The sequence below is a fragment of the Python bivittatus genome, unplaced genomic scaffold, assembly GCF_059951505.1.
Source record: "Python bivittatus isolate LINGU-HERP-01145 unplaced genomic scaffold, Pbiv_v1 ctg000840_np1212, whole genome shotgun sequence".
NCBI lineage: Eukaryota > Metazoa > Chordata > Lepidosauria > Squamata > Pythonidae > Python > Python bivittatus.
The window spans coordinates 4,748,361-4,892,539 of record NW_028277113.1 but is presented as its reverse complement, the minus strand read 5'-3'; positions in this window follow the sequence as shown (position 1 = coordinate 4,892,539).

The following is a 144,179-nucleotide window of genomic DNA, read 5'->3' as shown; positions in this document are numbered from 1 at the left end:
AATTCCATTCTCACCATGGCTTCCTGTTTATTACAGAGATTTCTGATCAGAGGAATATGCCTTTAGTGTACTGTAGCTTGAAGACAGTTTCCTCAAAGTCCCTATACTTTTGTAGTACTTTTATTTATATTTATTAAGTGAGGTTTTTCTTCTTCAAGTATGATGCCTGCATTATAATCTGGAATTAAAATAAAGTATTTAATAATTCTGTCTACTTATTGAGATTCTTGACTAAGATTTCTTGTCCATTCCAGCTTGATATTGGTACTGGATACTGAAGTAAGTCATTGCACATCTTTCTTGTTGCTCAAGGTTTTCACTCTTATTCTATTAGAATAGCTTGTTCTAAAAGATGCTCGGTTCTTTTCTTTTCTTTTTTTTTTTTGAAATGGTAGGAATCTCTCTCTCTCTCTCTCTCTCTCTCTCTCTCTCTCTCTCTCTCAATGTTTTCCCCATCTGCTTCACTTTTTATAGTGTCTCTTACGTGTTTCTATAGCTTCTCAGGTTCACTGTTGCATAATTTAAATGTGCTAAATCTGCTCCATACATTGAACTTATGTTCTGATGGTATGTTCTCCAGGTCATATCTTGCTGGCACATACACTCTGTTTAATTTTCTAAGGTTAACATTTATATTTGGCACCAATAATTCATGACCTCTTCCACAATCAGCCACAAGAAGTGTCCTGGATTACTGGATTGTACTTCTTTATATTGTGTTATCCATTCGTTTTTGTCCATCCAATTACGTGCATGTGTAGAGTTTGTTGTCATGTTGCTTGAGACAGATGTTGACAATAAAAATATTTTCCTAAAACAAAATCATCCAATTTAGTATTTAGTTTCATATTCATATTCACTTTCACAATTTCATTTTTCTTTGGTTCATGCTTCTTACATTCCACATTCCAACTCTGTGTGTATCTGAAAGTGAGCAACTCCTGTTTCAATACTGGTACAATCAATTACCAGACTTCTCTGTGGCTTTGATCTAGCCATGCTTGATCTGGTGTTAGTAGGAACAGTTCAACTGTGGAACCAATTACCCAGAGAAATAGTGGGTTCTTCTTCAATGGATGTGTTCAAGTGGAGATGAAACAGCCATTAGTTGGGATACTTCAGACTAAATTCCTACACTGAACAGAGGGTTTGACTTGTTCCTATAATGGAAATGGCTCCTTCCATTATAATTTTATGATAGTTACATATTGTTTCATTATCAGAGATAGCAGTATATTTCTGAATACCAGGGAACACACTAGGTGGTACTGTTGTACAGATGTCCTGTTTCTGTGCTTCCCAAAGGGGTTCTGTTGGATCAGAATGCTGACCTACATAGGCTTTTAATCTAACTTGATACCTCTCTCTGAATGCTTTGTAAAAGAGTCTGGAAAATGTGTGTATATATATATATATATATATATATATATATATATATATATATATATATAATATAATGGAAATGATAAAGGTGAAACTTGAAGTCCATTATATTTGTTTGATGAGCTGTATATTGATCCATGGGCCACAACAACCTTAAACATATTCTTCCAGGTGAGGTGTTATGGCTGGTTAGACATCTCTGTGAGCACCTCTGCAAGCAGAGACAGCACAGCAGTGAATTCCCAGCCAGGAGATGGTTCTGGTGGACAGAAATTTCTCCAGAGGAAGGAGAAATCAGGGGGTCAACCATTTGTACTCTGGAAGAGCTGCTGCTCATAAGACAACTGCAGGAATTTAGTTTCTTGTGTTCAATCATGGGTTGAGTGGCTTGGGAGCTGAGGATTTATAATGTACCCTAAATTGCTGTGTGGCCTTTATGGACATTGGACTGGCAAAAGCCTCACCTACTTAATCACTTTACAATTTAACTGCTTTACAACCTAAGATAGATATTCCGACTTGAAGATAAAAAACTCAGTAAGTGCCTTCTTTTTGAAATTAAGAAGAGAGAGAAAAAAAGCTACCTTAAAAGAATTTAATTGAAAAGCAAAAAGCTTAATAAGATTGTTATATAAGAAAGTTTCAAACAAAGAGGACAGCTATTTTAAGACATAGGAGAAATCATTTTTCTGATGAAAGTGGCTTTGGAAATAGTGAAATTAATTAGACTAAGAGACCAGACCTTTGCAGGAATGCTGTTTGTTTATTTTTAAGGACAGTAATAATTGGTGGATTTTATAAAATAAAAAGATAAGAGTAATACGAGCCAGACTGTATGACTGTGACTATGGAGTGCCAGTTGGGACCAAAGTATTAAAGATAAAGAGAAGCAAAACAGGAGCTTGCTTTTTACTTTTACCATAGTAATTGACATACTTTCACTTTCTCACCATGGCAACCACAAGGAAACCTGCCAAAGTGGGGCAAGAATGCAGGGGTTCATTAGAACAAATTACAGATAAGAGTATTTCATTAGATTTATTGCAGAAAATGTTTGAAGAGTTTGTCAGAAAGATGACTGCAACAGTTAAAAAGGAAATGGAAGAAGGATTTGCAGTGATGAAAAAAGATCTGAAAGAAGTTAAGAAAATTGAAGAATCTGTAGGAGAATTGGCTACAGACCTAAATTACTGACCAAGTGGAAGTTTGGGAAAGTAAGACAGAAGTTATCAATAGAGAGATGACGGATTTGGACAATTTGACATTACTGGAACTGAGAGAAAAAGAATTCTGGTTAAGATTTAGAGCAATTCCAGAAGAATGTGAAGAAGATATCAGAGAAAAGTTTGTTAAATCGCTGATTTTCTGGATTGGGAGGAAGATGATACTGACAGAGAGATTGATAAGGCCTATAGAATCAATATGTGTTTGATTGGAACAATTAAGAAGTATTCCAAGGGATGTCCTTTGTGCACTTTTTCAGGAAGAAGACAAGATACCAAGTTCTACAGCAGCATTTTAATATTAAACTGAAGATTGATAATACAGATGTAATTGTACTTAAGAAAATCCCAATTAGAATACCACACAAGATAAAATAATACTTTTTTTCCTGACAGCTAAAAAAATTTAGTTTCAAATACATACTTACATACAGAGGATTTTAAAGATTAATATTCAGTTGAAACTGGAACTTTTCCTTTTAGGATTAATGGAGAAACAGAAAAAAGACCATGGAAGATTATTTCAATATATGATTACTGTGGCAAGATTACTATATGCGCAGAGTTGGAAAGATTTGATACTACCCATTACAGAGGAATGGTTGGGGAAATTGATAGATTTTGCTGAAATGGATAAATTGACTTCTTTGATTAAAGAAAATACACTATCTACTTTTACTGGGGACTGGAAGGCTCTTAAGGACTTTTTTGTGCAAGAATGAAAAAAAATGAACTTGTGATTTATGGTTTTGATGATTAGTCAGGATAGATTATAGAAAGAAAAATAATATGATATAACTTTAGAGAGAGAGGTTAAAATATATTTGTACTTATAACTGCTGTGAAGAATATCAGAAGCCACTTCTTTATATCATTTTTTTCTTTCTTTTCTATTTTTTCTGAACTTTTTTTTATTTCCTTGCACTCTTTGCTTTTTCTTTGATTGATTTCTGTTTTTCTTCTTCTTTCTTACTTTATATCACTTTGTGTTCATTTTCTTCTTGCTTAAAAGCTTTAATAAAATTATATTCTAAAAAATAACAACCTTAAACATATGATCATGTTAAGCATGTTCTAAAGAAAACATGCAATCAGGTTTTATCCCTTTCCATAAGCAGCAAGTATGGATCTACAGAACTAGGAAATGTTGAATCTGTGTGCAAGATTCAGTCCCAACATACAGTTCCAAGTGTATTGAAATGTTATGCTGCAAGGGCAGATATGCCTTTGAAAGCACAGTCAAAACTATTACCGGAATCTTAAGTTGTCACAAGCCTTTGCATTATCAACACTTTAAAAATCAGTTCCTCATTTGCATGTATAATCTTTTGACAGCCCAAGCGAAGCTCAAATTAGAATTACAGTCTCCAAACAGCTATTCTTTAACTATGCAGTGATAGCAATAACTCCTAACAATTTTGAAAATACAATTATATTTTATATGGATAAGCACTTTTTTTGACACAAACACAATAGCTGTTGGGTTTAACTGGGACAAGTCTGCTGAGACTCTGTTGATTTAAAAAAAAAAAAAAAAATTCCAAAGGAGGGTAGATTTAACACAAATATAGGGGAAATGACAGTGAGGATCGATGGTGCCCTCTGAAAACAAGCAACACTCAAAAGAGTTTTAGGTATCTTCTCGCATGCATTTCCCCCATCATGTCAATCTGTTTCATCAGTCCCAGTATATGCTATTTCAGTTGTTTGTTTATACATTTGGCTTACAGACCATTTTAATCAAAACCAATTCAGGACATAAACATACCAATCCTTTTTTTGTGTGTTATTTATAATGTCATGTATTTTAATTTTTCGTTCCTTTTGGTTTCTGTATTGAATTAATAAAAGAAAAAAAAATGTCAACAACTTATAGTATTTACAGGTTACTCACATTTGAAAGATTTTTTTTTAATGTACACATATCAGACACAATCCAATATAGTTATCATTTTTAAATGTAAAAGAGATGTCCATATTCCCATTACCTAGGTAAAGCTATGTAGTCAGCTGAATAGATAGTGTAATTTCTCCTGTGATGGATGTATAACTAGATTGTTTATGGTTGTGGATCAAGCAGATTTTTGTAGTTGACCACAAAGAACTTAATCGATTGATTGAAAGAGAAAAAACATTTTTAAGAGATGTATTTACTCTAAAATAACAAACACTATTTGTGCAAGATGGCATACAATACTGTTTTAAATATCAAACAACATTTGATACCATATTTTGTAAAGTATTATTATACCACACAAGGTAATATGGCAGTATACATGCTACACAAAAATGCTACACTGGGAATAAGCAAAACACATTTTAAAAACAGCTTTTAAAGAATATATATTTCTTTAAAAGAGACAATGTTATGTATGAGAGTGGGATGAAAACTATTTTCACTCCCACGAAAGCTGTGTTTGTTTCACATTTTAAATTATAATGAGGTTAAAGAGTCTAAATTGTGGAAAGACATACCTTAATTTTTCTAGATCCAGTTCCACGTTCTTAATATTTTAGCCAAAAATCAATTGGATGTTTACTATCCATTTCCATCAGAAACAGCAACTTTATATCACTAAATAATTGCAGCATTTGGGGGGGGGGGTAAAAAAGGGTTATTGCAAGAGAAACCCAGCATGTTATGTGATAAGTTAATGTTCTCACATCCCCAGGACGTCTCACTGAAACGCTGGAAATAGAGGACTGAATTATGCATGCATGTGTGTTTGTCTGTGGGTGTGTGTGGGGGTGGGGGTGGGGGTGTGTGGTATGTGGGTATGTGTGGTACATTAAAAATGTAAGCTGCTATTTTATGCCCATTTACCTAATCATTACTGTAAATGACTATAGCAAATCTATTTTTTCAATGAATAAATATGCATAGGATTGTTCTGACACTTGCCTAAAAGGACATATAATACTACACACCAGCCTTATTCATTGGATGCATTTCAAGTGTGGTGTTATGGTTAAGGCATTGGACCAGCATCAAAGAAACCCAGGTTCTAGTCTACCCTCAACCATGGAAGCTCACTGGGTGGCTGGACTAGGTCACCGTCATTCAGACCAACCTCCCTCGCAGGTTTCTTCTTTTGGGGAAAAAGGGGAGAACATGCTTTACATATACCACCTTGAGTTCAATCAATCAATATCTGACGGGGAATTATGACAGCTGTAGGGCTTTTGCAACAGGCTGGAATTATGAAATGAGATGCCGGGTGTATGGCATGACCATCAGTCGATCCATTAATATATCATGCAGATATTGACTAATTTAATAAATATGATTGGGATCAGTTAATGGCAATGCCTAGTCGATCTTGGCTAACCTCAAAAAAGTTAAATGGGGTCAGACCTGGCTATTACTGGATGAGAAACCCCAGGAAATCTTAAGACTGTAAGCTAGACTAAAAAAAAAAAAAAGCATTCCAGAAAAGGTAAACCACTTCTGTGCTATTTCCAGCCAAACAATCTAGCTATGTTCATGTAATCACACCAGCTGTACTCAAGGCAGACTTTTCATTAACAAAAAGAGTCAAAGTAGAGCAGGATGGCCCTGTAACAGCATATACGTTTACATGCAAAACAAAATAAAGGTGGCAAGATGGCTGGATCAAGACTATAATAACTCCAGTTATATCAGGCTGCTATGTGTGGACAAAGTGCCAGCAGGAGAGAACAACTGTACTTAGATTAGTTTAAGGGGCTGTGATGGAGGAAAGAAAGATCACCATCTGCAGTTCCTAAGGAATTGGTTAAGTCTTCAGTGGTTAGCCCTTACTCAATCATTATTGATAAGTTTGGAAGGAGGAGGAACAAAACACTACTCCAACAAAGTTCTGTCCTCTGTCTCTGAATATTTATGGTTTTGATTAAAATAGTGACTGTACCTAAAACCCAGTGGGAGTATTATTAGAAGCTTGCCTAATAGCCTAAAGCTCAGTTATTGATTGAAATACTAAAATCTACAGATGTTTTCCAATCTGTTATTTTACTCAAGGGAATAGTTAAGCCTAGAGAGAAACATTTTTGGATTCTAATCTCAGTGGGTCATTCTTTCAAGGATTCCTTCTTCTCCCTCAGCCATTTCACCTTCAGTTTTTTCCTTGCAACGCAATTAATATTTACTTGAAAAAGATGGAATTCAACATTGCAATGAACTGGCATTTCGTCAATGTTATTTCTTTCCAGCAATTTTTATCAGAGGCTAGGAGGAACATGTTTTGAATATATTAATATTTAACCAAATGTGATATGAATCTTTTAACAATTGAGTCATCCTTCATTGTGCTACTGGGAGCATCAATAGCATAGTGCTAATGATACAGAATAGCAAACCAGGGAATCTTGGGTTTTCATCTCACCTCTACCCATGACCTTTTCTAGACAAGCCACTTTCTTTTCGTTCAATCCCCACTTCATCTCCAGCTACAATATAGTCATAATAACCATGCAGATTCTTAAAAGAGAAAATAATGAAAAGAACTTGGGAGAATTTTGAGTGTGGACTTCAGATATTCTATAGCCAAGTAGATCAGGCTTTAGGGTCAACTTTGCTTGTCACTGGAATCTTGAGACACCACAGTCGAAATAGACTGATATATTATAAGAAACCAATGTTACCCAGCACATGTTCAGCTCGGAAGTGTGCTATGATTATTATCACAATCTAAACATACAAATTATATCTCACAAAGATCAACTTCTGGTTTGCTTGTCCCCCCCGCCCCCCGCAAAGCATTTTTATTTTGCAACCTAAGCAAAGGAGAAATAACTGATTGTTGCTCCTCTTAAACAGTTGAAGTCATAAATCCTTTCTCATTGGTGAGCTTCCTTAGCTGTGATAGCATTGTTACATTTACAGCTATCAAAATATGTACACAAACATTTTTATTAGGAAAAATGCATACAGTAGGTGAATATGCTCACTGAGATATTAAATTTGCTTGGAAAATGTGTGTACTAGGAATAGTGTATACAAAGAACATAGGTTAGAAGAAAGCACACATAAAAACTGATCTATTAAGAGAAATAGTAATATGATTTAGAGAGTTTAAAAATAATGCAGCACGTGTATAAATAGAATGGAATGAAGTTAAGGATGGAAAACTTACAAATTAAATGAAATGAAACTCAACAAAATAATCACATGGGAAATCAAGTGAATGAAAGGCACAACAAACAGAGCAAGTAAAATACCAATAACTAAAAACAACAATTTAAAATAAATTCCAATATATTCCAGCCAGGCATATATTTTTCATGTTAGTGTTGGGAATGGAAATTTTTAAAAAGTACACATTTGAACATAACATTTCCCTAATTTGTATCTTCCAAAAATAATACATAAGACTAAACATGTTGTACAAAGAAAATCTTCACTTTTCCTAAATTTGTGATGCCATGCTCCATAAAATGCATGCCTATACATGTATATAGTATATTGATGTATATAAAGATATACATTACATTGATGTGTATATGTGTGTGTGTGCATATAAATGTATGTATTGTATTAACATGTAAACTGAACAGTGTGTACTGTAAAACTAGTATACAAAAAATTATGAAATGTCAAATGAATTTAAAAATAGTCATTTTGGAGAAAGATATATATAAAATTTAAGATACTCTACACATTTTTAGAAGATGTTTAAAAGAAAATCATAACCTGATGTGGAAATAGGACAAAGGAACCTAAGAATAGGGGAGGGGGAATAAGAAATTGAAGTAGGCTGGTATTTATAAATTTATCTATTGATAGTTGATATTCATGGCACAGAAGGGAGATGAAAATTTCAGAGGAAATTCAAGGTAGTATACAAGTCTTAAGGTAGCAAATGGAACTGGAAAAATGGCTGGAATTGAAATGTATTCTTATATATTAAGAAGGTTTTTACAAAAACAAGAGATCTGTCTCAATTACCCATTCCTCTACATCAATATCCCATACCCAATCATACACCGATTTGAAGATTTCTCCTATCCTGGAGAATACTTTTCCTCACAATGTTTAGATCAAAAGTCTTACATTGAAGATAAAACACAACCAGTAATTCAACCTTTCATTGTTATTTTATGTTGCACCAAGAATATTACAACTAGTTCTGCACCTAGAGTACTTCATCCAAATAAAGAACTGAAATTTTGGAAGGACATCAATAAGCCAGAGTATGGTTACAGGACATTAGCCAAGATCATAAAGATCAAAATCATCATCATCATCATCATCATCATCATCATCATCATCATCATCATCTATGAGAAACTGCTAGAGGCATTGGGGATGTTTCACTGAGAGGTCATGATAGCTGTGTTCAAGTATCAAGTGCTGTTATATAGAACATGGGTCAGAGTTGTTCAGAGTTATTCCAGAAGATGGAGGTTAAACTACATGGAAGTTGCTTTTGTTAGGACATCAGAAAAATGTGTTAAGTATAAGAATTGTTCTATACAGAACAGACTGCCTTGGGATATTAGGGACTCTCCTTTGCTGGACATATTTAAATAGGGGCTGGTTGGCCATTAGCCAGGGATGCCTTGGACTAAATAATCACCCAGGTATCTTCCGATTCATACAGGGTATGATTCTATTATTCTGTTTGTGTATACCTTTCTGTTATATATTAAAGGCACGTTATCTTTTTTCCCTTTGTCAGTCTTCTTTCATTTTAATTTCTCAGGAAGGAGGAAGCAGAAAACAGAAGGTGTCAAAGCCATGAATTTTGAATTAGACTCTGTTTTCAAAAACAAAGCTCCAGTAGATGGCCATGTAAGAAGTATTTGCGTATTCAAAACCCTTTGCTGTATCAATTACTAGAAGGCATTTTAAAATGTTGCTATCCTCAGCAAACAGATAATGCCTGGCAAGTAACTCATATATCAGGTACCAGCTTTCTTTAATCAATACTGTCTAGCCAAGTTTTTAACAAAATTATGAAAATGAAAACAGTTTCTCCAATCAGGTGAAAAATGTATCCTATCACAGTTGCCACAATTCTTTACAAAGGTAACCACGGTCCACACCTTTTGAGTAAAAGCATTCGAGATAAGGAGATAAGATCGGGTATATGTGTTTCTGCATGTGTATCTATGTTAGTGTTGAAGATGATCTGGTGAAATACATTTTGACTTCTAAGTGCTAAATTCTTTTCTTTTCTTGGAGCAGAAATGTTGCAGCATCTGCCAAAGGATTCAGAGAAGGGTAAAGTATGAAAGAAGAAGAGAAAGACATCACCAAATCTAGTGGAATATGGAATCAGTTATCCAATCAGTTTACATTTTACATATTTTAATCCTGTCTTGTCTTGTAAATTGTAGTTAACATATAAATGATCACATCATTTGTGGCCAAACAATACTAATATCATTTAGTATTGTGGCCTCAGTTTGATTAATGGTAAGTATCAACATTGTTGGAAATTTGTTAACATTCTTCATAGATTCATAGAGTTGTAGAATAGTAGAACTAGAAGCACCCATTTAGATCTGAAGAATGTGGTGAAACTTTTGAACAGCTTCCAAGTTTTGGTGGCAAAAAGGAGGGGACTTTGGGGCTATAGCAATGCATTGGAGGTACTACATAGATCAACAGTGCTTCTACCATGATTCATGATGAACATACATGAGAAAACTACTTCTCAAGTGAAGTTCTTAAGCTTTTCTTCTTCTTTTGTCCTTTAGCAAAACTCTAAAGGTTAATCATGGTTTATTTGTTTGTTTGTTATCTCAGGCAGGGAGATGGCTAGCCCCATAGTGGCCAGCTGTCCCCAGCCCAATTTTCCATCTTCTTGGATTTTTCCTTTTTTAGTATTGTTAATTTTATATATATTATGTATTTTATATATATATTTATAGTTTTAATGACTTTGTAAGCTGCCCAGAGTCCCCTATTGTGGGGGAGCTGGGCGGCGGAGAAATCCAATAAATAAATAAATAAGGAAGGAAGGAAGGAAGGAAGGAAGGAAGGAAGGAAGGAAGGAAGGAAGGAAGGAAGGAAGGAAGGAAGGAAGACAGAAATGCTCACTGACAGTGGCCAGACAATAAATAAAACAGGCACCAGTATATCACTCCATAACTGTCACTACTCAGAAGTCTCTTAGCAATTCACCTTATATAAAAGGTCATTCTCAGAAACCTATCTATAAAGGTCTCTAATAATGGCATGTCACATTATTCAACAACTTTCAGAATACAAATTACCACCAAATAATTACCACCAATCATTTGTGGCCAACTGCTAGACATATTACAAAACAATTCCAAATATATTTGCAATTGATATGAAGTATTTAATCTATAAAAGGAAAGAATGCATTAGGAATGGATGTTGTTGTTGTTGTTGTTCAGTTGTTAAGTCGTGTCCGACTCTTCGTGACCCCATGAACCATATCGCGCCAGGCCTTCCTGTCCTTCACTGCCTCCCTGAGTTGGCTCAGTTTCATGCTCATTGCTTCAGTGATGCTATCTAACCATCTCATCCTCTGCCGTCCTCTTCTCCTTTTGCCTTCAATCTTTCCCAGCATCAGGGTCTTTTCCAAAGAGTCCTCTCTTCACATTAGGTGACCAAAGTATCTGAGCTTGAGCTTCATTATCAAGGAATGGATATGAGAAGAGCCAATTATGGGTGAAGTGAGGAGCCATTGCTCGGGTGGATGGTCAGTTTTGGTTATGTGTAGTATGCTAAGACTTTCACCCCCAAAAAGGGTGTGGTATAACCAAAAAAAAAAAAAAAGAATAATAAGGCCAAACCAAAAGATAAGAAGGAGCCAGAAGAAGAATACTTTCTATCTACAACTTTTCTCTTTTACCTCACCTTACCAACCTAACAGACCAATTGGCAATATAATAATGCAAATGACTTTAAAAAAAAAAAATCTGGAGTCTCACTAGTCTCATTTTTTTAAAGTATCCTGCCAGCATGGAATCTATTTTGAACTGCTATTTTCCCCCTTATCTAATCCATGCTCTACTTTCAGGTACAAATATATATAATCATATTGTGAGTGATTTGATCCTCTTTCATGGCAGCTGATATCAGTGGCCTCCGTTTGATTAATGGTAAGTATCAACATTGTTGGAAATTTGTTAACATTCTTCATAGATTCATAGAGTTGTAGAATGGTAGAACTGGAAGCACCCATTTAACTCTGAAGAATGTGGTGAAACTTTTCACTTTTGAACAGCTTCCAAGTTTTGGTGGCAAAAAGGAGGGGACTTTGGGGCTATAGTAATGCATTGGAGGTACTACATAGATCAACAGTGCTTCTACCATGATTCATGATGAACATACATGAGAAAACTACTTCTCAAATGAAGTTCTTAAGCTTGTCTTCTTCTTTTGTCCTTGTTCCTTTAGCAAAACTCCAAAGGTTAATCATGGTTTATTTGTTTGTTTGTTTTTTGGAATCCCAGCATGGCACAATTAAACAACTCGCCTTTGTTCTAAGCAAGCAAAACAATGTAAAGATGGATTTTATTCATTGAAAAGCATTAGAATTGCCATGGGCCAATTACTTTTTGAACATCCATATAAAATACAAAATGAATTGTTCAGAGTTCTAGATTTCTAAATAAAATTACTCATGCTACATTTTAATGGTATACTTGCATTTTTACAAATTTGAAAAGGAACCCTGAAGGAATGTGATGGAGGAGAAACAGAACAAAATATAAGGTGCCACCTGAAATACACTCATTTCAGGGGTCTTACAATAAGGACCATATTTTAAAAGATCTTCATTCAGTGCTTGACAATTGAAAATGTGCATCGCAGACAAATTACAGGACCTTGGAAAGATTTCAGCAAATATTAGGACACAGCAGACACAAAACTCCTGAGATATTCCTCTATCTGATATAAAGGTTAGTCTCCAGCATAGTTTTAAGGGAAAATATATTTCAGTCTTTCACTGAGCCACTGTTTTCAACTATAAAATTGATCTTTGGATATGAATGAATGGATATCTTTATTACAAGACATAGATCTACCAAGAGTATCAAAGGAAATAAAATAAACTAAGGGAGGAACAATACAATATCCTAACACACTACTTAAAATAACTAGTAATCGATCCCAAAGTAACTGGTTGCTAGCCAATCAAAGGTTCTGCAAGTTACAGATGCAAAAGCTACTAATGTCAGCTTGTGTAAAGACCCTGCAAAATTTATTAACTGCAAACAGTTCCAGAGATAGGGCCAGTTTGAAACAGATCTTACAGCATTCCAGCTGCTATTTTCCTGTATTCAGTTGATAATTCTGTAGCAAAGATCCTTTGCTTAAGAGCTTCGACACTTTGTTCCTGTCCCAGTGTCAGCAGCAGCATTGATGCAAATCGCAGTTTCTACAGTCTGTTCCAATTTGCTGTTTCCAGGAGGAACGGAATTTGTCTAGCAATATAAGAGTTGCCAAACATTTGGACTGCAACTTACTATTCAGCCATTATTAAAAAAAAGAAAAGAAAAGAAAAAATAACCATGCCTTGTTTCAACTCTTAGCAGCCCTGCCTCCAGCCATAGGGCTGCATTAGAAATCATCTGTTTGAAGCAGCTGTTATAAGAAATTGTTTTGCATTCTTTCTGGTTTGGTATAATAGATACCTGGATAAACTGAGCCCCATAAAGAACCTGATCCAAAGATTTGGCCTCAATCAGTTGCAGTATAACAGCTGGAATATATTGTGTTCCCCTCTGCACGTTATCTGCAGATAACAGATAAGCCGTTACAAACTGCTTCATTAATATGGAGGGCGTACAAGATTGATAGGTGTATTGTCTATAATGTCATGTCATGCATTACATTTACTGAGAGCCACAAATCAAGGGTGGGTCTTGATTTTCACCCGCAGATCAAGGATGCAACTGGTACTTAACAAAAAAACTTAAGCAAAAGAAATCAGCAAGGAAGTTTTTAGTTAGATTAGTAGGTACAATTTAAAGATATTATTTGTCTCTGCTGTCTAAATCAGTAAAGCTCTTTTGTGTGCATATTAAGCCTGATGAATGTGACAACCTGGTGATTGAAGAAGCAATGATCCTTTCAGTTGCTGTGAATGGTTGCTTGGAAGCAAATCTGAACTCTCAGTAAGGATAAAAGCCGTAAAATACAACGGGATTTAAATCTGACTACACACACACCAGTCCAGATTATTCATATTTGAATTGATTCCTCTGGAAAGGATGGTGTTTGTTTAAGCATCATTAACAAAATTATCACTTTTTTATCTGAACTTTGGGGGCTTCTTTTCATAGTTGATATACAAATGAGCCTGGATATATATCTTTTGAGTTGTCCTAAGCTTTTTTTTTTTTTTCCTTTATGAAATTAAACATTTGTTTGTGGTTTCCAATTATATCTTTTCTCCCTTTCAACAAGTTTTTTTTTTTTAATAATCTTAAACCTAAAACAAAATAACTTGAGGACACCATACACATTTCCACTATCTGGACTGAAAAAACAAATTGCTTTTTTTGCCATTACAGTTATTTATACTTCCCTTGAAAAATTCTAACAGTTATTTTAAACCGCAACATATATTTTCTATAGTCTATACTAGGAAACAAATTCCAATACTGTGAGTCATTGTGGCATTTGTTTCCACCTAAAGACTAAGCTTTGACAGATTGTAAGACTGAATACGAAGCATTAGAAGACAACCTGTTATTCCATCAGTTCATAATGGTGGCTTATAATCCAATGCTCAAAGGTCAATTGTATTGTCTTTGGTGAAATATAGAGTTGTTTTTTTTTTCCAAGCTACATTTAACTGGCAGCAACCTGAAATCCATTTCCTCTGATAAACGTCAATACCTTTTTATGCTTCAACATATCTCTTAAAATAAAAAAAAAAAAAAGACAAAATTGCTTTTAAAGGAAAAGCTGCTTAAAACACTCCCACAAATCATCCACTTATATTACAATGCTTCTGGGATGAAGAAAAAAAAAAAGTAATATAAATTGCAATCTGAGAAATAATGCCCTGTGTTCATTATCTGAGCTAACCCAGTCAAATATGTCATTCAAAGGCAAGCCAGTAAGCTAATGGCTGGGTTGAAGGAAAAGAAACCATTAGGAATCTTTATATTACACTACTAGTTCAAAAACCTTTGACTTCCATTCTTGTAGCTATGGTTTTCAATATATTAGAGTACCTTTCTGAAGTCAGAAAAAGATATCAATACATATCCAAAACAAAAAGAAAATGTATATAGAATGAATGGATTTTAGTGACATCTTTCTTCCGATACTACGGATGGAATCAGTGGTAAGGCCTATGTATCTTCTGAAAAGACTGAGATCTAAGAACTGAAGACTGAAGGTCGTTTTTCATCCACAGACATTTTCTGATTCATTTTATAGTAATTTTATTAAAGATTATAATTACAACGGTAAAAGCTGATACAATCTGAAAAAAAAATAAAAAGAAAGTGTAGAAGGTACAGAAAAGAAAGGAAAAAAGAGAAAGAGAAACATGACAGAGGGTGATTCAATCTACTCTAAGTCAAAACTCTGGAATCACTTTCAAAGACCACGCTAGGTGCACCAAGCAATTTATAGCAATGTGGCAAGTTCTGATCTTATTTCAGAAATGCATCCTTCTCAAGGTACCAGTCAGTTGTGCTGCAGCCTGTGAAATGCATGAAGCCTCCAGGCTCCAATTGGTGAAGGCAGTGGGAGATTTAATTATTTTTTTCTTTCATTCCCAAAAGTGTCCCACTTATTTAACTCCCATGTTAGCTGGGGGAAAATTGGGCATTGTGATATCACATGTGGAGAACAGCAGCTTGGAGAAGTCTACTGTACACACTGAAGGATATACATACCCTGGAATGCCTATGAATAAAGCTACTGATAGACCTTCTTTTGATCCTGAAGACAAAATAATAATAATAATAATCCATATCTCTTCACTACATTTACTGTAATGCAACTTAAATCACAAACTCCGTTTGAATTCACCATTTGAGAAAATCCATGAAATATGGGAATACATCGCTACCTTCATCTGCCATATATTGTTGAGAGGTTCCTAGTTTAATTGCAACAAAGTTCTACCTGCAGATTAAAGTTGGCAGTATTTCAGAATTCAAAAAATTGAACAGCTTTAAGTTCTGATTTACCATTTGAAGGACTAATGAAGATGTAGTTGATGGATTTTAGTGTAAATAATAAACATGTCAAATTCAATACTTTCTTGCCTGTTTTTTTCCCCCCCAGTGAAATTTTGTAACCTCCAGTGTGGGAGAGAGAAAAAAATGCAGTCTATGATATTCTCCTTTGATGTTACCTCAAATGAAAAGAAAGATTAAAGCTGAACCAGAATTTATTATGGATGACACTTCCATGACTTTGGGCCATCCATCCTTTATGAAGACTAGATGTCAAATAATAAGCACAGATTCTGTCATGTAATTCCACCCAAAGAGGGAATGCTAAATGAGGTGATGAAGTGCATTGCAGTCTCCATCCTTCTATAGGGCTTATTTGAGAGAAACATGTGAGTTATGATCTATAATAGTGGATAGATCAGATTTAGTAAACACAAACCACCTGTTAACCTAGCAATACCTAACCATTTATCCATATTATCCAACAAATATGCAGGAAGTGACTACTTGGGTATTATTGCTTTGGAATTATATGGCCTATTTTTTTTTCCCCCCTAAAAGTTGTGCCGGCTCTCAAAACATACTTCTGGTGAAACTCCAGGATGAAACCGACTCGGTGTATTTTCTATCATTAAAATTCAACTTTGCTAAAACAAGAACAGCCACATTTTTTCTTTACTTCTATTTTGTGCCTTTGAAGTGATAGAGGCATAAAGATAAGTATTTGCTAAACAGCTGAATTTTAATACCTCTAGTCTTCTTTTGCCTTTGTGCCCCAGCATGCAGTTGCATAACTTAAACTCCTTTATGCACAGTGTATTTCTAACTGAGTTAGGCTGCCAGATTATCATTTAGAGAACAAATTAAACTGTAGAAAAGTTTATTGCCCTCTTCTGAAAGACCTTCCTCCCTCTGCTTTTTTTTTTTTTAAAGCTATTCATTCTGAAGGTACTATGGCTGCCTGCATGAATTTTGACCCTGAATACACATTTCTTTCCCACAAGGCACAATTCACATGTTACTACTGAAGAAGGAGAAGCGTAACAGGAAGAACAGTGAGCCGGAAACCCCATATAGTGGGGAAGATAAATGATTCCTTTGTTTCCATTTTAAATGAGCATTGCCAGGATTCAAAATGCTAAACTGTTCTGACCTATGAATAAAGCGAGGCAGATTGCTGTTATATTTTCCCCTCAAGAGAAAGAGAAATAAAAATCTTAAAATTACTTGTGCATGATTCTACTTTGCCTTATGATAAAACAAATGAGGCCAGTGTAAATGGGCACTGAGAAGAGGGTGAACAAGAGCAGGGATGCAGCAGAGGCCCTGGAAGTCTAACAGAAATATTTAGGAGCATCTTACATTCTTCCTGAAAAATGTGCAGAGGAATAGAGTGGAAAAGGAGTCAGGATCAAATTGGTTACTTATAGGTCACTTGGTCATTTGTAACAGAGAAATATTCTTAAGAGAGGCTTTCAGCACGTACCTGGAAGAAAGAAGTGTCATAAAGTTCAGAGGGAATTATCGTCAACAAGAATGCACTAGAGTGCCACTTCAGATTCCAGACTTAAACATACAGTTCTTGGGAATACATACCGGATTGAATACTATGAGAAAGGCATTGAATTCAACTGGGAAAAGGGGGGGGGGGAGAAACTGCATAATAGGACAGACCTTATACAATATAGACCGGATTATATGTGAGTTCAGCTGGCAATTTTATAAATCAAGTCAGAGAAAATCTCTTCACAATCATAGACCCCCACAAATGCGGTAGGGAGCTCATTCGCACATTCTGCTAAGTGCCTCAAGAAGATGCCTCACTAACTGTTCTTAAGGAGCATATCCTCATAACAGTGTTTCTGTAACATCCACTGTGAGGCAACATATGTTTGGCTGTCTTGATGTCAAAATCTTTTCCATCTCCTCAAAACCCACATCTTGTCATACAAACAAACCATGCTGATTCCTTTACAATATAGTCAATGATATTGTTAATTTGCTTGGCATCCACAGAGTATCTTAAGCAGCTAAAGGCACATCCCACCCTTTCAGTCTCTGTGCCCAGTTTGTATCAAAGAGCCACCACACACTACTTCAACTGTGATTCCCATCAGATCTGGAGAGACACCAAGAGCAGTATAACCTGGTAGAGTTGTCTCCCTGCAACCCATGCCTGCCAGGAAGCCCAGAAGCAGCTGGCATGCACTCTTCTTTCAGAAAATCACTAAAGACATGTTTAAAAAATAGCTCTAAAATGAGTTGACAGTGGTAAGAAGGCAGGGGAGAGGTAAAGCACCCTTCAATGTCAGATGTTTTCAGAACAATTGTGTTTAGGACTTTGCTGAAAGATTTACATTTACATGTAGCCTGAAAACAACAGGCAGAGACTGTGGAGGCCATGTGTTAAGGGTTTATTCTGCTTCATTGGGCTATGCTAAGAGTAAAGGAGGAGAGGTTACAGTGCCTGATCCACGGGGTGGGTTGGGAAGTCAGTAAAGCTGCTTATGCCACTGTCCAAGGGGTGATCTGCAGTTCGTGATCTGCAGGGTGGTTTAAGGTTGCCTACCAGGAGCCCCCACCCACTTTATGGATACACTGCAGTTGATCTGTGGGTTGGGAGTGCCCAATACCTCTATGGCTACAGAACAGGGCTCAGCAAAGGAATAGGCAATTTATGCCTTTTCTGGCAATGTAGAGACAGGAGAAATGCACATTAATGTGGCAGTGAGGAGGAACCCAACAGTTTAACATAACAGTGAATAATATTTATTCTTCATTACAACACTGTCTATATTTTAACATAGTTTACAGTCAAAAGATGACAGGCACACCCACAAAGATCTAAAGCTGGGAAGAGTACATACTTTTCTGATCAGCTTATGCGATGGAATGTTTTCAAGGATCTGAAAAGCCAATCAAACTACGTGTACAAAATTACATTTTGTAATTATCTAATTTAATTCAACTAGCCTGTTTAGATATAACCTGAATTAAAAAAAAATTCATGACAACCAGAATTGTGCCCAAATGTGGTTTGGTTTGTTTTTGTTTGTTTTTTTATGCCTTCAAGCCAGCCTTGACTTGTGGAGGCTGCCTGGACAAGTCACTGCAGTTTTCTTGGCAACATTTTCAGAAATGGTTTGCCATTGCCTTCTTTCTAGGGCTGAGAGAGAGGGACTGGCCCAAAGATACCTAACTGGCTGTATGCCTAAAACAGGATTAGAACTCACAGTCTTCCAGTTCTAATCCAATGCATTTAACCACTACACCAAACTGGCTCTCCAAATGTGTTGCACTAGTACTAAAAAAAACCCTTGACACTATGATTATCAGTCCTGGCACCCCACTTGTGCATTTTCACAGCCAATGATTGCTGTTGATTCAAGGGGAATCTGGATTATATCCTGGGATAACAAACTTTTCCTTGGGGTTAAAACATCTGCTCAATTGGATCTTTCAATGTACAGCAGTGCCACTCCTGATGTTATTTCTGCAGGGTAGATGTGATTTACGTGCTTGTAAACTTCCCTCATGTATAATTTCATGTACGTAGAATGTCTGCATGAGAGAAAGCTAGAAGTCTCTTCTTCACATATTAGCTTTTTGCAGACAAGAAGATGTTGATGTGAGCAGTACTGAAATATATAATGCTGATTTGGAAGCAATATAACCATATGAATATGAAAACTGTTTCATGCAAAGGTTTTTTTTTTTTTCTCCTTAAAAGTGAACAGCCTACAGAGATTACATACACCAGGATTTAGAGGGTAGCTACACAAGATTATAATTCATCTGCAATGTGATACTGATTTCTAGATTTTGATGACAGTTAATTGCATCTCTGACAATGGATGCTGGTGATTCCTGTGTAGGATATTCTTCAAACCTAAAATTATGATTTTACAATTTCTAGGGAAATGATCTAGAATATGAGATTCTAGATCACCACGACATTTTAACCAAGTGAAAAGAGATGAATGCTGAGGGACCCACCCAGGCAAAACTTCTTTGCAGTTCTGTGGGTTCTCAAGAGAGTTTTGAGAAGGGTGGCAATGTCTCTCAGGGGTAAGGGGAGATGATACATTTCTCAGTTCCTTTCTTTTCTTTAGGGCATACAAGTTGCTATGATGTTCAACCACATCCATGTTGCACGCAAAAGTATTTTAGGGAAAGCATAAAAAGCACTTGTGCGTCACTTTCTAACTCTTCTGCAGTTATGGAGGTTTGAACCTCTTGCTCGATGAAAGAAGAGGAGACTAGAAACATGGCAAGCCTGACAGGGGGAATTTTGTGAGTCATTATTCATTTCCTTCCTGTGAACCCAGCTACCTATCAAAGCTGCCAAGAAAAAGAAAAACCTTCCAGGGACAGAGGGAGAAATTCTATTTCAAAATGAGCAATCAAATTATCAGAGTCTCTCCACTGGAAATCTGCAGTGGATGACTAACGGCTGCCTTCTGCTCATTACTTTTATCAAAAGATGAATGGAAGTGCTTTCTGTTCTGTGATAACTGAAGTTTCCATTTTGCCTTTTCTATTTTTAAGAAGTAGTTACAGATCAAGAGAAAATGTTCTACATTAATAGAGCTGCATCAAGATATATCCTCCCTCAGTTGCCTTTTGGAGGCAGATGAAAATGCCACATATTAACACTTCTGCTTCTCCCATAAGATTTCTAAGTGACTCTGCCTCTCATGCAAATTTCTTCATTATTTGGAATTGCATTAAATTCCATTGGAGCTGGGCAGAGCATGAAAAACTCTACCCTCCCTTAAAAGATTTGCAACAGAAATAAAATGTTGTAGGATGGCGGGATGCATCAATTAGTTAATACCTGAGTAAAAGCATTTTACACATATTTTATTTGGGGTACTAGTTACTGATTCAGATTTAGTGACTGCAGTTGGATCCATTTGGAAAAAGAAACTTTATCATTTTGATTATTAGACCAAATATGATGGGAACATAGAGTTTTATCAAATAGGAAGGAAGAAGGAAGGAGAAAATTATGGGAATTCAATGTTTTCTACCCAGCTACTCAATACAAAGCTTCAGCTAACTCTAGTGTGGTTCTCCTTAGATGATGGAAGCTATTTCTTATAATTTTGCTGAACATTAATCAATGACTGTTTGGGCACTTTTTAAATGTTCTTTTGTAAGTGAGAAAAGTAAACATATCAACTACTGGTCATTTAAAATTCAGCACTGCACCATTGCTGAGATTAAATCATTTGGTCAAAGCACAATAGCAAAAATGTCAATTCTATCATATCTTAGGGACATTTACAGGAATTACTTTAACATTTTTGAAACCATTTTTTCCTGCTACTTTTGATTCATCCATAATGAAAGGTTTGTTCTGTGGTAAGATAATGTATGAGTGTTTCAATCTATTTCCAATTCATGTTGGTTTGACATATGTTCAACCAGAAGTACATACAGTTGAATGCTTGCATTAATCTGCAATTGAACACATACATACACATTCACATTTGGATAGATGGCAGTATCTACTATATGTGACCTTGGTTGATCTTGAAAACCTAAACATGGCTAAACCTGGTTAGTACTTGGTTGGAAACCCTCTAAGAAATCCCAGGGCTGTAGCCTAGACTGGGAAGCACCAAAATATCCTGGATGAAGGTAATGGCAAACTGATATATTGTCACGAAGAAAACCACATGAACATGTCCATCAAGTAATTGAAGTCACAGCTTGACTTAAAGGAGATTTTACCTTTCCTTCAACACATGCACACACATTCAAAACAAGCATTCACAATCAGTGTGATACAATTTTCATAATGCGTGTGCTTTTCACCCATTTTTCAAGTGGAGAATTGCAGTGCAAAATTTAGAGAATGCATTCTCATCTGAATATTAATTGGGAAGGATGAATTACAGACCAAACGGAATTCTTTACATCTCTACCTGAGAGGCATGTGTTTGCCAAGGAAAGCCACAGTATCCTGAGATATACACTAGCACAGTATGATATCAAGGACAGATGGATAAAAGATAGGAAGCATCAAATGATACAGCTCAGGAACACTCTACTATGCTATTTGCTGCCTATGCTTTACTTTTTAATTTCAGAAATGATATAATGGCAGATATAATAAAGGAAGATAAAGAATTTTATGGTTTAAAATATACTTAAGATGCATCTTCACTGGTACATAACAAAGAAGTGTTAGCATATATACAGTATGTGTGTGTGTGTGTGTGTGTGTGGAATGGTACTATCAATTTAGAATAAACCTGAAAAGGAAGGAACTACCTACCCTCAAATCAAACAGTACTATGTGGCTTAGAAGACAGGCCACTTCCTTTTCAAGGAAATGATGATGAATTCGGCTCATGCAAAATGTGAAATTGTTCTAGGGTCTCACTAATTGGCAATCAAAACAAAATACAATGTAACACCTTTTCTAGTCTTTTCCGTTTTATTATTCTGAACCTCACTTTTCGGTTCATTTTTTTAAAAGCCATCCCCCCCCCATCCAAAAACTGTTATTATCACCACTCCATGCTAATCTTATCTCCAGCTGACTAAGATTATCACTTCTTTCTTCAAGCTTTGGCTTTTCACCCTTGGATCCTCTAATTGGCTTTCCAGCCTCCTAATCCTGTATTATTCTTCTCTATAAAATCTCATCCCCAAAATGAATACTTCGGATGTACATTTTCCTGACTTTCAATAAAATCACTGTAGTTCCATTTTGCCACAGTGGTGTTCTTTTTCAACATGATGTTAATGCTTCCTTGAATTTATAGGTGATAAACAATTATTAAATGCCTCCCCTTTCCACACAAGAATATAGAAGCTAAGTCACCACAGCTTTATATTGGATGGTTCAGATTGACCAGTATAGTTGGAGTATTATTAATTTAGTGTTTTATAAGGGAAACTTTCAAACTGGTATCATCTCAGAATTGTAAGACACACATACACACACAAACATAGCAAACATGCTGTTCCTTTTATGATAAGCAAAGATTAATATCTCAGCTGAAAGAATGCAAAGAAGACGTAAGGAAAGAAGATGGGAACCTGCTTGTAATAAAGAAAAAAATAAATTGTTACAGAATATCACAAGAATGTATGGAACTACACTAATGAGAAGTAAGAAAATTTTTCATGTTCTTTACCATTTACTCCTCTTGTATTTGAAGCCACAATCTTCCATATGCTGTAGTAATTGCCAGATGGGACCATGAATATTGACTTCTGCCACCCAACTACTTTTGCTCAACTGAGGCTTTTGCATAATGCTTTTTGGTATGATATCAAAGTAGCAGATTTGGTTACCAGCCTTAGGGCACTTGTGCCACATGCAGCATTTTCCCATCAAATGATAAGGACAGTGCCAGCAAATTTCAACTAGCATTTTGCCTAGTATATCCAAAGGTCAACCAAAACCCAGCTTTATTCCTAGCATGTGTATTATTTTATTTCATCTTATAACATAGCTAAGTTCCTTTCCTTTCCTTTCCTTTCCTTTCCTTTCCTTTCCTTTCCTTTCCTTTCCTTTCCTTTCCTTTCCTTTCCTTTCCTTTCCTTTCCTTTCCTTTCCTTTCCTTTCCTTTCCTTTCCTTTCCTTTCCTTTCCTTTCCTTCCCTTCCCTTCCCTTCCTTCCTTCCCTTCCCTTCCCTTCCCTTCCCTTTCCTTTCCTTTCCTTTCCTTTCCTTTCCTTTCCTTTCCTTTCCTTTCCTTTCCTTTCCTTTCCTTTCCTTCCCTTTCCTTTCCTTTCCTTTCCTTTCCTTCCCTTCCCTTCCCTTTTCCTTTCCTTTCCTTTCCTTTCCTTTCCTTTCCTTTCCTTTCCTTTCCTTTCCTTTCCTTTCCTTTCCTTTCCTTTCCTTTCCTTTCCTTTCCTTTCCTTTCCTTTCCTTTCCTTTCCTTTCCTTTCCTTTCAGATGGGCACTGCTTACACCTTGTTCCAAAGGCATAGTTCCCAGAAATAATCCTGTATCTCTGTGAACAGGCTGTTTTTCAGATACCTTGTGAGGTCAAGAAAGATAAAGGACAATAATTCCACCACATGCTATCTAAGTAGTTCTTCACTATTTTTTTTCAGATGGAGAACACTGAGGTTTAAATTGTAGCTCAGCCTTGCCATGAACATAAATCATTATCACCAACATTTCACATGAGTTTACAGGAAGCAGCCATATCCTAATGGTAAAACATATATATTTTGTATGGAAAGTTTCACATCTTTCACAATATTCTTGAAATGTAACACCTCTACTATGTATACTAGCAATCTTTTAAATACTTGAAATTTTGCCTAAAACACAAATCAAAAGAAAATGTGACAGTTCCTCCTAAGGTGAGACACCTGCAGAAGGTTATGTGAAGTCAGAAAAGTGTGGACGCAACTTTAGTGTTGTATTTGGTTTGGTTTCTTGACAACTGAAATTACACACACACACACACACACACACACACACACACACATACACACACACATTGTTATTATCCAACTTGTGATTCTGTGATCCAACTTGTATGATTCTGATGTTATACTGTACTTCAGAAATATTCCTAATATTTCTTCACAAAATCAATTGATGTCCTGTTCACTTTTACCAATAAATTAATTCTTCATTCCTTCAAGGATGCTAAACAATTACATATTGATTTCTGAGTGTCTTGTGTTTTCAGGACTTAAACATCTGAAAGATACCCTTGGTATTAAGTAGAATAAGTTAAAGACATTTCTTAAATGTCAAACTGCCTACCTCAATCTATGCTATTTAAATGGCTTCTGCTCACTTTGTAAAATCAATGAACACTTGCTTTCCTAGTTATTTCATGCCATTCCATTGAAGAAGCAGAGGTTATGTGTAAATGACTGCTTTTTTTTCCTTTTCCTTTTTACTAAAGTTCCTTTATATTGCACAAAACCAACAATATTATTTGCAAATGATTTTAATATAGTAAAGAAGAGTGGGTTAATGCAATGCTTCTCCCCTGTCTGAGATAGTTCAATGTATCCTTCATAGGACCTCTATTCAGGCATTCCACCTGAATGCATAAGGTTTGGAACAATGTAGAGGATAGGGCCATGCTGGCTTTGCCTCTTACTTCATATGGTTTCCCTTCTCATATCTCGCTTTTGGTGTGCCTAAATTCATGAGCTTTAAAGGAAATTCTACTTACATTTATTTGAATGGTGATTCTGTTCCCTGTATAATTTGAGTCCCTAATAAAACAGGTCTCAGATCACTTGAGGAATTGTACTCAATTTCAAGTGAAATATGTTCAGCTCTTCTACTCTCTTCATCACTCAATGTGAGACAGCAAATGGCAGGGTAAGGGGAATGCATCTACATATAGCCAGAGCAACAGCATGTGAAGCTTATTTTCTGCATAGTTTCAAAACCTCACATATTTAGGTGAATAATTTTCTTTGAAAAAAGAATACATAAAAATATACATTTATGTATTTACACAAGCCTAGCTTAAACTGGTAAAATACAACAATAGATACAAGTGCACAGATAAGTTTCAAGACAAGCTCTTTCATTAACCAAAAATCTCATTTTCAGAGCATTAGAAATCCAAGCTAATCAGCCATGTAGTATCCTCACCTTGGACAAAACTTAATTTTTTGTCATGGTCACTATCACTACTCATCTTTGTGGCTAAGCACAAGTAAGCTTATTTACATGCTTATATCTCCTTGCAAACAAAAGATTAGACCCACTATTTCAGTATAATTTATAAATGTACAAACAATTTCCAGAGCAATTTTAAGTATAATCTTTGATACTTAAGAGTAAGTGACTAATCTTAGTAACAAAGTTAAATCAACTACCTAGTGTTTTTCTTATTGTAATAAGATTCCTTTAACAATATAGTGGTAGACTGTATAATAAGAGAACATACAAACATTTATCTGTATCTTGGTTGCCAGATGAAATATGCAGTAAGACTGATTAAAGGGCCTCTTTTCAATGTTTCAATAATCTTTGATACTCTGATATCTCATCACTATCACATCTTTGATAGTACAGGCAATAAAGGTCTTTAACAGGAGTTAGAATTAGCATCCTAAGTGCCCTTAGGTTAGCTATTGTATAGCTTGATTTTCATTTAAAATCATTTTGGAAAAATAAAAAGTATGCATGAGAGAGAGAGAAGAGATGGAATTCCACATACTACCATCACAAAAGCATGTAATTTTAATCAAATAGGAAAAGCATGGAGAAAAAGAAACACAAGTCATTGAAAATCAACCTTGATGAAATAAAGTAGAGGTTGATCGGGTTGCCATAGAAACATCCCCCAAATGTGACAAGAATCTGGAGGTTCCTTCATGGGAGAAGCCAAAATAAATTAGATGTGATCAATGAAATTTGGAGGGAACGGGATGAAATTACCTAAGGGACCGCCTCTCCCCTGTGACTTCAACCCGTCCCACCCGGTCACACAGAGAGAGCATGCTTCGGACCCCCCCAGTAAAAGAACTTCAATTAGCGGGGTCCAGAAGGTAGGCCTTCTCTGCAGTAGCCCCCACTCTTTGGAACATTCTGCCCCTGGAGGTGCAATTGGCCCCCTCACTCCTGGCCTTCTGAAGGACCTTGAAGACCTGGTTCTGCCACTTGGCCTGGGGTGGGGAGGGAACATCTCAAGCAGGGAGATGGCTAGCCCCATAGTGGCCGGCTGTCCCCGCCCTGATTTTCCATCTTCTTGGATTTTTCCGTTTCTAGTATTGTTTTAATTGTATATATAGCATGTATTTTATATATATTTATAGTTTTAATGTCTTTGTAACCCGCCCAGAGTCCCCTATTGTGGGGGAGATGGGCGGGGGAGAAATTAAATAAATAAATAAATAAATAAATAAATAAATAAATATCTAAGCAGTCTTTTTCTTCATTTTAAGTCCTTGCTGTTCCTCTTATTTGGAAGCAGCTGTTCGGTTTACATTCAACCAAGTAAGTCAGTGCTCCATTCAATGGCTTACAAATGCATGCCAAAAGATATTCATAGACTGATGTATGTTTGTACCATGCCTTGAATAAGGAAGCACCCACACCTACAAGGTTTAGAGAAAGTTACCATGGAAGGGAGGGAAGAAGGGAGGGATGGAAAAAAAAATAGTGTTGTAAATATAATAGAATATCTCATGCTGACCAAAATTCACCCTGGTATCAGAAGATTTTCAGCAGGAAATTGGGATCTACTAATACTAAACATCCTGTTCCATGAATTCATGCAACAACCACAATAATTTCTAACCAAGCAGGGGAGGTCCAAGAGGGCCATCTCCTGGAGTAGAAGGGCAGCTGCCTCCATCACCATCACGCTTTTCCCCACCATGTCTGCTCCTCTTCCTTCTCACCAGTGCCTCACTCTGAGCCAGTCCTCAGAACAATAGTCAGACCTGAAGTGAGCTCCAAAAGGCCAGAAGATTTGCTTTCCTATTGTTATAGCAAGAAAACAGTCCCCTGCAATTACCTAGAGTAGAAGCCAGGTACAGAGCATCAGAGGAGTGTCTCCAGAAGGTCTGGCTGGCTGGCTGGTTCCAGATAGTTAATCCAGAGGGGCAACCAGCATGTTTTTCAGAAGCCTTTCCATCCTGGTGCCTCACTTGGAAGGCATCAAGATTCATAGGATTCTTCAGAGTTAGGATGGCAAGGCAAGAGTCACTCCACAGTGAGATGGGTGGTGACAAATTTGAAATATAAATTAAAAAACAAACAAAACAGATTAGGAGGATGGACCCAGAATGAAACAAAGACACAGATAAATGGTAGGGATCCATGGCTGCAGAGTTCAGGTCCAGATCTCCTGTATTTTGTTGGTGACTATTGGTCTTTGCTAACAGTGGTGTCAATAAGAAACATGCTTTCATACCATAACAAGGAAAGAGAAAACCTCTGTCCCAAACTGGTGAAAAGCAATGTAGGAACCATACAATAATAATAATAAAAAAAAGATAAGCAAAGGAATATAGTTTGTTTTCCTTAAAAAAAAAAAAAAACGAAATGAATATAAAACTAAAGCAGCACCAATGTATTTACCTTTCTTCCTGAATACTTGCCCAAATTGTTCCTGACATGACAAGAATTGAATTTCTGTCCAGCTTGATTTATTAGGATATAATTAGATGGATAAGACACATTTTTCAACTCCCCCAAACAAAATTCAAATATCTAATGCAAAGAACCATCACCTGAATAACTCAGAGCTCTGTCTGCATAATAACACCCTTTGATGCTTTTTAAATACCCAGAAAATGTAATGAGGACATTATAGAATTAATAAGAAAACGATTGCACGATTAGTTATAATAGTTACTGGAATGCCTTCAGCAAAACAGTTCCCTTTTGCAAAATGGAACCCAGTAATTTCAAAACCAAAACAGTATGACAGCAAACACTCTGTTTGGCAGAAGCCGGAAGGAAACTGAAACAAGGTGTGGGTTTTGAAATAAATTCATTCAAATTATGTTAGATAAGGTTCTCTTATTTATCTTTTTATTCATTCATTCAGTTTAGAGGTTACCCATCTCGTAACGGCTCTGGGCAACTTACAATTTAAAAAATGGTAAGAACAATGCAAAACACAGAAAAGAAATCATGAGCAGCATGAAGGCAAACATATAAACAAAGAAAACCTCATCCAACAAGGGGTCAACCATCAACCTGCCCCACAGCCTAGGAGAATAGCCAAGCCTTTAGTAGCTTCCTGAACATCATCAGGATGGGAGTTGTCCAGATCTCTGGGAAGATATTATTTCAGAGGACAGGTGCCATACAGAGAAGGCATGATCTCACTGGATGGACAGGATCATCTGGAGCCAGGGTCTATGTCATGAAAAGCTTTGTTGGTGATAGCACCTTGAACTGCACCTGGAAGCCAACTGGTAAACAGTGCCACTCATGGTCATAACAAGACATGTGTTGTTTTCTAAGTCTTCTTCAAGGGCAGCCCCACGTAGAGTGTGTTATAGTAATCCATTCATGAGGTTGGAAAATATACCGGATGTTTATAAGAAATAAGGAGTGATATGGTAACCATAACAAATGGATAAGTCTGAGGTGGGTGGCTTTAGCAGGAGACTTGTCCCAACATTTACCTGATTTTTAACTTCAGTTCTGAAAATGATGCAGCAAGCAAAATGTTCTTGAAACATATAATTAGTTCTAGCAAGGAAGGAGTTGCAAATGAGGAGGACAAAGAAATATTACTGAAAGAAGAATAGACATTCAGAGAAAAACAAAATATCACAATGATTTTGGAATTACTGGGTGATAGGTTAAAAAAGTTTCAATAGTCCATAAGTAGTTCTAGAAACAATAAATCAGTAAAGAAGTACCTGTGTATTAATATTTATTTTAATACTGGAGATGATTTCCCAATACAGGAAGGAGGAAAATCCTATTTAAATGGATGGATATTCAAAAAACCAAGCTTTTTTGGAAAGTTTGCATATTCACAATATTTTCCCCAATGAATATCTAATTTGCAGCACTTTGGAACATAGGTGGAAGACATTCACTGGAGGATGTCGGTAGAGATGTGAAGTTCTGTAAAATTTTGGCACTCCTGCCCTCCCCTAAAAAGAAAATCTTTGCTGGGCCCAATTTTCTGCACTCTGGACCTTGACATCTTTAGGGTTGATTAAGATTCTCTTTTAACATTACACAGAGGATAATTCACACATATAAACTTCCTGAGTTGTAAAATATGCCAATTGTAGTTACATGAACTGATTGTTAAGCAGTGAGACTTTTGATTTAAATCAACACTGCTCATTTCATTTATTCATCTATCATTTGTTTTTAGTACTATATAATTGTGCAAAGCATAGGAACAGTATTTGAACTCCACATTCAGGACACGGTTCAAGGTTCTAGAACTCCTTTCTGTGTTTTATAAAAGTGTAAAGCCTCTGAAAAGTATATCATAGTTTGAAGACAGATGAAAGTGAATATTTTCAAGACACACCTAGCTCCTTTGTTACATGTTAGGAGGCTGAACTGTTCTGTGCATGTAAATATCACTAAGAGTAGGAATCTGAGCACAACAGCATCTGTGGGACGTGCATGTCAATTCAAATCAAATTCATGACAATAAAACAACAGCTAAAAATAATACAATTCAATACAAGATACAAATGAAAACACACATAATATATCTCCCCAAAAATGCAGTTTCTGGTAAAGGAAAAAGTCCCCCATCAGTACAAGTTACAACACTACCATCTTATTGTGTAATTAGTAAGCAAGATAGCAACAATTTGCAACCTGAAATATCAGCTCATGTATCATCCAGCCACATAGAAGATGTGTCTGAATAATGTACAATAAACACACACTTCTGTAATATTGGCAATATATGATGGCATGTCTGACTGATTCCACCTCTCCAGAACCACATGGACAAAGTTATTCTGAAAAAGTCATGCCTGAATGGCAACCCTTAATGAGGGCAGCACCTCAGTTTAACTGAGTAAGTTCATAGAACTTATTTGCCAAGTGAGGGGGACTCTCTATATTGCCCACCATTAAATACCTTTGTACAAGTTAACTATCAGTCTGGACCACAATGTTGTATAGGCATGGTTTAGCAAATTTTTCTTGCCTCAGATAATAGCTAAGATTGAGGAATATAGGCTTGTACTAGCCATCTTCTGCTCCATCTCCAAAATCCAACTTGAGGATTTGTCATGGAAAATCAGAGAGATAAAGCTAGAAATGTATTGGATATTTTGGAATACTTGGAACAACATAATAAAAAACAAGCAGCATTGATTTTTCTTGATGCAGAAAAGACCTTTGAGAATTTGAATTGGCCTTTCTTGTTTAAAATTTTGGAAAATATGGACTTTGTGAGAATTTTATCCCTATGGGTAAAATCAATCTACACTTCACAAAAGGCACAGATAATTGTGAATGGGGAATTAATGAAACCTTGTGAGATACAGAAAGGAACTAGACCAGGATGCCCCTTGCCACCATTGCTATTTGTTTTAGCTTGGGAAGTGCTGAATAGAGATATAAGGTGAGATGAGAGAATTGATGGAGTGAAGATTAAAAGAGAAACTTATAAATTATAGGTGTTTGTTGACAACCTGGTGATAATTTTGGAAGATCCTCCGGAGGAATAGAAATATTAATAGAAAAAGTAAAGGATATTAGCTGGCTTTAAATTTAACAAACAAAAATGAAGATGTTAACAAAGAATATGAACACTGAAAAACAAAAGGAATTGATGGAAAAAATGGTTTTAATATTGAAGAAAAAAATGAAATACTTGGGTATCACTATGACTAATATGAATTGTATGTTATACCAGAATAATTATATTAAGACATGGAATGAAATCATGAAGGACATGTTAAGATGGGAGAAATTACAATTGTTATTTCTGGGGAGAATTTCTGTGATAAAAATGAAACAACACCAAGAATGATGTTTTGTTTCAAACAATACCTATTTTAACAACTGATGCACCTTTGAAACAATGGCAGGAAGATATATTTAAGTTTGTATGGCAAGGAAAAAAAAACCTAGGGTTACATATAAAATACTTCAAGATGTAAAGGAACAAAGACAATTGTACTTTGAAGCCTGCTGTTTAATTGGGATGAAAGAGTGGGTTCTGCTGATAAATAACTGGATCTTGGAATTAGAAGGCCACGATCTGAGGTTCAGATGGCATGTTTTCTGTGGTACAATAAAGTTAAGGTTAATATAGATTTTTAAGAATCACTATATGAGAAGTGCCATGTTGAGAATATAGAACAGATATAAACCCAAACTATGCCTAAAAATGCCTTTATGGGTCTCACACAAGAAGCGTTTTACAGGCAAGAAACAGTAGGTTAAAAAAAATGGTTAACTTATCGAGAGTTGTTAGAATAGGGACATGAAGAATATAAGATGAAATCGAGAGTAACAGGCTGCAGAGGGATTTAGTTCTCAATGGTTTTCATATGCACAGTTAAGAGAAAGATTTAAGGTAGATAATAGGACATTTGGAATGGAGTTGCAGAAGACAGAAGGTGAAGTTGAACTATGTACAAATGATGAATCTATAACTGCTAAAATGTATAAACTTTTATTGAAATTTGAAATGGAAGAAGAAGAAATGAAAGACTATATAAAATTGGCTAAGAAGTTTAGACACAACATATTGATGGAGCAGTGGGAAAATATGTGGTTAAAAGAATTGAAATTTACATTATTTTATAACTTAAAAGAGAATTTTTATAAAATGATGTACCATTGGTATATGACTACAGAAAAATTGTCTAGAATGTATAAAGGTTCTTCAAATTTATATTGGAAATGTGGACAACTGGAAGGGTCATTTTATCATGCCTTGATGGACTTGTAAAAAAGCCAGAAATTTATGTGTTCAAATACATATAATGATTCAAAGAATTTTAAAGATTAACATTCAGCTGAAACCAGAACTTTTCTTACTGGGATTAATGGACAGTCAGTTAGAAACGAGCCATGTAAGATTATTTTTATATATGATTACTGCTGTGAGACTATTATATGTGCAAAAATAGAAACACTCTAAAATACCACATTGGAGGATTGGTCGGTGAAGATGACAGAACTAGCAAAGATGGCAAAAATAACTTCTTTGATTAGAGAAAGATCAATAACTACATTTATTAGTGACTGGAAACCCAATATGGACTTTTTGCTGAAAAAAGAGAAAAATAAACTTGTGATTTATGGGTTTGAAGATTAGAAAGGGTAGTTTATGGAAAGAAAGAAAATATGATGTAACCTTAGAGAGAGAGGGTAAAATATAAATGTATCTATAACCACTGTCAAGAAGATTGGAAGCCACTTTTTTAGAATCTTCCTTTCCTTTCCTTTCCTTTCCTTTCCTTTCCTTTCCTTTCCTTTCCTTTCCTTTCCTTTCCTTTCCTTTCCTTTCCTTTCCTTTCCTTTCCTTTCCTTTCCTTTCCTTTCCTTTCCTTTCCTTTCCTTTCCGTTTCTTTTTCTATATTTTTTTACTTTTTTTACTTTTTTTTATTCTTTAATTCAAAATTTGTACTGTTTTTAATTCTGTTGAAAAACTTCGTCAATAAAAATTACAAAAGAAAAGAAAAAGAGAATCAGAGAGATAAAGCCAGACTGCTGATATTTTAATCTGAGTCTCGATCATACCAGCCCCAGTTCCTCTCCTAATGCAGCATTGAGTGTTAGGTAGAGGGATTGGCCTTGAGGGACAGAAGGAAGAATACCTATTAAGACAATGTCTACTTGGTCTGCTCTATTTGTTGTCTATTAATTTGCCAGCTAAATTCCTTATAATAACTTTGGAAGACCAAAAGTTTGTTTTTTTAAATAATTAATCTTGAAATTAATTATTTAAAAAAACAAACTTTTGGTCTTCCAAAGTTATTATAAGGAATTTAACTGGCAAATTAATAGACAACAAATAGAGCAGACCAAGTAGACATTGTCTTAATAGGTATTCTTCCTTCTGTCTTTGAAGAGCTTTACATAAACCAATTTCAGTGAAAGAAAGAATTACCGTTATTATCTGCATATTGCAGAGCTGGAACAAGTATACATGCTTTTATATATTTTAATCCTTGTCCTCCTGAACTTCCACTTATTTATTGATTGATTGATTTGATTTGATTTGATTTCTCCCCTGCTCATCTCCCCCCCAGTGGCAGACTCTGGGTGACTTACAAAAAACATTAAAACTATAAATATATATAAAATACATAATACATCTAAAATTTAAGAACAATACTAAAAAAGGAAAATCCAAGAAGATGGAAAATCGGGCTGGGGACAGCCGGCCACTATGGGGCTAGCCAGCCCCCTGCTTGAAGTATTTCTTCCCCGCCCCAGGCCAAGTGACAGAGCCAGGTCTTCAAGGCCCTTCGGAAGGCCAGGAGTGAGGGGGCCAATCACACCTCCAGGGGCAGAACATTCCAAAGAGCAGGGGCTCTTTGGAACATTCTTAGCTACAATTTTGCTTTCTTAATTCATATGTGGCTGAGAGAAAGTTTTTTTTTTTTTAAAGCAAACAAAAATCTAGGAAATCTTTCTGCACAAAAATTAAGATTTCTAGTTTTAATTACTTTCCTTTGGATCCTTCTGCCACCATTGTCTCCAACTTTCTCAGTAGTGTGATTAGTTTAATACTCTGAGCTGCATGAATTTCTCAGTAGTGTGATTAGTTTAATACTCTGAGCTGCATGAATTTCCTTTTGCTGTACTTCTTTCTATCAAGATCTCATCAAACCTCCCAATTTCAAGTGTTTAGATGCATAACATTTTATTTTGTTTCATGCTCTACATTAAAATGGAACCATCTCTCTTTACTGTTTGGGGATCAGGTTTAAAAGATTTAAAATGTGCAATTTTTAGAATTTATAATAAATTATCACTTGAACAAATGGACTATGTGGGCAGAGGTAGATTATGAGCTACATTATGCTAGCACATATATTTGTTGACAAAGGTGCTCAACTATGAAACCGCTAATTATTGCTATACTTTGTGGAATTTAATTTTCCTAATTAAAAATACTTTTACAGCAAGTTCAGACTCCTAGTTCAAAGTTCCAGTTAATGTTCTAGATGCCTCCCAGCTTGTATTCCAGCAGTGCTTGTTCAGAGATGCCTTGTTTGCTGTTAGCTCTATCTACAACCTGAATGCAGTTGCTCCATAAAATCACTTTGATGTATGATTATTTCATTAAAACTGTGTCATAGCAATCAAAGAAATGAAATGGTCTGTCATGAAAGCAATTCTGGGCACAAGGCTAGGAGACCAATGTTCTTCTAGGAAATTCACTTAGAAATATGGAACTGTCTTATGCTAAGTGAAATCAAGGGTTCATTCAGTCCAAGTTAAGTTTTTTTCCCAGCATTACTTGCATAGATCCTTTAAAGTAAAGATTATACATGAAACTCCTGCGTACAAAATACATGCTCATTCATTAATCATCACCTAGCTCTTCTGGTATGGTAGCTGCAAACCAGTATAAAACCAGTTTTAAGTTATATAGGAAAATTATTATTGTTGTTATATTTCTAAACTGCCCAATCAGTGAAGTCACCTTCCCCAGTTTGACTGAATTCTCAGCTTGAAATGCCATGTGATCCCAAGAGCGATTGAGGGCAACATCTTGGGGATCACTGATGTGGGGCATGTAATAGTCATACAGTCTTGCACATGCTTCCATGTATTTTGTACTATTTTTGAGATAATACTAAGAATAGCTATTTTGCGTTTTGTCATTTCTACATAGTTTCCACTGGGGTGTGTTTAATACAATTTCAGTGCCCATTTTTGTTCTCAGATTGGAGTTATCAACTACATTTGTTTCTCTTTTCATTGTTATTTTTGGCGTTACCCATTCCACCCCACTCCCCTATAAATCATTTATGATTCTGTATAAGGCATTTCTTTATAATCCATATTGTTATCATCAGTTATTCACCCATGTAAAGGGGAAAGTATTGAACAACTTCTTTATTATGCACAGTTACCCTGTCCTAACAGGCCCCATTCCCACACTTTAAATAAGTGTGATTTTTACAGACACAAAAAAATCCTGAAGTAGCAGATCGTGACAAATGCATGGCGTGAGTTTTTCTTTAGGTAAGATCCACATACAGCATAAGAAAGACTTATTATGCACAAAGAGACTGCAAACTGTCAAAGGACGAAGAACCTCAAGTGCCAGACTCATATTTCCAGATGCTTGGGGAATCAGGCAGAGATTTCAGAAAATAACCAAGGCTGTGAAAAAAAAAAAATCTCCATCCATTGTTTTCAGGCGCCTCTTGATTCTCCTTCGTAAATTACTATTTTATCTAGGAAATGATGCCATACATTTTCCCCCTGTTTACAGCTGGGAGAAGAAAGGCTCCTTGGAGAAGTCCATAATCAAAAGGGAGAGGTAGCTAACAGCTACAGTGTACCTGCGGGATGTGGCTGACTGGCAGTTTGTTCCAGGTTCCAGTCTGAGACTCTTGTAATGTCTTCCATGCATCTATAGTTTAGACAGTTACTCTGATAGCTTTACTTCTCCTTATAATGAAGCTCACAATTTGATCAGAAGCCCCCCTTCTTCAGCTTGTCCTGAAATCCCCGTGCTGCATCATTTTAGTTTTATACAATAGGAAAAGTCCTCACAATGTAGCAGGTATTGCAAGAGACCTGGGATTTCTGCAGGAAATCTTTGTTCACGTACTCCCCACTCCTTGGAAATGTGACCTTTTGCTCAAACTTAATACCAGTATCTTTAGGAATAAAAGTTCCTTTGTGAGGAGATGAAGCAAGCACAGGGACATCACTCTAAAGATGGATTGGATTACACATTTCATCAGTTCTGATAATTTTGAATGCAAGAAGAAGGGAATAGCATATTTTAAAGATAATCATGATTGGTACACCTTTTATGAATTTGTCTCTGGGTGCCCTTCTGAATAACCCACAATGAGTAGGGACAATATAAAAGCCCTCACTTTTTAGCCAGCCAGGAAAAAGAGAGAAGTAAAACATTTTTGGAGCTTTTTCTTTCCATCTCTAGCTGAAGTCACTCAGGCTCTGAGCTGCCCACCTCCTTGTAAACTTTTGTTGGATCCAGAGAGAAACCTCTGAGCCATTTGAGGACAGGTCTCCACAAAATGGACAGAGACCTGTTGAAGTCCTCCACTGAGTAGGAATTGTGGTTATATTTCTATGAAACCTGCTTGGCCTTCCAGAAATTGAACTTAGTCCTTCCAGTACACTGGTACACTTAAGCATCAGAAATACAGACTTCTCAGGTCCTGGGGGCCACCACTACAGATTTGGGTTTCACAGCCTAGAAGAGCCAGCTGGCTTTGCTTCAGTCCAGAAGAAGTGGTTTATCAATGTCTCTCTAAACTGGTCTGAACTCCAACTCCAGAAGGACCATGCAGAGGTAAACCATCAAAGAATAATGGTGAGCAGCTATTTATTGCTATTGCTTCCACCACTCTTAATTGTTTTAAATGCTATTTCCTTAAGGAATCCTACTTTACCTTTAATTTTCCATTGGTTGTTACTTCCCTCACTGGAAGTTTCATGAAACCTTTTTGTGTTTTTATTGCTATTCCCTCAATATGTTTGCTGCTGTAGGTTAATTCCCTCATTTAATATTGGTTCCCCTATGATCACTACTTTTTCCTTCATTGGCACTTCCCCTTCAGAAGGCTTCATTCTCTCATTCCTCAACAAAAACTAAGCCACTAAACAAAAACCTTAATTTAATTTCTAATTAATTTAAGTAACAATTTAATAGATTAAAATCAAATAAAATCTGAAGAGCCATGTCTGATCGTGATTTTTGAGATTATAGACATTCTGCGATGCATAGTTTCTAAATATCCTTTAAGGACCTCACACAGCTGACAGTGCTCTCCAACCTCACTCTCCTTGGTCTTAGCTTAATCCCTGCTTCATACTGGATATATTCACCATATAGTATGGCCTATCAGAAGAGGTTCAGTGATATCCAAAACTCTGAAAAATCTATTAGTCATATCCATGATTTTTTAAAAATGCAATGAGAATATATAATATATAATCCAAGAAATTGTAATATGTGGGGGAGGGGGAGAAGGATGCCTTCAAGTCAGTCTTGACCCTAGTTACTACATGCAGCTTTCTTGTCAGCATCTTTGGAAGTGGTTTACCATTGCCTTCTTTCTGGGGGTGAGAGAGAGTCACTGGCCCACAATAACCCAGCTGGCTTTTGAACCTAAGACAATGCTGGAACTCACACTCTCCCAGCTTCTAGTCCAGTACCTTTAATCACTGAGCCAAACTGATTCTCAATATACTAATAGTATAATATATTATACGCTAGGGAAGCTATGAAACTTTGTTCAGTCTTATACGCTATGGTGGCTTCACAAATCAGGATCCTTGCACTCATAGTTTACCTTGATACTTTAATTTAACATTAAGGAGGAATGCATCTAGGTAGGCATTCAGCAGATATAGATTCTCCAATCATTGACGCATCTCTACAAAGAGGTAACTTATATCCTTGTACCCTGATGTTATGCATGTGTACAAGGTAGTATACTTTAATGCAAGGCTGCATATTTTAATGACTGTACAAATGGTAATTCAAGAGTCTTTAGGCAAGGGGGAAGGGGGAAAGGGAAGAGAAAGCAGGGGGAAGCATTGCATAGGGCTGGTACACTACAAAAGCGGACTACACCTCAAAATGATTTCCAATTTTAATTTAAAGGCTGAAAGGTAACACATTCAAAGATTGTTCTTCCATCCTATCTTCCATGCATAGTACTATTTTGTAAATGTCTAATTTTGCAGTCTTTCCCCCTCTCCCAAATTTTCCTGAAATAATTTTTTTAAAAAATGCTTTAGTTTTGTCATTCATGTTTGTGAGTGTTTCACTAGGATATATTTTCAGAATTCAGATTGAAGGCTGCCATTCTGTATTCATTAAGGAGGGAAAAGTTTGGCCCTTATTTCTGTGTAGACTCTTATACATCATAGTTCTATTCTGCCCTCACTTAGAGACTTTGGAAAATATTACATTATTACAGATAAAGATTTAGCACAGACCCCCACCCCACCCCATACTCACAATGTAATTGCTCATATGTCTCTACTATTCTACCAAGAAAACATCATTAATTCCTTTGTTAATAAAATTTTGGAAAAAACAAACCACTTCTCTCCCCAAAGTACAAGTCATACCCAACTACTGCAGGATATACAAACTAAATCTTCAGATCTGGAAACTGCAATCTGTCTGCCCAGCTATAGATGGATGACATCAAGGGCATCAGCCATTCTATCACTTAAGGGTACTGATTTCAGAATTGAAATGAAGCAGGATTTGAATTGTTCTCATGGTTTTAGTTACAGGACACTGCAGTGAAGATCAGTACTTGATGAGAACTCTTAACCTAATCAGAGTATGACATTCCTTGGCCAATATGTGAATAGAACAGCAACCAAAGGGAGCTCAGTTATTGGCCAACCCCCCAAAATAAAGGAAAGTAAATTGAAAGCATCTTGTTTATCTATCATAAACAACATTTCAACCTATCATAACATTCTTATGGTATGAGAATCCTATTCTCATGGTATGATAATTCTATTTTTGACCTCTAAGCCTCCCTCTTGAATCTGGGAGGCTGGCTGAATCAGAGATCCCATCCAGTGGCCACATAAACTGTCTTGTGCAAACCACTGGAGTGAAGGACAGCTGCTTCTGGAGTTGCATATTGAGCAGCCAACAGAAGTTGCAGATGCTTTTTGGTTTGCTTATTTTTGCATACAGAGAACAGAAGTTCTCTGTATGCCCCCTCCCCCGCCAAAAAAGGATTTGCAACTCCAGTAGTAGGAATACAGGACTAAATATGATGGGGGGAAGGGGGCATAGAGATGACATTGACTGATCACCAGAAGACTTAATCCACTCTGTGAGCAGGCTGAAACCTACATCTGGTAATGCCCCAAGAGTACTAAGAGCTACAAGGCATGGTTATGTTTATTATGTAAATCTAGCAGTAGCAGAAAAAAGAAATAATTTTTACAGAGCAACTGGCTACAAAAAAGCCCATAGCACTGATGACCTGCTGGGCCTTATAGTATTTGGAGCATTCTGTACAGCTGTTCTTTAGAACTCTGAGACATGTGGATTGAAAAATTAAATCCATGTTTTAAAAACTCTAATTCATTTCCACAGCTTTTACCTCTTCTGAAACTAATGAAAGCTCACCTTTCAAACCAGGGAGAATGGAGAGGAGAAATGAGAAGGATGGTTTTGATACAGGACTAGAACAGCTGGAATCTGAAAATTTATGAATGCTAAAATCCTAGATTTCAGAACTGTTTTATAAGGCAATCCACCAAAGCAAGAATCATTATCAGAATGCAATGAATTGTTTAAACACAAAAGGGGGAGGGAGAGAAAAGACTCTGATACAAACATAAGTAAAAACAAGTCCTGATAGATTCAATGAAATTTAATTTAAAATTTAGAGACTTGCTCTATATATCCTAACTGCTTAGCTTCCTTCCTTCCTTCCTCTTTTCTATTCTGAAGGATGAAAATCCTAAGTCCTCTTTTCAGTTAAATCATAGGAGCTACTCCTCTTCTTCCAGGACCTCCAGATTTGTATTTATAAAAAAGCATCTATGTATAACTGCCAGATTTCAACTTTCTTCTTCTTCTTCTTCTTCTTCTTCTTCTTCTTCTTCTTCTTCTTCTTCTTCTTCTTCTTCTTCTTCTTCTTCTTCTTCTTCTTCTTCTTCTTCTTCTTCTTCTTCTTCTTCTTCTCCTCCTCCTCCTCCTCCTCCTCCTCCTCCTCCTCCTCCTCCTCCTCCTCCTCCGTCATCGTCATCGTCATCGTCATCGTCATCGTCATCGTCACCATCCAACTGTTTTCATTTAGTGTTCATTGATTTCAGGTAGGTCTAAAACTAGGGTTGGCAGATCTGGATTGCAAAAATTGGATGAAAACTATGGCATCAAGAAGCTAGCACTTTCTGAATCTCTCTGCTGCCATATAGTCATTGTCAGTTGTTTTGCAGACCAGATCTGATAATCCTGCTAAAACCATACAAGTCAATCATTATGTTTTTTGAAGTGATATCCGTTGAGATTTACTTCTGAGAAAGTATGCTTAGGCTACAATCAACTGTTACATTGCATGCATTGCAGCTTTAAATTCAAATAATCTTGTGTTTTCTACTCTAAAATATTTAGAACTCTAAAATATTTAAAACTAAAAAAAATTGCCAACAATTGAAAACTGAATGCCATGAAAACAGGGTTCAAATTTCTAGCATGCTTAGGCCAAAACTACATCAGCACTAAAACAAAGTAGATTATCATAAATTTACTGACTTACTTAAGCATATTTTCCTCCTATCTTACAAAAGAGATGGTTTTCAGGAGAATCAGAAGCATAGCTTAGAATGTATCTAAGCCCAGATTGTTCAGCAGCTGTGCTTACTCTTTCAAGCAGTTTCAAACACACACAAACTCAGATTCAGATCAATATCTGTAAAATGGGACTGGATTGACTGATTGTATGACATCAAGTCAGTGCTGATTCCTTTGTGAACCACAAAGATCTTCTTCAGAATGATATGTCCCCAACTTGGTCCTTCAGGTCCCCCCATGATGAAATTGCATCACTATTGCAATCAAATTATTCCAACTTGTTGCTGGTCATCTTCTTCTCTTTCCTTAAACCTTTCCTATCATTTCTCAAAGGAGCGAGGACTCCACATAATGTGTCCAAAATCCAGTAATTTGAGTCTGGTTATTTGTGTTTTATGATCCGTTTGTTTGTTCTCTGGGCTACTCATGCTGTTCTCAAGAGTTTTATCCAACACCAAAGCTCAGACATGTCAATACTCTTTCTATCCTGTGCAACATTTGCATCCATAGAGGGTCACAGGGAAAACCATTGCCTGAATAGTTCTGATCTTTGTCAGTATAGCCACATTACAGCATCTGTTTATGTTCATACTGTCAAGGTTGCCTACTTTGCCTTTTCTCAGCCCCACTAGGTAGACCAAACCAAGAAATCAGCTCCACAGGAAAGCTAAAACCACTTTTATCAAGATTGGCTATAATAACAGAATCTTGCAAGTCTGATTGTGTTGTAACCCTTCCTCCTCCTTATAGTTCATTAAATTAGGGAAGTGTCTGTCTGAGCTGCTTCTGAACATTATCTGGATGTTCTGGACTTGAAAAATGTTTTAACCCTTGCTGCTTTGGCAATGATGCTTGCATATTTCCATCAAGGTAATCTTTACTCTCTACACTTTCTGACTTAATTCTTTATTAAGAATTAGCCATTTCTTTTAGGCTGCTTAGTGATGCTCTGGTGTCTTTTTAATATGATACTGATGATGTATGCCACCCTGAGTTGTGTGTTGAATGGGTAGCTATATAAATTGAACCGATACATATTCCATAATACATACAACCGATATTATTCCATAATAATACAAATGGAATGCCTGATCTGTTGACTCAGCCAAGGCAGAAGAGCAAGGTTGCCAACATTTATGTCATTTATACCCTGATATAATTTAGATTTTTAATACTTCTGCTAGACATGGGGCTGCCATGATACCCTTCTTTTATTTTCCATATTTTTAGGACACTTTGAGGCTTGAGCACAGAGAGCTTCATATCTTGAATACATATTATCAGGATTCTCAGTTCAAGCCATGAAGTCCACCCCAAAAGACCTAGAAGAAGATAGCAAGGCAGTCACTACAAAAATGAAGTAGCTGCAAAAACAGAATACTGCCTAAAGTAATGTCTGTTAACATCCTTCAAAACAAGCAAGTATTAACTCTGAAATATAAACAAATGTTTGAAACAGAAGACACACTTTTCCCACGCACTCTGTCTTTCTAGTCATATTTGCTTTTTCTGCAAAACATCCCATGGATCGAAGAACCAAAGTCACACTTGTCTGCCTTCTCACTGGCTCACATCTCCTTGAGGGACAGAATCTTTAATTGGTACGAATAAACCAATAGCTTATGATCTTTACTCAACACAAACATATTCGTTTTGCCAAATTAGGATTTTATGCTATCATCCTTTGGCTGTTTAACTGTAGTTACGTAAGTGCTGTTTCTATGAGGCAACTTATAAACACAAAGAAGTCAGTCCATAGGGAATACCAGGCAGGTAAATGTACTAAGGTTACTTCTAAACCATTTTGGATCAGTCTGAATCTGACTGATTCCATATTGTTGAGTGTTTTGTCAGTTGTTTGTTTGTTTGCTTGTTTGTTTTTTCCCATTGGCATCACTTTACCTCCAATCTCTTGGGCTCAAGCTAACCATTCTTCCTCCTTAAGGTTCAATGTCCTAAACGCTGTGTTTTCATGTGTGCATTATTTAAAATTTATGTCTTCCATATTACTTTATGTCAGTAATTAGGGCACTGTAGCAATATGCAATGATGATTACAGCATTGAGGAACAGAATCCAGTTTGAAATTGCTGGCTTGTTATTATTTCACATTCATAGTTTACAGGAGCTTTTAAATGAAACAAAGGAATGGTGGTAAGTTAGCTAAGAAGCTTTTGTAGGATTTTATTGCCTTTGATTACATCATTTTGCCATCAATCTTTCCTTGCGCAGATTTCCATTTAAGTGACATCTCAGGATTTTTTTCTTTGCAAACCTATCCATGTGCTGGAAAAGAAGGAGGAAGCTAAGCAATTTCTCCTATGATTGTAGATCAGATTCAGATTACTTTCTGAGGGATTCCAGGGTGAATATGCTGCTGGCAAATTCCTTGCCCTGGCTTAAGGACACACCACTTACCATTTTCTGAGGATATCAAGTCCAATGGAGCCTCCATCTTGGCTTCAGCAATGCTGAGGTGCAGGAGAAGGTAGGCTTTAGGAGAACAGTTTTTCTGTTTGCATACTTTTCTCCCATCTCAAAGACCAGAGGAAAGCTTGTTGGTATTGCTGTGTGGGTGAGCCTTTCTTTCTTTCTTTCTTTCTTTCTTTCTTTCTTTCTTTCTTTCTTTCTTTCTTTCTTTCTTTCTTTCTTTCTTTCTTTCTTTCTTCCTTCCTTCCTTCCTTCCTTCCTTCCTTCCTTCCTTCCTTCCTTCCTTCCTTCCTTCCTTCCTTTATATATATGTCCACTTTCAATCATGACTGATTCTATCCAGACTGCCTGGACGAGTCCCTGCAGTTTTGCTGGCAAGGTTTTTTCAGAAGTGGTTTGCCATTGCCTCCTTCCTAGGGTGGAGCCAGCTAGCAGTCGCAGGAAATCGGGTCTCTTCCATTGCGTTGCGTTCAGCAACCGGCAACCAATTCCCGTTTTCCCATGCAAGGTGCCGCCAGCGTTTTTTCCTCCCACCAGGTTGAGAGTACCTATTTATCTACTCACTTAAACTTTCATGCTGCTAGGTGGGCAGGAGCTGAGGGCGCAAGACGGGAGCTCACCCTGCCACGTGGAGCTTGGGCTCCAACTGCTGAAGTGTTGGCCATTTCTGGCCAGCAACTTCCAATGTCATTAAGCCGCTGCGCCACTGCATCCCTACTCCGAGCCTTTAATAAACTCCACCAAAATCAATGGAACTTTCTTAAATATAACTGATTTTTAAGACTGTAGCCTTAGTGCATGTGTGACTAAAGCTTTTTTTTTTTTCTTTCCCATCTGATCTAGTTAGTCTTTCATGTCACAGCACAGAGTTCAGGCCCAGATGACAGTTTTGATCAGAGAATGTTGAAATTGTTTTAATCTGGACTTTCTTGTCATTAAATATAAATTGTGGACACCCATGCTCATAAATGTGTAAACATGGTTACTTTTCATTTCAGCTATCTTTCTGAAATCATGCTTTGCTGATCTTGCTATGGTTTATGGGTTAAACATTCTATAACCAGATAGCAAATCACTTGGAATGTTTTTATATATATTGGTCCTTATAACTGTTTAATTTGCCACCTGGTGTTTGGGATTTCCTGACAGTTGGTCCAATCTCTGGTGGCATTTTGGAGGACCACGATTTGCCAAGGGATTACATCACCGTGTAGATCTCGCCCAACAAAGCTTGTGGAACAGATGGAGCTATAGTTCAAGTAAAAAAGGACAGCTGGTAGGAGTGAGCCACAAACTGCCAACAAGGGCTACAAAACCAGCAATTCTCCCAATTTAGCTTTTGATTATCTAAGTTTCTCTAAAAATAAGATTAAACTGACAGTGCTGACTTATATAATTGGAACTAACATCTGCTTGTTTCACCTCTCATGTTTTACTTCTTAGATCTAAAACCCAGTGCAATTTTTCCTAAAGGTAGATGATTGAGTCTAGATGGCAGGCCCGTCTTACAGCCAGTTTGTGTGTATTGTGGCCCACAGGAATAAATGTATACATGTATCTGAATATCACAGGGAACATCTCAAACAAGTTCCTGCAGCTAAATATTATGGCTGAGCATGCTCTCACAATAACTTGGAAGGGTTTAGGACCTTACAGCAGATCAGCACCCATCTCCTGCTGTTTACAACAGAGTAAACCTGAAAAAAAGAAGTCATCGCTTTAAGGAATCCCCCTTACTGAAATAGATGCAATTCTTAAAACAGGGCTTTTCGTCTATAAGATGTGGAGCACTTCTTCCAAGTAATTTCTGCAGCATTCATAGCTCTGCTAAATATAAGTTAATTACCTTACCATCTTCAGCCATTTTCTCACCCCCCACCTCTGTGAAATATTAATTGGAAGCAAGGGCATTATGGGGAAAGCTTTGTTTCTCTAGTTTAATGATTCAGACCACCATTTACTATTTGGTCATTTCTTATGATGTGGATAAGCCTAGCAAGCTTGAGAAATTCCTACTCTGTTCATACATGCTCAGTCAGGAATCTATGGAAACAAGGGATTTGCATGATTCTTCTTACTGTTTGGCCAATGGGCAGGGAGGTATATATCATTTGGTTACCAGTTGGTGTATCTATGCCTGTGTATTCATACCGTTTAGGATAGGGTGAGAAAGCATGATAAAGTATTTCATTACCACAGTGAATAGACTCCCTGGATGTAAAAATGTTGGGGGCCTTTACTTCTGGCTTGTAACTACACACCCTGAATAGGTTATCATAGTGGCAAGGTCTTGCTTTTCTGTGGCTTTGTCCCAGATTGCCATGGTAATGCTCATAAGACACAGCAGCATAGAGAATTTCAATCTGGCTCTATATTGCTTCACTGCATTGCCTTAGGAAATTAGAAGTCGCTAAGCTGTTAGCTCTTATTTGCTGAATTAATAAAATTTATCACTGGCAATGGGGTTTACTTTCAGTAGATGTACCTAGGATTATAGCTTCTTTTTTTTTCCTGTGTAAAATTGTGCTTCTGGGTACATTTTACCATGATATCTCCCACTGAGCTTTGCAACCAAAATCACATTTCTGTATAATATTTTAGAGGAGGCCAAACAAGGTAGTTTAAAAAAAAAAAAATCAGATATTTGATGTCTAATTGGGCTCTAAACCAGGGAGAGGAAAAGAAACAAAAAGTGAGGGAAGGAAAGGTAAAGAATTGGTAGGAAGAAGTGATGAAATAAAAAAGTAGAGCTATAGATTGAAGCAAAAAGCTTGAAATGTGGAAAAGAGATGACAGACATAGGTTGGTAGAGCTTACTTTCAGAGTTGATGAACACTTCCAATGGTGATAGAACACTGGATCTTGAACATTGAAAGTTAATGTTAAATAATTGTGATTTTCAGCACATTCAAATACATTTCCTTCACCACCTCAAAAACATATTCATATCCATATGTAAAGCAGAGTGATCATATGACTTCTGATTAAAGGGCTGTCTAGTACAAATCCACTTTAAGTCTAGACAGCATCTTCACAATCTTCCCCATTATGATAAACTGCATTGTATTTCTGTTTCAGTGATAGTGAACTTCCCCAATTATTTTCTCTCATTATAAATTTTTATGTGCAGATTTTCTGAAAATAAGCATCCTGTTTTGTCCTCTTTATGGGTAACAGGTAAGTAGTCGCCGTCATCATCATCATCATCATCATCATCATCATCATCATCATCATCATCATCACAACAAGCTATGAATAGAAACAATTTCTTGGTAGACTTCAGCCTTCTGGGTTGTACACTATTACATAGAAAAAAATCAGGAGTAATTGTTACACTATTCCACATTAAGTCAGAAGAGCAGTGTTTTTTCAAACTTGTCAACTTTAAGATGTGTGGACTTCAACTCCCAGAATTCCCCAGCCAGCATGCTGGCTGGGGAATTCTGGGAGTTGAAGTCCATACATCTTAAAGTTAACAGGCTTGAAAAAACCATGGGTTAGAGCCTGAAGACTCTAGCTTCTAGAATTGCTACTCAATTAGATGTTGCCAACTACAGTCAAAACTACTTTATTCCCCTTCAGCTTCTGCCACACAGGATTCATACCTTTGCCTTCCAGGAGAAAGACTGGCTGATTTCTAATCTTTTAGATAAGGATGGGGAAATCTATGGATCTTCAGAAGTTGCTAAACTACAATTCCAAGCATCCTTTAACCTTGGCCATGCTGGTTGTCCTCAGTTATAGAGAGCAACAGAGTTCTGTGCTACTTCTTTAAATGAATGTAATAATACAAAGGCATAGACTCACCCAAATGATGTTTTAACATGAACATACCTGTCTTTTTAATAGGTTTTAAGTTGTACAACTAGGAACAAATATTGGAATAGTCATATTCACACAGTCCAATGTTTATCTTGAGCCAAATAACTTATTTGTAGGACTTCGACAACTTTTGAAATAAATATTTATGGATGAAATTTGTTTGAAATTTGGTATGCCTTCCTGGAGGTGGCAATGTTGTGTGAAATCAGTGTGTAGTGCCACCCTGCCACTAGGATCAATAAACTGAGATTTAATACAAAGTGATTATGATTAGTTATTACTTTGTTGCAGAGGAGGAGTTCTAGACAAACGTTCCCCTGAAACATGACCTACACAGAAAAGAGAACAACAGAATAAAATAGTGTTGACAAGTTCTCTTCCAGACACTTAGAAAGAGTATGGCAGGATTCTGATGACAGGAGCAGTAAATAAAGGATATAGGTTTTAATGTTTAATGGCTTAATCACTTGATTCTGGCACAGAAATCTACATTTAGAAAACTCTGCATGTGTGAGTGGATATGTCTGTGTGGGAAAGAGAGGTCTGTACCTAAGTGTTATAGCTTTTAAAAAAGTAAATATATACTGCTGTGTATGTTTATCTCATTAATATAAATGAAGAATACAATTAATGTGAATTTTAATGTATGTATGCATGTGTGTGTGTGTGTGTGTGTGTATACACACACATATACATATATATGAATGTGTGTGTGTGTGTGTGTGTGTTTATTCAATGCACTAATTATTTTTATTTGGTTTCCTAGCCTGATAGGTCTTCATAAATTCTGTATTTTAAAACACCTTATCTTCCACAGAGAAAAGCCAAAAGCATGCAATTCACTGCCATGTACTATTATCTTCTTCTATCAATACTAAGCAAAAGAAATTTGGGGTTTATAAAAGGCGATCATCTATATTTCTGTTTTATCATAAACGTTGACCCAATTTATGTAACGAGTGGATGCACATGTTTGCACATGGCAACGTGACAGGCAAGAGATTTGAGCTTTCTCCCTCTGTGCATGCCAAATGGCAGTAGCAGAATGAGTAGCCAAATGGGTAAGGTAAGTGTGGATGGGACATCAGATCATAGGTTCTTCATGCAGTGAGAGGAAAGCAAATGAGTGTTCAAGCTGCTGAGACTACCTATGGGGAAATAGGTGAGCCAGTCCATAATAAAATATTAAACTGTTTTATCTATAATACATCCTTCATCTTCTCTCCTGTTCCGTGAGAATACACACTGGCTGTATTTACACAGCATCCTAAATCACAACCTATCAGGAACCAGTTTGCCCATCCCACAGATCTCTTTTCCTGGTGTTTGTTTCCTTTTTATGAAATTAAATGCAGCTTGTAGTATTGTTGAGACCTGGCTGACTATGGTGAACCTGTAGTTCCTGTAGAACCTATAGTTGCCTGGTAGCACATATGGTGTTATATGATTAGCCATACACATTAAAATAAGACTCAGGTGATATACAATGTGGAGCAAACAGAACTAATTAATTGGTTAAATTGTTATATAAAAAAGGTGAATTGGCAATGGATAGGTTCGAGATGGGTTGAGAAAGATCACATCTTGCTTTATCCAACATGCAGCTGATCTTGCAGCATCATGCAGTTTGCAATCATTCTTATTGGAGCACCAAACAACTGTAGGAATAAGAAGCTGATTGTCTATTGATAAAAGTACATGTGGTAGAGCCGTAAGTTTGAATATGTGGCCAAGTGACCACAGGAGCACAGGAGGCTGGGTGGCTGTGAATCTGGACAGTCTGCAATTTCTAATATTGCAAACAGCTGCTGTGATCTGGCTTTCAGTTTCACAATACAACACTGAAAAATCCCATTTCTGATCAAATTACTTATAAACATGCATGGATTCACACATATGCATTCTCATGCAGAGTCCCATGCACCAGTGCATTAACATCTTACAGTGATTATTATATTTACACATTTATCTATGCTTGCCTTTTACAAAGGCAGCATGCATGGGAAAACATAGGAAGCAGCCTGATGCTGGGTGAGATCATTTCTTCATCTAGCCTATTATATTGACTGCCAGTGACTCCCTGGGGTTTCGTCCAGATATTTCCCAGCTGCATCTAAACATTTTGGGAACTGAACTTGGAATATTTTGCATGTCATAAAAGTCTTCTGTCACTGGTCTAAGGGCCTCCAAATGAGGGCCATGTTAGATTCATGGAGAACAGATTCACTTATGGTTTCTAATCTAACAGGATAACTTGCATGTCTATCTTTCCTCCTGAATCAGAAATTAGATACTGTGGTATAAAGGTATTCAGCAGTCAAAAGCACATGCCAGATCTGTCATGTATTGGCCAGGCATGAACAAGCAGACTGAGCAATTCATAGTAAGTTGTCCACATGCCAGCCTTCAGCATAGCAATGCGAGAGAACCTATGCTTCCTCTTAAAATTCCTTGGATGAAAGTAGCTGCAGGTATATTTGAAATTCATTTCTACATGTGGCTGAATATGTGTGTGTGTGTGTGTGTGTGTGTGTGTGTACATATATATATATACACACACACATACATATATACACATACACACACATACACACACACAGACAGAACTACAGCAGAATCCTCTGCTATTATTACTGACAAATTAATGTCTTTATTTGTGTGACTTGGGATTCCAAATTAGCTTGTAAGTCAGACAATGCAAGAATTTGCAAGTCAAGCAATTCAGGAACCTCAAGAAGGCAAGAGGTTTTGGAGGAATGAAAGACATCTTAGGTGAAATGGCGCTATGGTGGAGACTTGGATTACAGTGGTGGTAGCATCTCCTGAAATGAGTATAGAAAGCCTAGAGGACTTGAACCAAGACGCACTACCTCCCCCCCCACCTCCCCCCAAAAATAATTTCGGTCACAGGTAGCTCATGTACTTGTCAGAGGGGGAGGATGTTGCATAAGAGTATTATGACTTTAAGGAGGTCATTATTATCAGAAGCCTGTTAAGTAGAACCCCTTAATAAATTTAATTAATACTGTATTTATTGACTGTACTATATTTACAATGCTAGTACTATATATATTGACTGTATCACTTTCTGTGGGATGTTGCTGTGTGTGTTCATCAGTCTTCCTATGAATAAAAGGGCTTGTTTGCCATCACACTTGTGGATCTCAGACCTCAGGTAGAGTTATGGGGTAATGTCAAGCCAGCAAATGCCACAGGTATAATATGTTAGGACTATTTTTAAGGCACCTTTGGTGTCTAGAAAGGAGGAAAGAGAATGTTATTTAAGATTTTGTTCAGGTAGCATTGTTTTGGTTTCCGTAGCCCACAGAATTAAATTACATTAATTAAATTGTTATATGAATCATCCTCCTTCCTTCCTTCCTTCCTTCCTTCCTTCCTTCCTTCCTTCCTTCCTTCCTTCCTTCCTTCCTTCCTTCCTTCCTGACAAAAATATTTATAAAACAAATACATTTATAAGACACACTATTATAGAGTACACAACCGATAAAACTTTATTTCATACATAGATTTTTTTTAAAAAAAATGACCATAGTATTTTATAAATTAACTATATTGGCCTGGCTGATTAATGCTCTACAGATTTTTTCTTAATTTCAGAATAGTCAATGGAACACCCAAACAGCATTTTTTACTCTGTTTTAATGCATACTTGCATGACCTCATGACAGAAAATAATGGATTACAATCACTTCAACACAGTAGCTTATATTAAATAGGAGAATATTGGAGGAGTCCTACATTTTCTAGTCTCTCATGTGGAAATGTTATGCAAATTATTTGTAAATATGAAAGTCTCAGGAGCAAGACTGGCTCCTGTTGCAAAGGTACCCTTAATAATTTATGACTTTAAAAGTTTAATTGGGTTATAAGTTGTTTCGACAAGGCTTGGAACTCAGAAATGGAAAGAGCACCATCTTGTGGGGATGAGTAGGCACCACCACTTTAGTAGGAAAAATAAATCATGTAAGCTGTTTTCTTACAGCACTTATCTCAGGTTCCAAATACAATTTAAGTGCATGAATTAAATTCGAGCTTCTGTTATCATTTCAGTTCCTACCTACATGTGCTTGTTCTGTGCTGGGGATTTTCCTCAAATGCCTTCTGTATTACGCAATCTGTGTGGGACTTCTTGAAATATTGGCCTTTTCCAGGCCATTTTAATAAAGGCAGAATTCACAAGCACATATCTTGTAGCCCAGCAACTGTGACAATGTTGACCTAAGAACAAAGCCCACTGCCAACACCTTCCATGCGCCATTGAATCTCTAAGATGCCAACCCAGTGTAGAAGCAGGTAAACTGCATCAGCTCACAGGTGGGAATGGAAACCGAGGGGCTTTTAGTCATTCTAAGAAAAATAACATATCAGAAGATTGGTGGGTTTTCAAATCACTACTGGCAACAAAATGATAACAACCTAGGTGTGCTTTTGACATGATTCCCTCCCTCCATTTTGAAAAATACAGGAAAGAGGAATTAGCTAGGGGATGGAACAAGGCATAAACCATGTATGTGCATTCTGGGAAATATCCTAGGGACATGACAGAGAATAGGAGCTATTTACACAAGAGAAAGAATATTTTTGCTACTAATTATAGCAGCCATGTCTTCTGCATGAATAGCTTACTAAACCAGACTTTTTCTTTTCTTTCATTCCCTGTTCAGTTACTTCTCCCCTCCTTCCCTCCTTCCCTCCTTCCCTCCTTCCCTCCTTCCCTCCTTCCCTCCTTCCCTCCCTTTTCTTTTTATCCTATCTCCATTGTGTTATTTGTCCTTTTTTAATGCTATTTCTGTTGTGAATGTGCTTATATGTGTGGTATAGTGTGAGAGCACAGGGACATCCACAAGAAGCTGAGATTTTATCAAAATGGGAAAACATGCATTGTGATGTCACAGTGCAAATTCCACTCCATATATACTGTTATGTATCATTTTAATGCAAGTAGGAAAGGGGTAAAATTTGTATCATGGCATCACAATGCATATTTCACTATTTTCCCCTTCTCTCACTTCCCCACAGACACCCATGTGAGAAACAGACACACACACAGACACACACACAGACACACAATTAATTAAAGGAATTAATTAAACATGGTGCTTTACTTTGCAGCAATGAATTTAAATAGTGGTTATTAATTCAATTAATATTCTCTCTTTTGTCTTGACTATGCCTTTTTGGGGGGGTGGGGGAGTTTGGCTTCTTGCAGATTCATGCACACACATAGGTACATATATACACATTTACATACACACAGAGACACCTGGAGGGTCATCTCACATATGTGACTCTGGATGGCTCATAAAGTTAAAACACACACACACACACACATACACAATACAAAAAATAAACACAAGCATACAACAAAAACCATTAAAACACAATAAAAACTATTAAAACCTTTAAAAAAATATAATCTGCAAGAGAATAATCCAATTTACTAACAATATAGTGATCTTGCAGGTTCCACCCCAGCGCTACCAGACCCCCAGCCAAGTCTTCAGGTTCTAGCTAAAGGCCGGAAGAGCAGAGGCAATCTAGGTACTGGTGGAATGATGTTCCAAAAAGCACCATTACAATTTAAAGTAGAAGCATAAACAAATAAGGAGAACAACAGAAACTAAAAATGGGAAATAAAAACCAAAACAGAAGACATGAAATCGGAATAGGAATCACACACCTATTTTCATGTAAAACAAGGGTTATTTTGTATATTTCACATTTAGAATAAATAATCTGTTCCAATCAGAGCCCACCTGTGTCCTGCCTGAACATGTATCACCGCAGAACCTATGACATGGGGACTTATCCTATATAAAATGACAAAAGAAGTTGACAAATATGTGTTACAAATGTTACAAATTAGATGGTATATTGGCAGATTCTGAATGTTATAGTACGTCATGAATCAAATACAATCAAATACCAAGTAATGAAAAAAACATATTAATATTAAGTAATTTGGATGCCAATATTCAGAGAGTAACAAAAAGACAGTAGTCACAACTTTTGCCAATATGTATTTTTCCAGTTTAGTTTCATCCCCTTTCTTCTAAGCTATGCTGCTGAACTCTGACTACATCATTAAACACAAAAATACTGTGAAAGGGCTTCCAAAGGTCAGTCTAGAGAATAATAATAAAAATAATAATAATAATGTATATCCAGAAAGCTCCATAAACATAAAGTTAAAATGCTCTCTGTGTACATAATGGTTGACCACAGATGATAGCATTTAAATGAAAAACTAATCTGTGCTTCACTTTAAGAAATTGCTTCCTTTGATAAATATGCAATGGTGTAGCATTTTGGACTGTGGCAGAATTTCAATTGACTTTGTTTTATTTGCTAATTCAAGACTTGTGATACAGTTTATTTCCTGGGAAAATTAATGGATGAAAAGACATTTGAAAGTTACCTTATATTTATGTTGCAGCCGGTTACAAGCAATCTGGAAAAGGCAGTCTTGGAGATGGTCATCAGGTATCCCAAGCTGAGCTTGCCATTACAAAATTGGGTTTTATCCAGATTCTACAGAAACTACAAAACACATTTTTTCTAGTGGCTATCTGCAGATAAAACATTGTGTGACCATGAGATATTTTGGGAACATGTTCTTCTCTGAACCAGACATTTCAGTGCTCAGAATTTACAATATAACTCAAGCAGTCAAGGCCTGCTCCTTTCGGTGAAGAACATTAAAAAGTTGCTTTATAGTGGTAATTTTTTCTCCCCTGTTATGGGACAAATTTTTGCCCTTGTGGGAAAAATCCATAGCTCCCCCCCCCCCCGTAATTACTGTGCAGCTGTGAGACCTATGTTTATTACCCCTTCATTAGTTAAGTGTCCTGGAAGACTGTTGGGTTGTTATTTGATTTCTCTACTTCATAATAGCACTGAAGGTAGGTTTCAGTCCAATATTAAACATTTGATAGGAGCTATGATGTAGTAGCAATGCACATATGAAAGGGATTGGGCACTGATTGTGGGAAATTGACCTTTTTATATATCCCTTCCCCATGGATACTCAACTGCCACATTGCTATGTCTCGCCATAATATCAGAAAGGAATGTCAACTTTTCCCTTCCTAACACAGAAACTGCATTTTATAAAAGTTATCAGAAATAGACATCTCCAAAATGCATCTGTCCACAGTGTAATGATTAATAATCAGTGAATTGATTTTCAAAGACATTTCAGACTATAGGAATAATAGATTCAGAAAACTGACTAAAGTGTATGGGTGTTTCTTTTTTCCCCCTGACTTTACCAAAGCATCAACTTTTTTTTCTATTTGACCTCCCAAATGAATCTTGCTCCTGCAAAGTTTTATTTGCTGTATTGAAAAAAGTATTAAAGTAGATTGTTCTTTATACACCATACATCTGGTTACACAGCATCAGTTCTATTTGCAGAGATATTAAGACGGTTTATTGGATTTTTGAGATAGTGGATTTAGAGAGCTTTTGCTGTTGTTCTGTTCAAATATTACTTCTGGAAACTATCTTAGACCTGAATAGTTGTTAACATTTTAGTTCCACTAAGAATGTCAATCCAGAGTCCTTACATGGATATGTTTTTATTGGACAGCACCAACATCACTACTGAAAGCTCCACTTCTGGAAGAATTGCCCCACTGGGCAATTTGCAACAAGGTTAAAGCTACAACAAGGGAGTAGCTGTTTGAGAATTATGCATGTACATCTCCTCCATGAACAGCATATGGCATCAACATTTTCTATTTAATTTGAGAATGAATTCTCTTTCAACAGACTGAACAAGAACTAGCCCCTTCCAAAAAAAAGGAAGGTTTTTCTGTTTGTTTTTTTCCCTTGCATGACTTTATTATGTGGCTCACATTTGGTGACAAGGGCCAGCTAATCTTGTCTGATCTTGAAAAAAAGATAAGCCTGGTCAGACTTGCTTAGTACTTGCAGATCAGGCCCAAAGAAATCCCAAGGCTCCAAGCTAGACCTGGGGAAAAAAATCCCAAAGGTCAGTGGCAAACCATTGTGAGGTGTCCTTGTAGTCATCAGGAGTCAAACCCAAAACTTGAGGGCATCTTATTTTTACTACTGCATTCTGATACTCCTCTGCTGCCAACTAATGGTTGCCAAGATTTGTGAAATCTAGATGTGATGGCCAAAAAATCCATTTGGAATCCCAAGAGCTATTTCAGTACCATGGGTTCCTTGACATACTGTACTCCCAATTACTGAAGCTAATAACGACAGTCAATGAAAAAGTGGAGAAAAGGTTATGGTGAAAAGAGGAGGGGCTCAAATGAAGAATGCCCTGAGGTCTTTCAAGAGTTTTTAAAAAGCCCTTTTCCTGCATAGATAACTGCATGATCTACCTTTGGTATGGAGCAGCACTCCTTCTGCATAAAGGAGACCCTGGCAAGTTAGTAGCTTTACCCCAGTGGGTTTTTTTTTCTCAAACTTGGCAACTTTAAGATGTGTGGATTTCAGCTCCCAGAATTCCCCAGCCAGCATGTCAGTATTCTGGGAGTTGAAGTCCACACGACTTAAAGTTGCCAAGTTTGAAGAATACTGCTTTACCCTTTAAGCCCCTTTTTGCTTAAATCGACTATCTCACTGCAAGGACAGAATGAGAATGAACTGGTGCTTGGACCAATATCCATTTCTCCCCACTGTCATATATCTTGTAGGCTCAGCAGCCTACTTTCTTTGACAGACCAACCTTGAGGTCTTAAAAAGAGAGAGAGAAAAAAAAAATACAGTAGAGATATAAAATTGAGGGATTTGCTTTTATTTACCACATGTGTGAAATTGCAAAGTGCAATTTCAGAATAACTAGAGAAAAGAGCTGTAACTCAATGGACGTTGATGTATTTGTATGACAGACAAAGGTTATCATTCTGGAAAATACCTGAATTTAGTTCTTTAATCAACACTGTCACTTCATTAATTTATAAGATTTATGAAATACCTCAATTCAAAGGCTCTAGGTGATGCACAAATAAGCTCATGATACAGTACAATAATTCTACAACATTATGTCTCTCTTTTTCTCCTCCCAGAAGACCAGGGTAGGTACTGATCATTCTTCCCAAAAATTTGGGGAAAAAAATTTTTTTTTCCGAAAAAAACTTCCTTTCTAGGGGCTTTCAAATAAAGCAAAGGGCCTCCTATCTTTCTATCATTATATGTTGCCCACCCCTGCTTTAGAGAATAGAAGACTTGTATGATTTAAAATAAACTTCTCAACTCTTGATAGCTTGTCCTTTGATGGTGAAAAGTGGTTTTTTCCCCCATCCAGACTTCACTCTTTACTGCAAATGATATCGTTTACCTCAAATTTAATTATTTACTTTAATACACCATAATCTTGTGTTTAAAGAAGGATGCATTTTCTGAAGCTCATCTCAGACAGATGTGGCAATTCTAAACAAACCTGAAAACATTGTGTAGTAATATTTTTTTCCTATCCTTGTAAATAAAATCTAATGCAAGAAAGCTAAACTGTTTTTATGTTTGTTGCTCACTATGTAGAGGGTCTAAAACTTTTTCTCAGTCATATATTTCCAGTATGAAACTATATATAGATGACTAGCAGATACAAATCTGTTTGTAGAAATCTTGGGCCTAGAAACCAGATACTTCTTGAGGCTGCTCTTTACGCTTAAGACCTTAAATACTGAGTACTGTTTAAAGCTTGCGTCTTTAAAACAAAATGAAGAAATTTATCAGATTAACCAATTTAAACCTAAGCAATGTAGAACAGGAAGAGATTGTCTCATTTCAGACTAATCATGCACATACACACACAAGTTAGGTTGTGGAGCTTTTACTTCTGATTAAAGCAAATACTAGCAATGGCAGGAAGTGTGTATGTGAAAACACACCTACTGTATGTCTTAGCAAAGTCCCAACCATGCAAGAGCTTGCTTGCAAACATATTCAAAAGAGTGAGAGGACAAAGTAGTAGGTGGGAGCATTGGTCATGGTCCAAAGGTCTAGGCATTATGGGTAGGATATCTGCCAGTCCAAGCTCAGAGTAACAATTTCAGGAAGCAAGAAACTCTGCTTGAGCACATGGAGTTCAGGGCTTGAACACATGGTGTTCAGGTAGAACGGTTATTCTCAAAGGACCCTTGTTGGTTAATGGTGGCTCCATAAGCAAGGTGGGGCCCAGTCAAGGCTAGGAAGATGCTTGCCAGGCAGGCAGCCACACAGAGCACCTTTTGTCTTGGTGCAGAGTGTGACATGCCCAAGGCCAATTGGTTGCCTGGAATTCTGACCTTCAGCATTTGACCATGGATACTAAACCTGATTCAAAGGTGTTTTAGCCCATCTGTTAGCAGCTAGCTGATCTTGACTAATGTTGAAAAAATAAGCAGAGTCAGACCAATTTAATAGTTGGATAGGCAACCTTAGGAAAGAACCAGGGATTTAGTCTGAACTGGCAAGATTAAAAAAAAAAAATCCCATAAAAAGGGAATGTTAACAAACTTATTGTTGTCAAAAATGACATGGTCATATTCAAGAATTTACCAGGAGTTGCATATGACATGGAGATTGCACTTGACTGTTCACAAGGACTTGTTAAAAAGTACAACTTTTCTCAGTAAATAAAATTGAAATTGATGCGGCATGTTTTGTTTTTTTTAAATCAGTGTTTATTAAAATACTTCGAAGGCTTCAATGAACTTTATGTTGTATTTAGGCAATGGTATATCTTATTGCTTTTGTTCAGGTGTAAGATGCATCATAATTTCAATTAACAAAATAATGAATTTCAAATGTAAAAAGATCAGTGAAGCAGGGAACCAGTTATCCAACTATTTTTACATCCCAGAAGAATGTAATTTCCCCAGAAAGGTTCTATGAGTATAAAAGTGACATTTTCAGACATGTGACTGGTAAAACCTAAGTAAATCTAACTCATTTATCATTGTACTAATGATATTCCATGTTTATCTTTTTCTCATTATCTTTTAAAGAGTACTTGTCCTATGATTGTTAGTGCCAACCCCGCAGGCAATTTGCATCTTCATATTCCTCCATTTATATGTCACCTATATAAGGATCCACTTTTCTTAAACCAGTCTGGTACCGATATAATTAACATTGCTTTTATCAAAGCAAGCAAGAAACATGATAAGATAAAGCTAGACTTGCAATCCAAGTAAGTCATTTAAAATTGTCGGCTCGTGTAAATAGACTATTCTCTGTTATTTTCTTTTAAATACAGAAACCATTATACATCATAGGAATTACTTTGAGATGGAACAGAAATAATTCAGGATATTAAAAGTTCTGAAATGACTGAGATAAGAATTGAAAGCCACTTTATATACTTATGTAGTCTCTATACACATCTAAACACATAAATTTGAGTTCAATTAAGCTTATTCCTGGAGATAAAGATATAAGGCTATGTTCTTGGAATATAGGAACCTGCTTTACTCTGAGTAAAATTGCTGACCCATATAATTCAGTCTAACTCTGTGCTAATTGGAGTTCTCTATCTAGGATTTCAGACAAAACTCTTATCGTGGTTATTGGAGATAGTAGGAGATCAAGGCCTTCTGGGCATACAAAGCAAAAGTTGTGTTTCCCTTATTTATTAGGGTCTAAAGTGAATATAATTCAGTACAATGCCTCTAGTTTGATGGGATTCTGAAGGGTTCCTCTGGAGACAATGGCCATATAATGCAAGATAGCTGCCAATGAAAGCTGAAGTCATTTTAAAGCAGCCTGTGGTCTGATCCTAGGGTGCCCAACCAATGAATTTGACACTGCAAACAACTGCAAGTAAGAGAAATATCCAGCTCTGTCAAAAGCTTGGTTAGAGCAAAGGAACATAATCTGTGAGGCCGTCAGAGTTCACATGCCTTCCCTATCAGACATGCTTCAATTTATTTCAAATAATATTCATGACAATATAAAAATATCCATACTTCTGGGCCTGTCTGAATTAGGTGCATCTAATTCTCCCTGACAGATTTAGAATCTGGGCTAGACCCCTTTGCCAAATAATATATAATGGTTGACTTCCACAGTGGTGTCATTCAGGACAATGCTTTGAGGAAGTGACACATAATGAGCAGAAGCCCCCTTCCCTGTCAGGTTCAGCCCAAGAAACTCCACGGGATGGTTCTGGAATTGTTCAGTTACTTTATTAGCTTACACCTGCTAGACAGAATCTCACCAGACTGACTCTAACTCCCAAAGTCTGCAACTAAACACTACGAATTCCTTAGAGTGGTGCCAGTCTCATCCTCTTTGCATTCACACACTCAGGCTGTGGTCTGAGGAGATGTTTCTCCCCATGACCTTGAACCTCCTCATCCAAGTCCTCCATCACATTCCCCCCCCCCCCAATACAGCAAAGTAGTTTTACCACATTGTGATTTTTATGTTTGTTTATTTCAAGGATTTATATGACCACCCAACTTGAACAATGTGACTCTGGGTAGCTGACAAAAATAAAACCATAACAAACAGTGACAATAATAATTGCTAACACAGAACTGGGCTCATATTCCTACCCTCTTCCAATGGCAACTTATTCTGACTCCAGCATTTGGGGGAATAACCATGTTTTTAAAGCCTTCCTAAAGGGCAGCAGAGTCAGGGCCCACTGAACATTAGAGGGAGAGGATTCCAAAGGGCTGGCACCACTGTTACGAAGAAATGTCATCTGGGTCCTATCAGATGGCACTGTTTCACAGAAGGGATCTAAAAGGCACCAACCCTATTAGAGCAAGTGGAATGACAGTTGTCTTAGACAGTGATGATATACATGCATCCATATGTACAGTACATACATGATTTTCCCTTTGAAAATAAATGTAAAAAAAGAGTCAGAAGTAATAACCAAAAGAAAAGCAGTAGATAGGAAAAATATAAGTTAATCTAAATCTAGTATATACCATTTATTAAATGTCTCTGTAACCTCCTGTCCTGGCAAACTATTCTTGTTTCTTCCACATCCATAACTGATTCATACATTGCCTTTTGTTTTTCAATCTCTCTGTTTGTGGATCTCATCCATCCAACCACAATTTTCTTAGTCTTCCCTTTCCTATTCATGCATTCTCTCTTCCTTCATATATTTGTTTCATGATTGGATCGTCATTCATTCTCTCTGTGCACATTGTGAAACAATATACAGGTAGTCCTCGCTTAATGTCCATTTGTTCAGCAACCGTTCAAAGTTACAACTGTGCTGAAAAAAAAATTGACCTGTGACCGGTCTTTGAACCTACAATAATTGCCGAGCCCCCATGGTCACCTGATAAAAATTTGAGTCAGCTTGCATTTATGACTGCTCCCCCTGCCACCCACGCCACCTCTCCAGCTGATCTTTGTCATCTTCACCTTCCTCCCTCTGCTGGATTTGCCATCCCAGCCATGTGCAAGGAGGTACCACAGCTCTGGGGCTTCTTGCTGTGCTGAGACTCTGGAGCTTTTTGCCACACTTGCCACTGCCGCACAGTGGGGCTGCTTGAGCCCTCACATACCCTCCTCCACCTGGCAGCAGCTACCCTCAGCCCCACCGTGCCTCACTGGCCACCCACTCACCCTCCCCCACTCAGCAGCAGGTATACTCTCACACACTTTTCCCCAACCCTTTCCTGCTCATGCTGCACCTCACTGGACACCCATGTACCTTGTCCACTCTCCCCGAGACCTGCTCCGCTTGCACTGCACCTCACTGGCCACCCTTATGTACCCTCCTCCACCTGGCAACAGCCACTCCAGCCCAGCCATGCCTTGCTAGCCACCCACACATCCTTGCATACTCTTCCCTTCCAGGCAGCAGCCACTTACCTGCCTGCTGGCCTGCAAGCAAACCACCTGAGACTTGCAACTTCCTCCCAGCTTCCCAATGACTTTGGTTATTGGAAGCCAGCAGGAAATTGTGAGGAGGTTCTGGCTTAACAACCCACAATCCTCACTTAATGACAGCAACAGGGACTGCAGGGATTGCCATTGCTAAGCAATATGGTCATGGGACATTGCGCTTTGCAACCGCATCACTTAGTGATGGAAATTCCGTTCCCAATTACTGTAGTTAACAAAGGACTACCTGTACTCTTATCTTCCAGTGGTATGCTTCTAAATGATTAAAAACTGGCTTTGATGGCTCCACTGCTGTTGCTGCACCACAACATTAGCTGCTGAACAGCTGATAGGCATGCTAGGTGCTATGTCTCAAATCTGCTCCCAATTGGCTTGCAAAATTCCAGAAAATTTAACAATCAACTCTTGCCAGCCAGTATGAACCAGTGCTAGAACACCACTGCTATCTTCTAAAAAAGGTGGCGTTGGATAACTGACAAAGATATTTCCAAGTTCAGGTGGAATCAGTTGTTCCTTTAGATACCCCAGACCTAAATTTAGGACTCTAAAGTTAATCAGGCTATACTTTGTATAAGCCTGAAACCAAGAAAGCTATTAGTAATGTGTGTGTGTGTGCAAAGTTCATCACTGGATTTCTCTGCTTATACTTTTGTTACATTTACCAATGAAAGGACTTTGGAAAAGAGCAAAGAAAATGGCCAGGCATTGTGGCCAAGTATATTGCCTTACACAGTTGCGCATGTCTAAACATACGAAATGTAGAATAAGAGATAGTTAACTTTTGGATTTTCATTTTGATTTCATTCTGATCTCTTAAGCAAACTATAACAGCAGTAATAACATCATAAATGTGAAAAGAGGAAAAAAGGGAAAATATGCCAAATTCTTCTTTTATACAAATATTAACAAGCTATGGTCATCTGAATTAACACCAGTATAAACATAATATATAATTATCAGTTCCCCCCCTTTCCCCCCCCAAATTTATTTGATAGATTAAAAAAAAAAAGGAAAAGGAAAAGAAAAAAAGGACACCAAGATCCTCTTCCTTGCCTCACTGTTGACAATGACTCATTCATACATAAATAAATTCCATGTATCAGCAATGGAAATTCTGTAAATTCTGTAAATTGTAAAATATTTCTACAATTATTAATTGTAATAATACAGTGCGTATTTCAAATATTATAGAATAATTCTTTTGGCATTTCACATTTATGAAAGGGCGTAATTCCTTATGCCTTAATAAATTATAAATACTCTGGAATATAGCAAAAATACAATAGCAATTGCATATGTCCCTTTAAGAAGTAGTGATGTTTCTAAAATCATATTAATTTTATATATATTAAATGTGAAAATATTAGGGTAAGCCCAAATTATGTGAGTGAATGTTCCAACTTGAATTGCATTTCAAACCTGCTAATCTCTTTGATTTTGTTATAAAGGAGAAAATAAAATTTAACAGATAAGCCAAACTATCTAAGTATTTGGTCCATATTCCCATAAGTGTTTAATAGTAAACTAAGATGTGTGAGAGAATATACTTGGCTACCAGAGGTCACTTTCCCTGTTTCTTACTCATGCAATGCTTCTGGTTTTTGTTTTGTTTTCTTCTTGACTTTTGTCTTATTTATTATATCTGTATGTGTGCACAGATTCTGTTTTGCCTTCAGGCCAAATCCAGTGACTATATATTTATTCTCGCACTTAAGTACTGCCACAAAGACTCCAAACAGATTCACAACTATAATCAGCAGTGATAAAAGAAACCACAATTAAGTTTATTTGATAGAGGCTAAGCATGACACATGAGGACATTCCTCCAGACTAATAATATTAATAGGTATCTGGCAACAGTTCTAAGGCTAGAAAGACTTATGGCAGTCATAGATGCAATTACCTTGTTACTGGTCTGGGAGCTACTGCAACTGAAAATACTCATGTTTATGCAAAACAAGCATTCAGTCACATAGAAAATTCTGATAGTAAGATGAGCATCCTTCTACTTAGCCTTCTCTCTCTCTCTCTCTATGTATGTTTGGTCTTTTAAGCTAGTATCTGCATGAAGAAGTGGTATGAAGCCACTTTTCAAATGAAGAGTGTGAGTTCCAAGTCCCAGCAAGATGCAATGGTTCAGAAAGAGAAAAAGAACTGAGATTAAGAAGGAGAGTGGAAGCTTTGCTTAGATGAGAACTCACATGCTCTGGTAAGCCTGCAATCCAGTTTATAACTGATGGTTAATGACGCTGAAAGTTGCCGGCCAGAAATGGTCGACGCTTCAGCGGTTCGAGTCCAGCCTTCGCGTTAACAGGGTGAGCTCCTGTTTCCTCCCCAGTTCCTGTCAACCCAACAGGTCGAAAACTCACGTGAGTAGACAAATGGGTACTCTCACTCCGGTGGGAGGAAAAATGCTGGCGGCGCCTTGCAAAAAGGAGTCGGGAGGAGTTGCCGGTAAGCGCGAAAAACCGCGCGTGCCCGAAAAGGGCGCGAAGCAACGGAAACCCCGCCTCCTGCGCTCGCCAGCTGGGCTCTGCTCTAGGAAGGAGGCTCTGGCAAACCACTTCCGAAAAACAATTGCCTTGAAAACTGCAAGGACTCATCCAAGCAGTCACTGCAGGGTCAGCAATGACTGAGCGCAGACAAAAAAAAAAAGTATATCTGGCAACAGTAGTGAGGACAGACTTTCATCCTGAGATCAAAATCCATTCCTATTCCCTTTTCCCTGAAGATTTAAATGGAGCCAGCATGTTTTATCCATGCATGTTTGGTTTTACTCAATTTGATAGATTTTTTTGTGCCTATGTTTTGAAGAATTTGTTCCTAAACTTCTTAAGGGATACAATTCTGCCTTCCTACAAATATCTCTTCAAAATCCTGATTCTCCCTGAAACGTATGATTTTTTGTCATAATTCCCGACTAAAACAAAACCTACATATCTGGAACCAGCTTGAGTGCTGCCTTCTTGATTTTTCCCCCATTCTGCTTTTCTATTTTGGCTTTTCTCTGGGTATGGTCCTCAAACCTAGAACTAGCCTATTTGGATGACGAGGATGAGGATGATGAGGATGATTAGCTTTGCAACTTTCCCTGAGTCATTGTTAAAGCCCATTGAATCTTAGCACCTCTTCAAAGCTCTGGAGAGCCCTAATACACATTTGTGCCTAAAGGTACAATGAAACCATTAAGTCCAAAGTCCAAAATTACCTGTCTACTCCAATGTGTTGGGGAATCAATTTTCAGTATGTCTAGAGTCTAGGATGTGTTACATTTGGATTTGTCATGGCAAGGTGAAGTTCTTCAAGATGCAGATTAAAAGTTGGCCATGCCTGCAATTGTCCTCTTCCTTATATCTAGCAGTGTCTTCTGGGCATTTGTGTCAAAACAGGTGAAAAGGTAGAGGCCGGGTCATGATCCAAGCTCCAGCTCTTTGTACTTGTGTGCACTGTTGATGCGTGCATAGAGGGGCAGGGCTTGGATTGCAATGCCACATCCGCCTTCTTGTCTGCAAACACATATCTCACTCCTCAGACTCTACAAAAACAAGTGACAGATTCCTGGTATTTGCTAGAAGTGTACATAATGTCTCTAACAGAACAGATGTCAAAGGATCTGGTGATAATAGCCTGAGATTTTAACTTTAGGACTAGCAAAAATCATTATGCACTCTGTGAACAATATTACTCTTTCCCTGAGTTGGACATGGTGTTAGCTCCTCCTTCAATATGTAACCACAGAGATAGAGGAGTTAACTTCTCCAGATGGTGCCTAACCCAGGCATTATGGTGCCAACATAGATCTGAATGGAGATTATTCTTTCTGCTCTCCCCCTCCATGGAGTGAGTGTTATTGATTATTTTATAGTTTCCCATGGAGTGATAAATGTGTTCTCCAATTTTAAAGCAGGAGTGTCATTGATTAATGACCACTTCCCTTTAAATTTATGTCCGGCTACGAAAAGGTGGAATACATCTACAGAAAATTCTATTGCTCGGAACTGTACTCAAATGCCAAAATATGTCTGTGTAAATTGGACAGCACAGATTGAAAGCCCAATGCACTCAATATATAAATCTGATAACACTCATAGCCTATTTAAGTTGCTAATAAATGAAAATCCCCTGAAAAGATTCATAGCTTATAGCATAAATTAATGCCTCTTTAAGTATAGCAATTATCTTGTAAAAGAAAATGGAGAATTAGTAAAAGAAGATCTAAAATATGGCTTGATAAGGAGGATGTAAAAGCCAAATGCTCCTATGATTTCCTGTCACTCGTGAAATCAGAAGAAGAAGAAGAAGAAGAAGAAGAAGAAGAAGAAGAAGAAGAAGAAGAAGAAGAAGAAGAAGAAGAAGAAGAAGAAGAAGAAGAAGAAGAAGAAGAAGAAGAAGAAGAAGAAGAAGAGGAGGAGGAGGAGGAGGAGGAGGAGGAGGAGGAGGAGGAGGAGGAGGAGGAGGAGGAGGAGGAGGAGGAAAGCCCTTTGGGGGGGGGAAAACTGATTCGGGCTTGGTGTTATCACCCTATGGGATATTGTAACCCTATGGGATATTGTAACTGGCCACATGAGTGATGTGGGATCACAAGCAGAGATGTCTATCCTTGCTTCTATGTGGGAAGTTTATTATCAATCTATATATCTATTTGACACTGCATCCTTACAGCCACCAAAGAGGTCCAGGGCAACTTACCCAACTGGCTACCGATCACTTTGATTGAAACCCCCAAGTTGAAAGCACAACAGAAAAATGGGAAAGCCCCCAGAGGAGATACTATTTGCCCTGAGTTGATCAAATATAGTTTGGTGGGGACAAGTTTCAATAGTTTTGTTTATGGCCATAAGCTGCTCATTAAAATTGTCTTCAAAAACATCATTGTTCCCATATTCCCAGAGACAGATCTGATCCAATGATTATCCAATCAGTTTAATTAGTATTATCAGCAAGTGATATGCTTGATGCTTACACTGGAAATAAACAGATTGGCTGGAACAGGAAAGCATTCTTGCGAAGAAGCAGACTAGGTTTAAGGTGGAGGAGATCAATGATACACCGGCGTTTGATACTGCAACATTTAATTTAAAAATATTTATTAGCCCATAGAGGGGCATTGTATGTAGCATTTATTGATCTCAGAGAATGACTATAAAATAAATTGGGGCTTTACCTATTAACAGGTGTCCAGTGGCACTCTTAAAATTGCTGCACAGCAATGCATATATCCAAATAAGGCTTGATAATCAAGGACAACTCTCTGATATGGTGCCCAACTACATTATAAGGGTGTCAGATAAGGTTGTATCTTAGCCCCTCTGCTGTTTAATCTTGACATTAATGGCATGGTGGAAAAATGCACAAAACCAGAACATCATCCTCCCCAGCTTGGCCAGTAGACCCAATGCATTATTTCTATATGCAGATGATGCAGCCATCATCTCAACCACATGTATTGGATTAAGGAGAACATTAAGACTGGTAGCCTTCTACTATACAGATGATAATTTAATTCATATATATATATACATACACACACACACATACATACATACATACATGTGCACGCACGCACACGTGCATGTGTGTGTATAAATAAATAAAAACATGGTCTTCTCAGAGACAATTTAAACACAAATACCGATAGCAAGTTAATGGCAACAGCACTGAACAAATGCAGGCACTTAAGTAACTTGGAATAATTTTCTATGCTATTGGTTCATGGAATGGCCAAATTCAATTCTTAAAAGAGAAAGTCAAAAGGAATATAGCTGCTATCCTAAGGTCTTTTTTGCACTAAGAAGGTAATAATATTCCCAGGAGAACAAAAGACCTTTGAGGCCAAAATAATAGTACAGATATCTCATGGTCCCCAGTATGTGCATACAAGATAAGGACATAGAATCACTAGAAATGACCCAATCAGGTTTTTTAAGGGACTTAAAACTTTTAAAACTGTTAAGATCCCATGATGCATCTCAAACTCTACCTTCAGACTGAGGCTTGAATGGCTCAGTTAAAACCCGTGTGCAAATAGTTCTTGTTAGTTATTGGCTCAAACTAACTTTTAACCTAAGCTGTCTATCTTGACACTTCCAGAGAAATTCCATTCTTATTCATGGAAACCACTTAGTGACACCTTAACTGAGTTCTCCTCTAATACAATAATCCAAATGGGGTTTGTACACACCAGAGCATTTTTCAAGCAACAGGCCAGAGAACCTGCAAAGAGATCCCAGTCAGCTTCCATCCTACACTAACCCAACAAGACTAGAAAAAAGTATTAAGCCTGCTCAGTATCTGTTCACATTGTCTCCAGAAACGCCAGAATTGCTTTCACACTGGCCAGTTGCAAGGCTCCCCCCTCAGCCCTTTGGGATGGAGGGTTTTGTAGTGTACCCCAAAAAGCAGCATCTTTGTCTTTGTGGTGAAGGGGAAGCATCAGAATCTTTGCAGCGCTGCCTCTTTTAGAGAGATCTCTTGCCTTTATACATCTCCCCACTCATAATGCAATACTCAGGTAGGACTGTGATGGACTGGAATGGAGGAAGGGGGGGTGAAAACGGTGCTCTCGTCTCCAGAGCAACATTCTGGAGATTAGCGGAGAAAGCTGGCGCATCCCTAAACATTCCAGAAGATAGTAGAGAGTTGTGCCTGGGAACTACTGGTCAGTCTGAAAAGATTCTGTAAATAAGTGCTAGCTAATCTCTGCTTATCTCCAGAGTGTTGCTCTGGAGACGAGAGCACCGTTTTCACCCCCCTTCCTCCATTCCAGTCCATCACAAGGACTCAGGTAGGCAATTAAGTTAACAGTTGATCGGGCTAAAACCTACTGCTAGGCTTTGCATACAAGCTGTGATTGAATGTAACAACTGCTGCAACTGGGGTGAACCCTAGCTTTGTCATATGGCAGTTTAATTCAATATGTGTTCCTTTCATTTTAGCATTCACTGCATTTTACTCTATTACTTTAATTCCTCTTTCCTTTTGCAGCTTCAGTTTTTTGTGTGTTTTTTTGGTTTTGTGTACTGGTAGGCCTTGCTTAGCAATTGCCTTGTTTAGCGGCCATTTGCAGTTATGATGGTGATGAAAAAGTAACTTTACAACCAATCCTCTCATTTATGACCTTTGCAGGTCTGTTAAAGCAAAGGAAAGTTGAAATAAGATCATAAGCACAGCTGGAGTTTCACTTAGCAACTGCTTCACTTAACGACCAAGTTGCCAGTCCCAATTGCAGTAGCTAATTGAGGACTACCTGCACTTAAACATTTCCTAGAAATAGGGAAGCTACTACTAGGTCTTTTTGGAAGGTAAACTTGTCTAGTAAATATCGTAGCAATATATAGATTTTAGTATCATAATTGTATCTATCAATAGCTGTTCAGCACTTTCAATCCTAGTTTCATTTTCATTTCTATAGTAATTCGTCTTTTTTTCTAATTTTTCTTACTCTCAGTCCCTTACAATTTTGAGATTATAGATATAATCCTAAAGGTATTTCAGGAGTAAACACATTCCGTAATTCTATCCTAGTCACCTTTGTTATTACATTATTAATATCCTGTCTTACGTTTAAAATTTTATTCTTTGAGTTCTAATTGTAATTTTATTTGGGCTATGCTGCTCTTTGACCCAAACAGATAAAAGGTCATGTCAATGTCATCATAGGAGCAATATCATGAAATGTAGGTTAATGTTTCAGGAACTCCTTCACCACAGGCCATAATCTTTGTTCAAATGGGGTACCCCATAATTTCCACTCAAAAGCAGCTCTTGGAAGAGCATTAACTCTTGCCTGGGTTAGGGTTTTTCTGAATTTGGGAACATTATTTAGCTTAAATATCTATAAATAAATATTTGAAAAAAGTGAGTGACTATCCAAGGACCCATCTTTGAAAATGGTAGCCAAGGCTGATTGGGCTTCCAAAACCTTGGTGCATTGTTTAAGGGCTACCTTAAACCACATCTTGTCACCAGAACTGCATCAGGTGAGCAACCATTTCAGTTTTTTATGCATATCCTACCCTAAAATGAAACAAAGCCATCAATTAAAAATTGGGGTGTCAAGCCCATAGGAGGAAAAAATAACTTTATCAATGGGGGGAATGCATGTCCAAATATGAGTTTCCATTTTGGTCATGCCAACCACATGGCATGAAACCACTTTAGGAATACATTTGTGGAACTTGAAATATGTTCCTTCAGAATTTAGATTGTACCCGTTCTAGAGGGGTCAAGGAGATATTTGGTCCCAATTGAGCTCTGAATAAAAGTTGTGCCCAGACTGTAGCTGAAGGTACAGTAGATATGAATAATTCACTTTAGTGTAACAAAAGAGAACTAGTTTGGTATAGTAGTTAAGGCACCAGGCTAGAAACCAGGAGACTGTGAGTTCTAGTCCTGCCTTAGACATGAAACCAGCTGGATGATTTTGAGCCAGTCACTCTCTGTCAGCTGTAGGAAGAAGGCAAGGACAGACCACTTCCAAAACCTTGCCAAGAAAGCTGCAGGGACTAATCCAGGCAGCACCAGGAGTCAACACTAACAGAAAGGGACAAAACAAAATAAAACAAAATATAATATAATATAATAAAAAGACTGCAACTTGCTGACTTCTGTGCATTTGCTTGGAATGCTACTCCTAAATCCTTGAAGGTTTCAATTTGTCTGATCAGGTGCCTTTTCAATACTAAATACTACGCCTGCAAATTTTCTTTTATATACATAATGGCAACAGAACAGGGATGGAAAGTAAGGCACCAGGTGATCCCTCCACTATTCTGCACCCTGAAGGAAACAAACTGGTGTATGGGGATGATGCATTCAAAAGAAGTTCTGTTTAATGTGGCTCTCAGTGTATACCCAACACAGAATTAAGATAATAAGCAGTTCCCAGACAATTTTACTTCTATGCTACATGTTAACTAGCATAAATCATTGTATCTGTCAAGTATGATGTGTCTCATTGAAAAGTCTTGCAGGGAGAAATAAAGAAACATTGGGGGGAAAGTGTGACACACATACAGTCTTGAAGGAATTCTATTTATCAGAATAACAACTTTGATGAGAAATGGCTTTAAATAATGTTGGCTTTAAAAACATTAAGTAAAAAGTCTTTGCTGCTGCCATTTCTGTTTCTCAGACAAAGCAGTTCTATCACATAAGCACAATATTTAAATAGAGTTAATGAGGCTTTGGTACACATTATATGTACCTTTGGTATCTTTGAGATAAAAGAGCTTTGTTTCAAAACAGCACCAGATCCAAATTCCATGAGAAACAGAAGTGTACCAAACTGAGTATCTCAGCCACAGACAAGGTTAGTCAAATAAATTATGTCAAAGTAGTTTTATTCCTTTTCCATCCTTTACTGCCCTTTATATACTTGTCTCTGGCTGCAAATTACTCTCCCCTTTCCCCCCTTAATTATATTTATGAAACCATTCCAAAAGCTATCACTAGTAAGGAAGAAAATTGCAGCAAAAAGTATGAGACAAAATGCATTAATTTAACATCTCATGAATAAATGTTAATATTCACTAAGGAGTGATATCACTTTTAAATTAACACCACCAAAGACACAGTTACGCTTGGCCTTAGGAATTTAAATGCCTGTTGTTTGAGATTTCACAGGTATGTTGATTAATTTATTATGAGTTTACTACAAGCACTCAGCATAATTGGGATTTCCCTAGTGCCTCTACCATGAATACTAATGGTTTCGCGGATACCTCACTGAGAATTCTGTAACCCACAGAGATATATCTCTTAGTTACAGGTTTATTTGGCTATGCAGCTTGGACAGAGAGAAAGGGATTAGGTTAATTAGATATCATCCTGCCACTATAATGCTAAAGTGTTGCTTTTTCTTTCTTCACTTCTCTCTCCACATATGTAGGATTTGCTTTTGAATTGATCTATGCTAATCTTCCTGCACAGAATTCCTATACTCTAGCTAGTTATGTCAGTTCTTCAGACACCTAGACCATGACCTTCACCAGCCTCCAAGCCAGATTATCACTACCATGGCCAATATTCTATTCCTGTACCTCTAGGACTATTAAAATAAATTTTAAACTGGCTAAGAAAATAAATAATAATACTTAAAAAGCCCAGAAAGAACTCTTAAGAAAACACAAAACTCAGTTATGACAGAAAGGCATATACAGAACTATATTCCATAAATGGTTTCAAGTTAAATTGAATCTTACACTGGACTTGTTTTTCATGTATGAAGTTATTTGGACATTGATGTGTGCTCTCATAGTTTAAGCTGCCATTCCTCTAATGAAGGAATTAATTGTGACTTCCAGTAAAAAGCTTAAATTATCCTGGTGGCAATTATCTTATATAAAGCCAATCTGGGGTATTTTGTAGTATGTAAGTTTTAGTAATACGTAACAGAAAAGTAAGTGGTAGAAAAGGAAAGTCAAAATTATTTCATCCTGAAGTTAGATCATCTTCCAGAACAGTTGAGATTTATGACCTCACCACTAGATAATGTTAAACGTTCCAACTTGATTTTTACTGAGTATGTAGTATCCATTTTAGCAATTGTTACTGGGGTAGTGTATCAGCAGAAGAACATCTTACACCAATTTTCTTTTACTATATTATTCACAGTGAATTTGAAGCTTGTCTTTCATTGGTACTCTTGTTGTAGCATAAAGAGAAAACCCCCCAACTATTATACAATCTAAATTTCCCTTTTTTCTTAAGTATCAGAATAATATTACTTTTATACAAATTATTCCATTTTTAAACAATAAGATAAATTTATGACATATCAAATTATATAGTATTATCTTATCTTATTGTCAGTCCAAGGCAAGCTGAAAGCCTAAAGTACACAGACTTAATTGAGTCAACCTTTAGAGCCAGCATGCATGCATTTGTTCAGGAATGCAAAATCTCCAGTATAAGAAAGATATCTTTTTTTTTTTTTAATATATGATGTGGAGTTCAATATATTTTTGCTGAACTAGTCAGGTTTTAAGTCATATAAATAACAACAGCAGCAGCAACAACAATATAGAACTTCAGACCATTGATTTTCAGCGTAGGATATTCCAATTCCTTATTCTAGATTTTCTGTATATTATCCATTTTGTGCTTTTTAAAAAATGATAATGCTAAATTACTGATTAGCTCTTGTAAAAGGCTTATCTAATATGTTGAAAACTTCTGTAGTACCAAACCATAAATCTCAACTGTTCTGAAAGATGATCTAACTTCAGGATGAAACAATTCTGACTTTCCTTTTCTACCATTTACTTTTCTGTTATGTATTACTAAAACTTACATACTACACAATACCCTGGATTGGCTTTGCCCTTGTAAAAGGCTTATCTAATATGTTGAAAACTTCTGTAGTACCAAAGGTTGCTAAGTAATGTTAAAAATATTTTAGCTGTATATATTGCCATTCAGCTATTTTTGATAAATCATATTCCATTTGTAATTTTTCAGAAGTTTTTCAGAAGTTTTGAATTAGAAAAACCCTGTTAATTGATTATCAGTAATTAACCCTTTTTCAAGCCATGCTTCCCCCTATATATATATATATATATATATATATATATACATACATACATACATATATACATACATATACATATATACATATTCCCACAATTTTTATATAAGGATTTTTCCAAAATATCAATTTCTCCTGAGAACTAAAATTGAATTTTAATTTATTTCCCAAAAAAGCACATGTTGCCACCCCATTTTTATAAATTGCATAAAAATAGTAACTGTTAAAAGACTTGCACATTACAACTTATATTCAAATTCTGTTCCATGTTATCCCTGAATATCACCAGTTTGTCTTGTTAGGCATGCCAAAATTTTTAATACCAAATTCATTTCCTTCCTTCCTTCCTTCCTTCCTTCCTTCCTTCCTTCCTTCCTTCCTTCCTTCCTTCCTTCCTTCCTTCCTTCCTTCTTTCCGGCTTTCCATCTTTCTATCATGTTGCATTCTGATTACAGATAATCCAACTCCCAAATATTTTGGCAGAGGAATTAAAATAATTTTTTATTCAATAAATCAATTATACATGAAATCCAATTTTCTTTACCACTTGGAATAATAACTTGGTTCATACCATATTAAATACTTTATCTGCATCTCCTCATGCCAAAATTATCTTTCATTTTTTATCATCATAAAATGGAAAATAAATCAACTAATAGTCTTAATGTAATCAGAAGTTTTCCTTTCATAAAACCAGATTGTGCAGAATGAATTATTACAGCTAATAACTTCTATAACTTTCTTGCCTTTGCAGCTATTAAAATCTCAGCAACAATATTTAACAAAAATTGGGTGACAGCTCACACGATTCATAGGTCCTTACCAGCTTTCAAAATACCTGTTGCTTAAGCTTCAGAGTATGAGGCTAGCTGAACCTCTTTTTTAAAAGATTCGTCATATATTTCCAATCAACTTCAAGCCAATCTCTCTCTCTCTCTCTCTCACACACACACACACACACACCCTTCCACCATAGTTATCTCATCTGACCCAGGCATCTTTCCAGATTTCATTTATAATGCAGTTACAAAAAGATTCCCGGTGTCTCAAAAGTACTGGTTTTAGAAATTTTCCTGTGTCTCTCTGTTTCTTCCTTTCTGCCTACTCTGTTGCTCAGTGCAGTTGTGATGAACTGAAAAAGATCCTTCTCTCATTGATAAAATCCATCTCAGTATTTGAGAAAAAAAAAAAACTTTACAACTTTATAAAATGATTGTTTAAAAAGTGATATAAATAATAATTTAAGATTTGCCATGTATCTTTGTGTATCTCTGTGTGAAACAGAGATCAATATGAAACGAGAAAGTAACCATGTCTATAGAAATCGTTTCCTGAATCATTACAATTACAATTTGTTTTGGAAGGCAAACCTGGCAGATAATTGATCACAATTTTAAATGATCTTCTCTGGTTTGATTTGTTTGGACAAATCATGTTATGGTATCAAGCGTATCATGTTTCTGTGCTACAAATTAGAAATTGACAGCTATCATTCCAAAAGTTGGAACTGACTTCCAGAACCATTCTATTTAACCTCCTGGGTACCTTACTATCTTTATTGATTGGACATGATGAGATGGTCTTTTGTTGTTATTAAATCAGTGTTTTCCCTGTTCTCCAGACACGATCCTTGCCCTATGAACAATCCACAAGACCTCAGGGATGGTGGTGGCAATGACGTGGTCAGAAACAAGGATCTGCCTAGCTCCAATTGGCCTCCTAACTCTCTTTGGTTGCTGGGTGCCTTTGGTTGTCTATGGACATTTTGATCTGGGCTGTGAGAGAAAATGGCTCTTTTAAAAACAGGAATATTGATCTCCTGGCAGTCTTCTGGGAGATTGATATGACTGTGTCGAAACAAACAAACAAACAAACAAACAAAAAATCTGGCTAACAAGTCAGTGGATTAGGAAGGTCAGTGGATGAAATGGCAAGCAGATATGACAATCTGCTTGTGAACAGCATCCTGATTCAAAGGTTAAGAGGTCTCCTGTAAGACTAATATATTTCATTTCATTTCATTTCATTAAGATTACCACCAGATGTCTGTGTCCATTTTGCCTTGGGCTGCAAGAGGAACCAGACACTTAGTTTATCAGCCTTGGTTCTTTGAAATGTTTGCTTGTAATAGGACCATCAATCTTTCAGGAGAATGGCAGTCCTATGGACTGCCCCACCCCACCCACAAAACTGAGTGGTTTGTGAGGCATGAGGAGAGTGGGATGAAGAGGTGGGAGCAGTAAATCTGCATGCCAGCTTAATCCTGTCTGGCATAGCAGGTTTGTTTGTTTGACCCATTTTAGGCACAAAGTCAGCTTGGTGACCTTGGGCTAATCATTCTCTCTCAGCTCTGGGAAGAAGGCAAGGGCAAACTACTTCTGAAATCTTGCCAAGAAAATTGTAGGGACTTGTCCAGGCAGTTGCCAGGAATCAAGACAGACTTGAAGGCACCCCCAACCCCAATATATGCTTATACATATATTCTGGATAATTGGCTGATGGGGCATAGGGTCATAGAAGGATTATGGGATAAAGTAGAAGGGAGCTCCTGGAACTGCCCTTCCCACAATTCTGTCCTGCAACAAAATTATAGAGAGTGATTTGTGGCTATTTTCCCCATGACTATGGAATGTAAGGTGGTGATGAAAAGTGGGCCAGAGAATCTATCAATCCCTACCTGAACCTATCCCGTATTAAATGCATAAGGCCAGCAACACTCCCTGGCCTCATTCCTCCATCACAATAAAACTTGGCCATGGACACAGTACAAATAATATTGGTGTACCTCTCTGGCAATTCAAGGATGTATCAGCCCTTCAAGGTAGACCAGACTAGGAAACCTAAGTCATGCAGGCTAAATACTACTTTTATTATAAGGTTAGAGTAACAGAATCTTGCAACTCTGAAGATGCTTCCCCCCCTCCCTTCCTTATCTTTGTGAGAACTAAGGAGGTATGAGATGTTTTCTCAAATTTCATTTCTGTCCCTGACTCAGTTTTTTTTTTTTTTTTTTTTAATCTGACTTTTAATCTTGATGGTGGCTCTTCCTCCTGTTCCTCAGGGTTATTCCTTCTGCTCTTTCCAGGATGGGCGGAAGGCACATTAACATTGCAGGGAGGAAATGTCCACAGTCTCATCAGGAAAGCTGACTTACTTTGATATAATGCTTGGGTTAACAATATAAGTAATATAATGATTATATAATTATATAATATATAATTAGTTAATAATAATACTTAGTTAATTTAGGTAATTAATTAGTTAATCTAATGCTTGGCTTAAGGCAGATTTATTTATTTACTTCTCAGTGTTAATTTGTTCTTATAGTATAGTCTATTGCATTTTTTTTTAATTGCAAGGCTTTGTTCAAATGATATAACTTTGTATCATCTTTAATGTTGTTCTGTTCATTTCATACACTTTTCTGAAACTGGAAATATTAAGATGGTACATAGTAATATACCCAAAAAAGAGTGGCATGATACCTGATACAGTATTAATTTTTTATTACTTGGAGGGAAATTCTGACTGAAAATATATCCTCTCAACCAGTGCTAGAAACGGGAATACACATTGTGTGATTGTACAACACATTGCATATCCAGTACATGCACATGATTCTTTTTAAAGAAAGAAGATACACAATACGATGGTAAAAAATTTAACATATGACTGTGAAATATATTTAAAATATGAAATCCCTTCAGACTTATACCTGACAATCAGCTTGGCTTTGTAAGAGATTTCATAGAAGCTTATGCAGAGAAAGGAGGCAGCTGTATTTGTTTGTTGTGAGCAGATTTTTCCTGCCGTGCCTAGCCTTTCCTATGCCCTTTCCTTGTTTCAGAAAAATAAAATTAAGGGCACCAAAGCACTGTGTGAGGGAGGGTGAAAGTTACACAGTAAATTGGCACTTTTCACAGTAAACAGAACTGGCACAGAGAGGAAATATAATTAAGGCTAAGTTTTCTGTCTCAGGTGAAGATGCCCCTTCTGCCTCCACCTTCAGAAAGGAAAGGAAAGGAAAGGAAAGGAAAGGAAAGGAAAGGAAAGGAAAGGAAAGGAAAGGAAAGGAAAGGAAAGGAAAGGAAAGGAAAGGAAAGGAAAGGAAAGGAAAGGGAAGGGAAGGGAAGGGAAGGGAAGGGAAGGGAAGGGAAGGGAAGGGAAGGGAAGGGAAGGGAAGGGAAGGGAAGGGAAGGGAAGGGAAAAAAAAAACCAGAAGAAAATAGAAAAGGAGCAGAATCTGGGCTTGTCATGGGTACCACCAGAGGAGGGGAGAGAAGGAGAGAGATCAAAGGGCAAAATCCCCTTTGCTGCTTTCTGTTCATCTGCTTTCTCACTAGAAAATATTGTTTCAATTTCCTAACGACTCCCAATTCAAAACCCATGGCTTTGACTCTCTTATATAATCCTCTGGTTTTCACAGCAACCAGAAAGAAACTTATCTGTATATTTTATCTTGTAGTTACACATCTGTTCCTTGTAATAAATGTTCCCCTTTCTCTTCCTCTTCTTCTCTGAAGTAACCTGGAAACTTTTAGCAGGGCACATTAAATTATACTTAAATTTGTAAAAAGTTAAAAGATCTACATGGCACATCATAGTATTGAACAAGTTAAAACACAGTAGACTAACTGTTAATTGGTTGATCTTTGAGGTAGGCCCAAATCTGTCATCAGAGGTAATCTAGCCAATACCATATTCATTTATTTAAACTGTAAATTCCCCAGAGCAGAGAGCTTTCTTTTCTTTTCTTTTTTCTTAGCCTATAGATTTTGGTATATATTGAAGATTCTAAGTTGAAAAAAAGAATGTTCAAATGTCACTTGGAGGGTTGGTCTACCTCTGGGAAGGAAGGATTTGTGGGTGAGTGGGTGTAAATTAAAAAAAAAAACTGTTAAGCCTTTTGCTATGGATATTTTATTTCAAACTTCTTGTAAAAACTTCAGTAAGTGTGATAGTGAGATGGGATACTCGTATAGCGACTTTTTTTTTAAGATTGTTTTAATCCCACCTTTATTATTTTTATAAATAACTCAAGGTGTTGAACATACCCAATACCCCTTCCTCCTCCTATTTTCCACACAACAAGTCTGTGAGGTGAGTTGAGCTGAGAGGGAGTGACTGGCCCAAAGTCACACAGCTGGCTTTCATGCTTAAGGCAGGACTAGAACTCACAGTCTCCTGCTTTCTAGCCTGGTACTTTAACTACTAGACCAAACTGGCTCTCTTTATTTTCTTGGAAAAAATAAAGGACAAACTTGAAATGGGGGCAAATCTGAAAGAGGTTCATAAGGATAAAATAATAATAATAATAATAATAATAATAATAATAATAATAATAATAATAATAATTGTTTATGTTTATAATGTTGCTTTACAAAGGAAAATTCAAGAGCAAAACCAAGAAAACAAATAATTAAATTAAACTAGATAACCCGTGACCTACTGGGTCATCGTTTTGGAGAAATTCCTTACCTAAACAGATAAACAGAATGATCAAGGGCAAAAAGCTGGTTTCCCCATTGACTTTGCTTGTGGAAAGAAGACAGGGAGCATCAAAAATATTCCTTCCTTCCTTCCTTCCTTCCTTCCTTCCTTCCTTCCTTCCTTCCTTCCTTCCTTCCTTCCTTCCTTCCCACATATAATATAGGCTTGTGACGTTTTCCCTCACCTCACGACCCTCAAGAGAGCCCCTGTGAAGCTTTCTCCTCCTCCTCAACTGCCTGCCACTTTGCTGGGGGGGGGGAGGTAGAACAAGGGGAGCTGCAAACTGTGAAGAATACTGCACCCTTGCTTCCCATTCTGGCATGTCCCCAAGGGCCCCCTCCCTTGAGGGAGAAAGCGGTCTCACCTGTCAAACACTGGCAACCCCCCCGCCCCAGCCAGCCCTACCTCACCAGCAGGAATCCAAATCGCTGCCTCGTCCTCAACACTCACAATTGTTAAGAGATTTCAAATTTTGGCTTTGGTTCCAAAGCAGCCAATCACAGCTCACCAATCAGGCCTTGCCTAGCCAATTGGGCACAGGGGTCAGAGGGAGGCAGGAAAGAGGTTGAGGATCTCTCCCCCTTCCTCCCTCACCCTTTTCCTCCCCTCCTCCCTCCCTCCCTTCCCTCCCTTCCCTTCCCTTCCTTTCCACATATAATATAGGCTTGCACCATTTGCTCTCCCCTCACAACCCTCAGGAGAGCCCTGGTGATGCCTCCTCCTCTGTCTTTTCCTTAGCTCACCCTTGGAACTGTCTGCCACTTTGCTGGGGGGAGGTGGAACAAAGGGAGCCAAGGACCATGAGGAAAACTGAACCTCTGCTCCCCATTCCAGTGTGTCCCCAAGGGTCCCTTCTGTTGAGGGAGGAAGAAGGTTTGCCTGTTGGCCACCATCACCTCCCAACCAGCCCTACCTCAGCAGCAGGCATCCAAGTTGCTCCCCCATCCTTCCCTCAATGACCATGGTTTTTAAGAGATTTCAAATTTCTGTCTCATTTTCAAAGCAGCCAATCACCCATCAGGCCTTGCCACTGTACCAACTGGGTACAAAGGACAGTGGGAGGGGAAAATAGGTCAGGGATACACCCATAGCAATCATGTCCTGGGCTGACCATGGTGGTGCAGCAGCACAGCAGTACTGAAGCAGCCACCAATTTCCCAAATTTCAATCTCACAGGAGTCATGAGTTCCAGATTTTGGATGCAATCTGTAAGTTAGCCCAATTGAGGTATGTTGGTTCAAAAATTATTGCCCTATGACATACCATTTCACCCAGTTAAAGGTTACAGACATGAGAGTTTTAATTGCATGTAGATAAATATAAAGAGCAGCTTTTTGAAATAAAGAACTGTCCTTTGTAATAAAGGGTGCATGTTTACTGTAGATATGTGTTTGTGCATAGCTGAAGAGACTAATTCTGGTAAAAAGACTTACTGCTGAAAAAAAAAGACTATATATATATATAGAATCTATTGAAAATCTGAAGGATTTTAGTAGAAGTTGCAATTTGTTTGTATACCAGGAGATGTCACTCTAGAACAATTCTTGAAATAATGATTTTATGTTGGTGTTAGTTTTCTTATATTACAATTGGGAACTTAATTCAAAATTCTATTGTAAAGTATGATTGAGAACAGTTTATTTACAATATTCTTAATCCATGGAGTTTATTTTATGTTACCTAATTAAAATCCATATGGATTTTAATGAACAAATACAAAAAATGAACAGGCATTGCTGGATTTCAGTTTCAAAAATATGTCCAAAACATCATTATCATGACAAGGTAGCAACAGAAGGAATCATAAACTCTCACAAAAGATTATCTGACTTGAGAGAAAATTGCCTCATAATAAATTATAGGACCTGTAAGCTTGCACATGAAATTATACCTCGGGGAATCTATGAGTTCCTTTTATTGGCCTGCTCTCTTTGCTTCTCTGTATTCATATTATGTGAATGAAAGTATACATATAAATAATACATCTATCTTGGTATGAAAGGAAATGATTCTGAAAATATCTAAAACTGATTCTTATGACATTTCTTTTTCTTTTGTTCAATGAAGTTTATGCAATCTTTCTTTGACAGAATGTCAAAAAACATCCTGCAGCAGGAACAGAATATTGCTTGCGGGACTCCCTCAGGGTATCTATCTGTCCCTACTCCCTCAGGGTATCTATCTGTCCTACAAGATTAGATAGGGTGGGTGTGCTCCATGTCTCTTCCCTTAAATGTTGCCATTTGATGGGATCTTGGAGGCACACCTTCTCGGCTGCCCAGTCCTTTGCAACAGCTTCCTACTGGAAATCTGAGGGATTCCTACCCTTTTAGCTTTCTAGAGGGCTGTGAAGACCTGGCTCTTCCCCAAGCATTGGACTAGTATGGGGATTGAGCTGTGAGGATGATTGGTCTGGTGCCTGGGGGGAAGGGTACTTTTGTTTTTAACTATTTTTTTTATGGATTGTTGTGAGCCACCTAGAGTCATCATATGAGATAGGTGGCCATATAAGTCCTGTAAATAAATAAATGAATAAAGTTTTCAGGTTCCACCATCATTTAAGCGTACCACTGCACTTCCATCAGTTCCATAGTGACTCACCAATTGTGACCATACTCTGGTGGGTGGCCACTCTACCACAGAAGACCTAGGATGATTCAGGAAGAGAGGTTTAATACTAGAGCTGCCTTTTCACTGGGAAGAGTAAGACCAGTTAATGAGAATCGTTTTCTTGTTTCAGGAACCAAACAAAAATAAAACAGTTGTTATTAAGGACCATTGGAACATGAGTGTGTCTGTGGGTATGTGTGTGTGCATGCAGGAGTTAAACATCTGAATGTGCTCTACTGGGGCTACCAGATCTAGATGCCAATCTAGATGCCACCATATATGTCAGCCAAGAGATAGAGAAGACTCCAGCTCTTCCAGTAGCCATCCTTATTTTTGTAGGCTAGATTTGGTAGCCCTAGGTATTTGGTAGCACCAGGTAGCCCCAGTTTGCTGTTGATAGCCAGCGTGTATCTTCTGTGATGGCCTTGATTTTGTGCTCCATTGTCCAACAACAGCTTTTGTATTTTTAAATCATTTTCCAAATAATCTCTTTTTTACCATCTTGACATTTATGCTAACCTCTCTGGGAGAATTATGAACAGCTGTTCTCAGATATTTAACAGCAACCCAAACAGCTAAAACTCTTGTGGTACCTAAAACATTAACACACTCATAATGGCAAAATCATAAATATAGTGGCAAAACTTTTTTTTTTTTTTAATTAAAAGGAAAAGGGTAAGTCAAATGGAACAAGGGCCTTGGTAATTTACTAACTTCCTTAGGAGAAGGATAAAATTTTTGCTTTATTGAAATAGGTTTCTTGGTTTCTCCAAGTAGGTAGAAATTATAATTTTGAAAAAAATAAATGAAAATGAAGACAAATTATCCAAAATACCTTATATAACAGCTACCGGATGCTTCTAAATATAAATATTAACATGTTTTGCTAGCTTTTGGACAGCTGAGGAGCATTCTTACCTCTGGATTAAAATTGGAGGTGCAAAAATCCCCTTTAGGTGTGTTTCCAAAGAAATTGCTATTTTGTTGTTTACAACAACTTGTAAAAGTTGTTTCTTTTACAATGATAATTATGCTGCCTCTCCACTTTAAGAATGAAGGAACAATATAGGCACAGTAAGTGCAAATGCAGAATCACCTACTCCAGCAATAGTTCACTGGAACAAGACAAGGTTAAAGCAGTAAATCTTCTAGACCAACATTTCTCAAACTTGGCAACTTTGAGGTGTATGGACTTCAACTTCCAGAATTCCCCAGCCACCATGTCCATTCTAGGCAAAGAGTAAACGAATAGTCTCATCAGGGGGGTGGGTAGGTAGGTTCTGTTCACAGGACCCCTCAGTAAGAAATTCATTTTTCAGCGCACAACATTTCTTTCTTTATTTAAACATTTTTGGACCATGCAGTTTCAGAAGGATCAAGAAGTTTCAACAAACTGAAATCTGTACAGATGCTTATGATGGAGATACAGAAAGGCTAAAATACTGATTCTTCAGTCTGAGGGGGAAAGGATTAAGAGGCAATCTGATAGATGACAGAACACATCTGTTTCCTGTTGCTTTGTTCAGTATGATCTTAAACAATGAACATCTTACAAAATATTTGGAAAAACTGATAGCACAGACTCATCAGCAGTGGAATAGTCTACTTCAGAAGGTGGTTGTGTTGTACTTCAGAGAAGGGGAAACAGGAGACAAGAACTCAGGAGAAGAGTTCCTTGAAGTCTTGAGAGGTATAGGTTGCAGAGCTTGAATTAGATCCTTAATCATCTACATTTGTGGAACCTGAAATGAAGCTACAGAACCTAGCTCTAAATGAGTGAATGCTTAACAAGCTAGTTTGTTTGTTTGTTTCTAACTCTGAGGATGCCAGGTTCAACTCTGTGGAAGTAATGGGCAAATTTGCAAACTGATTGGTGCCAACTCCAGAAGAAGTTTAGTCTTTGGGTTATAAACAGACCCATGGCTCAATGACCGGGTTTATTTTATTTATTATTTATTTAAGGAATTAAAATGGCTGCCCAATTTGCAAATTATGACTCTGGTGATTTAGGATTAAAAATGCAGCATAGTCAATAAGCACAGAAAAACACAGAGACATAACATGGCCAAATCACAACACACTCAAATTGGTTGATTGGTGTTGATTGGTGTGGGTTGTCTTCCGATAAACTTGGGTTTCTAATTTCCTGTTGTTTCCTCTGCTGATGAGGATATCCAGGAAGGGTAGTGTGTTGTTGTTTTCTTCTTCTCTGGTGAATTTTATTTCTTTGAAGATGTTGTTAATGATTTCATGTGTCTTCTCTAGTTGCTTCTTTTTTATTATAACAAATGTGTCATCTACATACCGGATCCATACTTTAGGTTGTATGTGGGGAAGTGCTATGGCTTCTAGGCGTTGCATTACAATCTCTGCTATGAGTCCTGACAGTGGTGATCCCATGGGTGTGCCTCTGATTTGTTGGTATATTTGTCCATCAAATTGATGGACAATGGGTTTATCGGAAGACAACCCACACCAATCAAGTACTCCACTACCAAAGCAACAACCCAACCTCCCACAAGAGGAGCTGTGTAAGAACGTTATTCAAGTGAGCTCAAACGCATTGCAGCAACCCAGAACAGCAGAAAAAGGAAAAAGAGCACCTATACAACATCTTCCAACAAAATGGATACCCACATAACTTTATCAAAAAGTGCCTGACCACTCAACCTACTACAACACAACCCACACAAGTCATGAAAAGGATCACACTGCCATACATCAGAAACATCTCAGAAACCACCAACAGATTATTACAACCATATGGCATCTCTGTAGCACACAAACCAACAAAATCACTCCAAAATATCCTAAGTAAACCAAAAGACCCAGTTGCCCAAAAAGAAAAAACAGGAGTCATCTACAACATATAATGTAAGGACTGTAACAAACACTACGTAGGACAAACAGGCAGAAGACTAGCAGAACACATCCATGAGCACCAACTAGCAGTCAGAAGACATGATGAAAACTCCTTAATCTCACAACACATGGACAGACTCAACCACAGTTTTAACTGGGAAACTGTCAACATTTTAGACCAAGCCAAATCCAAATATGCAAGAGAATTCTTGGAAGCCTGGTATTCAGACAAGGCAGCAATTAACAGACACATAGAGATTAACAGCATCTACATACTATTCAAAAGAGTCAAAAGACCAGAAGATCGCCTCACCAGCATTCAATCACCAGCAATCATCTCCAGCAATCATCACCCAGATAAGCAAAGGTCACCACCAGGCACACAATCAAGCAGTCAGCAGATGCTAATCAATGAACTACCAGAAGAGCAAAACCGAACTCCCATCCCCCCCCAGCACTGGCAAAGCAGGCCACAGCAGGTAAATAGAGAGCAAACCTCATCCCATTTTAGCACTGAAGATGTTACCTAGCCGGGTAATGAAACATTTGCAAGAAAAGAACCAAGCTCAGAGAACCCCAAGGACTCCACATGTGTAGATTTCTCTGCCATCTAGTTTAGTGTGGGAAACATATGAAGTATGGTTATCCCCAAACTCACAGCTGCTTTCAAATTCTTATTTCAATAAGAATTCCATGTAGATTGGAGAGGCTGTGTGCATTTGTGGTATTTTTCTGAGCCCTCAGATAAAACTCTCTCACCCACAAACAAATAATTAAAGATGTTGGACCAAGAAAGGGAGAGAGCCAGAGTCAAGTTCACCATTAGCCATAGAAATTAATGTGATGATTTTGAGTCAGTTACTCACCTTAAACCCTACCTACAGGGTTGTGGTGGGGAAAAAATGAGAACAAATGGATGCAATGGATGTTGCCTGAATTTAAAAAAAAAAAAATGTACATGTGGAGCTGCAGAAGTTGTGGGGAAAAGAATCTTAACTAGTGTGTTGGTTTTTCTAAAAGCCAGTAGATAAACTGAGTGGATATTCTCATGAATATAAAAGCAGGAATAAATGTATAGATTATTGGGGAGGATGGGGAGACAATTGGTTCTTTTTCATTCAGCATAGAGGCCTGAAGCCCAGGTGCATGACTTTAAATTAAAAACATATTTAAACTTCACAAGGGGCTTAGTATAATCTCTACTGTGTGCATTTACATCTTATTAGCACAGGCAGCTGAAGAATAAAAGAGAAGCATCTGTCTTGGGAAGGCTGATCCTTTGCATCTCAACCATTTTATGCCTGAGTAGTATTTTTGCCATGCTAAGATGGTGCCAAAATAGGCTAGCTCAGAAATCAACTGGAAGGAACAGTCAATAATCCAGGCAGGCAATTATTGTAAAGGGAAGTCCATGTAAAGATAATACCAGACTGAAGCTGGGCATCTATGGCCTTCTGAAATCCCCCACCAAACTTGCATAAGAAGAGATGAATGCTTTAATTTCTCAAAGGGAAATTCTCCCAATTTAGCTATGATGGTCACACCACTACTGACACAAATCAGTGGGAAGAATTTTTTTCCAATGTCTTCTCTTGAGATTTAACTGAAATGTGGAAAGACAGGATATTCACACATATCGTGTATGGGGGGAGGGGAATTCTTTTGAGTAATGAGGAACAGAAACTCTCTGAACTTTAAGGATGTAAGAGGATCCCGGATTAGATACAATATTCACTTTTTATTGATTATATACATATACCAGTTCTGTTTCCATTATCACTCTTCTCAGATATACATTTTATATGTTTTGGTATTACCCAGGATTTCCATAAGTGGAGGCTGATGAAATTTCAGGAGGAAGGTATGCTAGAGAACAGATGCAGCACCTATGAAGTTCCTTTCTTCTTACCTCATGAAAGTGAGGAATCGTTAGCAGATTCTCTCAGAACATAACCATCATGTAGAACAATCCTGGAGGTAAACGATAGTCTTGGAAATACCTCAAAGCCAAGCCATGTAGGGCTTTAAAGGTCAAAACTATCCCTTTGAATTATACTGAGAAGACAGTGGAGGGCCCAGAGCACTAGTGCCACATGTTGTTCAGATTGGCATGTAACCAAGTATAATGAGATCCACTTATTAGCTCAAGACTGCAAAGCAGCAGGTATCTCAGATTAAATCAGTAAATAAAAATAAGACTTATATTTTATATCACATTATTTATTTTACTTTAAAACAAGGAGCAGAAGCAGGTAATCACTGGACATCTGGTAATACAGCATATTGTTTGGGCTGCAGGAAATTCATGTTCTAGCTAGCAAGTTGAATTTTAAAAAAAGCAGAGTTAATGAGTTTCAAAGCAAGGGACCCAGAAGTCTCTTCCATAAGTGCCTGCCCTAAGGAGTTTTGAAATAACTGATTTTTGCAGATCTCTTAAGACAAATATTCACATGAATAGAGGAGAAGCTATTGCAAGCTTCTTGTAGGAACAGCCTCATCTATCTTTTGTGCATGTTGGTATCTTATTGCAAATGAAAAAGCCTTAAAAATACTGTAGGCTAATCATAAATTTTTGCATTCTTTCTGCTGAAGAAAATAACAATAGTTTGGGATTCTACCCTCTCAAGGTACTGTTATTTTTGGCCTTTAGCAAAGGTGTCCAAACATAAATTCCTCTCCCAACTAAAAGACAAATTTCTTAAATAGATAGGAAGAAACAAACTGATATCCAAAATTATTAAGCCAGACCCATCTTTTAACTGATTTGACACCTTCAGCTTTGACTGACCAATCAAAAATACTACTATGAGGTATCTCCATTGCATTGGTTCTGTAATTCAGATGAAAAGGTAGATGGGGGGTGGGTGGGAGGGTGGAGGCAGTTCAAACTCTTTTGATACTCAGATAAAATATATTCCCAATTAAATTTAGCTATTTTAACTAACCCTGATTTAATCTACAGTACATGTCTACATATTTAACATAATCCTTATCCTTTTTGTTTATTGATTATTTTGATTATTGGTGATATTGTTTTGGATGTCTATATGTGATGCCCACATAATGACTTAGTCAAGATTTGTTTGAACACCATGTCTTTGGGAAGCTAATATATAAATAAAGTATCCTGTGACTAGTGTATTGGCAACATTCAATCTCAGAGAGTTTTCATCTCAAGGATGTTAACAGCAGTGATCAAGATTCCCAGTGATATAAAACAGAAAGCTTGTTCAGTCAAGAGTTTATCCTTATGGGAAATGACATAAAACAACTCTCAAGGAAAACAAACCTCCAAGTGACAAACTTGAAACAGGATTCCAAGGTTTAGTTAGGTAAGAAGATACTCTCAGATCTGGATTTAGCCTTAAAAAGAGGAAGAGAAATAGTTATGGAAATTAGTCCATAGTTAAAAATCCAGGATGGGTAGGTGGCAACTAGATTTTGACTTCCAGCAGAAAGTGAGAATAAATGGCAAGAACACAGTAGGATTATATAGTCAAATATTGCTGAACTCTCATACAACCCATGGTACCTCAAGGTGATTTCTCAGATAGATAAAATATTATTACTAAAGCAAGCCATTTGCTTTTCAGAGGCAAAATATAAAATAGGGAAGAAATTGGTAAGTGTGGAATGTGCCCTGAGACAGATAAACATTTTCCTATACCAGCAAAAATATGAGAAATAAAAATGTAGTTCCTTCCAATATTAGTGAAAATATCTCTCCCAAATCCTGTAAAGTAGTAAAGGAAATGTGCTTCAGAAAAATGAATTCCAGTTTTTATCATGTTTTGATTACTGAAGGCAGGTTTGGCTGAGCCTGAGGGCTGAATTCTTACCTGCATTTTCAGCAAGGGATAATGATATTGTAATGAACTGGGACCTCTCACAGTGTTAGCTCTTTTGGGATCCAATCTTTATGAACTCAGAAAGTCCAACAATAAAATCATAATTAATAACCAATTAATGCAACTTTTAAATAATTTTTGAGATTAACAGCATACAAGATAATCACACATAAAGATCAATTTCTCCAACAATCAGTCTGCATGCTAACAGGGAGAGTCAACGATTGAAAACCTGTAGATTTTAAGTAGTTAATATCTAGAAGCTAACAAAGGGATCTAAAGTTAACGTATTTTAATAATAATAATACAGCAACCAATATATTTGCTTGATCGCAAGAAGGGTATCAAAAGAAAAGCTGAATGTGAGAGCAGGGATAGAAGGGCCAGTTGCATCGGCATACAAAGAGGTTTCCTGCTTTTATCAAAATGAACGTGGTGTTACACCATAAGCTCTGCCCTTCTGGATCATGTGTGAGGCATGATGCATGTACAAAAGCTTGCATCATGATAGTACAAAGCTAGTTTTGCCATTCCCACCCCAATCCCTCCATGTGGACAGTGGGGAATCAAGAGATGTTTACAGTCTATGGGGAATTTTACCAAAGATCGGGTGGGTTACATATTCCATAAACACACACACATGCACTAAGGAGAACATCGTTACTCAGGATGCTTGGGAATGGGGATATAAAAAAGAAGTGTTTTGGGGAAAAGGGGGTAAATGATTTCTGGACCGAGGAGGCTGAGAAAGCAGATCTGGGTATAAGAGAACCTGGTTCCTTTATCCTTGCTTGGGAAAGGAAAGACAGAAAGAGAACAAAAAGAATTTGCTCATCTGAGCAGGAAGCTGTTATTATCTGACTAGTAGTCTTGAGTGAGCTACTTTTCTACTTCCTTTGGGGAATTTTGCATACTAAAAGAAAATAAAACCAAGTGTTTACCTCAGGGTTTGAAAAATTGTTAATAATATGTACTTTTCTTTATCTTTCCTAGTCTGTGGGGAGGGCAAGATTAAGCAGAAGAAAGATCAGTGAGAGAAAGGATCTTCCTCAGGATAAGCAAAGGACATTTACTGATGATTTAGCAACATCAACAAAACCCAAGATCCATAACTTTACAAATCATCCCTATTTATCAAGATTTAGTGCTCACAGAAAAGTAATATCTAAGTGGTGACAATGGACTTTTCTCCACACACCCCATGATATGTTTTCCTCCTTTCTTGAAAGAGAGTACACTGCTTCAAAAAAACATTGAATTCTTCTTGATGAGCCTCCAAAGCAAGGCCATCAAAGTTGCTGCCTCTTGTGAGGTTAGGTCTACTGCTGTCAGAGGCTGCTGTGGGGGAATTATGAAGACATACCAAATGCAGCAAAAAGGAAAGAAGTAGGGAAGATGAAAGATCCCTATCTCCCATGTTATTTATTTATTTATTAATCAAATTTATATGTTTGCCCATCTCATAAAACAGTGACTCTGGGCTGTGTACAACAATTAAGTAAAACAATAAATATAATTATTTAAAAATCATTATTAAAATATGTTTTAATATTTTTGATTTTACCTAGTGTCCTCCCCTTAACCCCAATTTGTGAGATTCTTACAAACTGAACTGTGATTTTGGTGAATAAGAGAATAAAAATGGGAAGAGAAGAGAAGAGAAGAGAAGAGAAGAGAAGAGAAGAGAAGAGAAGAGAAGAGAAGAGAAGAGAAGAGAAGAGAAGAGAAGAGAACCCTAACCCTGTAGCAGTAAGGCATGAAGCTGGGAGTTTCAGCCCTTCCTTTCTCCTTTTGGAGATAAATTAATTTTCAAAGAGATAAACAAAATCAAACCTTATTAAAAAAAAATCAAAGATTTGTTATATGAAACCTGATTTACATAAATATATATGATGTCCATGACAAATCACAAGATGGTGCTGAGCCAGTATACTTAGTGAACCAGGGCAGGATTCCTGGTTTCAAACAAGAAGTTAAATACAGAGGAAATATATCTAGAAAATAGTCTAGAATTATACAGAATGGAGAGAAAAGAAGAAGCAGAAACAATGAGGCCAAATAAACACAGAGCAATCAAAAAAGTTGGCTAAAGTAATTACCTAATTCTTATTGAAAACCTGAATTCTGAAGCAAAGTCTTCTGTTTTCCCCCTTGAATCTTCTCCACTTTCTTAAGATCATCCTAACCATTAATCAGAGCTGTTTGTGGTGGTGGGAGGAATAATATAATCAACTGGGGTTCCAATGCAAGAACAGCACCTTCTTGTTTCTTAGCTTGAGTTTTGCTTTTATCTTTTAAAACAACAGAAGAGTTCTAGGAGAGTTGTTGAAGGAAACTGCTGAGCATACGTGCTAAAGCTCATGCCTGAGAGACAGTATGTATTCAATCTCAGACACATTCTGGCATTTAGACAGACTGCAGTGTTGAGGATGATCACTGTTTCATGTAAGTGTCTGCAGAAGTTGTAGAACTCCCAGCTGGGAGTGACCGCACAACCTGTTGTACTGCCAGGGTACCTCCATTCTCCATTACCAAGGTAGTTGTCAAGATGAGCTAAACAAACAGCCATGCATTGTCATTTATCAGATATCTGAAAACATCTCCTTCCTGTTGTTGTGTTCTTGTAGGGCAGCAAACCCTTTTAAAATTCTTTGCGAACCATTATTCATGATTCATTGACTATATTCAACGGTGACTTACATGTGATGCAGGCCTGTTTGAGTTGGAACTTAGATGTTGGTTTGGCTAGAACATTACTTCGGGCAGAAGACCATGATATATAGAGAGGTGGTGTTTTATGGTTTTGCAGGCAAGATAAAATAAGATTAAATGTAACTGTAAAGCAGTGCCTTTCTACTAATAAATCTTGGTTTTTACTCACAGACCTATCTGAGTAGATAATTTGGCCTCTGTCTCTGAGTCTGTTAGACATGTCTGCTCTATCATTTTAACTGCATGAAACGTATCATCAAATGTTCAGCATAAACGTTCTCTACAGCTCATCTTTTTTCCCCCCATTGGTAGGTCTAACTTCAATCAGAGGTAGCTTATAATCTATATGAGAAACAAGATTAGAGGAGAAGCTACCGCTTGTTAATCAAGGGAAGAACTTTCCTCATTGATTACCATACTAGTAGAAGCACTACCACAATAACTTCTGCTCCTCCATCTCTTTCTTTCTCTCTCTTCTCCCACTATCACGCTAGATTACTCTGTAAATTCTGATGTGCACATTTATCCAGGAACTATGGATCAAGACAGTTCATTTTCTAAATCCTAAACACTGAATTTCTGAAACACACCTTATGTTAAGATATTATTTAAACTAATAATGGTTGCTCCATTGTATGCAACCTTGGTATTTACTAGGGTGAGCCACGTAGAACAAAAGCTGAAAGAGCGCTTGAAGTAATTTCTTGATTCTTAGATAATTTGTGTTCTTCTTTAAAGCCTTCTCTTTTAGTTTTAAATGTGCCTTTGAAAAAATTTTATATTGAGATTTTCATTATTATTTGTGACAAATCAAAGGATTAAAAAAATGTGCTCCGTTTTGTATTTTTTCTGCTTTGCCTCTTTAGCAAAAATCTAAGGAGATTGAAAAGCTGATACAAATTGCCTGGCAAGTGGGTCACTTTGCTGAAGCATCAGGGGCAAACTTTAAAAGCCTCTCAAAGGCTGGGGGGAAAAGAAAAAAGGCTACAGAAGATCAAAAATATAAAGCGAATAATTCAATAAGGGAAAATGAGACTGAAGATATTTTTCTTTTGATTAAGCAATAAAGAACAAGGGCTTGGGTATTGTTGAAAGATTAACATTTCTTTTAGAAAAGAAGTTTGACGAAAACAAATGAAATCTTGAAACTGATGATATACCTGAAATATAATAAACAGATGAATACATAGATTTCTTCAGGAGCTGGGTGTTCACATAAGGTGTCCCAAATATGATAACTTGAGCCTTGAGTGAGAACTCTGGATAGATGTGTTTGTTTTCTTGGCTATCCATGGCATCCAGTTTGGTCTAATGGTAAAGGCACCAGGCTAGAAATCTGGAGACTGTGAGTTCTAGTCCTGCCTTAAGCATGAAAGCTGGCTGGCTGACTTTGGGCCAGTCACTCTCTCTCTCGGCCCAACTCACCTCACAAAGTTGTTGTTGTGGGGAAAATAGGAAGAGGAAAGGAGTATTAGGTAAGTTCGCCACCTTGAGTTATTTATAAACATAATAAAGGCGGAATAAAAAAAAAATCTAAAAAAAATAATAAGAATGAGGGACAATCTAGTTTTCCTCTTTCCACCCTGCATTTTAACTCATGTGCCTGGGAGATTCTTTTAACAATACCGTGGGGCATCTACAGTATCTAGCTGACCTTTCCTGTATCTAGCTGACAGTATCTAGCTGACCTTTCCTGATCTTGAAAAGCTAAGTTGAGATGGGCCTGGTTAGTGCTTGGATGAGAGACTGCCAGGAAATCCATGGGCATAAGCGTCTGCAGGCAGCAGTGTCAGGGGCAAAAGAGGAAATGCACATTTCAAAGTTGCAGTGCAAGCCACCTGGCTTACATTCTTGTATCCAATGTTGGGGGACAAGTACGAAGGTTGGGTTCATGTCATAACACGTTTTATCATATGTGCATCATCATGGTTTGTATTGGACACCATTTGATATAAATCAAATATATATTCTGGAAGAAGGCAATGGGAAATCTTTCCTGTATTGTTGCAAAGGAAAGAATACGGAGGTGTTTTCAGGATTTAAACTTGGCCTTTAGAGCCTTAAATTACTAAGGAAAAGAAAGGTCCAACATTTTGTTTCTGTCCTCTCTTCTGGCTTATTATATATAGTAAGAAGAGTGTCTACAGCTGGGTTCAAGAATGAATAGATTTCAGCCTTATTAAAGGAGGCAGTGGTGAGGCCATTCATTAAAAAAAGAAAAATCACTGGAGCTAGAAGATCTTATAACTGATGGCCATCTCCTTTCTAAGCAAGGCACTGAAAGGGTGATGACCAATCCGGTTCAACCCTATTGGAGGAACAAGTTTTCTAGATTCCTGGGTTTAGCACTAATATGATATTGGGAACACTGCGGGATGATCTTTATTGAAGATCTTTTCGCCACTAGGTAAAGTTTTTTTTAAAAAAAATTGCACATACCATTTAATATATTACTTTACTGTGACAGAGCTTTAAAACTAATTTAAAGACTGCTTCTGGTTTTATTATTCATATACTGTGCATTTTAACTACAGCTTGTTTGAGAGATGTCACATTGTAATTCTTGAGTATTGTAAGCTGTCCTAAGAAAACTTTGTTTTGAAAAACAGTATACTTTTTCAATTGATTAAAAAGCCCCTGCAATCAGAAGGTAGACCTACATCATTCAACTTATTTCTTTCCCTCTGCCATTCACCCACATGAGAAAAATAAAAGCAAAGTAATTTCCGGAAGAAACACTCTTGTTTTGTCTTGAGGTTTTTTGTGTTGGTTTTTTGCACCAAATTTCTCATGGGGCTTCTATTTGATAACTTCATAGGGAATCCTGCTTCACCCCAGAGAGCCACTGAGTCTCACTGCAATGGCTTCATCAGATCTGAAAGCAGTCTAAATCTGATGCACATTGCTAAATCCGCACTAACCATTCAGCATGGTTTCAAAAAAATCCTGTAATATCCTGATGAGGTGCTAACAATGAGTGGAAAAGGAAGCGGTTTCATCATGGCAAAGTGCAATGTGCAAATGGAATTTAAGTGCCTTGCAAATTGAAAGACACTACAGTGTTTTTACTGAAACATTAAGATGTGAGTTGACCCTCACCTCTTTTAAGAACATCCCACTTTTTATAAGGCACAGTGAGATTTTTTTTTATTATTATTAAAGTAATGACAGCCAATGGTCACATCATCAGAATAACAGTTCAGGCTAAAGTGGAAAATAGAAATGCAGGCAGTATATGTGCTGTTTAGAAACACTTCTTGAATATGAATGATAAAGGACCCAATTCCCAAGGAAATTGTACGCAGAATAGTGCTGTGCACAGCTAGTTCTGTCTGGCAATTAAAAAAAAAAAAATCTACAGCAGGAATTAAATCCCCTTTCTTATCAAGACAGATGGGAATATGTGTCTCAATAAACATTATGCTGAGCCAACTGGAAATGCAATAGACCACATGTGTTTTGTAATTAATCTGTATATTGTGAAACTATAGATTGTAAAGATGTGCTTCATTTTATGCATTATATCAAGAACATTCATCTATCCACTTACTGCATGCATTGAGATTCATTCCTTATGTATAGGTGTAACCTGACTAAGTCATTAACATACAGGAATAGATTTCTGCCCAAAGAGTAGTACTAAACAAAGCTCATAATAAAGTTGCCACTGAACAGCACAGTCATTTAAACTGTTAAGCTCTTGACCATTATGAATCAAGTGAAGAGTTTCCACAGACTTAAAATGTATTATCCTTTTCAGCTATAACATAGAACAATTGTTTCGTGGTGCTTCTTTACCTAGCAAACCAAGCACACTATAAGTAGTTCCATGTCTGTCATTGTGGGGTCACCTGCAATTATGTAAAACCTCATTTTTCTTCCTAAAAGGAGGACAATCTCAATACAGCAAGTTATTCGTAAGTTAGTTGTAGCAGACACAATCGTGTACTCAGACTTCTGTAGCTGCATTTTTGTTTTGAGAACAATCTAAATCATTCTCATATACATATAGGACCATTATAGATTGTTCATTGTTTAGGATGTGTGCATATGAGAGTAGGAAGAATAGAAATGGCATTTGCCATTACTTATTTGTACTTCTTCTTTTCTTAGCTTTCTATCCTAAATGAGAGGATGGCCCAACTCATAAAATGTGGAGAGGACAAGGGGAGCAGATAGTGATACATATGTGTGATGTCAGCAACGAGCAAATGCCATGAGTTATCTGTTTGCATAGATACTGTGATGCAAATATGTAATGATGGAACTTACAGAAAGTTGACATTACACACTTGTATCATTATTTTGAGGTTATCATGGTTTGTAACAGACAACACTGCCACAAACTATGACTTATTAGGCACAAGAGCTATAAATGCATTCCAAAAGACATACTGACTGCTGTTTGTAGACCATGAGCAGCTCCCTCTAGTCCTGCTTGGTGCATCTGTGTGTCCCCACAAAAGCCCCTTGAAAACAAATCACTGATTTTTAGCAGCAAAGTAATAAATAAAAGAGTTACAATTTCTCATTGATTTTCGTAGACAATGAATAAAAATAGACTTCTTAAACCTTGAACAACTCAAGGAGCAGGGTGGCTAAAAGAAACAGTGAGAACTTCTGCAGTAAGTTATATCCTCCTCATTTGCTATAGCTGAAATGGGTAAGGAAATGTCCCAATGACAGCCTTCTAGCATTTTGGATCATTCTGCTGCTCTGTCTGAAAACTCAGATCTCTACTGGTGTTTATTGTCCTAGGTGCTCTTTCGAGTTTATGTTGTTTGTTTCTTTTTATATAGGAATCAGTTTTCCAGATTATACTTACCTATTTCTCAGGTTTAGGTTTATGTGATCATTAACCTTGCTTTAAAAATTCAGGCTTGATGGTTGTCCACCAGGGTTAACTAGCCATTGCTGGTGACATGGAGAAATCTTAGGGTGAATGCAAAAATGTGATTTGGATGACATATTCAATGTTTGACAAAGTCAGAGTCCATTACTAATTAGGCCAAAGCTTAACACTGTCAGGATGGAACTATATGTTAGGACATGAATCAATTTGTTTTGTTGCTCTCTTGCATTTTATTGCTCCAAACTGGGATGAAGGAATCGTAAGAAGTTCTTAAAACAAATCCCAAAGTTCAGCCAAGAAAGTCTTTGTGCAGTCTCTTAAAGGCAGGAGTGGGCCTCTAGTGGCTCCAGGGTTAATTGCATGCAGCTATGTGCCTAATTTCAAACCCTACGCAAGAGATCAGTATTTGGTAGGGAGTATCTCTCCCTTCCCTTCTTGTTTGCAAGAGAAAGAAGGGGGTGCCAGAAAAAAAAGGTTGTTCTAAATCCATTCATGGATTATTTCAATCCTACCCACGCGTCACCTTGTAACAAAGTACCTCTGAGAAAAAGTGCCTGGAGGAAAAAAAAGTTCAGTCCTTTTTTAATGTATGTGTCCTCCTATTCTAAGAGTTGGTAGGTTATACAACAATACTGTACATCATTCTTGCTTTAGAGGGACACATAAAATGATTCTTTCCCTCAAAGTGCTTTCTATATAAATTTGAGTAGATGGAAGAGAGAATAGAAAGAAAGATGCATGCACATCAACTTTATCTCAGATGGGATTTGAAATAAAATCTTAAACTAAGTAGTCTACTGGAAGGTTTTGATTAAATTCTATATTTCTGATTACTGAAGAACTTCATTATTATAGGGGACCTTACCTTAAAACAAAGGAATTGAGGCAACCTGTTGGAAGGAAGAAAATGTTCAGGTTATAATGTAGGATCAATGATTTTATCCTGAAAACAATATTACAAACATATTTACAGATGATAGATAATTTATGGGTAAGACCAAATAACAAGAGCAATGCAAATTCCAAAATAAGAACAAGGAAATTAAAAAAAAAAGATAAAAGAAAATGGAGTAAAATATTTCAATAATAAAAAAGTAGCTAGTAAAAGTTTGCAGCTGAATTTAAAAGTTAAAAGATTGATTAATCTTATTCAAGGCACAGAAAAAATAAACAGGATATTTGACATGTAGTAACAAGAGAATTTAATCTGTCAGTCTCCTAAGGACAATGGAAATTACATAAAACTTAGCTAAATTGCTAGATACTTCTGGGACTGTGCTGGCCAAGAGAAAGTGAGTTTTCTGTTCATCAGGCCAGGCCTAAAATTTTAAAGTGTTATTTGTAGAAAAGGCAAATGCAGTAAAACATGATTGACAAGCTCAATACCTCCATTTGACAGGGGCATATCTGATCACGTGTTAGCATATTTTTATATCTGCCCTCGGTTAGCCTAAATAGTAAGGAATTTAATCTTGCCAGGCAGAAAGCCTTTCAGAGTAATCTTTATGTTTGTTAGATTGCTAGCTGGGACAAATGATCTTTGGCTAGGGATTCTTACATAATGGGGAAAGGTGTTACTCCAGTACTTATGAAGATCAATATCAATGATGTGCTGTTTTAGTTCTTATTACCTCCGTTATGGCCTAAAGAGATTAAGTAATGTGATGAGAGGCCATGTTGTCTGGACCCTAGCTCAATGCCTTTCCCCCCCCCCAGAGTGAATAAAAATCATCCAAGAGGATTTTAGAAGCCAAAAATCTCACTGTGAAACTCAATTTAGTCTAAAACATGTAGGAATATAGCACATGATTGCTGAGCTGGAAGTGAGTCCTGATTTGAATTGTAATAAAGAATGGGAAATATTCTGAGGTACTTAGAAAATAGAATGAGTAGGATATTGGACATCAAAGGCTGTGGGATTCTTGTATTTGACCATTTTGGCATGTTTCCACCAGTTGTTTAATCGGATTTCTTTTTTATGATTAGAGGATCTTTATAAGTTTTTTCAACATTCAACTTCATAGTGATAATTTGTTAATTATCAAGATTAACAACTCATTTGTACCCTCATTTCAAAATCAAAATCCTCTTGCACTTATAAACCACAACTTGGGGTATGCAAAGGAAAGTCTCTGCCATTAAACCACTGTTTCCTGTATGAAATCACAAGTCTGCAATTTAAACTAGTGTTTGTTATATGAAATCATTAGCCTCTGCCACCAAACCAGTACCTTATGGGCCAACTGATGAGTAAAACTCTGAACTGGAGGAGCAGAGCTAAACAGGTTGTGACCTTACAACTCAAGAGCCAGGGGGCTCTCAGGTATCTGCCGATGAGACTCAGAAAGAGTAGGAGGATGAGACTAAAAAGTGGAGCAGTCAGATAATCAACTACTTGTTGCAGAAGCGCAACAGCATGCTTAGTCACTCAACCTAGAGCCTGAACAGGAAAAGTTGGTCAGCCCTCTAACTTGTAGAAAGACCAGACAAGAAGAACAGAGATGTTCAATGAGGCTTCTCAAAAGAAAGAAAAGTATGACTCAAGAAAATTGGCAGGCTTGAGTCAGTGCTATAAAAGAAAGGCTTGGGAGTCAAATCTTTGTTGTCAAACAACTGTCCAACCTTGGCCCCGACTTCCTGAATGTATGTTGCTTCTGATTCCCTGATTGACCTTTGAACTGGTACAAGACTTCACTCGACTTTGCTTTCTGGATCTTGGATTTGCCTGCATGGAACCTTGGCTTCTGAAGTAAGTTTGTTTGTTTTTCCTGATCCCCTGCAGTCCTACATCGTGGTACGATTTATAGCTGCCATAAAGAACTATGATCTAAGTCTGACCTCCTGCACAAGTCATAGTTTTAATAAGAAGACAGCTGGCACAGGTCATAATATTAATAAGAAAATCAAGAGTTTCTACTACTCAACCGTGTTTATATGAAATCTAAAGAATTGCTTTGCTGGTTAAAGTCATCTTTGCTTGTTTGTTTCAATTTCCCCTCCTTTCCCCCTTCTCTGTTCTGGCAACTCATGGCCTGTGGCACCACAATTCCTCTGCTTGCTGGTCTCTCCCCTCTCCTTCATCACCCAACCTAGAGACAGTACAGGCAATGCTCTTTCCCAGAAATTACACTTTCCATATCTTCCTTAATGCTGTTTTTAGTTTGCCATTAGTCATGTCTGCCCATCCCTGGACATTTTTGGATGGTATTTCTTCCTGGCCAGGCAGAGTACAACTGGAGGAAAAAGAGAGTGTGTTTTGGGAAATCTGGCTGGATGCCTATCTTTGTGATTTCTTCCAAGTTTTGTAGTATTGTTCTAACAATAACTCTTTGGAAGTATCTGACGACCACATTCTAGAAATCCAAATGTCAGCACTCGGCATTTAAATGTATCCTGGCTCCACACACCTTACTTCTTGCAGCAGTAACGTATTATATTTCAAGTGCAGAGACATGGGGAAGGCGCAGATAGAACAGGGACCAGCTTCTTTTAGAAACTGTCTGTTTAACCATTATCACAGTATGAAAATGATTATGAGAACAGAGCAGAGGAAAAAAGTTATAACATGACCCAGCTTTTACTGCTGTAAAAATGATAGGCATTTCATGTCATTTTACTTTTATTTAAACTTCACTGTATCCTTGGGTAGAGCTTTTATTGAGAAAAGTGTGGGATGCATAATATGAAAATAGCGTAATGGCATTACTGGTATCCATGCAAGGTGGGTGATTTAAGAAAAAAAAGATCAAGAGAGAGAGAGAGAGAGAGAGAGAGAGAGAGAGAACGTGCATTTGCTTACTCTAGCACATTCAGAATTGAAAAGAAAATGAAGCTTCTTTCAAGGGTGATATCAAACAATCTACAAATATGAATGAGTTGATTTCATCAGACCATTAAACTTCTTATGGGATCAGAAGAAAAACTGCAATGCAAAGCAATTGAGCGAGCATGCAACTCTTTTTCACGGCCAGGTTCCTCCTCGCTCTGCTACGTTTCTCCCACAGCTGGGTGCTGATGCTATAGAAAAGCTTTGGCCAGAAAGGAGAGCACTGGCTTCTCTTCCCTCGTGAGAAGAAGGAGATTAGAGGACATATAATTGACGGGGATAAGAGGACACCCACTTCTCTATTAAGTGAATAAAAGATAACCTGCTATTGCATTAATAGCCTACATCCAACATGATTACGTGTGTCTCCCTGCATCAGTCTCTGGCTCAGTTGATTGTTAAAGTGATTACTACTCTATGGTTTTCTATTAGTTGCAGGACTTATTTTCTTATTTTTTTCTAGAGCAATATATCTTTTTTTCTCTCTGTGCAATCTAGAAATTCATCATATCAAATTCCTCAGCTGCCACCAGCCTCCATGCAGCTGTTTGTCCTAAAGACAGCTGTAGCTTTCTGCCAAGACCTTTGTCCGGCCCAACCATTTTAAGATCCCTGCAGGAGTATGTAAAAGCGCTGATGTTTAAAAGAATCTTACCACATGTAAAACCTAAACCACTATTAATATGATAGTAGAAATATTCTCTGAGGGAAAAAGAGTATATTAAGGGTGCAGTTTTGGGGGCAGAGATCAGTTGAATTTGAATAAAATCTAATTTTAATGGACTACCTTAGGGGAGGGGTGTCTGTTTTTCACAAAAGTGTATAAATGAATTACAAACTGCATCAAGGTGGCTTATGCCATTTATTTGACAACATCAGTGGACAAATGGCACTGTGTTATTTGTGTCAATTTGTCGTTTGCATGATGATTTTTATGCAAATGAGGTAAATTGCCACAGAAATTTGGTCTGAATTCCATTGTATTGAGGCCCCTTTTGTTCTTTCTTAGGAAAACATGCACAAAAACCTGAAAACTTGCTCAGAAAAGAAAGAAGTGTGCAGTTAAATTATCAATAGGTCTTTTGTGGGTGCAGTTCTTCAAATCATTGCTTGGGTTTATGTGCTTTAAGTGAATCTGAGGAATCTTTTATTATAATAGAAGTACATATCATATCTATTTTTTTTTATATAGAGATAACTCTCTCTCCATCTGGAATTAAAGAAGACCCAAGGCAAAATGTAGATATATGAAATAGAAGCTCTTAGACTGAGTCTATTCTTGGATCTATGATGGGCTCAGTAAATTACCTGGTATTGTGAACTTCCTGAGATTGTAAAACAGGAAGGTAACTAAATTCCTAGAAAATATATTTAAGTGTATGTTTATGATTATCATTACTAATTACAAACTGTTTGGATTCCTTCCCTCCCTCCCTCCCTCCCTTCCTTCCTTCCTTCCTTCCTTCCTTCCTTCCTTCCTTCCTTCCTTCCTTCCTTCTTTCCTTCCTTCCCCATCCTGTGCACTATTTCCACAATCTCTAGCTAGATTCAACTGATATTCTGATAGATTTTTGGAACAGCATCCCAGTGCAAATGGTCAAGCTATGAAGAACTTTCCATATAACTGCTAGACATCACAGCACTCTTGGTGTTTCAGGAATTTGAAAACAAAATTGGACATTATACCAAAAGGCTGAGAACTTCAGTCAGTTCTTCTCCTTTGAGATCATTATCATCATCATCCCCCCTCCTCCTTTACATGGACAATCTGAAGCTGTATGGAAAAACACCATCTGAAATAGAATCGCTGCTCAATGCTGTCTGAATATACAGCCAAGATATTGCAATAGAATTTGGACTGGACAAATGTGTCTCCCTTACCATCAACAGGGGAAAAATAGTGAAAACTGAAGGAATCAAGATGCCCAATGGAAATAACATCAAGAGTCTGGATAAAGAAGATCACTACAAACACCTGAGCATCCTTCAGGCTGACAATATCAAGCATATTGAAGTCAAGAAGAAGGTTAGTAGTCAATACATCATGAGAGTGAAGAAGATCTTAAAGTCCAAACTCAGTGGAGAAATACCATCCAGATGATTAATGCCTGTGCAATTCCAGTCATTAGATACACAGCTGGAATAGTGGACTGGACTCAAGCAGAACTAGAAGTCTGGGATAGGAAGACCAGAAAAATGATGACAATGAATCATGCCCTTCATCCACACAGTGATGTTGAGAGACTCTACTACCAAGGAGAATTGGTGGGCATGGAATATAGCAAATACACCAGACAGTTGAAGAAGAAAAAAAAGGGCATTAGAAGAATATCTGAAAGACAGTGAAGAAGATGCACTGAAGCTAGTACACCATGAAGATTTACTGAATACCAAAGATACCAAACTGGCTTACTAGAAAGACCAAATGAAATAGAGACATGGCAAGGCAAAGTATTACATGACCAGCACACAAAAAAATTAGCAGGCAAAGCAGATAACAACAAGACCTGGCAATGATTAAGAGCAGGAAAGTTGAAGAAAGAAACAGAGGGGCTAATTCTGGCTGCACAAGACCAAGCCTTAAGAACAAATGCATATAAAGCCAGAATTGAGAAGACAACAACAGATAGCAAATACCGCCTCTGCAAAGAAGCTGAAGAAACAGTGGACCACCTAGTTAGCTGCTGCAAGAAGATCACACAAACTGACTACTCAATAGGTAGATAAAAATGCCAAATCCAGTCTAAACATCTGGCTGACTGTGCAACCAACAACAATTTACTAAACTTGTATGCTCACAACCATCAAGAAAATTACAATAAAAATAGATAGATAGATAGATAGATAGATAGATAGATAGATAGATAGATAGATAGATAGATAGAGGCAAGCATGATGAAGTGATGAGTTGCACTATCCCTGACTAAAGGCCTGAGTGAAGACAGGTCTTCATGACTCTTCTAAACAACAGCAGAGTGGGGGTCGTCCATATCTCAGTGGGAACCTTGTTCCAGAGGGCAGATGCTGCTACAGAGAATGCACACTGACAGGGTCCTGAGAGATGCCATTGTCTAATTGAAGAACCCAGACCACGCCAACCCTGCAAGATCCAACTGGCTCTGCAGATGTTATGGGAGACAGGTGGTCCTTCAAGTAATCAGGCCTTATGCCATGTAGGTAACAACCAGCACCTTGGATAGCACACAGTTCACGATGTTTTGGAGGGATTGGGCATAAAATAGTAGTACTATTATTTGCTGATTTACCTCAAAAACGCTGTGCAGTAATCTTGGAAGGAGGCAAATTATGGCTTTAGGATTGCATTCAGGCTATGTCCTGTGATGCCTGCCCTCTGCTTTAACAAAATGAGGAAATTCTTCAGAATTTCATCCTAATCTGTAACACATAGATCACATAGCAAACAAATGTGAGGTTATGTTCATTTCTCAGCATACATCTGAATATACTCCAAACCAATGTGGTGTAATGCAAATGTTTGTTCGATTAGTCCTTTCTTAAACTTTAGAATAACCATGTATGAGGGAAGTTTATCCAGACTGATATGAAGGAGGGTGGGTGTTTTAACATTCTGTAAGGATGATACAACTCCAGTGTGCCTAGATTTTTTTTCCTGGGATACAGGAAATTATCAGCTGAGTTATGAACATCTGCTTGATTTTCTGCGAATGTGAAAAGTTATTCCTGCATTATACATGAAAAATTAAGTATATATTCTTTTTGACTTTAAGCCAATACCCATATGATTCACGACAAATTTTCAGGCAAGGTCACAGCTAGATTTTATTTCAGCTCAAGATTATGATAAAGTCTGCAGTTGGGCTGTGCAAGCTTAAAAACAATAATTTGGAAGAAATGCTTCAGAAGCATTTCTGTGAGCCTAGCACCTGCCTGCTATTCATTAAAGCAGTTCATTTTTACCATGTTTCCACTTCAGCCTTGAAAAACGATGCCACTCCTCTAAGAGATGCATTAGCTGCTTAAAGCAGCAATATCTTCTTTTCAGACTTAAAATTAACAGAGAGCAGGAAGATAGGGGAGTGAACCTCTCCTGCCTTTGGAGGGTAGGTAAGGATAGGAACTGATGTAGATATACATAGAGCCAAAATATCAACTACAGTGTTATTTTTCCTATTTACAAGTGTTTACAGAAACAAGGTGATGGGGTTTGTATGTATGTAGAAGTGAGTGTAAAGATAATAAAGGAATGGTGTATTATACAAGTAAATATTGTAATAAAATGCAAAGCAAAATCTTAAAGCCTTAACGGTACTTGATTTCTCTTTCCAACTATCTAAAATGCTGATAGTGTTTTTTCACTAGCCTGGCTGCTTCTGTTCTAACAACAGGAGAACGAAAGAGACTGCATCCTTTTTACTCAACCTCTCCCTTGCTCTGGGCTTTGCACTGCAACGCTACTCAATCCAAGGCTATCTTTTTCCAGCACCCCTTGATTCTTTTTCTCTTCTGTTTACTGCAGGCATCCCTGGTTCCTTTGGGATTGTCTGGGGTCCTCTGCTCAGAACTTCAAAGGGTTCTTTCCAAATGTGGTGGCTGGACCACTAAATGGCCAATGCAATTCAGTGATGCCCATATTTAACTTATAAAACAATGACTGAACTGTTAGTAACCAATTTAGTTTGGAAGTCATTGTAGATAGTTCAAAGAAATCATGAACACAGGGTACAGTGCCTGTAAAGAAGACAAATTTCATGCTTGGGGTAATTAGAAAAGAGAGACAAACTATAAATTAGTAGATATTGTAATGCCCTTGTACAAATCTATGGCTTGGTCATATGTCAGTAGTGTGCATAGTTCTAGCCACCATATCTCAAGATGAACATTATGGATCTGGAGAAATTAGGCAACCAAAATTCTCAGGGGGCTTGAACACTTTCTGTATTAGGACTGGATGCAACAGTTGGAGCTGCTTAGCTTAAATAAATAAATATGCATGGTATAGAAATATGAATGAGAAGTTGTTTTTCTCCATCTCCCATAATACAAGATAATACTACCCAATGAAACTGACTAGTAGAAGATGGACAACTGATAAGAGGAAATATTTCTTCACCCAGCGTGTAATCAACCTGTTTATATGCTGCCATTGGTGCTGAGTGCTACTGCATTAGATAGTTTCCATTCAAAAGGGGACTAGAAGAATTCCTAAAGAACAAGTCTATCAGTTCTACTAGCCTCAATGCCTGAGTGCTACCTGTAAACCCTGGGGAAATCCACATCTATATACTAGGTGCATACAAGGAACAATGGGAGAGGAGGGCTGGTTTGATCTCCTAAATGTGTTCTTCCTAGATGCATCTGGTGGGACATTGTGTGAGAAAAAATGCTGGCTAGATGAGCCTAGGCCTGATTTAGCAGGGCTATTCTCATATTAAATAGCAGTTTTTAAAATCATTATCATCATCATCATCATCATCATCATCATCATCATCATCATCCAAAGGCATCTACTTGAAACCAGAATGGAAACGATTGATGGAATGAAGTCCTCTTCCCCCTGAACCTGATTCTGGAAGAGGCAGAGCATAGAGAATGCAGTGGATAATGTAACAAGGGAACTCTGCTTTGTTTGACTGGAAACCTGCTCATGTGAAATAGAATGAGGACCAAATATTTAACCAAGCAGAATAGTTATTAATCCAGAAATACAGATGTGCAATGTATTGACTATGGGGAAAATGTGCTAAAATACTTTTCAGTTGTATTAGGATCACTGGGAATGATGCAGTTAAAACCGTTCCACTTAACAATTCAACCCTATTCCTTTTACCATATCTTAGAGATACAGAAGACTTCACATCATTGGTGATTTTTTAAGAAAGAAATATCTAGATGTACAGGCAGTAGTGTTCCTTCATATGGAAAATCTATAAGAACTGTAGATAATCTGAAGGAAAATGAATTTGAATGTTTTTGCACACATTTGAAGAATCCAGAAACTTCAAAGATATTTTGGCATCTTTATAGGCTTCAATCAAGGGTCAGTTGATCTATATTTGTATGGCTTCCTGAAAGCTGCTGCATAAATATTTGTAGTAAGTCTTAAGAGAGCCAGTTTGGTCTAGTGGTTAAGGCACCAGGCTAGAAAGCAGGAAACTCTGAGTTCTAGTCCCAACTTAGGCATGAGAGCCAGCTGGGTGACTTTGGGCCAATCACTCACTTTCAGCCCAACTCACCTCACAGGGTTGTTGTTGTGGGGAAAATAGGAGGAGGAAGGAGTATTAGGTATGTATGCTGCCTTGAGATATTTATAAAAATAAAAATGGTGGGATGAAAAAAATCTAAAAAAGTCTTACTTGAATTTGACACAAAATGAATTCAAAAGCATAACAGCAATTAGCTGTTTAAAAAGCTAATTAAACCTTATATAATGTGTTAAAAAGGAGTCAGATCAGTTAATTGTAAAAGTGACCTCCAAGTGGACAGAAAGCAGTAGAATTGCTAATGAATTTACTGCTAATCTATTATTGCTGAGGGGAAACACCTATGAAATGGTGGGGGGGGGAGAGATCACAATAATAGTTATATTTCTCAGACAGTTTGGTGTAGTGGTTAAGGCATCAGGCTAGAAACTGGGAGACATGAGTTTTTTAAAGTTGCTTCTGGGGGAACCATAGGACTTGTTTGAAACAAATAAAAATAATGTTGGGAAGAAAACCTTTTTAACAGATGCTAATGTACCAAGTACTGAAACATTAATTTAATCCAAGATCTAATCGACATGTATAAATTTGGATATTGGTTTGCAATGAAGAATAATTTATTTAGATTTTTTTGGAGTAAGAATTCCAAAGCATTTCATCTCTAACAAAGCATATAAACTCTAACACGGTAACAAAATTTAATGGCAAAATTTAATGCTGTATCTTAAAACTAATGTTAATTAATATTATGACTTCTAGTTTTTCTAATGTAAAACTCAAAGATTCCAAGGCAAGTGTAAATAGCAGGAGACACAATGGACACTAAACTTCATTACACCCTTTGATTAATTCTAATCCTAGGAAATGATTTAGAATACAAGTTATCAAGAAAAGGCAACCCCATTTTATACACTTGTAGGGTTCTAATTAAAAAGGCCCAGTTAAAGCAATTAAATACTATATATACATTATGAGAGGACATTGGTTAAAGGGCTTTTGGTGGTTTTACTAGGATGTATCAGATGCAATAACTTTCTGATAGGATCTGAAACCTTTCTGCCCTTCCTCAAATTGAGCTGGTTTTAATGTGAAATAAATGAATTGAGATGGGTTGTGAATATAATGTAAATACTTTCATATCTTGATTTCATGATGAAGTAGGTCTATAGTTTGATACTTTCATTCTATCATTGCCTGGTTTACACAGAACAGAAATTTGGGAATATAGCCATGGACTCAACTAGGACTTCTTTCTCTTATACTATTGAAAATAATTAGTAATTGAGGAATCAATGTGTCTTTAAAAATTTATAGAATGTACTGAGCAAACCATCAGGACCTGTGGTTTTATTTAATTTTAATCTTGGGTTTACATCCTCCACTTCTTCTTGGTCTATTTCTTTCATAAATAATGTCCTATAGCTGTGATGTTAAAATAATTATTCAAGGAATCCCCCATCATTAACTTAACAGAATACATGTTTTGGTAATAATCAAAAGGTAACTTATTAATTTTTAGGTCCTCTGTATTTGATTTGTCATTTTTCCATAAGGCTATTGTTCAATATTTAATTTTTTTTCTTTTAATCAAAGAGGATAACATTTTGAATGTTTATTATTAAATTCATAATTAGATTCTTTCAAATATAACCAGATTGTCTTTGCAATTTTGGTCAAGTTCTAAAATGTTTTCTCCTCTTTCCTTTTATTTGTTAATCACTTATATATTCTCTTACAGTTTTTCCTTTTTTGGTTCTTCTTAAGATGTTCAGTTTCTTCCACAAATTTCTGTCCCCCCCCCCCCAATCAAATTGTTTTCTGAAATTGACTTCAGAATTTACAGCTCTTCTTAAAACACATTTCAGTATATTCCAAATCATATGAGTGAGACTGCCCTAGTGGGAAAATATTCTTACATTGGAGAACAGATATTTTCAGTGCAAGACTATTTAGTAAATGTAGCAAAATCTAGAAACCGTTTATATAAAGTTGATAAAAAAAGCTGAAAAAGTTTTAAAAAGCAGATAATACTGGTGCATGGACTGAAAATCCAACAGAATCAATTTTAGCTGAATTAAGAATTGGGGGTCAGATTTATGAAATAATTGGGGGTGAGATTTATGTTTATCGCAACATCCCATGCATGCTTCAAAGAAAGGGACTTGGGTGATGCCACAACACTGCTTTTGTCACTGGGTCATTCTGAACACTACTCTTTGTGGTAGTTGAAAGATAAGTAACTGTGTTTAAACAAGAGAAGCAAAAGAGGATGTAGTGGCCCTAAGAAAAGTCTCAGCTACAAAACAGTGGGATATTACTCAAGGAAGAGAAAGCTACAACAGCGTGCATGTTCTTTTTGAGAGTAAAAGCTGAGTGCTATAACAAACGAAAGAACCTTGTTAAAAAATAACACAGGTTTTTTTGGGGGGGGGACCTCAGCTATAAAACTGTACTCCCATTATGTGTTAGAACAATTATATCCATTATTAATTCAGTCCCCTGAACGTGTTAGTGAATATAACTTGCTCTAGGCATGAGTTAAATTAAGTGAAAATTAATCTATGGTTTCCCTGAAAGTGTACGCACTGCCTCAACAGTTATTATTACTAAGAAAAATTTACACAGCCTCATGAAAGTACAGGTACCAGAAGCAAATATGACAGATTTCTGCTCCAAGGAGTATACAGTTTAAATTTCAGTGGTGGGTTAGGACCAAGGGAAGCATGAGAAAAGGAAAGAGAATTCAGCATAACAAATACTGGGAGAAAGAAGCAGCATGGGAGAAATAAGAGTTACAAACGAGTCATGCAAAGAGAATGTTTGAGATGTGTATTGGACTAAACCATACCGTGGTTTATTTGGTTTTCATTTAAGAAACCTGCCACTGTGGTATGTAAATCATGAGTAGTGATGTGAAAACCCAGGCAGTTTGGACTTATTTAAGAAACCATGGCTTCGAGTGATGTGTGAACCCAGCCTGAGTATTACTTGATGCTGCCTAATGTATCTCAGCTGGATGGTCCATTTTTTTCATCCAGCCGCTCTACAGAAGCAACTTCTGGATTCGTTTGGTCTGAAATATTTGGGGCTGTTAAATCAGGGCTGCTCTCTAAGTCAGGTTCTTAGGAACCAGTTAATCCCACCCCCCCCCCAAAAAAACCCAAACAAACTATTGATACATTTCTCGTGGTTGAGTGCCAGTTCATTCACTTAGTTTAGTTACAATGTGGCGTAAGGCTATATTTATTTATTGTATTGTTTGGTCTTTGGGTTTTCATGATATTAAAGTTCTTCCAATGACATTTTGTATTTGCTTTACTGCTATAAGCCATTTTGATTGTCAGCTGGAAATTCAGGATATATATCCAACAAATATATAAATAAATCAATAACATGTATGTGAGCATTCAGTCTTCCACTGCATTATCTGTCTGTTTGTCCATCCATCCATCCATCCATCCATCCATCCATCCATCCATCCATCCATCCATCCATCCATCCATCCAATTTGAAGTCTTCCAGATTTCCATGGATGTCTGCAAGCTCCTGCTGCTTCCATCGAAATGCTGAAAGCAGAGTTGCACTGTTGTGGTGCAAGCTCTTCCCTTTTTTGGATATGTTTGTGACATCTTGACACGTATGCAAAATGGGCAGGGCTTGCAGCATGACGACATATCTCTGCTTTCATCATGCCAACCCATTTGGCACCGTGCAACTCTCCTCTGCCCCCCATGCAGACATCACTGCTAGTTTCCCAGAATCTAGTTTGCAAAGTGGGAGCAATATATATAATAGGGCAAGGGCAGGCCCGGCACTCTTAGTGTCCTTCATTACCTTGCAACAATAAAGTAAGGATGAAACACTATCACATGCTTCTTACGAGCATTTGCAGCTAACAACAACTCAGAGAAACAGATGTCTCTTTCATAAGGGATATAAAGTTTGGGGAAATGGGAAGACAGATTTCAGCAGAGGATTAATTTAAATGAATTCCTGGTACCTGCACGTGCAGGATTAGTATACCAGTGTGAATGCATCTGGGCTTTTTTATGCATTTTGGTGCACTTTTAAACCCAGCCTCTTCTTTGGCAGGAGACACCAATGTGATAACTGGGCTCCCATTTAGAAGCTGTTGTAGCCCATCTGTCAAGCAAGGAGAGAAAGAGAATATCAAGGAGACCATTAAGCTCAAGCCCTGTGCACTTTTATATGCAGTTTTGAATGAAGAGATGATCTACCGGGGTTCCTCTATACTTAATGCAGGGATCAATCTAAATATGCAAAATGTATTTTAAAAGACCATTCCTCTAGCTAGAAGCTATTTTTAAAAACCCAGGCCAGTGGCTCTAGTTTTAGAACTGCTCGATGGATGTTTATTGGCCAAACTGAGTAAAGTAGTTACACAGTAGCAGGTGGAAGAAAGAAGATGCTTGCTTGATACCCTACACAGATGTGTCACAAATATGACACATTTAATTACTATCACAGGTACATTTACAATCAGGCCTGGTGGCAGCAAGGCATCATCGTCTGGGGTGGGGGGAACAACCAAGCAAGCTTTTACTGGCACATGCATAAAACAGTTCTGTGGTCTTCATGATAGGTTTTTATCTATTCTGAGAGTAAAAGGAAAAAAAAAAAAGCACTCACAAAAATCAGGCATTGTGATTTGGTTTTATGTGCACAACTTGGAAGAAAGCTGCCTGGGGAGCAAAAGGATTTTGAAAATATTTCCACTGAAGATTTGTGGTGGTGGTGGTTATCTACAGGCTGATGGAGTTAGGGCTGCACAGGATTTTTCAGAACTGAATCCAAATTTCATTAGATGATCTCTGGAGCACATCATCCATTTATAGGCACTTCAAAGCAAAGACATTGATGTACAGATATAGTAACATTCACATGAAACACTATCTGTAGGAATAAATATATTTGATAGCCTGGGAAAACTGCATGCAATGTTTGAGAAGTTGAGGCCTTTTAAAAATTTATTGCTGGAACTGGCAGGAAGGTCATGCCTTCTGCTTTTTTTCTTTTTTCTTTTTTTTTTAAAGAAGGAATATAGGTTTGCCTACTCTGTCTCTTATTGGGAAGAAGATGCACAAAATATTAGCCTACATGCTTGTATGCTAGCTGATGGAACTAGGACTGCACAGGCTTTTTTCAGGAGCAAATCCAAATTTCATTAGATGATCTCTGGAGATAGCATCCATTAATGGACACTTCAAAGCAAAGACATTGTTGTATAGATGGTTATATACAACTTTCTTGTATAGAAACCTCCGGTTGGTGAAAGTTTTGGTCCTGATCCATTAGGTTGTTCCAAGCTTCTTTGATAGGCTTCCATCCTATCAGGGCAGTACAGGGTTATCTAATTACTTAGTTGAGGGCTGAGGCAAAATTATGAGCTATATCATTAGGTATTCCGTCTCTCTGTCTCCCCTAGTTGCTGTATTCTTCTCATATTCTGAATTCCAATATTGTTTACTTGACTAGTCATATTAGGTTGACCACAGTAGATAGACAGTGCTAGCTAGGAGGAAAAAAATGGATTGACTGCTCAATGAGTACCCAGAAACATATTTATGGTGATGGTTCCATGGTAGGTTGGGCTAAAGAGCAGTGTAGGCTTCAGTTTTATGAACATTGCACAATGGGAACGGGAGAGGTAGGTAGTAAGGAAGATGACCTTGATGGAGATATGCAAAAGCTGTTCCCTAGGCAAAAGGGGCTAAAGCATTTTTTAAGTCCAGAATATCCAGATAGCATCTGGAAGTGGCTCAGATAGGCATCTCCCTAATTCATTGAACTATAAGAAGCACAATCAGACTTGCAAGATTCTGTTGTTATAGCCAATCTCAATAAAAGTAGCTTTAGTCTTTCTGTGGAGTTGATTTCCTGGTCTGGTCTATCCAGTGGGGCTCATAGTACTCCTTCTCCACTTATCCCTATGACAGTGAGGAAATCTGAATCCATCTCACTGCTGGCTCTGTACTTCGAGTCAATCTTTAGAGGATAAACAGGAGAACATACCCCACCTCTTTTCAAAAAGCCAGTCAATGCTCATACAGCTTTTATCTTATTTCAGACTCTTCAGTTGTAGTTCACTGTGTCTTCCTATGGCTCCTTAATTGTAGTATGGGACAAACACACTACATAGACGTGCATACACCCCACAATTATTTTAATTCATGAGTGCAACAGATTTGCCTTATACTGAGTCAGGCTACAGGTTCACTCTAGTCCAAGATAGTCTATTCCAGTTGGAGGTCTGACATTATTATTGTCTTTTAATTAAAAATGCTGCTGGAGTTGGTGGGTGTTGAATCTGTTACCTATTCCATACAAAGCAGGTGTTCTGCTAGGAAACTCTATAGGCTATTGGTAAAACAGTAATGTAAAATGTCAAAGTGTTACCATTTCAGTCTTCCCTAGACTTTGTTCTCTTTTGGTTGCATTGAACTTTAATTTCCATAATTTCTAGCCCTCTGGAAGATCAAGGATTAGCAATCTAAGGGGCATCAGATATGGTCAGGTGATCTATGTATCTTGACAATAGTTCTCTAAGATCTAAGGCGCTTTCCAAGCTTGCCATCTGTGATCCTTTATCTGAAAAGGCCAGGAACTGAAGTGGAACTTTCATGCTTGTGTGTCCTTTACCACACAGTGACAGTCTTTCTGTATCTCAGTACTAGCTTCACATGCAGAGTGATAATAAGCATACAGCCTGTGTCTCTCCTTCTAATACTTACTTCATCTTGATGTTCCTCTGGGCTTAGACTTCGTATTAGATCTCCCTAACTGCTACACCCAGCAGGAACATGAGAGAAATGCCACTTCAAGCAAAGCTCTGCATATTTTCCTCAGCATGATATTTGGGATGAAGCACACATCTTAAATTACATGCTTACTTTCTGTGGAAAAATATTTCAGGCCTAATCACAGATATATTAGAAATGGATATCCTACACAATGAAGGCAGGTCAGCAAAGCCTAAAATCAACCAATTGATCAAAATCAATTAAAAATGGTAAGAATAATCATATAATTCTAATGATTGAATAAAAATTTCAGAACTAACATTTTCCTCTGGTTCTGGCAGAATTTGCATTCCTCCTAATTCTCCCCCCCAAAGTTTCCCCACACACCCAATTTATTAGTCAACAAAGCTTGTTCTTAAGCCACTAAAATAAAGCCTTCTTTAACACTCCTGATCTTAACCAGCTCCATGTGAGGTTTTTATTGGCTTTGCCTTCGATATCCTTCAAGTATTGACCATGCATTGGCTTGTTCTTTCAGTTAACAAACCAGTTTTCAATTGTTTCTTTTCTATACTCAGCCTTCACCTTTGTTATTTTCAAAAGCTTTACTTGATTGACTTCCTATTATTATTATTATTATTATTATTATTATTATTATTATTTCACTAGTTATGTTCTCTTGTATTTGTTTTCTTATATTTATGTTCTGTAGTATGTGTATTTTTCTAACAGAAACATTTTCTTACTTTATTTTTTTTACTGTTCACAAAATTTAGAAAGCACAATTATAAAGGGATAATTGAAATCCCATTCACACTTTGATTTGAAAAATTATTTTAGGGAAATTCACGTTAAGGACAGAATGAAATCCTCACCTACAAATAACAAGTGTTTTACAATTCCTATGTAATCCTGTTTTAGGATTACTTTGAATAAAAAATAGGCTGAAATATTATTAAATACATACATACATGTTTCTTGGGCAAGCCACAAAAGTAGGAGCTGCAATGGAATAAAAGCAATTATGTAGATGTCCAGATGTGTTCTTATGCAGAGCATCTGTAAACATGGGTCCAATCTTGTTAAGCCATAATATAAGCCATAAAACCACCTGTGGTCTGGTCCTCTCTCCCTGAAACCACCAGTGGGACTTACCTTCTCAAGAAGGAGTGGAACCACTGCAAAACAGTGCCTATATCTCCCAACTCTTGTAGGCAAGCCAGAAGTATTCAACGGTACCAAAAATTTCTGAAAGATCCTGCAGGATGAGGATGGTCACACTCCCTCTATCCAGGTCCTATCATAAGTCATCCATGAGGGCAACAAATGCAGTCTGCTGGCTGCTGGCACTTCTAACTCCTGCAAGGAGAACTTAACTATTGTCCATAAGTACCTTTTTGTCTCTTCTTTGGTGGCTTTGACTAACCAAGAGTGTAGTCAAATTACGTAGAACTCTGTCTACTGTCTCAGGTTCCATAAGCTCAAAATCTCAAATCATGAGATGCTACCTCTATCATTGTTTGGGATCCAGTATGCCCAGCTTTCAGTTCAGAGTAGATGTGAATTTACCCATGAAATTATAAGCCAGACAATCACAATTTGCACTAACTGAAACTTCTGGTCCATCTCTTCAAAAACAAAGCAAGACACCATAAATAGTGCAGCTGGCTGATATTCCACTATTGCAATTAGGATAGGGAAACCCTTATGATCAGTTTAGTTATTGTTCACTTTTTTATTTGTGTTTATTTAGTTTCACTTGCTTGCACTTGCATAAAGTCACTGGAAGAATTTCAGATTAAACTTGAAATTTTTCAGAGCATTCCACAATGTTCTCAGTCCAATCTTATAAGCTGCTCACTGCAGCATATATGTTTGACATAAAATGGTTCACAGGGGGGGAAAAAATCTGTCAACCAGAACACCTCACTGCTTGAATGATCTTCTCTTTCCCCACCCTCTCTTCATCAGTGAAAGGAAAAGAGCCAGAGCTAGAGGAAGCTGACAGGATAAAACCTTCAGGTAAATATAATGGTCAAAGACAGTGCTTATTTTGCTGTCCATTGTGTAGATAGGAAATTATCCTGGTTATTCGATAACTCAGAGAACACCCTGGCCTTCAAAATATCCAAATAAAGTTAAGAAATAAGAATGAAGATGGACAGGTGAAAATCTTCATCTGCAAACCTAAACTTCAGTACTAAATTAGGGCTTTGGTAGGAATACACATACTGTATCATATATTATGAGCATGTAATATGACCCTGCAATATGATTCCCAGGGCTAGGAGTAGTCATTTTTATAGAAGTCAGGGAAAGCAACCTTGCCATGGTCATGTTGAGAGTAAATCCATCAACAAGTACAAAGTTGGCAGGTTTCAGTACCCATGAATTAATATAGAGTGGTCCATACTTAATTTTAGAGTTTAAGGGATCCCCAGATAATATAGGTGTCGGAAGAATTCCATATGGGGTTTCCTGCTCTTTCTCCCCTATATTATAAAAGCAGTTATGGGGGGCACTACTAGCTAATTCCAAATATATTCCTTTCCAGTTTGCAGGCAAAATCAAAGTAATGGAAGCTTGCTAAATACCCTGATATGTGATTCTTATTAGTATATTACTGTCTGATCTTACTAGAAGACTTAACTCTACCTTGGGTTCCTATCATTCCAGCAGGGATATAATTAACTGGATACTATAATAAAATAGAAACTACTTTTTAGAGCACATTGACACATTTTGGTAAATATTTATTGCATTTAAGACATTTTAATTGCTTTTAATGTGAGTCATCCTGTAAAACCTTAGTAAAAGGAAATACCATAAGACAAGACATTCCAGAATAGCTGAATGCCATTGTTAATGAATAAGACTATATCAAATGATTTCCAGAAATCATTAGGGCTGTCTATAATTTTTGGTGATCTTTGATTACAGTACTACATTGGTCAAAAAAGAGAATTTATTTTCCAGTTGTATAATCAGGAACACAATGAAAAGGATATTTCCAACCAAGGTACAGTTCTTCTAATCCAAAAATCCCATAATTATAGTTTCTTAGATCTGAGACAGCCTGACATAATTCAGACTGAAGATTGGAGGCATCTGAAGATTCCAAGGTAGATTCAACCTCCAAACTTCAAGGGTGACTTTGTATACAAACTCCTGTTTTCAAGTTCCCATTCACCCACCATCTCTGTTTGTGGCCTGCATTCAGTCTACTATGTGACCATTTCTGCAGGCCTTCATTAGATGAAAATCTTTTAGAACCAAAGTTCAGGAATGATGTACACGTTTGTATGGGTGTCTTTCTTATATTGAAGACATTTTCAATGAAATTCTTATATTCAGAGTAGTATATAACTACTCCCATCAATTTTATCATCAAAATCCTTTGAGATTGCTTAGACTGGCTTAGAGTCACCCAGTTATTTTCATGGCTGCTCAGAGATATAACTATTTGTCTCTGAAGTCTAAGTCCACTGTCATTAATTATGACGTTAAACAAGTAATCAAGAGATTCTGTATATCTTGTATTTTGGGCCCATAGAAAACATTTGCACAGTTAAGTTGTATAGTATATGTCACCATCAGGGATGGTTGAACTATGGTAAGAATTAGGCTTACAGAGCATTGAGCCTCATGAAACTTTATGAGAATTTTTCTCGGGCTGGGCTACATTCTTCCCTATATTCCACAAGACAAGTGCAGATATCACTGCAAAGAAATTGATTATTTTCCTCAGTGTCCAATACACTATTATTTTTTTATAATAGTGGCTCTCATGACTGCATCTTTGTAGTGTTAAATCACACTACAAGAATTATTTATGTCCAAATTTCTAAAGAAGTGTATATCTTGGGTGTGTACATGTTGGGTAGACATACAGCAACATAATACTTAATTTGGATATTCAAAGTGGAATAACTGCTACTAAAATTTTATTGATTCCTTTTATTCTTAGCCTGATTTGGTTATTACTTAAATAAAAAAACTACTAGGAAATCCAAGGCTAGGCTAGACAAGTTAATTCAAGGAATACATTATCCTTTACTTGTTTTTCTTTTCTAGCAAGTCATAGCAAATGACCAATTTCTGATGGGTTAAGAGTGGGTTTATGCAAAAATAAAACCAAGCAAAATCAAACTAAACCACCACCTTAGACTGATTAAACCTCTAATCCAAGTAATGCTATATAATCTCTAGGAGAAGGCTAGACTTTAGGACATAACCTTTGCAGGGACCCACTGCAGCCAAAACTACCTCTCTTGTCTCAGACTCTTCATAAGTATCTAATGGTACAACCACAGATGTTACATTTTCATGGGACTCTGAATTAATCCTCAATATTTCACAGTTGCATGGATTCACTACAATGGTCTCCATCTTCCTGTTCCTTTAATACGATTTGTTGATCTATCTACGATGTCTAGTGGACCTATCAGAGGGCTTCATGTAACACAACCTTATTAGACCTGGACCCTGCCTTCTCAGAGGCCACAGGGACATCTCTAATGCAGCTCTCTTTTCATTAAAGCAACAAAAAATGTATGGTAATATTTCTCTGGATTCACACCTAACACATCTTAGATCTGAAGCCGCAGGCAGGAATAACTCTAGATGCACTAAAATTATAAAATAGGAAGTGTTGAAAGAGAACTCAGTCAACATCAACAAATCCCCACCACATGTCACTTGACAGAGGGAAAGGATAAAGAAACAAATCTAAAGTCTCAAAGCTAGTGTTTGTGACAAGAAAGAATTACATTGTTCCTACTTTATTACCAACTGTGTTATTCCAGGCAAGTACACCAATACCCTCATGTACCCTCAAGTAGTTTTGTGCTAAATTCAATATGACTCCTGTGCATTATAAACTGTACCCAGGTGGAAATAGAAACATTTTGGATGTGTGCAAACCTGCCTCAAATATCAGTAAAGAGAAGCGTGGAGAGACAATCGAATCCTCTATGGATCCAAATTCAGAGTTCTGCAAATGACACCGTCTGGTCTGGTTTTATCGGCCTCACAGAGAAAACCAGATAGGAATCATGACCAGATGGGCTAATTCTACTTTATTGTAAAGCTACCTTGAAAGAATCTTGCAAGTCTGAAAGTACAATTCTCCCACCATCTCCTTTACAGTCTGAGAAACTAGGAAGAGTCCCTTCTGAGCCTCTTGCCCCACCCACTATCCACCTGCAGGCTATGCGGTCTCTTATCTGACCATTCCCTTGGCAGCATCTCTTTGCCCAGTCTCCCAAAGTCTTTCTCACATACCATTACAGATTTCCTCTGGAGATAATCCAGTTTATCTTGATAACTTAATCCAGAATGAGAGTCAGGAAAAAAAAAGCTCACTTCTGTAGACAAGCATGAAAGTTATTATTCATATATTCATTTTTTTATTATTATTTTGAGATGAAATTTGCAGCAATCTGGACCCTTTTGAAAAGATAACAGTTGCCAACATCTCTAGAAATCTGAGCTATACTCCTTTAAAATCTGATTTTTTTTTAAAGTGTCTGTAGTTTTGCAGGTTTGAGACAGATTTTAATTAAATTTGCAAAAATAATAGGTCCAGCAGTAAGGAACACTCACATGGGGGGGGGGGGGGGGAGAACTCAGCCAAGGTGAATAGGAAATCATTTTTCATGGCTTCAATCATGTTTTTTCCAACTGCAATCAGATGTATATGCTCCCTTATGTTAACGCAAAATGTGTGTATACCTTTATTTATCTTATTTATATATTAATTCATTTCTGTACCCCTTGCTATATTGGAGACATCTCATTAATCTACATAATATTCAAACAGCAAATAAAACACTTAAAATACAAAGTATGCAAAATTAGCATAAATCAAATATTTGGTATTGATATATAGGAGTGGTAAGAGAGAGAGAAAGAGAAACTCATTCATGGATACCATTTTCACAAGAATAGTCCAGACAAAGAGATGGGTGTTTAATAGGCATCTAAATTATGTTCAATAATATATTAAGTAATTAAAAAAAAAAACCTTTGGCTTAAAACAAGTATAAGATACTTTGATTTCTACTTGTGATTCAAAATCTGTTGAATTTCTACTTATATAATCATGACAGTAAGTGGAATTAGGGGAAGCACTATTTTTTTGCATTGTGGCCTCAGGGACACATTTATTAGGGGCATTTATATCATGCAAATGGATAATATGCTTCATCTGAATATCTGCTGGATACATACTTTTCCAGTTCAATGTTGATCTGAAAGACCAAGGCAAAAGTGTGGGTACATGAACTCTCCTTCTAAAGACATCATAGCATTTGGAAGAGAACTCTGTACAGTTTAAGTAATGCAGAATATATAGTAAGATAATATTTTAAGATAGGTTTTGTGTCTTATACCATGCACTACATTCCCACCCTATTTTAATTTAGTGTCTGACCATAAATCAACACTACAGTAAACTAAAGTAAAGTAAAAAGTAAAGTAGAAACTTAATTTCAGTCAATGACCCATATATAGCAAAATAAAATAGTAAAATACAATAAAGCATTAATGCAACTATGAGTACGGTAAATGACATATATTTTCCTAAGATGTTATAACTAATGTTGATACTAAGGTGCAACAAAAAACTGCTAAAAAGATTAAATGTATACTTTATTTTGGTTAATAACCATCTAATAACCTAAAATACCAAAATAATAATACAATCAATGGATGTAGAATACTAGGGTACAATAAACATACAAGAAATGCCTTTGAATATATGTAGCCAATACCACAGTATTTTGCAACATTCAGAGAGACTGTATCAATTCTATCAGACAGCAAATACCAGAAATAAAATAAATCTGGATGGCTTGGATAATTTGATATTAATGGTGTCAAGTATGTATGAATGTCCTGGTAAAAGGGATAGTATAGAAGAAAAATGAATTGTGGTTTCAACGTGACCAGTTCTACATGAGCAAAGCCATTCATTGCATGGAATTTTCTTGTACCTCCCTTGAAGGACAGCTGTAGGCAAACATTAAGTCTTGCTAATGTCATAGCCCACCTATATTTAGATATGTCCATCTGACTCAAATATGTGGCTGGCCTAAGGTTAAAGGGCTGAGCATCCAAATAGACCCCAACTGCACACAGGATCAAGCTTCCTGGCTTTCTGTATCTATTATTCTCTGCCTTATCTTGGCAAAGAATAGAAGGGAAGGGAAGGGAAGGGAAGGGAAGGGAAGGGAAGGGAAGGGAAGGGAAGGGAAGGGAAGGGAAGGGAAGGGAAGGGAACGGAAAAGAGGAGAGGAGGGGAGGGGAGGGGAGGGGAGGGGAGGGGAGGGGAGGGGAGAGGAGAAGAGAAGAGAAGAGAAGAGAAGAGAAGAGAAGAGAAGAGAAGAGAAGAGAAGAGAAGAGAAGAGAAGAGAAGAGAAGGAAAACATCCACCAAATGAGGCAATTGATAGATACCACAGTGGCCACTTCAGAGGCCAGTGGGCTTGACATAGCACAGCAGGACAGTGTCATGGTGGGCTCAGTATTGTGCAAGACATGTGGTTGGATATTCTAGTGCCATTTAGATAATGTATAAATTGGCTCTCTATATTGCTATACAAGAAGCCTAAATAAAGTCAATGAATTTTCTTTAGAATTTAGAAGCTTGAACTGTTTCCTTTGTCTAAATTTCTTTTGTCAAGGCAGGACAAGCTTTGTTTCTTCAGGCATCCTTACAGTACATCACAACTGACATTCTCTGTAAGATTTCATCAGTCTGTTGACACTCACATCTGATCTTGATAGGACTTTTTACAGCTTAGTATATGAACGGTACTTTTTAATCTCTTAAAAAAAACCTGCCTCCCAAAATTATGATGTTCCAAACCCCTAAAAATGGAGAAATGAGGAGTTGTGCTGTGGTAGGGACATGGAAACTATTTATTTTCTGTTGATTTATTTCAGTAGATGGAAGTTGTAGTCATTAATCTCCAAGTCTGTCCTCTAGGCTTTGCTTGTAACATAAAACTGGACATTTGACCAGTTTAAGCCAACATCTAATCTCAATGTCAATAGCTCACACTAGATGTAAGCCTCAGCATAGATAACTCAAGAAAAGGAAAGCCAAACAATAATGTATAATACAATGAACAATAAAAAAATTAGAAATAATATAAGGAATGGGCAATAAATACATACAATAAAAATATAGAAGCTCTAATTCAAGAAGGGGATATGGCATGTTGACTTTTTGGAATTATATTAATCCCAATTAAATAACTGCCCCAATGTACTCCAGATAACTATGCTATTCATGGCTACCCACATTAGTGGACTAAGCCATGAACCTCATTTCATACAGAAGGACTACAACTACAATTTCCACCAGGAATGCTAATGAAACAAAGACCAGGAAGGGGCCTCAGAGCAGACAGGTGCTAGGATTTTGGCTTCATGAACTTTGAGACACTTTCTTGGAATCATATCTGGACAGCTCTACTCTAAATGAATTGCCATTGGATCAGACTGCACACAAAGCATGAAGTCCTACAATTTTAAACATGAAATGTCAATAATTTTTTCCTTACACTTGGGTGCAAACATAACAATCTGCAGTGTAGATCCCTGGCAATTCAAACACACACACACACACACACAGGCCTTTTAATGGTGGGACAATGGTAAAACTTGATAAGTCACAGCAGAGAATGGAGGAACCTGGGCTCTGTGGAAATAACCAGAAGAGAAAATGGAGATTTCTGGCTTTTCAGCTTCTAATACGGATCATATGACAGAATTACATTTTTCTGATCAGAGTAATGCCAGCTGATTTTCATATGGTTGAAGTGATAAAACAGATAGAGAGATGTCAGTGTGTCATACTTAAAAAGCTTACCAACCATTAAAAAAAAAAACAAAAAACAGTGCAACTAACGTGCACCATGTGTTGTCGACACTGCAGTTTTTTCTCATGTTGAGAAGCTTTGATTCAAAAATTGTGGGTTTTATAAGTAATATTTGGAACTGGGTGAAATATTCATCTTTTAACAGCATGAGCAAAGTTGGTTAATTCCTAATGATACAGCAAGTCATACTCCAGCAAATACTTCAGTGGTCTTGTATTTAATGAAAGATGTGGGTGGGTCTGTGGGTTTCCAAATGAAACATTTTATAGGTTAATAACCTTACAGGCCCTTGTCTTGTGCAAGTTCCACCCAATTCATTATAATCTATGCATTATTAACCAGATGTCTCCTAGGAACTATGGACTTTTATGTTTTGAACAAAATGCTTATATGGCATAATATAAGGTCAAAATGCTTATATGGCATAGGTCTTTGGGCTATGTAATTTCAGAATGTAACTGGCTCTATGTATAGCAAGCTATTCCTGTAAAGTTTGGATGCCAAGACATGGCACTGTTTTTCTGTTTTAAAAAAAGAGAAAGACAAAGCATACATATTATTCTGCACCGGCTGTTACTTCTAGCTCTTTTGCAGGTTTCAGAGTTAATAAAGCTGTTCATTAGGCTGGCAGAAAATAACAATTACTTTATTTTAATATGCTGCACCTTCTTCTGTTCTGTAAAGACTCTCTATCTTTGCAAAAAGTTATAGCTAGTCATTCCTTCTTTCCCCCAAACTTCTTCTTTGTGATGTCCTTATAATAGATTTGAGGAGCCAAAGAAAGCCAAACAATTTAGTATGAAAAATTAGGTACAGGATGAGAAATGATTTAAATATCTTTTAATGAATCTAGAGGCAAAATCTTAAGGAATTGCTTGAAGATTGAATATTTCTCTTTTCAGAAATTCAGATAGAATCAGATATCCTGGTATACAATACATTGTAAGGATCTTTATAATGCCAAGTTTTGTTTTAGGTCTTTTCCCACCATGTGGTGTCATATGCTTTCAACTTTCTTTCTTTCTTTCTTTCTTTCTTTCTTTCTTTCTTTCTTTCTTTCTTTCTTTCTTTCTTTCTTTCTTTCTTTCTTTCTTTTCCTTCCTTCCTTCCTTCCTTCCTTCCTTCCTTCCTTCCTTCCTTCCTTCCTTCCTTCCTTCCTTCCTTCCTTCCTTCCTTCCTTCCTTCCTTCCTTCTTCTTTTTCTTTCCAGAAGAAGTAGCTTAGAATAGACAGATTCATCATTATTTCAAACTTCATTGGTTAAACTGACACAGACATGATGGATTCATCTCGTATTATCTAGGGTATTGAAATAAACAGCTTTGTGGACATGGCATAAGATATTCAAAGGTCATTACTAGTTGTTGGAACGAGTTGTGTTTCAGATGGGCTGCTTCACTGCATCCAGTGCCAGGAAGAAATGAAATTTCCAGGAAGAAGCATTGCAGTTGTTTAGAATGTCATTTACAAATTACTTAACCCAAACAAAGAGATTGGTGTACGGTCAAACAAAATAAAATGAGACTACTGGTTTAAGTACTGTCTAATTAAACATTCCATTTATATTTATGTTTCACAGCATGTGATTCAAGAAGTACTCCTCCAGACATGAGATAGCAAATGGAAATGTGGGACAGAACAGTGTTCTAGTGCTAGCTTGAATATGAGTCTTACCTCCAAACTGATTTCTGCAGAAGGATTATAAAGCAATGCAATATATGCCCAGAGGGAAAGGATTTTTTAATACAAGTTTCTGAAGAACTTGAATTGGACAGGCGTTATTGAATTCAGGACCTCTAGTTCATCTAAATCGTGCCAGAAATGGTCCTTTGGGCCTGAGGATACATTCTTAAATTGTCATGTCAAGATAAAAGTTGGTATACACATTCAGACATTAATTTACATTTTAGGGAAAAACGTACTGCTTTTTTCAAGGAAAGCAGCATGGAGATAAAGACCAGTTCTCAAGGCTGGTCTCAAGGTTACCAAGATTTCTCAACCATTGTATTTTACCGTGCACAAATCATTGGCATTTAAGACAGTCATGAACATTAGTCTTACTGTTACCATTTGGTCAACAATCATGATCAGAGGAGGTTCTAAGAGTTACAGAGGTTTGCGGGCCTTTTGCAGCTCTAGGGCTGCAGGTGACTTACCTTTAGTTTAGATAAAGGGCAGGCAATCTGTTGCCCTTTAGGTATTTTGAACTACAATTCTAAATTCTTTGCCACTGGCCATTCTAAATTGAGCTGATAGAACTGAACTCTAAAATTTTAGATGTGCAAAGGTTTTTTGTCCTGCTTTAGATTCTAAGAATATATGAATTAGCTTTGTCTTTCATAACTCCAAATATCTAATGCTGTAACTTCCATGATCTCACATCTAAGTAATGCGTGGGGGGTTATGGGTGTTGTAGTCTAGTAAGGTTAAAGAAAGATGAATTAGCTTTATTCTTTTTTCCATGGACTAACTTTTCAAAAGCTTCTGATAAATGCTGAAAGTTTCCATCAAATCTTGTCCACCAAACTGTTTCCTTTGTGGTATAAAATATAGGGGGGAATCATCTGGTATCCGTTTACCATCTTTATATCTTTATTCTGCTACTATTATGTATATAAAAGGTTAAGGCTGGAATAACCAGATGCCATTGCCTCTGGGATGCCCATGCTAATTACCCAAAGTATGGTTTCTAGTGGCTCTGGAAAGTTGTGTGCCCTTTAAAATCTAGATCTAGATATAGGTATAATAGATACAGATGATATAGATATAGTCAATGTAAAGTCTTGCCTGTTGTTCATGTCTTTCTCTTTCCTTATCTTTTATCATATTTTGCTTGTTACTTACAGTAACAGTTTTGATGTTTGCTGATGTTTAATAAATAAACATCAACCTATATTCTTTGCTAATTGATCAGAGTGGTGTGTATTCTTGCTCTGATATGTACGTAGGGATTGACTGGGAAAATTCTGAGTGCAACTAAACTGGAAATTCCTAACACTTTTCTAATAAAACCTATGTATATCTATACCCATTTTTTAAAAACAAAATAAATATATTTATTATATTTCTTTATTATTTATTTTTAAAATAATTTATATGGCTGCCCATTCCATAAAAATGACTCTGGGCTATGACAAAGAGTTAAAACCAAAAAGCCAACAAAATTAAACCAACAATCCACATAACAAATGTCCAAGGTTGAAAAGAGTAGTTCCCATTTACAACGAAGAAAAATGGCAATAAATCAACCAGAAGGTTGCTTGCTTAACCTTCTGGTTTAAATTCCTGAGGAAGAGATGGATGAGGAGGACAACAAGATTATTCGTGAGCTCTTGGTTGGCACTCTCCCACATTTTACATTCCTGGTCCATTTGTTTTAAGTTACATGAGCTTTGTTTTTCATTATTTTAACTTGTGAGCCTCCCAGAGTCACATATGTGAGATGGGTGGCTATATAAATTGAATGAGATAAATAAATAAACAAACAAATAAATAAATAAGCAACGAGAAGCCCCCAGCCCCTCTTTTTATTCATGCATTTATTTGCTTTGTTAGTATGTTTGTCTATCCCAGACAGATGGATGGACAGAAGGATAGACAGATAGATGGACAGATAGATAGGTAGATGAACAGACGGACAGAAGGATGGACATATGGACAGATGAATGGGCAGATGGACAGAAGAACCCACAGATGGACAGATGGACGGACAGACAGCCGGACAATTCTTGCTCCACTTTTTTACCTGTAATCTTATAGGCCCACTCCAATTAGATTTTCATGCAGGATACTCTATGCAGATGTATTGGCCTACATCATTAACTATTTGTTGGTGGCCAGGGCAAACTATTATTGGGTGTTACTAGTATTTGATTTATCTGCTGCTTTTGACACTTTGGACCACCAAACTTTTCTGAGTTCCATTGGTGTTGCAGGAACATATGGAGGTCCTGTGGTTTCAGTCTTATGTATGACATTGTTGGTTTATGGAATGACTTTATTTTGCAGTCTTTCTCATTGCTGGCAGGAGTTCCTCTGGGCTCATTCGTTGGGTCCCTTACTATTTGCCCATTCTTCCTCTAGGCTATTTAATTTTGTCTTATCATATCAGCCATCACACCTCTGCTAATGACTATTAGATTTATTCACCTGTCCCTGCTAGGGATGACATGGTATGGACATCTCTTTCATCTGCCTAGGCAGAATTTTGGATAGGATGTTTTTGTCTTCTTAACTGAGCATGGATAAGGCAAAGATTGTTGTATTCCACCCTGATCATCTCATGCCTCCCATTCCTTTTTCTCACTTGGATTTTCAGGTATGACATTTGTGAGTCTCCTTGGTTGCATGGAACCTAGGATTTCAAACTTATAACTTAAAGCTAGACAAAAGAAAAATGTATGTTAAAAGCTGTTGTTTCTACTTAATGAAGTTCATGCCCTTCTTGTGTTCAGCTTGGATTATGATGGCTGCTGTGGGTCAGGTTACCTAAGACCTCTTGATCCTTGTCCAAAATGCTGTTCATCTTTCTTGTTTTGCCCCATTCTCTTTTTACCGCCAATTTGTTTCAGACCTTGAACACAATTCCAATACAAACTGATAGTACTGACACGTCATATTCAATATATGAGCATAAGAAGTTGCTTGAAAGACTTCCTGGGGGCTCATGTATCAGTATGCTTCACCCAATTATTGGGCCAGGGTTAATTAGTTCTCCCATGTTCTAGCTAAAAGCCTTTTCCTCACCTGGCCTCAGTCCTTTGTAATAGACTCCCTTCAGGATTACTTAAATTCAATTCACTTAAAATTAAAGAAGCACTTTAAAGCACTTTAAAATTAAAGCCACTTCTTTTTTGAGAGCCCCCCTGAAGTTTGTTTTAAATACATACATAATTGCCTGTTAGAAGGGAAATAAATTGGCACTTGTCTTTCTGGCATGGGTGGGAGCGGGAAAGAAGCAAGACAATTCACCAATCAGGACTATGTTAATCATGGTCCAGGCAGTACTCTAGACCATCCCCATGGCCAGAATGGAGGAAAGGGGTGAAATCCAGAATCTGGGATTTCTTAAGCTAGCTTCATTTCCATTTGGTTCAGGCACAAGAGACAATCAGTTGAAGACCCTTAGATTCAAATGCATAACTTCTTCTGTTAATACTGATTCATTCCTCTGAACCTAATGGACAGGCCAGAGATAGGCTGCAGTAATTTATTTTCCAGAAACAAGTTGCTATTCTGACCATTATTTCCTCTGAGATTGATCCAACTGAAAAAAGAATTGCAGTGTGATACTGATTCATGCAGATATGTTTGGTTTTACCAATTTAAACTTGCAATGTAAGATCCATTCGGGATCCCTGGACAATTAATCTTGTACGAGAATTGGCAAAAATATTGTTAGCTGTGTTGCTTTTGAAAATACTTATTCTGATTATTATTTCTTACTAGAGAATGCTCTTGGCATGATTTCAGTGTCTGGCAGAAACTTTCTTCCTCATTTGGTTTCTACTTTGGAGGTAATCTGGATGATTGTATAGTAATCTGTTATGTGGTGAGTTGGGATTACTACAAAAAATGAATTATATCAAGAGTCAGTTTTGTGTAAGTGCTACATTGCTTTCCTTGACTTTGAGAGATTTGTGTTTATATCCTCCCCCAGCTGTGAAACTCACAGCATGGCTTTGCACAACTTTTTATCTCCCTTCTCCTCCTTTTTTTACAAGTTTATTTGAAAGATAAATGACTACCAACAAAGTCCCATCAGTTTGACTCAGAATGAGCGCACCTGAAATGAATTATTTTCCAACAGTCACTCATCTTTTGAGTTAAGTTCTGGAATCTGGATTCTCTTGTACTTTGATATTATTTATAGAAGCATAATGGCAAACTATATCCCAAAGTATACAAAGGGTATCTAAAATTACTTACATAGTATTGTATTACAGTTAAAAGCCAATACTGTAGATACAAATAGATTCAGTTCAAAAATTGTATGATGATATCTACCTTCATTTCAATCTCCAGTTACAGATCATAGTTACAATCCATTTTAACATGATAGCTTGTTTAAGGGAGGAATAATTTCAATAAGATTGTCTCAAATAGAATTTTCTAATTAAAGGGGAAAAAGTTTCTATTCTTAAGTTTCCAGCTTGAATCATTAAAAAGCATTGATCATTTCTAAATATTTCTATGAAGTAAAAGTCTTCCAAACTGCAGGTTCCATCTTAGTGGAAAATAAACTATTTCCTAAAAGTTAAGTATCTTTAACTTCATAATATATTGTATAAAAATGAATACATACACACACACACACACACACATATTGTATATGAAATTAAGATGCCACTCAGATTTTGTATTTTAGGAGCCATAAAACTATAGCTACTAAGCTACGATATTGGGTGACTAGGACTTTCCATATGACTTGGATGTCAAAATGTTTTATGAGCAAGCTGTACTAAAAGTTTTTTAAAAATGGCTGGCAATAGTATCTTTGCTTCTATTTTTTTAAATTTATAATTATAATATTTTGTTTATGTTAAATTGATTCATTGAGTTAAAGTCAAGACTCCATGTTCTGAAGTGATCTGATAGTTGCTTACCAATGGAGAGATTATTTAGAATTTTTATTTGGTATTTAGTTATATCTAAGTGCAATACAAGACCTATTCTCTTTCAGAACAACAACCTGGTGAGGTAAATTGGGCTGAGAGGGAATTTCTGGCCCGTATTCACCCAAGGACTTTCTGTGGGCTCCCTGTTTCTGGTCCAATACCTTATTTGCTACACCACACTGGTTCTCGTTATGTGGAAATCATAACTTTTTCCTGTCTGGCTCTGTGAGAAAGATCTCAGGTTCCTGGCAATGGATCTGGCTACAGAAAAGTTAGTTAACAGATTAAGGAACATCAATCAGAGACTAGTTGCAATCTCTGTCTGTCTGTCTGTCTGTCTGTCTGTCTATCTATCTATCTATCTATCTATCTATCTATCTATCTATCTATCTATCTATCTATCTATCTATCTATCCATCCATCCATCCATCCATCCATCCATCCATCCATCCATCCATCCATCCATCCACCCACCCACCCAGGAATGGCTACAGAAGTTAAAGAGATTACATGACATCTCTATAAGCAAGGAAAATCAGCAGGAATGTATGTAGCATTTACCAGATTGTGTATACAAAAATGGGCAAAGATGAGTACTGTATTAAGCTTCATAACTATATCACACAAAAAGTCTTATCAGTGACAAAAGTATAGTTTGGTAAAATATGACTTGTATATAGTCAATCCAGTCTTAAATATTCTTCCATTATCAAAATGATTTGATGGACCATGAGTTTGTGCTGCAACACTGAATATGCAGGCGCACGAACTATAGACTCTGAAGTTATTCAAACAGAATCAATCACTGATGATTATCAGGAACAGGCCCAGCTACTTCATAAATCCTAGACAAATTCATTTTATAAGCTGTCATTGTTCGTAAATCATTACTCTTCATAGAAGGAATGGCTAGTTTATTGGAAGTATTAAAATAAAACAAAGCTGCATTTTCCTCACATGTAAATAAAAATGGTATGCAGTAGATTTGCATTTAAAAAGATAAAAGAAATTATCAGCGAGAAATGAGCTAATCTGGGCTAGGAAGAGCACTTGTCCTTTTGCATTAAAGAAACCTCCCCCCGGTGTTACACAGAGACTGTATTGCAGATCATAATGAAAATCTGCATTATGTGACAATGGGTGTCAACATCTTTCAGGCACATTTCTAAGATTGCTGTTTTAAAATATGCTTTACTCCCAAAAGTCACTGTTTTAAATAAAACAATTGAAAGGAAAGTAGTTGTTTTGATTGAGCTAGGAGAAATAATGAAATGAAATGAAATGAAATGAAATGAAATGAAATACTGTTTCTTTAGTCAATGACCAGCAAATTGAGCTAGGAGGTGTACGTGGATGTTGCATATTTGTACCCATATCCAAAGGAGTAGTTTGCACACGGTTTCTACAAACATCTTTCTCATATGGCTGTGTGTGCCTAAAAGTGGCAATTTTGCTGAGGTCTGCATAGGGGAATCTTGGGGTGGGATTGAATCCCCCTTTTTCCCATTGCCTTTAAGGAGCTGAGCTCAGGACTGCCCATCATATAACCTGACCTACAGTATGTTATGGCTACTTATTTCTAGAATGGTGGTGGACTAGAGTTGCTGTCCCACTATCTACTTAGCAGATGATCCTCTCACTTTAGCAAGTGTTTGTTCTGATCAGTGGAAGCACCTAGGGACTGTTTTTCCATTATTTCAGGTAGTATTATATTTCCATTCTGGGTAGTTTCCATCAGGAGGTAGAAATCCTGTAGAGGATTCCAAGTAGGGATGGGAAACTTGTGAATGTCATGCCAGTGTGCATGTCACAAAAGAACAGATTTGTAAATAACAGATGAGTCTCTTGAAGATTAAATATCCAATTAGAAAAACATCCAAATTATTTAATGGGTAAACAAACTCTCAGTCTCCTGGGAATATTTAATGGGACCACAAATTTCAAAGGCTTTCATGAGACTTAACAAGAATTGCTAACTTTTTATCCAGTAGATTCATTAAGTTTCATTAATGCCAAATAATTTGCCTTTCTGCAATGATTAAATCAAAAAATTATCTTAGAGAAAAAAATATTTAATCAAATGTAGGGACTTCAGTGTAAAATTCAAATGAGATTCTATTCCAGGAAGACAACTTTTTGTTTAGCATTTAGTTCTAATAATGGTCCATCAGTGGCCAATGGGAAACCCCAACCAGAACATGAGTTCAATGGAATCTCTGATAACTGGCATTGGGAATCCAACTAATTTGGTTATAGGAAGTAGTACAGTACACATTAAATGTCTTAAATAATGACCCCCTTGACCTGAGCTAGTGATCATGCAGGCATGACCATGCAGTTTTCTTAGCATGAGCCATGGTATTCCTTGGTGGTCTCCCATACAATTAATAAGGAAGCCTGGCCCTGCTTAACTCCTGAATCCAGAGATAATCATCCCAGTATTCTGATATCTAATTAATTTGCTTCAGTCCTTGTAAAAGTGATTCAAGCTAGGAGGCCATCTTGTAGATGCAGATTCAGCAGACTTCCTATGCTTTATATCAGAAATGGACAAAACCTAGCATGCAGTTGCCAGCAGCCAGTGACATGATGTTTGCTTTGTTTTTCTTACAATTAAGGGTAAAAACAGAAGTAGCAGGGAGCTTCTGCCAGTAAGCCATTCAACAATTCACTTGAAAAACAAAAGGAAAATAAAACAAAAAGATAAAACCAGAGTCTGAAATGCAATTGTTTGGTGGTTGAATTTTGGCATTTTAGGCCATTTGGGGTGGGGTTTTTGATCCCAACTTCATTGCCTCCAAAAAGCTTCTCCCTCTCATTCCTACCCTTCAAACTTGGCCAGCACTTATAAATGGGCAATAACCAATCAGCCTTACAGTTTTGGTTGACATGACACACAACCTTCCCCTGGTTAGGGAGCAAGTTGTAGCCCTAACCCTATGAAGTTACCTATCTCTGCTATATTTCATTTCTCCTACCATTTAGCTGTCCTTGGATGGCCATATATGCTATTATTTTGAGAGGATGAACTTTATTTAAGCTACTTCACAACGGCTGCTTTGCATATTCTGTGCGAACATCCACATACTGCAGGGTAGACGTGGTTCTCCACTAAGCATCAGGGCCTGCACCATGGTCTTTCTTCCCCATTTATGTCTGAACGCCTTGCGTGCATTAAGCACGTGACAAAGGCTTTTGTTTTCAAGATACTCCTTGATGATTTGATTATCAAGACAGTACCATTAAAAACTCAATTACATCTGCGCCCTCACTTTTCACTGATTAATTCATTAACTCACTCATCCTTCTGCAAAAAACCATGTTACAATTGGCAAGCTTGACCCCAACAAGTAGTTTGATATGCCTGCACATTTTGTCCCATAGTGTTGCAGAATATGATCATGATTATTTGTGATAGTTTCATGCTAAACAATAGGACAGATGAAGTTGTGTTTTAATGAGCCTCACTCCAAATTTAAGCCCTGGAACATGGTAGACACTTTGTGGTTTAGTTCAGAATAAATTAGAATATTTTGAGAATGATGGGCTGTGCCACTAAATTAAGTCCTGTAGTCTGTGTGTGCCCCTACTTTGAAGTATGCATTGAACATAAAGCCCTTGTTCCAATAGAACACTTTGCAGCACTTTGTATAAATGGTACACTGGTAAGAGATCTTGCAATTCTCGCAATTCGTTGCTTTGGCAAGAAAGGACAGGTTGCAAGGAAATCCCAGTTTCCTTCTTGCCCCACAACTGATTGCTGTAATTCTAAGTTTTACTTATTGAAAGTTCATCCCCGTTGCTGGATCAGTCTGGGAAACTATGGTAGCCACAGAGCAGTTATGCATAGGTTCCCTGTACAGACAGGAACATACATACAGAAGTCTGCTTCCACTCTTGTACATCTCCTGGTGGGATTTCATTGATATTCTTCTTCTTCTTCTTCTTCTTCTTCTTCTTCTTCTTCTTCTTCTTCTTCTTCTTCTTCTTCTTCTTCTTCTTCTTCTTCTTCTTCTTCTTCTTCTTCTTCTTCTTCTTCTTCGACTTCAAGGACACTGAATGTCTATATGCATTTTGATTAATGTCAGTAATTGTGGATCACTGAAAGGTCAGCCAACAAACTGCATTATTGCTTGTCTTTGTCTCATTTGAAATCATTTACAGTCCCATTCACCACTCATGCAATCCAGTATTTGTCATTTAAGACCACTGAGTGACAAGACACTCATCTGCTAACTCCAACTTAAATGAGATGTGGGTTAAAGTAGGAGAGAAGGTAAAGCCAAACTTCCAATAATATATGCTGCAAAGAGTGACAGAAAAGTGAAGAAATCTTTCTTTGGATGCTGAATGGGTACATTTGCAAATTCAGGACTTAAGAAAACAATAATCATAGTTTTCAATGTCAGCTCCTATTCAGCTGAAGTGTGATTCAATTTAAAGTTCTGTATATATTGCTATAACCCAACACAAAATCATTTTTGAAAAGTGTCATTTTAGAAGGAAAAAATCCTGTCCTTAATTATTAGCATATTTAAAAGTTATGTCTTAAGAACATATAATGTACATGGGTTATTAACAATGAGTGGAATAGGAAAGACAGCGATAGTATGAATATGCTGCCTTAATTCTAAATTATGGTTAACCATGAATGGATGTAGTTGAACCAGATATTTTTCCCCCACCCCATTCCCCCATCTCAACTCACCTACAGGCATATCATCACTTCTACCTGCTACTGCAACAGGGGGGAAAAAAAAGTCTAAAACATCCAACGGGTATAAGTCATGGGAAGTTCATACAAGCAGCCCAAAACAATCCAGTCATGGAACTCCTAACAGGAAGTGATGGAAAGTGTTCACTCACAGCAGAAGAAAGTGGGAACGAGCCATGGCCATAGTTATACTCAGTCATTGATTGTGGTTACTGTGCCATTTGAATACAACTAGTGTCACAGAGTAAACATGATGATTTCATCTTTCATGGCTCTAGTTGGGCTCCAATGCTTTGATCCAGCTAAAGAGATCCATAATTGTCAGCAGGTTTAACTGTGGATATCTGTTATATTTTGACCTGAAAGAAACAGGTTTATATTTTGGTGTTAGCCCAATTGCATCCAGATGTATATTCAGCTGAGCTGAAACCACTGCCCATTGTTTTGAATATATATAGATATATAGATACCCATTATTTTGTGCATATTCATATGGGCAACTAATTTCATATTTTCTTCCTCTAATTATATGTAAAGATATTACTTACACATACATAGGAGAGGAAAACTAAGGTAGATGATTTGTCTCCTTTCTTAAATCATTACATGTTTTTGTTCTCTTTCAGTATTAAATTGTAACAAACTTCCTTTACCAAACTTTAAAAAAGCTTTTATAATGACTTAGCCTCCGTATCATAATTTTAGCCAGGAAACATCTATGAATGTCATTGATACTTGCTCGGAAGAGATCAATGTCTCTAATACCACTTTATTCTGTGTCCATTAGTTAAATGGATTCCAAGAAAAGATGTGACACCTCATGTTAGTAACCAAAGAGATTTATAATCCTATTTTATTTCCATTGAAACTTTCTCTTTTGGCATCATCACTAGTTGCTGTATGTTTAGGGAAACATAAAACAAACTCCCCCCGCCAGTCCTTTGTGCTACATTATGATTTTTAAAAGGGTTTTAACACACACACACACACACACACACACACACACAATCACATGTCCTCCTCCATGAATACTTAGTTGGCATGAAATGGATGGAAATGGACAGTCCTGTCAACTTCCTTTACTTTCGGTCCCAAGGCTGTCAAATAGAAACAGTGATCCACGCATAATTTCTTACATTGTACCATAATATAGTTTATAGATTTTAAGACAAGAGATAGACATAAATGCAATTAAAACAATATGGGTTTTGAGATCAGGATCTATTACTGAATTCTATCCAAGAAGTCTTTTTGAAATGAAGAAAAAAAAATTCAAAAGTTTGAAATTATTAGGTAGCTCTTTCAAGTTTCCTTGCCCTGCCTTTGCCTTTATTTTTCTTTTTCCTTCAGATGAATGTAAGGCATTAGAGAATCAGGATAGTGTGGCAGTTTAGTCAGTGGACTGTAGACAGGGTCTAGGACACTCTTTCTCCAACTCTATCCTATTTCAACAGTAGCTATTCTGATTTCAAGAGGTATCTTGAAATCAGAAATCAAAGTGAAGAAATAAATCTATCCATCTATCATATGGATATTAGATCAAATCTGAAATGTAGCCAGGCTAGGGCTATAGACCATATCTGGTCTGCAAAACTCTTTGCAGCCATCTCATGGCCATCTGTTGTTTCACACCCCAGATCTAGTAACTAAGCTACAGCTGAATGTGCTGGAGATGCAGCTCCAGAAAAGGAGTCTCTGCATCCTTTATGGTATTGACTGCTACTGTAGGGGAAATAGTAGCAGCAAGGAAGTGACTTCAGTTTTGGTGCTCTCTTTTTCTGTGCTCAGCTTTCTCCTAACTGGAAGATAAACACTCTTAAGCTTTCTTCTTCAGCCTGCTTCCTACAGGAAAACTAGGCTATTTTATCACTTTTCTTTTCCCCCTTTTAAGGACAGAAAACTCAGAGATGCAGCATGACAAATTTCTAAGATTAATTCCAGAAATGGAGCCAGTTCAGTTGACTGCAGCTTGTAGTTTCTTCAGCTTTTTTTCACTATCTTTCACACACACACACCTGTATTGCTAATGTGCATTAATGCATGGTTAAAGCACTTTAAGAAAAGTGGTCTTGGTTTGATCATATTTAATACTGCATTCTATGGTAACATAGTGTATGAAAAAGAAAGTGATGCAACAACAGTTTCTAACTCTTGTCAGATGTTCACTTTTTCTAACCATAAAGAGCTGAATGTGTAGTCTGCCCCATGACCCCCTTCACTTCCAAGTTCTGCATCATTTGGCTGAACATGGTTAAGGTTCTCCATAGGATTTGGAGACATGCACCATCAGGATCCTATGAATGGCTGTAATTATGTTCAACTTAACAGCTGTACTTCATTAACATAGGAAGCCCAGAAGTGATGTGAGAAGAAATAAAGGAGATATCCTTGACTTTCCCGATGTTCACAAATATGAATGGTTTCTTTGGCTTTTTTGGCAGTTTAATCAATAAATATATATGCGTTAATAAAGTGAGATGCAGGCTAGATATGAAGGAAAGGAATGAAATCTGCAGTAGCAGGTATTTTGCACAAATTTCAGATTTTTTTTTAAAAAAGAAAGGACAATCCTTAATGTATCAGTTCCAGTTCAGCAACAAAACTAGGTAATTTGAAACTCAAAGATCTGGGGAAATACTCAGATGAAGAAAATTTATGAAGCAGATCATCCTTGGTCCCTATGCAATAATTGATAGGTTTGAACTGCAATGGTTAATTTTCCAGGCACCCTTTGAAGATTTCTTGTGGGATAATTAAATTTTTTTAAAAAAATCTTTTTTTTTTTTTTTTTTTGCATAGCCTTCCTGAAATATGGTAAAGGTGCATTTCATTTCAAGCTCTCCATTCCAAGGAGAAAGATGAATGAAACTGTGTAACGTTTCACAGAGGATCAATAATGCTGACTTTGAATTTAGGCTCTCACAGCATGAGATTTATTATCAGTAATAACAGAAATGTAGTTTCTATTCAAAATGCAATACACATTGTATATTAAAACCAACAATATATTACAAAACACCATTCCATATTAAACAGAAATATTGCAATAACAACATCAAGTATCATCAGCTCAACTGGCTAGTCAAATCAAAACCAGCAGTTTTCAAATAAGTATAAGGGATGATCCAAACAGTGGTGAGTAAATTCCCTGAAGCTCAAACTAGATTGGCTCAGATTAAGAAAACCTATTTTCTTATAGCGCTACTTAATCCAAGACAATCCAAATTGATTTAGACTCCCAGCATGCCTGCAGTTGATAGCTTCCACCATCATTTGAAATTGAACTTTCAAATCCCTTCTCTCTTACCACTCAGTGGTGTCCTTTTGAGCTTTCTTCCTTGTTAAGTGACACAGAGAAAAAGGGTCCTATTATCCTCTACATTATTTTTACCTCCTGCAGTATCCATTAAGTCAGTGAGGACAAATGAAAAAGGGAAAGGCTTGGAGGGTTGGTTGGTAGGTTTGCTAGATAGAAAGGACTGCCTGGGAGGACAGAAAAATGAAACTAAATTCATTTCTGCTCAGATTAAAAAGATGATCTAGACAAGAACCATGGGGTGTAATGAATTGAGCTTCATGAGTTCCCAAATGTGCATTCCTAGCTGGCAGAGGGCAACTCTCAATGTCCAAAGACCATACTTGTTGTGATTTCAAAGTTGACAGTCCCATGATGTAAAAGTTAGTGGAGCTGCTGGGATGCTTAAAACACCAAACAAACCTAACAACCAAAAGAATCCCCAAAGTGTTACAACACGGAAAAGCACAAAAGATACTAACAGATAATAACACAGCTCTTATGCATCAACATTTGACAGCAGTCTATGTTATTGCATGTTAGTGTGATCCAGAGAGGTGGCTGCCAGATGTACCCATTGCTTGGTGGTTTCACACTAAATACAAGATCTGGAAAGGTCTTTTTTTTTTCAACTAGCTAAGGCTGTAAATGGCAAAATATGCAATTATAAGGCAATATTTCCTGGATTTCCAAAGAAATGGTGCAACTACTACCAAGAAGACTCTTAGATAACTCTTTGTCAATCTGATTTCTCAAAAGGAAGAAATCCACAGCAGGGCCTACCTTGCAGCCTCCAGAGGACCAGTTACCAAATACAGGTAATCCTTGAGTTACGACGGCAATTGGGACTGGGATTGCCACTGCTAAGTGATGTGGTCATAAAGCGTAACTTCATATGACTGCATTGCTTAGTGGCAGCAATCCAGGCAGTCCCAGTTGCCATTGTAACCCCAAGACATGTGGGTCATTAAGCGGGAAGCAGTGGGAGTCCATTTCCTGCTTAAGGTAAGAAGCACGGTGATGCCACAGGGGGTTGAGGAGGCCCTGGGGGACCTAGCACAGGCCACGTGTAAGTTGGCGGAAAGGGTGTTATGGGCATGGGTGTGCAGGGAGGCCCAGGGAAGGAGAGTATGGCACTGTGTGCAGGAAGGAGGTGAGGGGGACTTACCAGTGTGATCTGTGACCTTCCTTGCCAGTTTCCCCATTGACTTTGCTTGTAGGAAGCCAGCAGGGAAGGTCACAAATGGCAATCACTTGACCATGGGATGTTGTAACTGTCGTAAGTGCAAGCTAGTTGCCAAGTGTCCAAACTGTGATCACATGACCTTGGGGGCACTGCAATGGCCGGAACTTTGGGGACCAGTTGTAAGTACCCCTCATTCAGCACCATCACATCTTTGAACAGTCACTGAACAAGTGGTCTTTAAGTGAGCACTACCTCTATATTGAAGCACTACCTCTATATACCTCTGTGGCACTCCTGCAGAGACATAAGTTAGGCATTGTCAGGACATTGAACCCAGCTACTGAAAACTAATTCAGAGGGATGAAGCTAGGTGATCATGCTCCCTGTAGCTAAGAGATGTCTGTAAAATTATGCACCAGTGGCTGCTTCCCAACTAACTTCAAGGACACTGTGATAGAAGATTGCGCTGCAGTCGTTCAAATAGATAATATTTATTATACTTGTGGGGCAGATTTAATGCCATTTCCTCACCGGCCTTGTATATTTCTGACATTCATCTTGTACTGCATATAAAAGTGCCCAGCAATGAAAGCTTTTTCTGGGAGGGAAAATATATTTCTGTTTTATATTTCTACAGAGCAGAGATATGGACACCACCATCAGGGCTCCTGTAAACATTTGAGCGAGGTAGGCTTTGAATATTTTAGGCAGGTTGCTGAATATGCAAAGTCATGTTGGTATATATTTAGCATATTATCATGTATGCAGGATTACACTGTAAGTCTGAGTATTCATTTGTATAAACATGGGATGAAAGAAACATATCGCTCCCCATCTTTTGTTGCCCTTCGTAGTTCTTATAAGTACACATTAATAGGTTTTCTTCATTTTCAGACCAGCAGCTAACATTTGGTTCAATGAAGACTGTTTATTCTAGGGAAAGTGAAAATAGGGCCCTCTGCATGTTTCACATTACAACTGCTGTACTCCCCAAGTTTGTAGTTTAAAAGAGCTGTAATCCAAAACATCTGGAAGACACCAATTTGCTGTTTCAAACTTTGTATTTAGCAGGCTGAAGAAATGTTGCCTTGCTAAATTATCAAACTGAAAACTTGTGCTTTTCACTGAAATGTGTTGGCAATGAACTCTGTAACTAGTTTTTCCATTTATTTATTTATTTATTTATTTATTCATTCATTCATTCATTCATTCATTCATTCATTCACTCATTCATTCATTCATTCCAGTTCTGCTCTGAACTGAACGATTGATTTCATACTGCCTTTTTTCCCCATTTTCCCATTTTCAGGCTATAGGGGGAACAACTGAAGAGGGGAAGATGATCTGATTGGTTCTGGTTCTTTAAACAGTATCTTGATTTGCTGAATTCCTCACGCTGAAGTTTTATAAAAATGGCAATAAGACAATTACCTCCTTGTTTTTGTTTTTTAACTAGCAAAAGCAAACTTGCAGGATAGCAGTGGAACACTACAAGTCTCATTCTACATTTTTTGTACTGAGATTGGCATGAAATAAACAAACAAACAAACTTTTTTTTTTTTACCTCTTCCCTTCCTGGCATCTTCCTGTCTTTATAAAGTATGCACCAGAAAGCAAATATGGCAAGAAAAGTTTTAGCAGTCTTTATTTTTTAAGGTAAGGGATTTTGCATACTTTCTTATGACAGCAAAAAAATATTATTGCCAAAAGTGGTTATAATAGCAGTGGCAGATACTAATCAGAGCTGTGGAGTGCATTATAACTAAAGCAAAAGTTCTCTATATTTTGCAGGTGTGCAGCCTTTCTGAGAAGTGAGTAAATAAGAAATAAAAATAGAGAGTAGCCTGGTTTTCTAACAATATTCATAAGTGAATAGGTTTTCTTCTGTAGGTGTTTAGTGCTTTATTATTTCAACATGAAAATGTATACATCCTTGTAATATTACAGTAAATGTAAAGATCAATGAATTTCCCCACAGATATCATCCTAAGTCATCCTAAATCAAGAGACACCCAGAGTGACACTGGAGGAAGACAAAAAGTGAAGTTGATTGAGCCCAGGTGAGAGCCTTCATTAGGTCTTACCTTGTGATAAGGGTGGCAAAGCATACTAACCTCTCTGCCCTTATTGCATCTGCAAATAGCTGCCCAGCAGCCTTGTTTCATGTGACCAGGTCCCTCCTGGATATGGAGGAGCTGGGGGTGGGGGCTCTTACAGGGCCACTGTGAGGAACATTCTCAGTATCTGCTAGACAAAGTCACTCGACTTCACTCAGAGTTGGACTCTGGCTGGGCAGATCCTTTGGAAGTCACCAAAATGTGTCTGAGCCCTATCATCTAGGAGAAGTTCAAGTTGGTTGGTCCCAAGGAAGTGGACAAGGTCCTCACGGCTGTGAGTTTGCCCATCTGTGCTCTGGACCCATGCCTCTCTTAAGTTCTCCTGGGAGATGGCATGTGGTTGGGTCCAAGCGGTTGTTAATATCTCTTTATGGGAGGAGGTGGTACTGCCTGCCTTGAAGGAGGTGGTGGTGTGCTCCCTTTCTCAAGAGGCCATCCTTGGACCCAACAGTTCTAGACAACTTTCATTCAGTCTCCAACTTTCCCTTTTTAGGGACGGTTGTTGAGAGGGTAGTCAGCACACAGCTACAGAGGGCCCTGGATGAAAGCGATTATTTGGATCCTTTTCAGTCTGGGTCCAGATCAGGATACAGTACTAAAACAGCATTGTTCACACTTGTAAATTATACTTGGAGGCCTCAGAATGGGGCTAGTGCAACCATTCTGGCTCTCCTGGATTCCTCAGTGGGTCTTGATACCATCGAGCCGGCTTTGGAGACTGGGCGAGGAAGACATTGTTTTGAGGTGGCTCTCCTTCTTTCTCTATGACCGGTTTCAATCTGTGTTGGTGGGGGGAGAGAAGTCAAGCCCTAGGTCCCTGCAATGTGGGGATCCTCAGGGCTCAGGTCTCTCTCTTCTCCTCTTTAAAATCTACATGGAACACTGGGTGAGGTCATTTGCTGGCATTTGGTGTGGTATCATCGGTATGCTGATGATACCCAGTTGTACATCTCTACCCTGAGCCAAGCAGGTAATGCTGTTGCAGTACTGACCAAGTGCCTGGAGGCTGTGAAGCTCTGGATGGGGGAGGAATATTTTAAAATATCCATATCAAAATTAGCTATTAACTAATTTAATATGGATATTTATATTTTCATTGTTTTTACTGCTTTGGATTTTAATTGTGAGCTGCTCAGAGTCACCCTCTGGGGGAGATGGATGGCATATAAATGTAATAAACAAACAAACAAATAAATTGACTTTGACTTAACTGAGGGAAGATGTAGTAGCTTTGGTTTTTGGTCCCCAGGGTCTGGGGATATGTCATCTTTGACTCTGGACAGGGTTGTGCTTCTCCAGATGGAGCTGATGCACAATTTGGGGGTCCTCCTGGACTTGCAGTACTGGTCAATGAGCAGGTGGCAGCCATGGCTGGGGGCGGCGTTTGCTCAGATTCATCTTGTGCACTAATAGTGCCCTTTCCTAGACCAGGAGGCCTCGCTTATAGTCACTCATGCCTTGGTCACTTCCTGTTTGAATTACTGCAGCACTCTCCAATGGGACTGTCCTTGAAGACCACTGAAATTACAACTGGTGCATGCAGTGTTGGGCATTCCTAGGTTCGCCTATATTATGACCCTGTTGCGCAAGCTTCACTGGCCCCCAGTTTCCTTCTGGGTGCTGGTTATTACCATTAAAACCCTACATGGCAAGGGATCAGATTATCTGCCTCTCCCTGAAGATATTTGTCCATCCCACCAGAGTGGATAGGGTGGGCATGCTGTCACAGGTTCTTTTTTTAAGCCATGCCCAAGTAGATTGACCCAGACTCAAAAGAGACACAAAAGCCCTAGACCCTGGGCAGGTGGTTTATTTTTATCTTCTTATAAGGGATGGGGAGACTTTTTATTTTGTAAAATGAAGGTATAAAAGTGATGTATGAAACTTATAAATATATACATGAGTGCTTCCTATTACCTCTTTTCTATATTCTATTGCTATTATTTCTATAATATTACTATGACAATGACAATTATCTCTATACTATATTTTACTTCTTCTATACTATTACTTCTATATAATATCCTATAACATTACTGTTATATAGCAATGCTTTCTTCTAGTACAGTGACCATATTTTCTTGGGAAAAATAAAGGACAAACCTGAAAAAGGGACAAATCTGAAAGCGGATAATAATAATAATAATAATAATAATAATAATAATAATAATAATAATAGTAGTAATAGTAGTAGTAGTAGTAGTAGTAGTAGTAGTAGTTTATGTTTATAGCTTGGCTTTACAAAGGAAAATTCAAGAGCAAAACCAAGAAAATAAATAATTAAATTAAATAAATCTAAAGGACAGCTTTCTGAAATTAAGGATTGTCCTTTACAATAAAGGGCGTATGGTCACGGTATCTTATAAAGCAAGTTCTGCCTTAATTCCTCTCTCTGGAATTTCTTCTACTTTTTTCTTCTCTGTTGTAGCTTTTTACTGGCCCATAAGTAGAGCTCTTGCACTTTTCCAAGTTGTACTTTCCCTGACTGGGCCTCTATACTTCTTTTTTCTCTGGACCCTCTAAAGGAAAAATGTTTTCTGTCTTTTGGCTGCTGCACCTCTCAGTTTACTGGTGGCTGCAGAGCTTAAAAACATGCATCTCCTCCATTCTCCTCCCTCCCTCCTCCACCCACACCTGTGTCAAGGTTGTTGCTTTTTGGCAACTCTTCCAGGCTGATGCTGGGGAAAAGCCCCAAATGGGAGGGAAAGAAGGTAGCACAGCTGCCTGCCACTTTCTTAAGCAGCCTGTTCTAGGTCCCTTCCCCTAAACGTTGCCATCTTGTGAGTCCTCAGAAGTGTGCCTTATCTGTTGTAGCCCCTGTCCTATGAAACACCCTCCCCTCCAAGATATGACTGGCCCCAACCTTCTATCCTTCCGGACAACACTTAAAACCTGGCTTTTCCCCCAGGCGTTGGGATAGGTCGAGGTCAGGGTGGAACAAGAATGGGGATGCATCAGAGAAGTGTGGTGTGGCACCAAGTTTTTCTGTTTTTAGCTTTGTGGCTGTTGGTTCTATACTGTTTTAGATTGTTTTATTGGTTGTAACTAATAAATAACTCCAATAGAAGAAAGTATATGTAGCTCAGAGTTGAGCTGTAGAGTCCTTGGTGCTCTCTGAGCTTGGTTGTTTGCTTGCAGACGTTTCATTACCCAGCTAGGTAACATCACCCAAAAATAAATAACTCTCTCTCCTGGTGGGAATGTCCTGGGGCATTGCCTGTAATTCTTTACACACAAGGGTATCATTTCTCAGCTTTGAGTGTTATTTATTGTACATGGGGATATTATATATATATATATATATATATATATATATATATATAATTCAGACAATCTGTTTCATTAAAGAAATGACTTGATATCATTTCTTTCAAAAGCAACAGTCCATGAATAAAATGAAAGATAAATTTAGCAAAGTTGACTGAATAATGACATGGTTGTTAGCATGATTTTAATCCAAAGAAAAGGGTAATCATAACATTTCCATTGCTTTCTAAACATTTGATTGGGAAACATGGTTTAGGAAGAAATGTATAACACGAACAGCAAAGTTTTGCATTATATTCAGTCAACCTTCAATTAAAGAATTTACTGCCTAAAGAAGCACAAAAGGTTATAAACGAACATTTATTTATTTGTATAAAAATATATTTATTTTTATCATTATTTTATGTCATGTATTGGCATGGTAGCTAAATAAAATACCCTAGTCCTTATTTTCTACAAGCCTCATGTTTACCTACATACATACGGACATACATACATGAGTGTGTGTTTGTGTGTTGATTGACCCAAAACTCCTCCCTCCTGTTTCTAAAGATTTTTGCCCTCTCATTTCCATAAATAATTTAACCCTCCTTCTGAAAATGTTTTCTTCATTTTTCTGATTAGGGTTGCTTGCCCTTATTTTTAGTTCTCCTGATTTCCCCACAGTGGTGTCATTATCCAATCAAATTTGTTTAGCTTTTTAATTCAAATAATGTTATTTACTGATATCCAAAGATACAGTCAGTCAGTGAATGAAACCTACTGATAACATCATCAGTCTTATGAAGTCCTCCTGTTCCTTATACTCCCCAAATGGTAGAATTCAGGAAAAAGGATAAAAACACATACTGTATTAAAAAAAAAAAAAGCAACAAACAAAAACTGAAAAAGTTATGGCATGCTTTTCCATTTCACAAAAGAAATCCTCATAAGCTTACAAAATGCTAACTTTTTTAATAAATAACTTTTTAAAATAGGTTGAGGGAGTAGTATTTGATGGTAACAATGTCTCCACAACATTTCATAAAGGTAAAGACTTGTACAATCTGGGTTTATAGGTAAAACTGGTAGTATCAACCTATAAGTCAAACTAGAAAAGTTGATCGTGACCTATGGCTGAAATGAAAAGTAGTAACATCCAGCAGTTAAACTTCTGAGCTGATTAAGACAATGAATTCCCATACAGTGGATTTAAGACATTATGTGAACAGTAGTTAAAGTCCCCCCCCCCCGCAAATTACAATGAGATTCACTAGTCTCAGCTGCCCAAAACTGGGAGTCAAACATAGCTCAGATAAAAGATAACCCTTTGAGCTTCTGGTGAAGGTTCCTGTCAGGTTCCTGTCCCCATACCATGACATAATGCACTTCACCAATTGGGCTATACCAGAAAAAAACATGAATGAAATTACTGTGATGTTTTCACTTTTATGTATATTCTCAGATGTTGCACTGACAGAACAACATAAACACAAATCAGGCACTAATAGCCAACATTGTCATATGCCCCAAAAAATGCCATGCAAAGCTGCCATTGAGAAGAGAAATGAATAGAAAAGGGACAGAAAGGGACACAGTATATAAGGAGAGGAAGGAAGGAAGGAAGGAAGGAAGGAAGGAAGGAAGGAAGGAAGGAAGGAAGGAAGGAAGGAAGGAAGGAAGGAAGGAAGGAAGGAAGGAAGGAAGATGAGGCCTGTGTTCAGAAATAACTTGACTGACAAGTCATGGGCATCTGACCTGTCATCCTTGGGCGACTTGAAAGTGGATAAATCCTCTGTCCCAGATACCCACTTACTCTCACCCAATCTTGCCCTACTATGTGTTCAGGAGAGTCAACAGTGGTTGTTTTTCCACTGGTTTGTGACACTTGGTGGGAGAGCAAATAAAGCAAGGGGAATCCACAATTACTTCCCTTAACGGGTCTCACATGCCATTGATAAAAACAGCACCTTCTGCAAGCTTAAGGCCTGAGGAAGAATAGGCCTTGGTAACTGAGGCAGTGCAACTTATTTATTTATTTATTTAACAATATTTATAAGCCATCCTAATCCAATATCTCTGGACAGCATACAATATTTCAATACACCCTTGCTGCCTAATCCAACTAATTTAAATAATAATGACAACCAATTATAATAGTAGCCTAAACAAAACTAAAAGTCAAAGGCTCACTGGATGTCAGCCCTTCAAGGTAGATCAGATTAGGAAGTCAGAGTTATGAATGCTAATACTACTTTTATTACATGGTTACAGTAACAGAATTTTGGAAGTCTGAATATGCTTCCCCTTTCCCTCCCTCCCTCCATCTTCAGGAGAACTAGAGAGGGTCATGTCTGAGATGGTTTCTCAAATTACACACCCCAGACTTAGATTTCTTTTGTCTAACTGTTGTCTTGATTGTGGCTCTTCTTCCTGTTCCTCATGGTTATTTCTACTGCTCACTACATTGGAATAGTACCAGTTTGAACTTCCTAAGAACAAAAAGGGTTGAGGCTGTCATATTTCTGGGGCTAAGGTGTTCTTTAAGGTGGGGGCCATGACCAGGAAAACCTGTCACCTGGTCCATGCCCTATGAACCTCACAAGGAAGAGGGGAAATGTACTCAAGTACTTGAGGAGGGCAAGTTAAGGGTTATTAATCTGGGCCCTTGGCTTCGCAAAGAAGAAATAAAAGTCCATTCTGAAGTCACAG